This window comes from Gopherus flavomarginatus, chromosome 20 (assembly GCF_025201925.1).
Source record: "Gopherus flavomarginatus isolate rGopFla2 chromosome 20, rGopFla2.mat.asm, whole genome shotgun sequence".
Classification (NCBI taxonomy): domain Eukaryota; kingdom Metazoa; phylum Chordata; order Testudines; family Testudinidae; genus Gopherus; species Gopherus flavomarginatus.
In genome coordinates, this window is record NC_066636.1 from 15322652 (window position 1) to 15464879 (window position 142228).

The 142228-nt window shown below is 49.7% G+C and overlaps 4 protein-coding genes and 1 pseudogene across 14 annotated transcripts in view; 2 read left to right on the top strand and 3 right to left on the bottom strand.

Annotated features, from left to right (window-relative positions):
* Positions 1-9910: 9910 nt before the first annotated feature.
* On the bottom strand, positions 9911-34356 carry LOC127038395 (NACHT, LRR and PYD domains-containing protein 12-like; annotated as a pseudogene).
* A 14579-nt stretch (positions 34357-48935) lies between these two features.
* On the bottom strand, positions 48936-85969 carry LOC127037764 (NACHT, LRR and PYD domains-containing protein 3-like). 6 transcript variants are annotated; one of them, XM_050929812.1, is made up of 11 exons: positions 72693-73006; positions 68530-68567; positions 63412-63478; positions 62873-63039; positions 61757-61934; positions 60447-60512; positions 57856-59593; positions 55823-55909; positions 54514-54684; positions 52704-52871; positions 48936-50834 (listed from the first exon to the last, which is right to left on the bottom strand). In XM_050929812.1, the coding sequence occupies exons 3-11, from the start codon at positions 63443-63445 to the stop codon at positions 50753-50755; spliced, it is 2691 nt and encodes an 896-aa protein (XP_050785769.1). In that variant the 5' UTR covers positions 63446-63478; positions 68530-68567; positions 72693-73006; the 3' UTR covers positions 48936-50752. The 6 variants fall into 6 exon arrangements, with proteins under 6 accessions (XP_050785769.1, XP_050785768.1, XP_050785767.1 ...); XM_050929811.1 differs by lacking the exons at positions 68530-68567; positions 72693-73006 and adding an exon at positions 85881-85969; XM_050929810.1 differs by lacking the exons at positions 68530-68567; positions 72693-73006 and adding an exon at positions 82348-82446.
* CFAP126 (cilia and flagella associated protein 126) lies at positions 80206-86116 on the top strand. Its single transcript, XM_050930975.1, has 5 exons — positions 80206-80484; positions 82183-82245; positions 82798-82878; positions 83777-83953; positions 85436-86116. Exons 1-5 carry the CDS (start codon positions 80458-80460, stop codon positions 86114-86116), a joined length of 1029 nt encoding a protein of 342 aa, XP_050786932.1. The 5' UTR covers positions 80206-80457.
* SDHC (succinate dehydrogenase complex subunit C) lies at positions 85987-111981 on the bottom strand. 6 transcript variants are annotated; one of them, XR_007770472.1, is made up of 7 exons: positions 111885-111981; positions 103325-103381; positions 101524-101625; positions 100468-100529; positions 95667-95830; positions 92187-92368; positions 85987-86084 (listed from the first exon to the last, which is right to left on the bottom strand). XR_007770472.1 is itself a non-coding variant. In XM_050929979.1 (6 exons), the coding sequence occupies exons 1-6, from the start codon at positions 111902-111904 to the stop codon at positions 92264-92266; spliced, it is 510 nt and encodes a 169-aa protein (XP_050785936.1). In that variant the 5' UTR covers positions 111905-111981; the 3' UTR covers positions 91247-92263. The 6 variants fall into 6 exon arrangements, 3 of the variants coding, with proteins under 3 accessions (XP_050785936.1, XP_050785937.1, XP_050785938.1); XR_007770470.1 differs by lacking the exon at positions 85987-86084 and adding an exon at positions 88439-88772; XR_007770471.1 differs by lacking the exon at positions 85987-86084 and adding an exon at positions 89426-92038.
* Positions 111982-132992: 21011 nt separating this feature from the next.
* MPZ (myelin protein zero) overlaps positions 132993-142228 on the top strand; it is a 14933-nt gene continuing 5697 nt past the window's right edge. Inside the window, 3 exon segments of the mRNA XM_050929929.1 lie at positions 132993-133198; positions 141593-141759; positions 141868-142081. Of these exon segments, the coding sequence (XP_050785886.1) occupies positions 133132-133198; positions 141593-141759; positions 141868-142081 (448 nt within the window). The 5' untranslated portion in view covers positions 132993-133131.

Below are 142228 nucleotides of genomic sequence, written 5' to 3' on the forward strand. Positions count from 1 at the left end.
AGGAGTGAAGTTCTGGAACAGCCTTCCAAGAGGAGTAGTGGGGGCAAAAGACATATCTGGCTTTAAGACTAAGCTTGGTAAGTTTATGGAAGGGATGGTATGATAGGATAGCTTAATTTTGGCTATTGATCTTTGATTATCAGCAGATAAGTATGCCCAGTGGTCTGTGATGGGATGTTGGATGGGATGGGATCTGAGTTACTGCAGAGAATTCTTTCCTGAGTGCTGGCTGGTGAGTCTTGCCCACATGCTCAGGGTTTAGCTGATCACCATATTTGGGGTCGGGAAGGAATTTTCCTCTGGGGCAGATTGGCAGAAGCCCTGGAGGTTTTTTGCCTTCCTCTGCAGCGTGGGGCATGGGTCACTTGCTGGTGGATTCTCTGCAGCTTGAGGCCTTCAAACCACAATTTGAAGACTTCAATAACTCGGATATAGGTTAGGCATTTGTTATAGAAGTGGATGGGTAGGGTTCTGTGGCCTGCTTTGTGCAGGAGGTCAGACTAGATGATCATATTGGTCCCTTCTGACCCTAAAGTCTATGAGTCAAGCCAAGAAGCACCGAGTAGACACTGAATAGGACTAAACTATGTACATAATAGTTTTTTGCCTTTTGTTTCATAATTTTATTTATATAACCCTTTTGCTGATTTTTAAAGTGTTACATAAACAGGACAGATGAAATATTATCATGTAAAGCAACCATAAACACATGAAAAGATCTACGTTTACAATTTATGATTAAAACTCTACTATCTACACAATATACATAGACATAAAATGTAAAAACTTAAATATCTTAGAAACAGTAGCCAATCAGTTGTTTTAATTGTCATATTTGAATTCAGCACATCAAAATACATAATAAATATCACATTTTATCTCTGAAGCAGACGACTTCTCAAAAATTGTAGACCAGTGTTATTGGACAGATATTATGAATATAAAAAAGCATTTTCTTTTTGGCTATAAAGTCAAACATAACTAAGTCCTGGTCTACACTACGAGTTTAGGTCAAATTTAGCAGCGTTAGATCGATTTAACCCTGCACTTGTCCACACAACAAAGCCATTTTTGTCGACTTAAAGGGCTCTTAACATCCCTGAGGGAGTCAAAGTTTGCTTTTCTGAAGTCCAGGCTCTGTATTCTGCTGCTCTCCTTTCTTCCTTGTGTCAGGATCCTGAACTCAACCATCTCATGGTCACTGCCTTCCAGGTTCCCATCTACTTTTGCTTCCCCTACTAACTCTTCTCTGTTTGTGAGCAGCAGGTCAAGAAGAGCTCTGCCCCTAGTTGGTTCCTCCAGCACTTGCACCAGGAAATTGTCCCCTACACTTTCCAAAAACTTCCTGGATTGTGCACCACTGTATTGCTCTCCCAGCAGATATCAGAGTAATTAAAGTTTCCCATGAGAACCATGGTCTGCAATCTAGTTATTTCTGCTAGTTGTCGGAAGAAAGCCTCGTCCACCTGATCCCCCTGGTCTGGTGGTCTATAGCAGACTCCCACCATGACATCATGATACTTGCCTCCTTGCCTCCTTCATAAATGCTTTGAGATCTATGGAATAAATATGCTAGATATGGAAGAAATATCCTAGGTTTTCTTCTTCTTATCATCCAGCCCTACCCACCTAGGTGTGCCTCTAAACAGCTCCTTCATTACATCTCACCCAAAACCTCTCCTATCAGGAGCTCATGCTGACCCGGGTCCCCTCCAGGTTCCCACCTAAAACAGTCCCTTGGGTGTCGTGCCTAAACCTCTCCAGCTCAGATCCTCACCTTAAACCACCTGCCTCAACGTGTTGCTCTAAACTTCTTCCCCTCTATCACTCACCCAAAGCCAATCTCATTTGGGTGCTCATCCTAAACCATTCTCCATGGTCATCACCCTAAATAGCTCTTCCCAGGGTGTCATCCTAAACCACTCCCCCAGAAGCTCACCCAAAAGCACTGCCCATGGAGGTGCTGAAGGTTATTGTTTTAAAAATCTCTTAGACCATTTTGTTTGGGCTTTCATCACAGGGCCTTCATATGGTACTAATTAGTTAAAATCCAAAGCATGGATATTGGAGGTCTCTCTGATGAGTGTACGCTCAACAGCGAACCTTCAGTTCTTTACATTAAAGAACAGAAGGAAAAGTACAATCTTTAAAATGAAATCTCACCACTTCCTTAATCCAGTAACCCTGGCATTGAGGAGAGCTCTTTCCACTCAGCTTGTCCCAGCATCAGTCGCACTTGTGGATTCTGCAACTTATCTGTGGGTTCAGTCAATTTTGCTTCATCCTGTGACCCTACCAGAGGGAGAGTTTTTCCTACACTGAGGGTCAGCAAAGCTCTGAGGTCCCCATGTGTCCACAGGTTATATCCTCCATTTCAGGGTCCATTGGAGGTGGCAATCTCTTATTTCCATTGGTACTTGGACATCAGCTCTTGGTTTTCCTGCTGCTTCCATTGGTATCCAGTAGATGGTCTCAGTGAATGGCAAATTTCTTTGATGCTTCTGTTAGTCAGAAGGTTTAATTCATTCCATGGATTGTATTTCAGTATTAGCCTGAACTATGAACTGAGCTGTCACTTCTAAGTGCAGCAACTATTTAGAAAGGAAACAAATAACCTCTTATGGTCCTCTAAATCAATGGACACGTGCCAGACATTCTTTGACTGTATCTAATACCTTTCACTTCCCATCTTCCAGGGCTTATCATAGGACATGAGACATTACAGTGAGGGAACAAGACAGATTATTCACACAGAGAGCTGTACATCTGATAAATCAGGCAAACAAAAGTACAGTTGGGGGTGAAGGCCAGATGGTTTGGATTTTGGGAGGTATCAGGCAGTTTGCTCCATTTGACCTTCAGTTGGTTTAGTCCTACAGTTTCCATCCTCCTCCCTGGCCCTTGGTTCACACATAGGAGACATAGGGCACTCTGCATGGGAAAAGGGGCAGTTATGCCTGTTGGTCACCCAGCAGGGGTTCTTCTTAGCTAGACTGAGAAAAACAGGAATCTTAGCCACAAGTGAATGATGGGAGTCTTTGGTTTCCTCCTGACTCTTGTCCTGGGACTTCCCCAGTCAGATGCTCTGTCCCTCCCAGGCTTAGAGGTGGTTCTTGGCTGCTCTACTACACGAGGACCTGCTCCCTGTAGCCTTCTTGTCTGGAGCTACAGACACACACACACACACACTCTGTCCTCTCCCTCTATCCATCCTCCTCCCCCTGGAATAACCAGCACTTCCTCTGCCTCAGGATGAGATTTTAAAGGAGCCATGCTCTCTAAACCCCAAGGGAATACAGAAGGATCCAAGTTTCATCAAGCTTGCACCTTTTCTCAGCATAATAGATCCTTGGGTAGAGCCAGACCCTACTCCTTTTATTAATTCCATTGTTCTAGCATCGTGTCTGTATTGAACCCAGGCACTTCCTCACCTGGAATTCCCTTTAGTCCTCCCTGTAGCTCCTGTAGCAGGAAACTGCCATACCATGAACAGGTTGATACATTAGGATGGTTCATGACTTTTCCTATTTCTTTTATTGCTCTTTTCACTTCCTTAAACAGGTGTCCTGTTATCCTAGCATCCTGAACATCCTTTTAATCCTCCCCTGCATCCTCATTCTGTTGATTAGTTAACTTTATTAATAGGTTTTGTAAGTGAACTCTCGTTTTCTGATTTATCTGCCACAATATTGTGAAAACCATGATTCCATGCTGATGCTTCAACTCTCCATCTCCTAGTACTGGTCCTGTGTCTCTTTTATCTCCCTTACCCTGACTCTTCCTCTTCTCGGGCCACCAAATTTCCTCCAATTCCACCCCCTCCATTGATTGTCTGAAATTTTGCACCATTTTTGCAATCATTTGCATATAGAAGCATACATATTTTGCATGCCATAGCTGCTCTGCTAATGAAAAATTGGCTAAATTCAATATTATGGGTATCATTTGGTACTGTATGTTATTATATATAATCTGATGTTTATAATTTATCTTTAGTCCATTGTCAGGTCCTGCTTCTGTTTCTGGGCCTGGCTCATCGTCTTGCTTCAATTCTGGAGTAGGAGGCCTTGTTTCTCCTGTGTATTCAGGAGGGATAGTGCGTGGTGCTCTGCCAGTCCTTAATCACATTCAGAGAAAAGATCAAGGTCTCAGGCACTTTCTTGGCATGGTAGGCTGGATCACGGACAGCAATTCGATGATCTGCTAAAGTAAGTCATATTTCCCACGTGTGTTAACTGCACATTATGCATGGTTAGGTTAACCATTACCATCCCATTTAAACACAGCACCCCTTCTAGGTCCCCCAGACCAAGACTCTGCAGGTTCCTTATGCTGCAGGTTCCCCCACCTTGGCTGCAGTCCAGTCTGCACCAGAACGCCATAGACTTTCCTGCATGAGTACCCAGAAACCACAAGGCCAGGGTGGCATTCTCCCCCCCCCCCCGAGCACTGTCGCCACCTTGTTTCTCTGCTGTGTCCCCAACTCCATGAATCCTGATATAATTCATTTTGTGCCTCTCATGGTGACCAACACCTGAAAGAGAAAATAAATATTCTCACTTCCCTATTGTTCCACCAGTAGATTCACTTCTGTGCTTCCCTCTGCATGCTTTCAGCTGCAAAGGGTGCAACCATTGATTCACCACCCCTTCTTCATTCTTTACCTGAATCAGATATACTGATGGACTAGCTTATCCTTACATGGTAGGGAGCCTCCCAACTGGCTGTTGAAAAAGGCTTTTTATCTGAGACCTGGTCTACACTAGCAAATTAGGTTGGTATAACTACATCGCTCACAGGGGTGGAAAATAGAAAGTGGAAAGTGCTAGGTCAATAGAAGAAGTCTCCCATTAACCCTCCTAGCTACGGTTTTTCAGAGACATGGATTGCCTACACCAATGGAAGAACCCCTCCTGTTGGTGTACGTAATGTATTCACTACTGCAGCATTTTACATGTAGACCAGCCCTGAGACATACTGCACAAGTACTTTGGCTATCAAAATATCCTTTTCATTTTTCAGTGGGTCTCCTCTAAATTAAACAACACATGTTTCTAAACTGGCATTTCATTTTTGTATTTCAGCTTTGAATACATTTTTCACTGGTGAGAGAACCTTTATTTGTATTTATTTATTTTCTTGGCCAGGGCTCTGTGAACTGCTGTATTTTAGCAAAGTTCCGTTTTACAGCTGCTTTGATTTCTTTATTCTTTTCTGAATCTCAGCCAACTTAGATATCAATCCTTCTGCTGCTACCTTTAAACTGTTCTTCTGAAAAGCAGTGTTGGCTGCTGTGCTACTCACTTCTTCTTATTGAACTTACTAGATGTCTTTTTAAAAAGAAAAAAATCAGCAGCATTCCCTTTAACACTTACCCATTTAAAACTGGCACTACCCCAGACTGTCAAGTCCTTTCTGAGTTCTGCAGTGTTCTTAGACTCTCTGCAAATCTCCTTTTCGCTTCACATTCACTCAAAGACGATGGCGGCTGAAAGATTTCCCAGGAACCACATGGCTGGTTGTTCACAAGGGAGTGTGTGTCTGTGGAGGAGCAGAGAAACTGCTGCCTGGCACAGCAGGGGTTAAAGAAAACCTGTGGGTTCAGCTAGCCTTGCCCCATTATACCTGCAGCCAATGCCAGGCCTGGAGAGGGAGAAAAGAAGGGTGCCTGGCTCAGTTAGGGGCTGACTGGTGAAAAGGCAGGAGCATCTGGTTTGCCTGCCTGAAGGCGCGGACCAGACTGGCAACTTGCCAGCCAATGAAGCCACTGGAGGCAAGTAACCCTTCCCCTGCCAACGAGAGCCTGCAGGTGCACCTCAACTGTGAGGTAAGGGGACCAGTGAGGCCACACCCCAAACTAAAAGGACTTTCATAGGAAGCAGCCTGGGAAAACAGGTCCAGAACACATACCCTGGCCAGGAGAAAGATCCATCTCCCCTGTTTAGGGGGTTGAGTGACACAGGACTCCTAGGCCAGGACCTGGTGTAGGGGCAGGGGCAGGTCCCCCTCTTGCCCCCCGATCAATGATCCAGCCAGTAGGCCGCCCAGCCACTGAAGGCCTTATCACAATGTCCTTGTGGGGAAGCGGCAGTGGCTGTGCAGGGATCTGGTGCAGATGGGCCCCAATGAGAGACACTAACTGAGCCTCTTGGAAATCTACAAGCTCCTATTTGCTTAAATAGAGACTGGACCTCAGGCACTAGGGCTGAAAAGCCCTGACCCTCAATAGGACTTCCCCAGGGACCCAAACAAGCAATGTTCTTGCTCCCTTTGAATTCTAACTGTAAGCCTCTGTCCCTAGGGGATTTGCAATCTTTCCCCTTCCTGCGAGCCCTAGTAAAATGCCCTTTCCCTCAGCCATGTGTCTGAGTGGTAACTGGGCCCCACTAGGGGTAGCACCTGCAGTGCTTGCTGCTGAATTGTGGTGCATCTCTTTAATCTCACACGTATTCACCTGTGGCTGGGAAAAAGCAATTGACATCTGGAGGCATAAGGAGGCTGCAGGGCCATCATATGCCACCTGCTGATATTGAATTGGGAAGCAGCCCTTAAAACATTATAGCTCTGGGAGTTCCTGCTGAGCTTTGTACTAGAACCACAAAACTCAGCAATGGGACTCTCTGCAGACGGTAAATGTGCTAGAGAAAGAACATAGTAAAAATGTTCTGAGTGAAAAGAAAGATTTCCTGTTGCAGTGAGGTTGCAAACTTATTTACAGCATTTGGTGCTGCAAACATTACAAATGACATTAGAATTTATGGACAGATAACACAATAGGCAAGGCTTAAAACATACAAAATTGCCTGCAAGGCACAGCATGTTCTATACCAGATCATTAACCATGTGAGTGAAATAGATCCAGGAATCTCGTCATTTTAAATCACAGAGGGTATGTCTATACTACCTGCCAGATCAGCGGGCAGTGATCGAGCCAGTGGGGTCGATTTATCACGTCTAGCCTAGACCCAATAAATCGACCCCCCGAGCACTCTCCCGTCAACTCCTGTACTCCACCAGCGCAAGAGACGCAGACAGAGTCGACGGGGGAGCAGCAGCAGTCGACTCACCGCAGTGAAGACACCATGGTGAGTAGATCTAAGTACATCGACTTCAGCTACGTTATTCACATAGCTGATTTGCATCAGTTTGATCGATTCCCCCCCACCCTTCAGTGTAGACCAGGCCTGAGAGATAACAAAGAAAGAGAGGAATGTGATGCCAGAGAGCTGGTGGCCCAAATCCCTCCTGCACCAAGTCCAAGTAGCTGGAGCTGGTGCAGGGGATTCCATGAGCACTGAGGCTTGGGGTACCCCAAGCTGCAATGCTATTAGGAATTACTTTCATTATTAAACAGTTTATAAGCCACCAATTTGAATCTAAATTATACAAACACAGACCAGGCATAGAATATAAACCACTTAACATCTAAATTAGACACTTGTATGAACCGAACAGGAAATAAGCATGTCATGTCTCAAACCCTTTAAAGAAAACTGTTGGCAAATGTTGTTTCTTTAATGATATACACTGCACTTGCCAATTCTGCTAACCGGGATCAACCCCAAACCCACCTGCCACGCATCTGTAGACATCCCCAAACACAACTTCCTAAATAATTTCCCCAGTGTCACCCTTCTTCACAGACAGAGAGACAGAAACACATGCAAACTGCTGGCCGCTCATCGTTAGGAAACAGCATCTCAGTACAGTGTCCTAGCCAGAGCTGTGTAGGAGCTGCGATATCCTCTCTGCAAAGCAGAGCCATCCCCTGTGCAGCCTTCTAAAGGACAGAATGGCACTCAGTGTGCCTGGGATGGACCACACTGAGAATGCTAGAGTCAGGGCAGACTGCAAAAAATAGGGCAGACAATCCCCAGAACTGGTGGTTTATTCTATAATTAGATTCACCAAGCCAGTAGCAAAAGAGCCTATGCAGTACCACACTGGTTAACCAGAAGCCAAACACAGTCCCCTTCAGGCACTCCAGCCCTTGGCTCCCATCCAGACGCAGAGGTCTAATATAGTGAGGGGTGACTGAAAACCCAATTCACCGTAAGTGAGGTTCTTACTAATCCCAAAGGATCAGACACTTTCCCTCAGATCAATATGTATCTCAGATCTGACCCAAATATCACACTGTCAGCCAATCCTACATGCATCCGACGAAGTGGGTATTCACCCACGAAAGCTCATGCTCCAATACGTCTGTTAGACTATTAGGTGTCACAGGACTCTTTGCTGCTTTTACAGATCCAGACTAATATGGCTACCCCCTGATACTTGACAGCCAATCCTTAGTAAACAAACTAAAAATTTATTAAGAAAAGATCAGAGTTAAAATAGTTCGTAGATCATATACATATAAATGATTCCAAAATCCTTAGATCAGGTTTGTAGCAGTGATGTTACAGACAGTTGGCTTGCAAAAGTCTCTCCAGTAACTTCCAAAAGATTGGACAGTGCTCAGTCCATAGTTCAAAATACTCCTTTTAGTTGTAAATCCACAGTCCAGAGAATTGGAGTAAGAAAGAGGCAAAATGGAGATGTCTCAGGTGCCTTTTATATCTTCTGCCAGGTGCTTGGAAAGTTACTGTCCCAGACAAAGCCCACAGCCCGTGTGTGGAAAGTTACTGGTCCAAGATGGAGTCCAGGGTCACAGGAGCATATCACATACCTATACATGTTTTGCTGAATCACAGGGGGCAGTCACTGGCTCCTTGCTGTCTGAGGCATCCACAGGAAAAACTATCTGGGTGGGATGAGTTTCTCCTATGGCCTGTCTTGAGATGATGTAAATCTATCTGGAGGGTGTCACCCAGAAATACAACCCATGTTTAAGATACAAGTACATAGTCAATATTCATAACTTCAGATACAAATATTATACAAGCATATAAACAGGATGTAATTCATAACTTTTCTATTGATACCCTACATGATATACTTTGTACAAGATTTATGGAAATGTGTAACACTGGTAACAACAGTGATATAAATGGCCACCTTTCTTTATACACAACATTACACTCACTTTATGGCAATTCTTTTTGCTATAATTGCCATTCACAGAACAATAAAAATCTGAAGTTTCCATCACAACAGTGGGTTTGGAATGAATTCACAAGGAAATAAACTATGTTGGGAATGACAGCATATTTAGACCTGATTGAAGCCTGCTGTAAATTTTAAGAGTCTTTTCTGATAATATTTAACAATGTAAACATCAGTGGAACGGTGCATGTGTAAGAAATTGCAGCATAATCATGTTTAGTTTGTATACATGTAAGAAACTGAAGAGTGCTCATATTTGTGAGAAAAAGAAAAGATAAAGTAACTAAAAAGCTAGAAAAGCCTATCTTGAACTAACACTACCCTGTACTGACAGAGGAGAGTTCACATGGAAATGAGACACTAATATGTATGCGTAAGAAAAACTAACCGAACATCATAAATAAGTCTGTGTAACAAAAGGAGGTTGAAGGTGTTTTGTCCAGCGCCGAAGGTGACTGCGATGAGATCATCCAGATTAGCTTTCCATTTGTAAATAATTGATCACTACTTGCTGAGTGTTTTCTCATGATAAAGATTGGTTAGACCCATCTGCTGAGTAAGCGAATCTCAGTCCAAGAAATGACAGCTCAGCTAATGGCAGTAAGAAATGAATTAGAAGAGCAGCCCATTGCACCAGTGCTGGGGATGGACATTTTGGCAGGGTTTCCAGGAAGCTATTTCCAGGCATTTTACATGTATCACAATGTGTAGCTGATCCCCCAATTTTGTTACTCCCACACGGAATCATCTCAGTGGTTGTTAAAGCAGGCAGTGCATTCAGTCAGGTGCAATTCCCAGAGTCAAGTGCTGATTTCACAGGATGGAAGAGCACAGCAGCACTGGCAGATTAAAGAGTTCTTTAAATATGAATCTTCAGGCCTTCTCTCTGCAGGCCCCTCAGATGCCCTTCCATGTCTGGAGAGAAGTCGTTCAAACTCAATCTAGGAACACAATGGAAAACACGCAGGGTTATTGTCTGGGAACCCACAACCCAAATGGGTACAACTCCAGTACTGTTGCAAAGCAAATTTTGGCCAGTAGTCCTATAGGAATTGGGCGTGTTACCAGAAACCTGGAATATCTGTCTTCCAGGATCAGTCTGTTTACAGGACTCTATGTTCTCTGTCTTTCTGAGAAGTCACAGTTAACTTCTATGTCACACCTTACAGCTATCCTGCAAAAACAGCTCCATGACAGACGCTAGTGTTTTACTGCAGGATTCATTCAATATTATCTTTATTTGTTAAGCACTGACAGGATGCTTGGAGCTGTACAAGAGATTAAAGAGACCAAGTCCCTATCCCAATGAGCTTTGCAATTTAAAAAAACAGCCAGCAATCAGACATAAAGAACTTGTAATATTTGTAATAAAAGGAGGCAGTGCTGGCTTGATTTTGAGGTGGATTTATCCGTAGGCTTTGCGGAAGCAGTGGGATTAAAATGAAAAGAAAGATGAGTGTCTGGCACACTCGAAGAGATCATAGCGGATGGCATGGAAGCAGGCACAAACACAACAGTGGAAGAAAGTAACTGAAGAACAGTGGGGCTGAAACTGCTGGTGAAGTGAAAGGGATGAGGTGGGATCTGATAAGGTACAAGATCAGGGATGTCGGCCAGAGTAGAGCCTTGAAGGTGAGGATCACAATCTGAAAGTGACTTGATACTGTAGGTCAGAGGAGTCAGTGGAGAGATCTGAATACAGGAGTGGTAGAATCCAACTGGTAAGCAAGGAAGGTGACTTTGGCTGCTGCATTGTGGGTGAATTGGAGGGAAGCAAGGTGGGGAAGATGCTAAAAAGAAACCACACCAGTTAGCATGGTATAAAAATCAGATACATTTGCTGGGGGGAAAAGGAGCCCTGAAAGGAAGAGACTAGAGTAGTCAAGCAGTCAGATCTTGTCCCTCTGATCAATCTTTGTGGATGCAGAAGAGGTCTCTTCAATGGGGTGCCAATGCGGCCCTGTTATATAGTTGAACACCAAGCCAAATTCTTCACTATGTTTGGCCATTGACGTCACTGGTCTCCCGCACTGAGCTACCAAGACAGCCTAAAAACTTTCTAAATCCCAACCACCAGACTCCTATTACCACTGCTCATCTCTCCCCTATATCCCCAGAGTTCCTGTATTGACAATCAAATGAGTATGCACACAGGAATCCAATAGCACGTCAGATGGGTTGGGCCAACCCTGAACATCTCCTTCCCAGACCGTTCTCTGATCAGGAAAGAATTCCTCTGACAATCATTACTCTTTTTCATAAATCTACTGGGGAAGGGTATGGAGGGAACAGGAGTTATGACAGTACAAGGTACTGGATTGCCGGCCCTGAAGACTTAACCCTTTGATTAACCCCAGAACAGACACACCATAGGGAGCCCTCGCACACTCAGGCCCTGCCAGCATGCCCTATCCTTTGTCTGCAGAGATCCCCCCACCTCCAACAGTGAGTGGGGAGTCCCGGATCTATGGCCCATTTAGTCACTGGCTTTTCTGCTGAGTTTACCAGCAAAGGGGAAGAATTGATGCCAGTTTGGGTGTTAATTTTTATGGTGTGATAGCTGTGCACCAGGGACTGAATCAAACCTGCCAAGTTATCTCACTCAGGTCACCCACCGGCCTGGGATCAAGAGGTGATAGTCTTCATAACCCGGTTCTCATCTCAGGCATCCCCTCTTGCATAACCAGATAATTTAATCAACAGATCTGCATATACATGGGAGACATTAAAAAAAGAGCAAAAGCCACTATGAGTCTGAACTGTGGAAGGAGCCAGAAGGTGCCATTTTACCTGATGTCGGTGAGACTGGGGCTGGTCAGGATAAGGTGATGCACGTCTTCTGCGCACCGATCAGTGTAAACATTCACACTCAGGTTCAGATGCCGGAGGGTGGAGTTTCTGGAGAGAGCAGAGCAGAGTCTCTCACAGGAGTCATCTGATAAACCATTTTCCTGGAGGCTGCATCAGAGCATTGGACAAATCCATTAGAGAAAAGCCTCTGGGCTACATTGACAGTTCATATCTAATCGCCTATGCTCATCTGAGCATCTCCCCACCATCTTCCCTGAATTGTTATTGTTGTTGTTCGTATTATGATAACGCCTAGGAATGTTGATCAGGGATCAGGGTTTCATTGTGCTCGGCATACAGCCAGGGCTGGTCAAAACAGTTCTTCAGTAAAATATTGAGTTTTATTTTTAAAAAATGGGAAAAAATTGCAAAAAAAGTGTACACTTTCCACAGAAATTAGTGGGAGGGATGGGGGGGAGGGGGACATTTTAACCAAAAAGCTGATGCTCTAGAAGACATTAGTGCCCTAAGGCAGAAGTGTCGCTGTCAGGTTAATACTTACACTAATTTCTGAATCTTGCATTGCGGGGCCTCAAGCACCTCTAACAAGGCATAGAGGCCATGGTTCTGCACTTTGTTTTTGGTCAGATCAAGACTGACGAGGGTCTGGTTCTCCTTGAGGGTGGAGGCCAGGTCGGTACAACATGCTTCTGTGAACATGTTCTTCTCTAGTCTAGAGAGCAGAAAGGAAAAGAGAGAAAAATGTGAAAGGGAGAGGGAGGAAAAGATAAAGAGGAGACGAGGAAAAAGACAATGACAAGGCAGGAAAAGGAATGAAAATAAAACAGTAGAAGAAACAGGAGGATAAAGCAAAAAGAAAAAGTACTCAGAATAATAGACAGTGGGGCAGGAGGGTGGGTGAAAGGAGTCGTGGACAATGAGTGAATGAAAGAATAGGAGAGAGGCCCCAGGAATCACCCAGATGTGAAGGAGCAGGCAAATCAGAATGAACAGAAAACAAATGAGGATGGAATGCAAGAGCCACAATGCGGAAAAAGGATGGAAGACGTAGGAGCAGAATGAGGCAGAAACAGGAAAAGGTTATGTTAGCTTTTCACTTACTACACGTTTGACGCTCCAGCACTATACACAGTGTTTTTGAGAGCCAAGCTGGTTGCATGTTGGGATGTGATCGTGTCTTTGGGACTCTAGCAGAGGGACCAATACAGTGCAATAACAGGCAGTCCCAAGAAGCGTAATGTTGAACTATGATCCAGTGTTAGACATGAGGCATCTGGTCCATGCCCAGGATGCTTGAGTACAATTGTTCCCAAACGCCTTGGCCATACTGATTGCAAAGTCTTTCCTCCCTGCTAGGTTTCTCCTTCCAATCAGGTATATCTATTTTGAATGATTTATCTTTGGATGTGTCAGCTTTGTTTGTACAAGTTGAACCTGAACTTCCTGTGTCCTGCCCACGGATTTAATCTCTCTAGGTCCCTTTAGGCTTGACTACAAACAGATCTGCACTGAAATAACTAAACTGATTTTAATTCACATCTTTCGTTAATTTGGTACAAGTCTGTGTGAACCCTGATATTTCCAAATAAAAGTACCCTATTTTGATTTAATTTAGATTGTTTTTAAAAGCGTTTGGCTAACCTGAAATAGGATATTTGTATTCTGAGATAAGAGTATCCACACATAGATGTGCTTTGAAATAATTTAATGTGAATTCATAGATTCATATAATTTAGAGCCTGAAGGGACAGCCTTACCCCTTCTGCTTAACAATCTGTCCCGACCTGTATTTAGCTCAGACACTCTGCTTCCTTCCCCAGACCTGAAGAAGAGCTCTGTGGAGCTCTAAAGCTTGTGCCTTCCACCAACAGAAGTTGATCTAATCATACTACCTCACCTACCATGTTTTCTGTGTAGTTACTTATAGACGGTGATCAGTCATCCCTTCACCTTCTCTTCGTTAAACTAGCAGACGGAGCTTCATGAATTTCTTTTCCAATCCTTTAAGCATTCTCATGGCTCTTCTCTGCCCCATCAGCCATTCCAGTATTTTGCCCAGAAACCAAGTTACGCTGACAAACCTATAATTATTTGAGTCATCCCTCTTTTAAAAATTGGCACAACATTAGCTTTCTTCCTATCCTTTGGAACTTCCCTAGTGTTCCAGGATATATTGAAATTCAACCTTAACAGTCCAGCAATCTGCTCAGCCAGTCTTTTAAAACTCTCAGGGGCAAGTTATGGATGATTTAAGAATGTCTGACTTTAGTAGCTATTAAAACTGATTCAGTTTTTCCAGTGAGAATTTGTGTAGACAAACTCTTTGTATCATTTCTGTTCTCAAAGCTGTTTGCAGCTCCTCCCAATGTACAGCGATCTCTGAATGTAATTAACATGGCCTTTACTTCCTGTTCCAAGCAATTCATTAAAATATTAAATAAAATTCCAGTCCACAGAGTAAACCACAAAGTGCCTCCTCATAACTTTATAATTGGCCATTTATCATTACCCTTCCGCCCACTTTCATGCTATATACTGTCATTTGCAATACACTGTATCAAATGCTTTACTAAAATCCTGGTTCATTATATCTACTGCATTCCTTTCATATTGATATTTGTTCAACTAATTTTGAGGGTATAGGGAAAATCCAGTATGTTATTGCAAATCTGTGAAAAATTATGCTTCTCAGCTTATGAGTGACTTGCCCCTCAATGTTTTATAAGACAAGAGGAGTTTGTATCTTAACTATTCTGAATTTGGACATTCAGAATTAACAAATTGTAGAATTACTTACAGCAATCATTTATCTCAGTACTGAAATGCAATCACCTCTGCAGTGGAGTACAGAAGCTGTATAACAGCGCACAGCAACATCACATTACAGTTTAGAGCCATTAGTGAAGACTTTGCTAACAAACTAAAACAACAGAGGGAATTTATGGAAACAGAGTTCAATAAATCCAATTAGAATTTTGACCAGGTCATGAGATTTGATACTTCTAATCTTGTGAAGGTTGCCATGGGAACTTTAATGGTCACAAGCACTCAGGAGGGACCTGAGTTTTGTCTGTCAGTAGCATTGCCCTTGCTGGGATATTGGTTGAGCAGTGACTGAAAGGGAAGAGTGCCATGCCACACAGAACGTGATCATCCCTACTTCATGCAGCATGCCAGCTTTACCTGGGAAGTCACTCATCAGGTCCAACGCTACTTAGCTTTTTGAAGATAGGACAAGGCCCCAGAACAAGACAGTACAACTGCAGGCATATCTCTTATTTGGAAATTAAAGACACTGAATTACTCTGAGGACAGACAGAAAACAAGCATGAAGTTACCTCAGGTCTTCTAGCCTACAGTTTGGAAGCTTTAGTACAGAGCAAATATTCTTCATTGCCTCATCCTTCAAATCGTTGTCTGAGAGGCTTAGGGGGAAATGAATGGAGAGAATTACAAGCTTGGACACAGAGACACATTGTGTTAGCTTCAAAGCTGAAATCCTGGGCTGAGCTTTCTCTTCAGTCCCTTGGAGCTGTACTGTTTACTAAGACAGCATGGAGCTATGGATAAGGCACGAGACTGACAAGCAGGACTTCTGGGATCCACCCTAGCTCTGTTACAAATGAAAAAGTGCAATTTGCACATGCTTAGTAGGGACTGGTAGAGCTTAACAGCTAAAATCTCCCAAGCTCCCATCCTCACTGAGCATGCTCCAGCCTCTCACCGCTCCTAGTGCTGCCCAGACAGCTCATACACCATCCCCTCAGAGCAAAACGGAGCATGTTTTCAGCTGCTCCAGGCTGGAGTGGAGCAAAAACCCAGAACTCAGAGCAAGGAACCACCCCTCAATGTCCCCCTTGTCTCCTCTGCTGGGGCTCAGGCTGCACAGAGGAGGAGGGTGCCTGATTTGAATGCAGAAAAGACAAGAACCAGACCAGGGTGAAGGAAAGAAGTAGACGGGGACAAGGAGTATGGTGAGCCTGGGACTGGAGTGGGGAGAGAAACTGGCACTGGGAGTTGTCGGGGAGACTGGCACTGGCTGAGCAAGGAGACTGGGAGCTGGTGGGGGATAGGATAGATTGGGACTGATTGCTGGGCAAAGAAACTAGACAAGCAGCTGGAGACATCTGGGGCAGGACAGTAACTGAGTTTGAATGAGGAGCATATAGAGGGAAACGAACTGGAAACCAGTGTGGGCAGAGACAGCTCAGACAAGGAGCCGGGCATCGGGAACTGGGACTGACTGGACAAGGAGACTGGGACTGGGAAGTAAAGCCTGAGTAGTGGCGCCTGGGACTGGGGAGGCAAGGAGAATGGAACTGGAACAAGGACCACGGATAGAGTAGAGACCTGACCTGACTCTGACAGGTTGGAGGAAAACAGCAAAAGAGTCTGTGCCCACTAGAGCACACTCCCCTCCAAAGTCTGGAATGGACCACAAGATTCCCGCGTCTAACCATTCCTCGGTTGTCAGCAAATAGCCATAAAATCCAGTGGCAAGGTGTCTCATCCTCCTGAGAAGCCACACAGAGGGTGACAACCTACTATTGCTATCAGTTACTCAGTTAGGTCAAGTGGCAGAGGTCTGCGCAGTGGATCGAGACCCTGCTAATAGCCTATGTGGCCGTCAGTAAGAGGCCACACAATGGGATTTCGAGGGGGGGGGCAGTCTGTTTGCTTTTTCTAAAACCTAGGAAATTACACACACACAAAACACAAACCTAAGTTAAAAGAACATTATTAAGGTTGCAAAGTCAAGCACTCAAAAGTTAGGAAATGCCAGAATTCAAGGTTGACTGTGTAATCATAATTAGCCCTGTATGCATATTCATTATGCTAGCCTGGGTTTGGTTGTATGTTACCTAATGGTGTAATCTCTGTATCAGTAACACTGTTGTCTACCTGACAGCCCTGCTGAGGCCACTGACACGTCAAGTCCCTGATATTTTAAACTTTACACATGACTTCTTTTCCTACCTCAGTTCTCTGACTTTGTGCAGCTCAGCTCTGAGTCGTTCCAGGCCCTCGTTCTGGATGAAGCAGGAATCTAGGGTTAGGCGCTGTATTTCTTCACAGCAACTCAGAACATAAGAAAGGACTGTGCAATCCACTGGCATGAGGTATAACTCTGAGAAGTCCAGGTGGGTATCTTTACCCACCACATCACACACAAGTTGTTTGTTCCGGGATTCAAACAGCAAATTCAATACATTCATCAGTCTCCTCTTCCCTTCAGGATCGTCTCTGCTCTGCAGCTCCTCACAGTTCATCTCACCGAGCCACCCAATAACTCTGTGAGTTGCCTCGGCAGAGAACTTCCCCACGTATTCCTCCAGGGACCTCCTGGTTGCAGGATGGGAGAGCCCAGCCAGGAAGCGAGAGAAGATCTCATAGTCACCTTCCTTACAGGACCTGGATTTAACCATTGTGTCTCTGAACTTGTCCTCCTTGTAATCTAGGTAATGCACGAGGGCAGCAAAGAACTCCTGGATGGTGAGGTGAAGGAAGGAGTAGGTCACCTGGGAAGTGCCCTCAGCTTGAGGGTTCTCCACCAAGAAGCCAGTGAGGAATGGAGAAAACTCCACATTGGCAACATGTAAGTGATGCGGCTGAAAGACAAGTGTGCAATCTGTGACGCCGTATTCAGCCAACCATCCGACACTTATCAATGTATCTCGCATCCTCTGAGGCTCTGGCCGCTCCTGCAAGTGATTGGCCATAATATGGGTGACGTAGCTGACAAAGAGCTGGGTCACTGTTTTGGGTGCAGGCTGTGGTCTCCCTGCCTTGGCAGTGAAGCAGGGTTTCAGGGCCGTGCATGTGATCCAGCAGTAAGACGGGTTGTAGCACAACGTGTACAGAACCTGACTGTCCCTCACATACGCAAAGGCCTCTCTGGAGACTCTCTCATCTCCAAAGAACATGGAAAAGTATCTTTCCCTTTCCTTGGAGAGGAAGCCCACGATACTGGCCACTCTATGGAAGACTCCAGCCTCCAAATTGCTCAACTTGCTGGGGCGGCTGGTGAGCAGCACAGAACATCCCTTCAGCAGAGTCTGTTTCAGCAGGCTGGCGACAATCACAGTAATTGGCTTCACATCCCCTGGAGTCATACACAGCTCATGGGCTTCTCCTCTCCTTAATTTCAAATCTGTTTTGCTCTCATCCAAGCCATCAAAGATGAAAAGCAGCTTTTCAGGGTCTTCCAGGACTCTAGAAAGCTTGTCCCGGAGGTGTGGATATGTTTGACTGAGCAGAAATTCTAGACTCATCTTTTCCTCAGTCACATCCCGGAACTTGAAGAAGAAAACAAAGGCAAATTTCTGGTAGTGCTTCCCCGTTGCCCAGTCAAAGATAAACTTCTGCACCAGGGTTGTCTTGCCCACGCCGGCTACTCCGCTCACTATCACAGACAGGGGGAGACGGTGGGATCGAAAGCACCAGCGGAAGAGTCGGTTAGGGGCGATGCGCTCCAGCTCAGCCTTTATTCTCCTCTGGAGGCGATATTCATTCAGCTCCCCAGCTGCTGCTAGGGCCTCGTGCTCCTGGTGTGTCTGCTTCTTGAATGATGGGCTGAGATGACCTTGAGCTCCACATAGCGGTTAGTGATGGGGAAAGTCTGCCCTTCAGACTGCCCTGGGGTCTTGTCTTCCTTCATCCTCTCTGTGAGATCACGGCATTTGGCTTTGTGCTCTACCTGACAAGCTGAAAGGGAGAAATACCGTTATTTTCCCTCTTCCTCATCTCATCACTGTTTATTTTATAAAGGTTAGTAAATGGAGGTTTGATAGAAAAACTTCTCCTCTAAATTGTACTCTGATCAGACAATATGGTGAGGGGATTAGGTGGAGGGATGCTCTGGACTCACTTGTTTGTTTCATCTCCTCTCTCCTCTGCTGGGCCTGATCATGAATAGTTCTGCTGGAACTCACCCTGAGTATGACAGGACACCGCTGCACTACCTGGTCTGGCTCATGTAATCCAGTAGGGAACAGAAACTTACCAGAATCCTTGCACTTGAGCAGAGGGACAGAGGCAAAGCAGAGATTCCCCAGAGACAATTTGGATACCCAGAAAAGAGTTTAAATTCTCAATAATTCTCACTTCCTTTTCTTAGCTAATAAAGCTTTAGTTTACTACAGAACTGGCTATCACTGTTGTCTCTGGCCAAAGATCTAGGTTTCAGTTGATCTGGGGTAAGTGACTGGTGTCTTGGGACTGGCAGTAACCTGATGTGGTGTGATTTCTGGTTTAAGTGACCTTTTATCACAAAGTTCAGTAGTTCTGGGTGGAGAGTCTAAGGGGACTGCCTGTGACTGTGGTAAGACTGGGATAGTGATCCAGGAGTTCACATTTGTCACTGACTTGGTGAAATCTAATCATAGAACACACCATCAGTGTGAGGTCTCTGCCCTGTTTTCTGACAGTCTGCCCTGAGGTGCACACTCACAGTCATAGACTCATAGACTCATAGACTGATAGGTCAGAAGGGACCAATCTGATCATCTAGTCTGACCTCCTGCACAAGGCAGGCCACAGAACCCCACCCATCCAGTTTTATACAACCCCTATCCCAGGACCGAGTTATTGAAATCCTCAAAAATGGTTTGAAGACCTCAAGCTGCAGAGACACCACCAGCAAGTGACCCGTGCCCCACGCTGCAGGGGAAGGCGAAAAACCTCCAGGGCACCTGCCAATCCGCCCTGGAGGAAAATTCCTTCCCGACCCCAAATATGGCGATCAGCTAAACCCTGAGCATGTGGGCAAGAGTCACCAGCTAGCACCCAAGAAGGAGTTCTCCGCAGCAACTCAGTACCCATGAGCCACTTCAGACAGCCTGACAGGGTTTGCCCCCTCCTAGTGCTTCCTGGGACACAAAACCCAGGGGAGCAGGCAGGAGGCAGGGCTATGGTCTATACTGCACACCAGAGCTGGTTGGGCACACGGGTATACACTGCATCCCTTGGAGAGGGGAAGCAGAAGACATGCTCCCCCCGCAGGGTGTGGAACTCCAAGAGGAACTGTGCCTCACTGAAGCACAACACCTCTCAGAGCTCTCACTGGGGCCAGCAGTCTCCACACTGCCCCCAGAGCAGGCCTGTGCTGGAGCCCTTCTTGGCTTGACAAGAGACAGCGTTGGCAGAGTTAAGTGCTGTTCAGTTCCCTCACGGTACCTTTCAGTTCTGGGTCGAGGGTGTGTCCCGATTCATTCAGGAGAATTTCCTGTAACAGATTGTGACCTAAACAGAGAGAGAGAGACAGACTGCGCTGTTAGCTGGCATGGAAGAGTGTACCCAATCTTCGTATGTTAGCAGCTCGAATAGATCCAGTCCATCTCTGAATTCCCCCTGTGGGGCTCCATGTTTTGAATATCAGGACCTGTAGGCTAATGAGATCTCAGCAACATCACACCCAAAGAACCATTGTGTTGCCTTCCCCTACTACTGGTTGCTCTATCTGGTACCTCACATTCCCCTGTATTCCCCCATCCATCTCCTTCCTGCTCCCCACATTCCTCTGCCTCTGTGATGGAGTGCTGGGCAGCAGCAGATGGACCAGAACTTCAATCACTGGATCGCCAATCCAATCACCCCAGACTAAACCTGGGGGGCAAAGCTGTGCATAATTGATAGATTGGAGATGGGCTGGATTAGCCCAGAAGTAAAAAAGGCCCAGGAAGGGAGTGCTCGAGGGGCAAAGGGGGAAGAGGGTAACTAGCCTGTGGATAGAGGGGAAGCGGTGGATATGGTATATTTTGACTTTACTAAGGCTTTTAATATTGTCTTACATGACCTCAAAAACAAACTAAGGAAATACAACCTAGTTGGTGCTACTATAAAGTGGGTGCATAACTGGTTGGAAAACCATTCCCAGAGAGTAGTTATTGGTGGTTCACAGTCATGCAGGAAGGACATAGCAAGTGGGGTCCCACAGGGATCAGTTCTGGATCTGGTTCTGTTCAATATCTTCATCAATGATTTAGATAAAGGCATAGAGTACACATAAAGTTTGTGGATGATGCTAAACTGGGAGGGGTTGCAAGTGCTTTGGAGGATAGAATTAAAATTCATACTGATCTGGAAAAAGTGGAGAAATGGTCTGAAGTAAATAGGATGAAATTCAATAAGGACAAATGCAAAGTGCTCCACTTAGGAAGGAACAATCAGTTGCACAGCTACAAAATGGGGAATGGCTGCCTAGGAAGGAGTAGGGCAGAAAGGATCAGGGGTCATAGTAGATCACAAGCTTAATATGAGCCAAAAGAGTAACATTGTTGGATGTATTAGCAGGAGTGTTGTAAGTAAGATACAAGTAGTAATTCTTCCACTCTACTCTGTGCTGATTAAGCCTCAGCTGGAGTATTAGGAAAGATGTGGACACATTGGAGGAAGTCCAGAGAAGAGCAACAAAAATTATTAAAGGTCTAGAAAACATGACCTATGAGGGAAGATTGAAAAAATTGGGTGTGTTTAGTCTGGACAAGAGAAGACTGATGGGGGACATGATAACAGTTTTCAGGTACATAAAAGGTTGTTACAAGGTGGAGGGAAAAGAATTGTTCTTCTTAACCTCTGAGGATATGTCAAGAAGCAATGGGCTTAAATTACAGCAAGGGTGGTTTAGGTTGGACATTAGGAAAAACTTCCTGTCAGGGTGTATAAGCACTGGAATAAATTACCTTGGGAGGCTGTGGAATCTCCATCATTGGAGATTTTTATGAGCAGGTTAGAGAAATACCTTTCAGGGATGGTCTAGATTATACTTAGTCCTGCTTTGAGTGCAGGGGACTGGACTAGAAGATTTCTCGAGATCCCTTCCAGTTCTACGATTCTATGATTCTATGAATTGAGAGCTACACTGAAAATATGTTCCTAAAGTCTATATCAAGGCAGAGTTGACAAACAGGTTTTCTGTCAGATCACAGATGTTTATTTACCTGTCCACATGTAAATTAAACATTGTAAGCCGAGACAATAGAAGCTCCATTTACATATGAAGTCAACAGGGTGGCAGTTCACCAAAGAATAAATTATGGGGGTTGTCCTGACTCTAGGGACAAACAATAAACTTTGGAAGATATAAGAAGTCAAGCAAGTAATTGTGCAGTGTGATTGCTGTGATGTGTCATTCCATATTCTTTACGAAAATATGCTTATGATAGGAATATGACGATAACTGAGATATACTCTATGCTGTTCCTTGGGGACAGCAGACCTGGCATCACTGAGAGTGCTCAGTGGAGGACAGTCTGGACACTCCAGGGGGATGCTTCAAAGAGACTCAGGAAGTGGGGTGCACCTAGTGTTAGCCTGCAAGGCAATGTAAGGGCTGGCATAGCCTAGAGGCGATTGCTAGGGTGGCAACAGGCTGGTGGTGTCAAGGAGCTGACACCCAGTTAAGCACAAACAAGACTCCCTCACGCTGGAGGCAGGGGGGTGATTTACAGTCCTGGGTACCTTAAGAACCATCACATGTGGATCTTGGCATACATGCCCAGATAGCTGTGTCACGGCCAGCTTTGGCACCAGTGCGGACACAGGGCATGACAGCATCGTAATGTGGTCACACTAACTGGGATTGTTTAGTCTGCAGAAGAGAAGAATGAGGGGGGGATTTGATAGCTGCTTTCAACTACCTAAAAGGGGGTTCCACACAGGATGGATCTAAACTGTTCTCAGTGGTACCTGATGACAGAACAAGGAGTAATGGTCTCAAGTTGCAGTGGGGGAGGTTTAGATTTCACTAGGAGGGAAGTGAAGTACTGGAATGGGTTATCTAGGGAAGTGGTGGAATCTCCATCCTTAGGGTTTTTTTTTAAGGTCAGGCTTGACAAAGCCCTGGCTGGGATGATTTAGTTGGGAATTGGTCCTGCTTTGAGCAGGGGGTTGGACTAGATGACCTTCTGAGGTCCCTTCCAACCCTGATATTCTGTGATTCTATGTCAGTGATTTTCAAACTTCTGTACTGGTGACCTCTTTCAAATAGCAAGCCTCTGAGTCTGACCCCCACTTATAAATTAAAAACAAATTTTTATATATTTAACACCATATTAAATGCTGGATACAAAGCAGGGTTTGGGGAGGAAGCTGACAGCTCATGACCCCCCAATGTAATGGAGTCAGGACCCTCTGAGGGGTCCCGATCCCCAGTTTGAGAACCCCTGCAGGGTGAGTTGAGCTACCACAGGTTAAATTTCCCCATGCTTAGCGTGCAGTGAAGACATAGCTTAGGATTAATTAACTAACCCCACAGAACACAGCCCTGATCTGAGGGCTTGACAAGGAAGAGCTTGTTGTGAAGAACATAGATTCCCATGGATTTCCCCAGTTGACTTGTTCCCCACTCCGTGCGATGGGTACGTTACCATTCTGAATTATTTCATCCATCATCCCATGGAGATTGGGGTGAGCCCACCTGCTCTGCAGAGCAAACAGACACTCCCAGAGACCCAGCCTCACGGCAGAGCTCACAGTGAAAATATCACGGACTAGCTTCTCTGCGGCACTAGTTGAGTCATGGTTCTTCTCCCAGTCACTGTAATCCTAAAACACAGAGGGACACAAGAGATGGAAGAATCAGGAACAGCCTGCAGTGGCAATGAGGGTGGGGAAGCTTCTATAACTAATCAGAAGAGTGACATAGAATCATGGTTATGGAGGACAGAAAGGGACTTAGATAGATCATCTAGTACAGTCTTTGGCACTGACACAGGGATCAGTATTATCTAAACCATCCCCAAGAGGTGTTTGTCTAACCTGTTCTTAAACACCTCCAATGATGAAGATTCCACAACCTCCCTAGGTAATTTGTTCCAGTGCTTAACCACTATGACAGTTAGGAAGTTTTTCCTAACGTCCAACCTAAACCGCCCTTGCTGCAATTTAAGCCCTTGCTTCTTGTCCTATCCTCAGTGGTTAAGGAGAACAGTTTGTCACCCTCCTCTTTACGACAACCTTTTACATACTTGAAGACTGTTATCATGTCCCCCTGCAGTCTTCTCTTCTCCAGACTAAACAAACCCTTTTTAAAAAATCTTTCCAAGTAGGTCATAGTTTCTAGACCTTTAATTATTTTTGTTGCTCCCTTCTTGACTGTCTCCAATTTGTCCACATCTTTCCTAACAAGTGGTACCCGGAACTGGAGCCAGTATTCCACTTGAGGCCTTATCAGGGGTCCCTAACATTCTTTGGCCAAGGGCTACTTCCTAAAAGTGACCATCTGGACAGTTGGGCCATGATTATAAGAGCAACAAAAGGCTCCATCATAGCAGAGTGACCTGGTGGTGGAGTAAAGGCTGCATGTGGCACTGATAGACCATCCCCAGCTCTCATTCCCCAAATCAACCGAGACTGGGGACACTGAAGCATTTCCATTGCTAGGAGAGGGGTGGGGCAGGGGTCCTACTCTTACAGAGCCCCCTAGTGGCCTCCTCAGGAATTATAATTAATGGAACAGAATTAATGGATTGTTTCTCTTTCAGAAAACACTCTTGCATGCAGAGACAAAGCCAACCCATGCCTGCTGTAGTTGAAAGGGAGCTTGAGACACAAGGCCTTGTATCAGAGCTCAGTATAAGGCCTGAGGCCTGAACTAAAGTTGTGGTCAAGCCTTCCTAATATAAAGCAAAGTTAGCAAGATACAGGCTGAGCGCAGAAGTTAGGCTCTGCCTGTGCACAGGCTCATGTTAGGATATACATATTCAGGCCTGTCTGCAAAGGCCTATACTTTAAGAATTTAGGTGTATTTTTATCACTTAGTTAGTTATAGAGGTATACAAGAAAGAATCAAAATCACAGTCTGCCGGTGTAAGGGCCTTTTCTCACTGTGACAGTCTAAGGCCCTGTTCTTAGGCCTTTGGCTAAGCAGCAGAGGCAGCCATAAGCTGGGAAGTGAACGGTCACATCCTCACATTCCAAACTAGTCACATTGAAATCTGGGGCTCTTAGAAAGGTGACCCAATTTATCACCTCTAGAGAAAGGGAAGAGGCTAAAAGATTTAAGGCAAACTTAGTTTGATAGCATCCTGTCTGGCAAGAACTCACTTCTCAATAGCTGGGGTGTAAAATCCTCATTTCTGTATTGTTCTATCACTGTAGTCTCCACTTTCCTATTGTTTGTCTGTATAATTTCTGTCTGGTTCTGTGATTATTCCTGTCTGCTGTATAATTAATTTTGTTGGGCGTAAACCAATTAAGATGGTAGGATATAATTGGTTAAATAATCATGTTACAATATGTTAGTGTAAGCAGAGTCAGGATGAGCTCTACCCTGACATCTGGTGGTGAATTATGGGAAGTGCGGAAAGAATGTCACAAAGTGTGAAATCTCAGGTATTTGCATGGGTACACCCAGCATAGCCCAAGGCAGCCTGGGATGGTTATTTTAACAGCTCTGGGATCCCCAATGTCTTTGTTATTGGGGCAGGATAAATAAAGTGTTGCCACCTGATTATGTGAATGAGGAACTATGAGACTGCTTTATGACAGAGGTGTCTCAATATAAATTAAGTGACACTTGCTAGACAAGGGACATGAGTTCCAAAACCCAGTGAATTGAGAGAGGGTGGGGACTGGTGTGTGTGCCTGATGGTTTGGGCCCCTTTTGAGGGCCTGGAACACCAATTGCACATCCCCCTCTCTCCACTGTAAAAGAGTAGAGCTGATTTTGATTCTATTAGGAGTCCATCTAGAGACTGCTGAGCTGAATTCATGTTGGGCCAGTGGTGCACCAGGGCTCCCCTACTAAGAGCTGAAATTGCTGAAAGAGCTGAGCTGAGATCACTGAGTGCTGTGTTAACTAGGGGGGAGCCTGAAGACCTATTGTTAAGCAGCTGGCAGAGCGGAGCAGTTTGCAGCGTGGTGGAGCAGCCCACGGAACGGTGAGCTGAGTGGAGCGGTTTGCAGGGACGGCTGGAGGAGCGGCACAGCTGGTGTAGTGGAGCTGGTCGTGGTGAAGACTGCAGCAGAACTCCACGGAGAGGCGGAGCAGTTGGCCTTGGCCCATGTAAGGTGCCCCTTAACACCTTGTGTGGACTACCCCCCCCCCATTTCCACCCAGGCTGGGGGGGTAAAACTCTGCAGATAAACTTTTGAATTCTGGGGTGGCACTGACCAGAGATTTTCGGGTTGTTGGACTTTGGGGTGATTGGGCTTAAGACCCTAAGGGGGAAAGGACATTGCCAAACGTACTTGGAGGTGGGTTTTTGCTTATGGTTTGTGTTATAATCCTGTTTGTGGTGTTTCTCCAACGTGATGCCGCATTGTTTCCTTCCTTTATTAAAAGAATTTTGCTAAACTCAGACTCTGTGCTTGCAAGAGGGGAAGTATTGCCTCCTAGAGGCGCCCGGGGGTGTGGTATGTGAGTGTCCCAGGTCACTGGCTGGGGGCTCGAGACAGTTATGCATTGTGTTATTGAAACGGAACCCCTGGATACGAACCCGGCCCTTGTTGCTGCCAACTCAGAGGGGCAGAAGGGTTACATTAGGATTGGTTAATTAAATTTAAAAAATGATTGGTTAAGATATAGCTAAGCAGAACTCAAGTTTTACTATATAGTCTGCAGTCAATCAGGGAGTAAGGGGGGAATGGGAACAGGGAATGGGAACAGGGACACAGGCAAGGCTCTGTGGTGTCAGGGCTGGGAAGGGAGACTCTGAGGAAGGAAACTGGAATCATGCTTGCTGGAATTGTTTGCACCTTCGGACTTCGTGTATTGTTGCTCTCTGTTCATGCGAGAAGGACCAGGGAAGTGAGAGGGTTAAGGAATAAGCCCTCTAACAGCTCACAGAATCTGGCAAGAACAGGGCTGGTTTTCATGAGCAGTGCTAGGCACAGGACACTCACGCAAACACAGTCCAGAAGGGTGGCACCAGAACACCCTGATACGAAGGATGATACAAATACTCCTCAAAGCTGATACAAGGAAACACTGACCCCCAGTGTGATGGACAGAAATGTTTTGATCAAACCAACAAGTACAAGGTAATGGGTGGTAATAAACCACCTTAGGGGGCAGTAACTAACTTTGTCAGAGGGATAATATGTAGCTTGTTTGTATCGGTGTGTAAAGAGGTATCTCAGAGGCAGGGGCGGCTCCAGGTACCAGCGCAGCCAGCACATGCCTAGGACGGCAAGCCGCAGGGGGGCAGCCTGCCAGTTGCTCTGAGGGCGCCAGTCAGGCAGACTTTCTGCGGGAGGTCCGCCGGTCCCACGATTTCGGCAGCAATTCAGCAGTGAGTACGCCGAAGGCACAGGACCAGCAGATTACCCGCAGAACTATCATCTAATCCGCGTGACCGGCAGACCTCCAGCAGAAATGCCGCCGAAGGCTGTCTGACTGCCGTGCTTGGGGCGGCAAAAAATATAGAGCCGCCTCTGTTCAGAGAGAGTGTCTTTGCCTGGCCTAGGGGAGTGGAAAGTCCTGTCACCGGCTGAGCTGTGTCCATTGTCACACGCACACATGTCGTAAGTATACCTGTAGCAAGTATAGGGCAGTAGTGCTATGCTTTGTCGGCAATAAACCTGGCCGAGTGCCTTCACTTCTAAAGGGTCTGTGCTTATTGGGCAATTCAATCGGAGCCTGCTGTACGGGCTAGCTGGCCAGAGCCATTGCAGCACGCCGAGAGAGCACACACACAGCCAACATCTGACCACAGCTGCCAATAGTAGGGGGTGGAGGAGGGAGTAGAGTGAGGGCATCTGGCGTCAGCAGTGTTACTGAGCATGCTTAGTCCGTATGAGCATGCTTAGAACAAACCAAGCAGAAGTTCCTGAAGCCTGTTATTATCATAGAATATCAGGGTTGATTGGGACCTCAGGAGGTCATCTAGTCCAACTCCCTGCTCAAAGCAGGACCAATCCCCAACTAAATCATCCCAGCCAGGGCTTTGTCAAACCTGACCTTAAAACCTCTAAGGAAGGAGATTCCACCACCTTCTTAACCCATTCCGTAACCCATTCCAGTACTTCACCACTCTCCTAGGGAAAAAGTGTTTCCTAATATCCAACCTAAACCTCCCCCACTGCAATCTGAGACTGTACTCCTTGTTCTGTCATCTACTGCCATTAAGAACAGCCAAGCTCCATCCTCTTTAGAACCCCACTGCAGGTAGTTGAAGGTTGCTATCAAATCCCCCTTTGTTCTTCTTTTCTGCAGACTAAATAATCCCAGTTCCCTCAGCCTCTTCTCATAAGTCATGTGCTCCAGCCCTCTAATCATTTCTGTTGCCCTCCGCTGGACACTTTCCAATTTTTCCACATCCTTCTTGTAGAGTGGCGCCCAAAACTGGACACAGTGCTCCAGATGACGCCTCAGCAATGCCGAATAGAGGGGAATGATCACGTCCCTCAATCTGCTGGCAATGCCCCTACTTATACAGCCCAAAATGCCTACTTAGCAATGAGGGCACACCATTGACTCATATCCAGCTTCTCGTCCACTGTAATCCCTAGGTCCTTTTCTGCAGAATGCATATATGGCTAGGGTGACCAGATGTCCCGATTTTATAGGGATAGTCCTGATTTTTGGGTGTTTTTCTTATATAGGCTCCTATTATCCCCCACCTCGTCCTGATTTTTCACATTTGCTATCTGGTCACCCTATATATGGCTAGCAGCAGCCCTAGACTCTCTCCTGTCCTGGAAAAAGACAACTCTGTGTTTGCAAACCCTATCTGCCCTGATATCCAAGGACAAGGATTTTCTAGGGAAATGAGAATGTCAGCTTGGGCAGCTTTAGCCAGGGGTCCATTGTTATATGGAGGGCGCAGTACCTGGGCCTGCTGAGCAGTGATGATGCGTCTGCTGGTGAGTTCCTGCAGCACAATGGGAATGTCGTTCTCTATGACATAGACCATGTCGGGTCGGAAGTGCTCGCTCAGCTTCCTCAGCTGCCAAGGGCTATAGTTTTCCATATGTTTGCTGAAGGCTTTGACTTCACCTGTGGAGAAGACCAGCACTTAAGACACCGTGGCGCATACTGACTGGCATGGACCCATGCCCATTCTGTGATCTCTAATCCCAGAGCTCAGGTCCTCTGGCTGTGGGGGCTGAGCTCTACTGCTTGGTCCATAATGAGATGTCACAGTGGGTGATGCAGTAGGGGAGCTACACAGATACTCTACTCCCAGCTTTTGCCCAGATTAGACTATCTGATGTATAAAAAATCTTAGAAGTGGCTCGTAGCTAAGGCTGTAGTTTGTACAGCACCTAGCACAATGGTCTGGGGATCCATGACTGGGGCTCCTAGGTGCTGCAGTATACAGATAATGAATAAGGCTAATATTTTGTCACGGAGGTCACAGAAGTCACGGAATCTATGACTTCCAAAGACCTCTGTGACTTCAGCCCCAGAGCTGCAGGGTCCCGCTGCCTCCTGCAGTGGCAGGGAGCTGAGAGGTACCCCCACCCCCTGAGGCAGCAGTGCCCCCAAGCCAGGGTTATCGTGCAGCTCACTGCCCACTGCGGCAGCAGGGGTCCCTGGAAGCTCCCGGCTGCTACCATGGTGCAGGAGTATGCCTGCAGCTCCCCTCCACCGCCGTGCTGCCATGGGGCAGGGGCATCCCAGCAGCTCCCCACTGCCGCCATGGGACAGGGGGGATTCCCACAGCTCCCCACCACTGGGGAAGGGGCAGAGAGACCCTGAAGCTCCCCTCCACCACAGGGGAACCCTAGATCTCTGAGCCCCAGCAGATGGTGGGAGCCTCAGAGCTCCCAGCCACCCCACAGCTGCTCAGTCCCTTCGCATTTTATCATGGATATTGTTAGTAAAAGTCAATGACAGGTCACAGGCTTCCATGAATTCTTCTTTATTGCCTGTGACCTGTCCGTGACTTTTACCAACAATATCCATGACAAAATCTTAGCCTTAATAATAAATAATACTCATAGTTGCCCCAACCAGATATTCTGAAATCAACATGAGATCAGCTACTGAGCACCAAACTCCCTTCTGCCCCCTGGTTTTTCACAAAGGCATCCCTCTTCCATGCCCCACGTAAAAAGATGTGTCTTGCAGTGGAGGGCCCCTCACAGGGAGTGTTCAGCTGCCAGCCCCCTCTCTTTTAAACCAAGGGGGACCAGCTCAGGCGTCTCTGCCTATAACCGCTCTGCCAATCTGGTACAAGGAGAAAGGGGGTCCCTCAAGCAGCAAGGTCCCAACCCCACCTAGGAGTTCACACATCAGATCCAGCACCTTACATTATTCAACCACAAACCAATCAGTAGCCAGAACAGATCAGACCACGAATAAAAAATGCTGCCACCGAGGAGCATCGCCTAAGAGATGGACTGCTGCATTCTGCACCCTTCGGCATAGTCCCTTAGGAGGAAGCGCTGTAAGGAATGGGGCAGGGCAGGGCTATGGCAGTGAGGCTGAGCTCTACTGCAGAAGCAGCACCACTTTGTTCATGATTCATAGATTCCAAGGCCAGACGGGACCACTGTGATGATCCAGTCTGCCCTCCGGTACGATGCAGGCCACAGAATTCCCCCAAGTAATTCTTAGGGCAGAAAAACATCCAGTCTTCATTTACACAGCTCATGGTAAGTTGTTCCAGTGGGTAATTACTCTCACTGTTAAAATGCGCATCTTATTACCAGTCTGGATGTGTCCAGCTTCAACTTACAGCCATTGGATCCTGTTAGACCTTTCTGTGCTAGACTGAAGAGCCCATTATTAAATATCTGCTCCCCATGTAGATACTTATAGACTGTGATGAAGTCACCCCTTCACCTTCCTTTTGTTAAACTAAATACACCTCTACCCCGATATAACGCTGTCCTCGGGAGCCAAAAAATCTTACCGCGTTATAGATGAAACTGCGTGATATCGAACTTGCTTTGATCCGCCCGAGTGCGCAGCCCCGCCCCCCGGAGCACTGTTTTACTGTGTTATATCTGAATTTGTGTTATATCGGGTCACGTTATATCAGGGTAGAGGTGTAGATTGAGCTCCTTGAGTAAATCACTGTCAGACCTACAAATCAATTTTCCCTCTCTTGGGATTGACACCTCCTCCTCAATTATTGGGAGTGGACCACATCTACCCTGACTGAATTGGCCTTCAACACTGGTTCTCCACTTGTAAGGTAACTCCCTTCTCTTCATGTGCCAATATATATTTATGCGTCTATCTGTAATTTTCACTGCATGCATCTGAAGAAGTGGGTTTTTTTACCCACGAAAGCTTATGCCCAAATAAATCTGTTAGTCTTTAAGGTGCCACCAGACTCCTCATTGTTTTTGTGGATACAGACTAACAAGGCTGATACTTTACTATCAGACCTGTTTTCTAATCCTGTAATCATTCTCATGACTCTTCTCTGAATCCTCTCAAATTTATCAACATCCTTCCTGAATTGTGGACAGCAGACCTGGACATAGGAATCCAGCACTGGTCATGCCAATACCATCTACAGAGATAAAATAACCTCTCTCCTCCTACTCAAGAGTCTCCTGTTTATGCATCCCAGGATCGCATTAGCCTTTTGTGCCACACCATCACACTGAGAGCTCGTGTTCAGCTGATTATCTACCATAATCCTCCAAATCATTTTCAGAGTCACTGCTTCCCCGGTAATAGTCCCTCATCCTGTAAGTACAACCTACATTCTTTGTTCCTATATGTATACATTTAGCCATGTTAAAAGGCATATTGTTTGCTTGCACCAAGCCTACCATGCTGTGTCCTCTTCATTATTTACCACTCCCCCAGTTTTTGTGTCATCTACAAACTTCATCAGTGATGATTTTATATTTACTTCCAGGTCATTGATAAAACTGTCAGCATAGGGCCAAGAACTGATCCCTGAGGGACCCCACTAGAAACACAGCAGCTGGATGATTACCCACTTACAACTGCATGCTGAGACCTGTTAGTTAGCCAGCTTTTAAGCCATTAACTGTGTGCCATGTTAATTTTCTATCTTTCTAGTTTTTTAATCAAAATATCATGAGGTAGCAAGTCAAACCCTTACGGAAGTCTAATTATATTACATCACCACTATTACCTTTATCAACCAAACTTGTAATCTCATCAAAAAAGGTATCAATTTAGGTTGACAGGATCTCTTTCGCATAAACCCACGTTGATTGATATTAATTATATTACTTTTCTTTAATTCTTGATTAATAAAGAGATAGACCCATAAGTTACACTCACCTTCAGTCACCACAGGCCTTTGTTTGGAAGCCATTTTATTCCCTCTGTGCCGTTGTCTCTCTGGAAAGTTTACAGAGAGGAAAACGTACATCAGACAGAGGCAGGGAGATCATTTCGCTCTACAGCTGAGACAGTCTCACATTTTGTTCTTAGTGTTTTACATCTTCGGAGAAATCTATGAAGACAGTTGATGCCCTCCATAAAGGGCTCCTGTCTCTGAGTTAATAACACTCAGCATCTATGTCGGGATTCTCCTTCACGAACCTCAGAGAGCTCTATGAAGCTCTACAAATCGCAGTATTGCTAACCCCAAACGTTCAAAACCTATAAGATTGGCTCAGACATGATGGAATTAAAAAAAGATGACATCATGGGTTTGGTCTGCTTGCGGGTTGCTGACCGTCTCCCACCAGCCCCACCGGGTGTGACAGGCAACTCTCACACTTAGGCAGTTTCAGCCGCAGGGGTGATGGAGCCGGAATGTGCCAGAACAGCATTCTGGCATTTGTGCCGCATGGAGGCTGCCATTTTGCTTGCACAGTGGCATCCTCCGCACAACATGTCCTTGCACTCAACACACATGCAAGGTCACGCTGCATGGAGGGTGCCATTTTGTGGAGGAAAATAGCACCTTCCACACAGCGTGACCTCACACCTGTATGTGGGGTCGCCCCGGCGGGGACATTCTGGTGCCGTACAGTCCATTCGGGATACAGCACTAGCTTTCAGCTACTGCTGCAGGAGCTCTCATTAAAGGATCCACCCACAATTGAGACTCCATTGTGCTGGGCACTGCACAAACACATGGTACGAAGCAGGGTACATCTGCACTGCAGCAGGAGGTGTAATGTCCAGCTTAGATAGACCTACATGTGCTAGCCCTGAGCGAGCTAGTGCACTAAAACTAGAAGTGCAACCAGTGAGTGGTAACACAAGTTGGCCATCTGAGTACATCCTGTCTGAGCCCTGCGGTATGTTCCTGGGTAGCTCGCCTGTGCCCCTGCAGCTACACTGCTGTTTTTAGCATGCTAGCTCAATCAAAGCTAGTGGAGGTACTTCTCATAATCCAATGCTAAGCACCGTGATGAGGGAGCTGGAATTTAGACCCACCAGACTCGTCTCCAGGCCCCCAGACAGCCATTAGATGGGAATAACTTTTAATCCTAGTTGTGCTGGGTAGGAATCAAACCGGAAACCTGCAGGTGAAAGGCTCCATAGTGTTTGACCAATGAGTCAACCAGTACCTGTTGGGGCCAATGTGTTTGCCACCTTCTGGCAAGATAACTTTGTTAAATCAATGTGGGTTCTGACTGCACTGGGGTTTGACTGGAGAACTGTGGCCTACAGAATGCTTTACATTAAATGGTCCATCCTAAATAGAATGTTTCCATTCCCTGTCATTCCCTTTCATTTGCTCTAAATCAATGGTCAAATCTATCCAAGTGTCACCCCATGCACTTCCCTGGGCTCATGTAACCCAGTGATGAGTGTGTATCTCATGTTCCCACTGTGCTGATCTGCAAAGGATACGAGGTGTTACAGGCCCCAGCTACAACACTTTGGACCTGTCCTTGGTCATGCTTTTAGCTCTGGAGGTCCCTGGTTCAGTCCTTGGTGTGTTGGCCAACATAGCGACCATCACACTTACACCAGGGGAGGACGAAGTTCCTGGTACCTGTGATCACCTCTGTTGTGAACAAGTGAAAACTGGGCCTGGTTTCCCCTGCCACAGCTGTGTACACATGTATAGTGTGTGCAAATACTTCCCAGGTGTATGTGTCATAAGACAACTCTGAGTTGATAGGGTTTGCAGTCATTGTGCACGGGTGTAAGAGATATACACAGAAAAAGACAAAGGAGAATTAGGTTTATTGTTGCCCTGCAGCCCAGGAGCAGGAAGCTCCAGCACAAGGGATGCTCCAGGGCAGGCTGGAGCAGAATGGCATGTGGGCCGTATGTGGAGAAAAAAGCCCACAGGGGCCATTGCAACCATGGTGCAATTTAAAGCAGCACCTCAGGGCTACCTTAATCTATCCTGGGGCCCAATCTGCTCTTGTTAGCCTGAAAACCACCTCCACTCTGTCCTGGTGCCAATGCTGGCAGCAGCCCTGGGCTAAATGCTCCTTGTTATCCTAAATTCCTTTCTAGCCCACATGGCTGGTGTCATCTCTCACCCTGGCTTTGCCCCAGTTTAACTCTGTTCTCTCCAGTGATGTTACCCCTGATTTACATCGGTGGGGAAGCAAGCCCAGTAGTTTACTCTTTTCCCACCATTTCTCCTTTTCCTGCAGTTTCTCACTCTGCACTTGGACCTTGTGCTTCCCCTTTACCATCTCCTCCTGCAGTGCATCTGCACAGTTCTAGAGGTGAATCTCTCTGTCTCTGAGAAAACTCCCAGAGCTCAGGACTTTGGGGGGAATCATGTTTTGTTTTCCAAATGGTAAAGAAAAACCCCAGGGGCTAGATCGTCCCAGTTTGTGCCATAGGGCATGGAAAGATGATTTGCATGGGGGGTTGCCCGTTGTAACCTGCTCTCCCCACACAGATTTTCTCTGCCCTTCAGGAGCCAGTCCCAGCATAGTCCCTGTGTGCATGTGAACTGGCTCAGCAGATGACAGCCTGGGGGGCCAACTCAGAGCAACCAAAATGAAAAACACTCTCGGGGTTGTTCAGATCACTCTGCAGACTCTTCAGACTTCATGGGACAAGGGCAAAGTGAGCCCTGGCATCAACAGCTGCAATTCACCTGGATTTCAGTGCAGCTCCACCTGTGTACATCAGGGCTGGGTATAGTCCTGGTCCCGTCCCCTTCAGAGAGCCCTCAGGGGACTGACTCAGGCCTGTTTTCTGACCTCTTTTGCTGAGTTCATGTAAATATTTCAGACTCCTTGGCAGAGGATGGGAAAACCCTGCTGCAGCATCACAGACTGCACTGCCTCCTCCCACCCAGCCTCTCACATTCACTTTCAATCTGCCTCCCATCCGGAAAGCTGTGCTTCAGGGAGATTCTTCCCCCCCACCCCCCTGCCAAATCTCAGCTCCACAGCTCTCCTCTGTGGAGGAGGGAGATGGAAAGATCCCAGGGAAAGCCTGTCACTTACCTTGCAGGCTATGGGAAGAAGCACCATCTGCAGCCCCCTCCCAGATGTGTCCCCCGGTTCTGCATGTGTCAGGGCAGCTCTGTGCGGAAGTGAAGCCCTGCTTCTGATTTCTTATCTGCATGCTGCTCGCTGGGTCCAAGGGTCACTGTACTGTATTCATGCTTTTAAACATGGTTCAGGGTTCCAAGTACATAGACCTCAGCCTGCCTAGTCCCCTGGCAAACCCACCATTAAAAATCTTAATAACCTTTTATTAAGGATATAGAACAAGAAGGAAAACAATTAGCATTTGCAATGTAAAGTATTAAATCAGTTTTTCATTTTAACACTAACCCTTGATTCCTTATCTGGAAAAAAGTCTTTAACAGGAATCCTCCCTTCCTTTCCCTTCCTACCCAGCCCCTATGTAGCAGGCTCTTAGATAGTATGAAAAATTTTATTTACTGTCCTTTGGGGGGAAATGCTGGGAAATTAGTTGAGATGGGCTGCAGCTGTCAGTGTTGCTGCTGTTGTTACAGTCTAATCCCGTTCCTCAGAGTACAAGACAAACACACACAAGCACACACAGGAGATGGATCACTCTATGATTACCTATTCTGTGCATTCCTCTGGGGCACCTGGCATTGGTCACTGCCAGAAGACAGGGTACTGGGCGAGAATGACCTATGGTCTGACCCAGTATGGCCGTTCTTATGTTCCATGTTCTAAAAGAAGAAAGAAGAGAACAGCAAAGCTAGAAAGGGCAGCGTCTGTTTCTGGAGTTGACTGTCACTTGCAGCCTCACTGTTGGAGAAACACAAGCCCAGCCCATGGTCCAATCAGCCACCCTGAGACCTGCCAAACTTGTGCCAGAATTAGGTTGTTTAGGGCAGTGCTTTTAGTTGCCTCTCTAGTCACGGACTTACACCATAGCTGCAAAATATAGTCTTGGACAGCTAAGCCAGCCTCTTATTAGATTGAAGGCAATAGGAGAGTACAGGTCTGTCTCATCTTACATGCATTTAACATGCACGAATTCAGCTTTGTGCGGTCAGAAAAAACAAAACAAAAAAAAAAGAGAAAAATAACAATTTAATACTGTACCTGTAGAGTGGGCAATTCCGCCCACCATTACACTCAATGAAATTTTGACAATACGCGATTTTCGCTTTACGCGCTGACTGTGGAACATAACCCCAACGTAAGATGCGACAGACCTGCATGATGCAGTGTTTATCCCACACTGGCATAAAAGGGGTTAATAGAGCCCTAGGGAAGCTGTGTGGGAAGCAGCCAATAGAAGAGAGGCTGCGAGGAGCGGCCAATCAGGGCCCAGCAGGCTCACATAAAAAGGGCTGCAGGGCAAGAGGTAGTCAGTTGCTGCTGGGAGTGAAAACTGTGTCCCTGGAGGGCTGAGAGACCTGTAACTACCTTGGACAGAGCAGTTGCTAGCAGGGGCCAGAAGAGTGGGAGGGAGCTCTTGGCTGGCTGCTGGGACCGAGCAGCTGAGGGCACTAAGGGCTTGTCTACATCAGAAAGTTGCAGCGCTGGTGAGGGAGTTACAGCGCTGCAACTTAGGAGGTGTACACATCTGCAGGGCACCACCAGCGCTGCAACTCCCTGTTTGCAGCGCTGGCCGTACTCCCGTTTTGTCTCGGGTGTAGAGGATCCAGCGCTGGTGATCCAGCGCTGGTAATCAAGTATAGACACTTACCAGCGCTTTTCTGCAGGGTGGTTCGGGGAACGCGAGAGCAAACCGCGGCGAAGCTGGTCTCCTTCCCCGGTTTGCTCTCGCGTTCCCCGAACCCCGAGCAAGCAGGTCTCCTTCCCTACGGTTTGCAGGGTGCTTCGGGGAACGCGACAGCAAACCGCGGCGAAGCTGGTCTCCTTCCCCGGTTTGCTCTCGCGTTCCCCGAACCCCGAGCAAGCAGGTCTCCTTCCCTACGGTTTGCAGGGTGCTTCGGGGAACGCGAGAGCAAACCGCGGCGAAGCTGGTCTCCTTCCCCGGTTTGCTCTCGCGTTCCCCGAAACCCCTTGAAGCCGCCCAACAGCGCTGCAGTGTGGCCACATCTAACACCACTTGCAGCGCTGGTTGCTGTAAGTGTGGCCACTCTGCAGTGCTGGCCCTATACAGCTGTACTAATACAGCTGTAACAACCAGCGCTGCAAAATTTTAGATGTAGACATGGCCTCAGGTATGTGAAAAGAAGGTGCTGATGAAGTGGCCCAGGGAAATAGAGAAGTTAAAGAGGTGTAGCAGGAGGCTGCTATTTACAGGGTCCCTGAGCTGGGACTTGGTGTAGTGGTCCCCTGGTCCTCACCACTGGGGAAGTGGCTCGACAGTAGGGCTGTGATATGCACACCTCCCCTGGAAGGGGGGAACATGGAGGGCGAGCTAGCGAGAGGGCTGAGTTGCGAAGAGGGTGCTGTGATTTCAGAAGCCAAGAGAGAGGCCACAGGCAAAAGCAGAAACAGAGTGATGGTGTGCAGACCTTGGAGGGCAGTATTGACCTTGAGCTAATCCCCAGAGGGCCAGAAGGAGGCACCAGTCCAGCGGCGAGGGCTGCACCCCATGACAGAGAGTGGTAGAAAAACAATAAGGTGGGAAAGACACATGGAGAAGGATGGGTAGGTGTCTGAGTGTAAGAGACAAAAATCTCACCTCCCAAGGGGTATTTGGGATTTAGCCAAGCTGATGAAAGTGGCAATGTCATTTGGGTCCCTCTCTCTGGCTTGATCCAACCAGAACATCTCTCAGGGGCAGGATGACAAAGACCCAGTGGTGTCACAGTGGATCCGAAGAAGAGTTAGTGTGGCAGCCATAATGATGAAGCTCACTCCTTCTAGTCTACCCATCTCCTGGTCAGCAATTGCAGTGAGAGAGCCTGCAGCCATTTTCCCCCACAAACCCATGGTTTTGTCTTTTAAAGACCCCAGAAGAGAGCTTTGGGTGAAATAGCCCATCTCTTCATTATTTTATCCACCAATTAGACCTAATTTACAACACATCAATTTTGGTCCATTGATTTGCATTCCCCCTCATCTCTTGTTTACCAAGCATGATCTCAACACAGGCCTTGAGTTATAAAAGGAGGCCTTTTTGGTTTGGACTAATTCAGTCCTTCTGTCTCCTTTTTTACCTTTTTCCATCAATATTAATTGTTACAGATTTCTGTGACCATTTTATGAACTTTCACTCGCTTCTCACAACTTGGGTAAAGGTGTAGGCCCAGTCACTACAACACCACTCCCCCAATCTTTGTGTCACCCACAAATTTTATCAGCGACGGTTTTATATTTTCTTCCTGGTCATTGATAACATTGTTAAGTAGCTAGGGCCAGGAACCAACCCCTGGGAGAGCCGACTAGAAACACATCAACTTGATTATGATTCCCTATGTAAACTTAAATGTTGAGATCTGTCAGTTAGCCAGTTTTTAATCCATATAATGTGTGCCATATCAATTTTGTGTCATTTTAGTTTCTTAATCAAAATGTTGCATGATACCAAGTCAAATGCTATACAGAAGTCTAAGTATTACTTCAATACTATTACTTTTATCAACCAAACTTGTAATATTATCAAAAAAGATATCAAGTTAGTTTGCAAGATCTATTTTGCATAGACCCATGTTGATTGACATTAATTATATTGACCTCCTTTAATTCTTTATTAATCAAGTCCTAGATCAGCTGCTTCCTTATCTTGCCCAGCCTGTTTACTCTTTTTAGACATTAACACAGTTAATCACATAACACCATGACAAACTAACAGTAGTAAAATTGATTTAAACAGTTCAAACCACAGCTGAATTACAGACCTTCAGGAAAAGGAGAAAGGCTAGGGAGGAGCCAGACAAAGTTTCATGTCCCAGGTTGTGTTTGGGATTTAGCCTGAGCCAGTGGAGGTGGTGATGTCATCTGGTTCCCTATCTCTGGCCCGCTCTGGTGAGGACATCTCTCAGGATTTTGATGAAGGTTCAGGGTCCCAGGAGACAGTTGTGGCCACAGCCATGATGTTGAATCTCACTTCAGTAGCCAATTTTTCTCTTTAAAGACAAAGCTTTTGGACTCCAAAAGGGAGTGATGGGTGGAATAGTCCAGCCTCTCATTATTTTGTCTACCATTTAGGCCTACTTTCCAACACATCCATTTTGGTTCATTGATTTTTTTTTTGGTTCACAGTTAGGGTAAATGCGTAGGCCCAGTTATCACAACCTAATTGACACCTCTTTGAGAACAGTGTCATTAGGAGGGAATAAGGTCCCTGCTTGTCCCAGCTGGTAAACACCCAGTCTCCTCAGCACCCAGGCATCATGCACCTTTTCTGGACATCCCAGTGGTGTTCGTGAACATGCCTCCATGGTTGGCCAGAGCCTGCAGAGTGAGGATAGAGAACCCTTTGCAGTTAACATATTCACTTGCTCCTTCTTTGAGTCCCACCCAGCTTTCACAGCAGGGTTAAGCACTGTTACATTGATTACAGTGGTCTTTAAAATGAACCTTCAGACCTTCTCTGTTTCAAGGTTTTTCAAATGTTTTTCCATCACTGGAGAAACGTTGTTCTAAGCCAGGTTTACTCTCTGGTAACTGCTATCCCCTATGGACATGACTCTCATATTAGTCTGGTGCTCCACCATATTACTAAAGGACCTTGACCACAGAGACAGGGACTATCTGTCTTCCACAAACAGTTTCTGCATACAGAACTATCAGATTTCTGTCAGATTAATTTCTGAGTCACCCTGTGTGGCTGCTGTGGGAGAACGGCTCCAATGCAGACACTTGTGTTTCATTACAGGATTCATCATTAATTATTACTTGGTAAGCACTGACAGTGCAATACAAACCACAGAGAACCAGTTCCTGCCACGAGAAGCTAACAATCTATAGTAGGAAGCAGTGCTGGCCTACTAGTGACCAAATTCCTGTCCTTGCAGAAAAAATGGGTATCAAGGAGGAATTTAAATAAGTGATATTTAGAAGGTGACATCTGTCCACTAGGGCTGGCTCAAGAGCTCCCACTCTTGTCAGACAGGTCCCCAACCTCCTGTTCAATTTCTTTCAGCTAGGGTGGATGAAGGGCTGGAAGTCTCCCCATCCCATTCCCAGTGCCTTCACACACCTCCCCATCACACCTCCTCCCCAAACAGGTAGAGAAATTGACCCACAGGTTTGCATAGACACAGGGGATGTTTAGAACGGGCAAAAGAACAGTGTGTGTGTGTGTGTGTGTGGGCATTTTAGAAGCATAGAATATCAGGGTTGGAAAAGACCTCAAGACGTCATCTACTCCAACCCCCTGCTCAAAGCAGGACCAATCCCCAATTAAATTATCCCAGCCAGGGCTTTGTCAAGCCTGACCTTCAAAACCTCTAAGGAAGGAGATTCCACCACCTCCCTAGGTAACCCATTCCAGTGCTTCACCACCCTCCTAGTGAAAAAGTTTTTCCTAATATCCAACCTAAACCTCCCTCCTGGAATTGACACCTCCTCATCTATTGTTGGGAGTGGACTACATCCACTCTGATCGAATTGGCCCTGTCACCACTGGTTCTCCACTTGTGAGTTACTCCCTTCTCTTCATGTGTCATGATATAATGCCTGCATCCGTAACTTTCACTCCATACATCTGAAGAAGTGGGTTTTTTACCCACAAAAGCTTATGCCCAAATAAATCTGTTAGTCTTTAAGGTGCCACCGGACTCCTTGTTGTTTCCCTTCACTGTCTCCTACCTGTCACATTCTCTCTCTCTCTACTTTTATTTCTCTGCACCCCCTTGTTTCCACATGGCCAGGACTCGACAGATTCCCTCCTGTTCCCAGTTGTCTCCTCCCTAGGTTGCCATTTGTCCCAGTTTTCCCAGGATTTCCCCTCTGTTGAGGTAACTGTCCTCAGAAATCTGGCTGGGCACTCAGTACACAGAGCCAGCTGTCTGGTGTGATGGGACATCCCGGCTGTGCTGGATTTGTGTACCGTAGAGGTGGCAGCCCTACCCCTTCCTCTAGGTCTCTCTCCTGAATCTCTTTTCTCCTCATCCCTCCCAATTCCCTGCTTCCCCTCAAGTTTCATCTCCAGTTTCCTAGCCACAGAGCCAGGGTACAACCATCTTCCCTGAAGGAGGCCTGGCTTCACTCCCTTTGAAACAATGGGTAGCAGTGGCCATCTTCACTAAGGACAACCTCATTGCCCCAGGCAAAACCTGGAACACCTAACACCTAGGGGAGCCTGTGGCTTCAGACTCACTGAAAGTAATGGGAGAGTGTGGCCATTTTGAATTAGTGCAAAAATCCACAACCAAGCTGCAGGAGACAGTCAGAAGCTCAATCACCAAATATCATCAGCTGTGAAACTCTGCCTGCCTCGTCCTCTTTGTTGGGTGTGATTTGTTATCATCTTAATGGTTTATTAAGATATGTGTGATGTTTCTTAATAATTACTTTGTAAGGATATGGCAGCAATCCAAGATGGAGTCTGTACTGACATCTTGTAAACTCCATCTTATGACCCCTTTGTGCCCTGTCATCCTGGTTTAGTTATGACTGGATTAAACTCTTTTTTTTCCCCACCACTGGGCGATCTCAAGAACATTTTGCCTCTGACTGTTTCCCACCTTTCCCCACCTTTTACAGGGGGAGGGATAGCTCAGTGGTTTGAGCATTGGCCTGCTAAACCCAAGATTGTGAGTTCAATCCTTGAGGGGGCCATTGAGGGAATGGGGGTAAAAATCTGTCTGGGGATTGGTCCTGCTTTGAGCAGAGGGTTAGAATAGATGACCTTCTGAGGTCCCTTCCAACCCTAATCTTCTACTCCTGAAGATGCCAGCACCAGAGATTCTCGGTCTGCTTCTTCCATCCCCAAACGACATTGAGGGACTCTAGTGTTCCTCCTCCACGGGTTCCAATTACCCAAAGAGTGCAGGTCCTGGACTTCACTGCTGCCACAGACATGCTGGGATATAATGAGGTACAATCAGGGTTCTCTTAGTTGGGGTTTTTTACATTTAATTGCCATGGTGGCTTATGTATTTGGGCCTGAGCTTTATGCTCCTTGGTAAAGCTGCTGTATTACTGGTTTGTGTTTTCTATAGTTACTGTTGTTCATGTTTACCCCTTCCCTTATTCGTAATGTATCCCTCAATACACTTACCTGCTTCTGCTCTTCTGAGTAAAAGGGGCTTGTTTGATATCCTGATACCTACACCATTATACATACAGCGTTATCTTGGCTCCTGTTTGAGATAACACCTTCCCCCACCCGGACCACAGATCTGGTCACCCTGGATTGGGGAGCAGAGCTGCAGCTGCTTTTCCAGGAAGGCAGAGGAGGATGGGAGGACCCCTCCTTGGAGAGGGGGAAGGAAGTGGGGAGAAGAGGGCTGCCCTTGCTCTTCCTAGAGGTGTGCAGCTGGCGTGGCTGGATCAGCTGTGCTTCACTGTGCAAAGAGCCATGCCCATCAGCCCCTGGCTCAGGGCCACACCCCTCTCGCTGGATGTCCTGCCAACTCTGTTCTGCCCCCATGAGTGGCTCTCTGCTGCCAGATCTCTGAGGAAAATCCCTTTCCAAATCCCTGCTTCTCCAATGCCCAGCTGGGGGAGCAGAGTTGTGCTGGGAGGCACGGGGAGCCCTGTGCTGCCCTGGGAGCACCAAGGACACCAGAATCTCCCTCCCCTGGGCTATGGAGATGAGCCTGCCTGGCCTACTGGAAGGAAGGCACATACATGGACAGCCACCACCCCTTGCAGTCATGAAGAGCAGCCTGCAAAGAGGTACAGGCAGGTCCAGCTCTAGAGTTCTCGCCGCCGCAAGCAGCGCACCGAATTGCCGCTACGGACGGCGGGGGCAGTCCTTGTGCCCTTAGGGTGGCAGGCGCGTTTCCGCAGCGGCAGCAATTCGGCGGACAGCTAAATATAGAAGCTGCTGCCGAATTGCCGCCACCATGGAAATGCACGTGCCGCCCTAAGGACACACAGACGGCTCCCGCCGTCCGCGGCGGCAATTCGGCGCGCTGCTTGGGGGCAAAACAACAGGGACTGCCGCCCCTTGCAGAATGCTGCCCCAAGCACCAGCTTGAAATGCGGGTGCCTAGAGCCGGCCCTGGGTACAGGACCAGGCATCAAATGGTCATCCTGAGGACCTTCTGGCTCAGGGATTTTCCACCCAGGCTGTTCTGAGGGGGAATTTTCTGGTCATTGTGTGAGGGTTACAGGCTAGATCTCATCACTGCCTCCCACAGGAAAAGAGAAGGAGTGAGTGGGCTGGGGAAGTGCCCAGAGGTGCTGAGCATTTGCCACTCCCTTGGGAGGGAAGGGGAGCACTGGGTGCTCTGGACATCAGGCCCTAAGTGACCTGTTAACTCATTTTCAGGCAAAGGGCATGCAAGAAACTGCTGTTTTGCGACCAACTAGGTTGTTTGGGGATTGAAAATGCTTATGGGCTGCTTGGTTTTGCCCCACCTCGGACCCAGGGGAAACTGCTTTTGTAGTTGACTAGCCATTCACAGCCTTTGTTTAATCCTGAGCTGATGACACCTCAACTGCTAGAAGAGGGCCTCATCCTCCCTGATTGAACTAACCGCGTTATCTCCAGACTGATTCTGGCCTGCATATTTATACCTGCCTCTGGAAATTTCCATTACATGCGTCTGACGAAGTGAGGATTCACCCATGAAAGCTCATGCTCCAATACATCTGTTCGTCTTTAAGGTGCCACAGGACTCTTCGCTGCTTTTTACAGATCCAGACTAACATGGCTCCCGCTCTGATAAAAGATATCAAGTTAGCTTGACAAAATCCGTTTTCCAGAAAACCATATTGATTGCCATTGATTCATTACCCTCCTTCAATTCTTTATTAATCAAGTCCCATATCCGTTCCATTTTTATTTCAAATAGATCCAAAAGTTAGTGACTCACTGTGATGTTTCCTGGGGGATTCAGGTTGTGAGGCACCTCACTACCGCCTGCCCTTCGCCTGAGCAGTCCTGGTCTGTGCCTCCCATGGGTCAGCTGCCCAAAGCCACTGGCCATGGACAACACAAGTACTGCCCTGCTGTGGCTGTACAGGTTAGCGATACACAGGTCCTGCTGTGGCTCTACAGGTTAGCAAAAGGCACACTCCATCCCCAGAGCCTATCAAGCATCTTCCTGGAGCACCCAGCTCCTAATCAACAAAGATTCAATTAACAGCAAGGAGGGGCATTAGAAACAAATGGTTACAAACAAAATAAAACCATAACATATGATGAGGGGAAATGTGGATAGAAAGCAGCATTACTGGTTGGTCAGCCTCTAGCATTTGGCTTGAGGACTGTGCAAAATTATTCTTGCAGGGAGATAGAATGCCTAGCCATTGTGTTGACGTGAACCAAGTTTGAGCAGTATCCCTGCATATTCACTGTCACTACAGAATCACTGGCCAGAGCCTGGATTATGAGACTCTCAGCATATGCCAAGATGACGGAAGGGAGAGAAGTTAAACCAAGCATTCCCTTATCTAACAGATAAGCAGATTCTGCAGATCTTCCCAAACTGACACTGCTCTTCAGATACTCAGAAATCATGTCAGGATTGCCAGACAGGAAGGATGTAGTGTCTCATGAGCACAGAACAAAGAAAGAACTGACAGTACAACATGGTATTCTCTATGAAGGCAATAAGGTCATAATACATAACGACATGCATGCTGAACTGCATACACTCTGGCTATATTGATGTTGAAACATTGTATTAGAGCAGGGGTTGGCAACCTACGGCATGCGTGCCAAAGGTGGCATGCGAGCCAATTTTTGATGGCACGTGGGGTGCCCACCGCTTTGGGGTTCCCACTGCTGGCCCCTTGCCAGCCAAGGTCCCACCGCTGGTCCCACTCAGTACCTGCTGCTGGCCTGGGAGAAGGAACCCCAGGCTGGCAGCAGGCTGAGACCCCAGCTGGCAGGAGCAAGCAGCCAAAACCCCAGAGCAGGCTGGGCTGAGTGCTGCTCTGGGGTGTCCACTGCCAGCTCCTGCCAGCCGGGGTCCTAGCACCTGTCCCACTCAGAGACCGCTGCTGGCCTGGGATTCCTTCCCCCAGGCTGGCAGGAGCCAGCAGCCAAAACCCCAAAGCGGCGGCGGGCTGAGCTGCTCAGCCCACCACCACTCTGGGGTTCTCACTGCTGGCCCCTTGCCAGTTGGGGTCCTGCTGCTGGTCCCACTCAGTACCCGCTGCTGGCCTGGGGGAAGGAACCCCAGGCTGGCAGCAGTTTGAGACCCCAGCTGGCAGGAGCCAGGGGCCGAAACCCCAGAGCGGGCTGGGCTGAGTGCCGCTCTGGGGTTCCCGCTGCTGGTCCCTTGGCAGCCAGGGTCCCCCCGCTGGTCCCACTCAGCGCCTGCTGCTGGCCTGGGTGGAGGAACCCCAGGCTGGCAGTGGGCTGAGACCCTGGCTGGCAGGAGCCAGGGGCCGAAACCCCAGAGCAAGGACGGGCGGAGACACCTAGCCCACCCCTGAAACCCCAGAGCTAGGTGGGCTGACCCACTCAGCCCACCGCCGCTCTGGGGTTCTGGCTGCTGGCCCCTTGCCAGCCGGGGTCCCCGCTGCAGCCCCACTCACCTTGCTTCCAGTTGGAGTTCCAGCTCAGGCCCCCTGCCAGACAGGGTCCAGGCCTCCAGCCCTGCTCAGCCCTATCAGCCACCAGCTCCACTCACCTCAGCTGCTGATCTGGGGTTCCAGCCAGCTAACAACTGATCACTCAGAAGCCTGTGTGCAGCTTAAAGTATCCAAATATGTGCCACGAGACACTGGAAAATATAACAAGGAAAAGCAAGGGCAAGGATCACACTAAACTAATAAGAGCTGCATTTTAAATAAAGCTTCTGAAACATTTTGAAAACCTTGTTTACTTTACATATAACAGTAGTTTGGTTATATATTATAGACTTACAGAGACCTTCTAAAAACTTTAAAATGTATTACCGGCATGCAAAGCCTTAAATTAGAGTGTATAAATGAAGACTCGGCACACCACTGATGAAAGGTTGCCGACCCCTGTGTTAGAGGACTTGGTACCTGGCTGTAATGTGTATTTAATACAGTCATAGAGCTGGTAAGTAGAATTAGAATGTCTATCTCTTTAAGAGTCCAATAAATAAAACAGGTACAAATAGGCTTAGCACATAGAATCACAGATATGTAGGGCTGGAAGGGACCTGGAGAGGTCATCTAGTCAAGTGACGCTCAATCTTTCCAGGCCACTGTGTATCCCTTTCAGAAGTCTGATTTGTTTACATACTCCAAGTTTCATCTCACTTACAAACTACTTGCTTACAAAATCAGACATAGAAATACAGAAGTGTCACAGCACACTACCACTCATAAATGGTTGACTCTCATTTTTACCATATATTTATAAAACAAATCAACTGTAAATATTGTACTTAAATTTCAGTTTAGATTTAAAATATACAGAGCAGTACAAACAAGACATCATCCTTATGAAATTTTAGTCTGTATTGACTTTGCTAGTGCTTTTTATGTAGCCTGTTGTAAAAGTAGGCAAATACCTAGACGAGTTGATGTACCTCCTGGAAGACCTCTACATACCCCCAGGGGTACATGTACCCGTGGTTGAGAACCATTATTCTAGTCCATGCCTCCATTCTGAGGCATCCCATGTATACCTAGATCATCACTGACAGATGTCTTACTTGTTCTTTAAAATGATGGGGATTACATAACCTCCCTTGTGCCAGCATTTAATTATCCTTAAAGATTTCCTAATATCTACTCTGCAGGTTTTGTAAATGTAAGCAGTGTGAATGAGCTCTCCCCTAACATCTAGTGGTGAGCTGTGGAAAAAGACTTCAGGAACTGAGCTTGTTTGCATGGACACACCCACCCTGCCTAGGTGCTCAGCATGACGGGATTGCTTGCCCAAATGATCACTTGTGGCTGGTGCTGGATCCACAGTCTCCTTGTTATTGGGGCAGGAGTAATAAAATGTTGTTATTCTTGTTGTGTGAGATGAGGGCAGCAGAACTGTACCTGGCCTAACCCAATGGAGGAACTCACCATCAACTCAACCACATTTGCTAGGGAATATGGGTTCCACAGCCCCATGAGTTGAGAGTGGGTGTGGATGAGTACTTGTATGCGGTGCTGTTTAAGGGTTTTAGATGGTATTTGACCTTTGTGCTTTCCCTATGATGTAAAAAAGAAGAGTTAAGAGTACAGTTCTGTCACATCTTGCGTGCATTTAACATGCGCAAATTTAGCTTTACATGGTTGGCAAAAACAAAAAAAAGAGAACAACAATAATTTAAATACTGTTCCTGTAGTGCGGGCCATTCCAGCCACCATTACATTCAATGTAATTTTGACTATACGCGGTTTTCGCTTTACGCACTGACCGCGGAACGTAACCCCAGCATAAGATGAGACAGACCTGTATCATTACATGCTGCAGAACTAAAATCACTGATGTCTAAGTATTAGACCTACTTTGAGACAGTATCTTTATTACAAGAGAGAGCCCAGCACTGAGACTCCCCGCACTAATAGCTGAAATCAGAGCTGTGTTAAGTGGGGGCCTGAAGAAATCTTGGTGTGAGCAGCTGGTGGAGGGATGTGGCCAGCAGGGTGGCTAGTGAAGAGGCATGGCAAGTGGCCAGAAGGGTGGCTAGTGGAGAGAGCCAGAACAGAGCCCAACAGAGAGGCACAGCAATTGGCTGTTGGGGCGATGAGCGAGTGCCCAAACAGCGGAGTGTGTAAGGTGCCTCCTTACCGCCCCCCCTGCCTCCACACAGAGTGGGAAGTGAACTCAGCAGATGAATATCTGAAGTCTGGGGCTGCACTGGCCAAGGAAAACAACTGTGAGTGGAATGCAAAAAAGGGACAGGCATGTTAAAGGGACTTTTGGGTTGCAGGACTTAAGAACCTGAGGGGAAAAGGACACTGCCCAACTTACTTGGGGGTGGGTCTTTTGCTCATGGTTTATGTTTGTGAACCTTAGTTGCAGTGTTTTCCCAAATGAATGCTGAGTTACTTCCCTCCTTTTATTAAAAGTTTTTGCTACACTCCGACTCTGTGCTAGTGCGAGAGGAAGTATCGCCTCTTCGAGCAGGGGTGGGCAGCCTTTTAGGCCTCAGGGCCACATCTGGGTATGGAAATTGTATGGTAGGCAATGAACGCTCACAAAATTAACAATTCAGAGATATTCAAAGAAACTCTATTTAATAAAGATACATTTTAGTGAAAACAAACATAAAACCTTACTTACTATTATAAATATACCATCATAACAATCTATTACACCAAACTTAACCCCTTTCCACACCCGCTTTGATTAATGTGAACAATGCAGCTGGTCACCCTTCTTTACAAGGGCATCAAAGTCCGGTGTCATTCTTGTTGTGGAAATCTGGAATACTAAGCTGAGATGCTGGTCAGTTAACTGGGATCGGGAGGGAGATTTGTTGTAGTTCAGCAGGAAAAATGTTTGTTCGTACACATAGGTGGAGCCGAACAAAACAAAGATTTTCTGTGCCACCTTGCAGATATTTGGGAGCTCTGTTTCATTCAAAGAGTCATAAAACCTTTCCAGTTTTTCTGAATTGTACTGTTCCTTCAAGGTGGAATCACACTGGATATTAATGAGCTCTAGTTGTAATTCTTGCAGGGCTTTCTTGTAGTCAAAATGACAATGGGCATGACACCAGCTCCAGTATCTTCTCTATTTTCGCAAAGATAGAGAGTCGATGAGAAAATTCTCCGTGCAAGTCACTCAAAATTTTGCTGTAATTTTCTGTCTGCTCTGGTGACACTTCTGAGGATTTCAGTGTTGGAAAGTGAGCAAACACTTTGTCCTTAATTTGTTTTGAAAGCTGTCACACTAGAATATAATTTGTGTACAAACACATTATTTCCTTGCAGCTTTACATTGTTAATTTAAATGTGCCAAGATATCCACACCAAAAGCGAGGTCGCATACCCGGTTTGAATTCTTTAATTCAGGAAAATTATTTTCTTTTCCAGAAAAGTGCAAATTTCATCTCAGAGCTCCCACGCTCGCTGCAATACCTTTCATAGGCTGAGCCAGAGGACATTTGTATGATAAAGTCAGCCTTGGTTTTCGGTGTCAGTGTCTTCAAGAAGGGAAATGAATTGCCGATGACTAAATCCTCTCGCTCTTATGTAGTTCACTATTTTCACTACTGTGTGAATAATATGATCAACGTCCAGGACATTTTTGCAGAGGACCTCCTGCTGTATAATACAATCCACAAAAATCATCTCTTAGAATCATAGAAGAGACAGAAGAGACCTCAGGAAGTCAACTAGTCCAATCCCCTGCTCAAAGCAGGACCAACACCAACTAAATCATCCAGGCCAGGGCTTTGTCAAGCTGGGCTTTAAAAAAACTCTAAGGATGGAGAGTCCACCACCTCCCGAGGTAACTCATTCCAGTGCTTCACCACACTCCTAGTGAAATAGTGTTTCCTAATATCCAGCCTAGATCTCCCCCACTGCAACTTGAGACCATTGCTTCTTGTTCTGTCATCTGCCACCGCTGAGAACAGCCTAGCTCCAGCCTCTTTGGAACCCCACTTCAGGTAGTTGAAGGCTGCTATCAAGTCCTGCCTCACTCTTCTCTTCTGCAGACTAAATGACCCCAGTTCCCTCAGCCTCTCCTCACAAATCATGTGCTCCAGCCCCCTAATCATTTTTGTTGTTCTCTGCTGGACTCTCTCCAATTTGTCCACATCTCTTCTGTACTTGGGGGACCAAAACTGGACACAATAGTCCAGATATGGCCTGACCAGTGCCAAATACAGGGGAATAATCACTTCCCTTGATCTGCTGGCAATGCTCCTACTAATACAGCCCAATATGCCATTAGCCTTCTTGGCAACAAGGGCACACTGTTGACTCATATCCAGCTTCTTGTCCACTGTAACCCCCTAGGGCCTTTTCTGCAGAACTTCTGCTTAGCCAGAGGGGACAATAATTTTCATATCAAGAACAGAAATGCTTTAGAAATGCCAGCAGCAAAGAAAGGTGGAGATACCGTAGATACAGAGGCTTAAATAATTACAGTTCAAACAGAGCGATAGCAGTAAATGTTTGGGCCCGTAGGGCAGTCCAGTCAAGAGTCAGGGCTTGTCCCGCCTTGTGCTTGGGGTGCCCTGTCCCGTCCAGTCTCTATTCCAAGCAAATAGGAACTTGTAGGTTTCCAGGCCAGGCTCAGTTAGTGTCTGGCATTGGGGCCTCTCAGTGCTGTGTTCCTGCACAGCGCAGCTGCTCCCCCATAAGTCCCACATGGCTCTGTTCCACACATATGGTTCCTGGGAACTCCATTCTGAATTCAGCTTCTCTCCAACTCCCTGCTTGCCATGCGGTTGCTGTTTCAGTTTCCCTGGAGCCACTTACTTGCCATGTGGCTGCCACTTCCTTACCTGGCCAAGAGGAAGGGATGTGCGGAGGAGACTGACGGGAGTTGTAGTCCCCAGCTCAGCAGATCCATCATAGGAGTTTGGCCCGAGTTTCATTGCAATGTGCCCCTATATGTCTTATGCAGTGTGCTTTAATCTCCAGCTGTCACCCCAAGCACTGAATCACAGTGCATCACTAGCATCCAGTGCTGCTTTCACAGCATGGAACAGAACAGCCCCGTTCTTTAAAAACGAATGTCCAGCCCTTCTCTCTGCACATTCTTCAGCTGCTTTTCCACCTCTGGAGAGAAGTCATTCAAACCTAGCCTAGAAGACAAACAGAAAATACCCAGGGTTACCCTCGGGTAACTCATATCACAGATGAACAGGACTCTGCTGTTGCTCTCTGTGTTAGGTATTTATATGGCTCTGTTCTCAGTCTTAGCATATTTATCCGTGCAGCACCCTTAGGAGGGGGTGTAATCTACAATGCTTTAGCCCGCTGTGCACAGACTAGCAGTGTGAACCTTGCTACTGCATGCTGAAAGCTCCCTAGTGCATGCTGACCTACTTCCATTTCAAAGCAGAGCAAGTCAATGTGCACCAAGGAACTCTTAGCATGCAGTAGTAGGGTCCGCACGGATACTTAGTGTGTGGCACCCTGGTGCACTGTACGTATATACGCCAGCATTCACTGCTCTTCTAGACAAGTCCTATGAGTAAAATTTGCAAAAGCAGCCAAGTGACTTAGGATCCCAAATCCCATTTTTAAACATGGCTCAGGGGCCTAAGTCTCCATGGAAGTCAACAAAACCTTAATATCATTTAAAGTCAGTTTTGGAAATGGAACTTTAGGGGCTTTTGAAGAGTTTATCCTAAGTGACTTGCCCACAGAAAGTCTGTGCCAGAGCAAGGAACTGAATGCTGGTCTCTCAAGCCAGTTCCTAACCACTGCATAATCTTTCCACTTGTTACCCAGCAACCCTGGTCTCACCTGGCATGTCAAAGTTTGGGAACCACGCTGCCAAGTAACAAGAGCAGAGCTTTAGGCCGGAGCAGCACTGGGGAGAGATGTGAAGTGAGACTCTGAGAGGTGATTGGGTTAAACGGGAGGGGAGTGATGGAGTCCAACTGGCAGGCCAGCCGGGTGACTTTGGCTGCATTCTGAATAGACCAGGGAGGGGCAGGACTGGGAAAGCACCATAGGGGTGGGTGTGGTATAAAAATCTGGAAAGCTGAGAGGGCAGAAAGCAGCAGGGTGGAATAGTCAGAAGTATGTCATCTCAAGTCCCTGTGATCAATCTTTGTAGAGACAGAAAAGGTCCCTTCAATGCGATGTCCACACAGCCCTGTAAAGCTGCCACACTCCCCACCGCAAGGCCTTCAGGGTGTTTGGCCACTGAGTCACTAGTCTCTGGCACTGAACCACCAAGACAGCTTAAAAACTCTCTAAAGCCTGACCAACAGACTCCCATCACCCCTTATCCACAGAGCTCTCTGCATTGTTCACCACATCATTCTGCCCACAGATGTGCAACGCCAACTCAGCTGGGTGAGGCCCACTCTGATAGCTCCTGCCAGACTGCTTCTCCATTCAGAAAAACAACATACAAATGGCAATCATTTCTTTAAATCATTATTTAGGGGGCAGAGGACTTTCGGACGGTGACAAGTGCTGAACAGACATCACTGGAGTCTGATTCCTCAGCAGATTCCCAGAACAAGCACAGCACAGGAAGCCCTCGTGCCCCTGCCATGCGCACTGGCACCAGCCGGTGCCTCACCCCTTACCCGGCAGGGCCCTTCGAGTGCTGAGAGAACCGGCCGGGCTCGGCACCGCATGTCTTCCTTGATTTCTCTGCTGAGATTGCCATCAGACCGGGGTAAGTGATGCCAATTTGGATATTGACTATTGTGATGTGATACTTGTTCACTAGGGATTGGTTAAAAGCACCAAAGTTTGTGACATGGATCAACCAGCCATGGGACAGCAGTGACCTTTGGTCCCCACCAACCAGGACTGGATCCATTCCCAGTCCCCTGAGGCATCTCTCCCCAGTCAACCTCTCCATAACCAAGAATAAAGAAATTATGCAACAGGCTTGCACAGGCAAAGGGGGTGTGCATAACGAGAGGAGACAAGAAAACAAATTTGCTGTCTCTGCCCTGCAGGACGAGCTAGGGTTGCCGCCTTACCTGATCTCAGTGAGGCTGGGGCACGTCAGGATAAGGAGATGCACTTCTTCAGCACAGCGATCGGTGAACATATTCGCACTCAGGTTCAGATGCCGGAGGCTGGAGTTTTTGGAGAGAGCAGAGGAGAGGCTCCCGCAGGATTCATCTGACAAACCAGTTTCCTGGAGGCTGCAGCAGAACATCGGACACATACCTTAGAGAAAGGCTACAGCATAGCATTGACAGGGCTTCCTGCATTGTCTGGCTGCCTATGTCCATCTCGCCGCTATCCTCACTTTACTGGTCCATGTCACTTTGCCTCCCTCTGCCTCACTCCCCTTCTCTGCTAATCACACAGGTTTAACAAATCTAAAGATGGCACGGGGGCTGCATGCATATTCTTCACCATGCTAATTCCTAATCCCAATCCACTAGATGCATAGATTCTCAGACCAGAAGGGACCATTAAGATCATCTGGTTTGACCACCTGCACAACTCAGCCCAGGGGTTTTCAAACTTTTTTTCTGGGGACCCAGTTGAAGAAAATTGTTGATGCCCGCGACCCAATGGAGCTGAGGATGAGGGGTTTGGGGTGTAGGAGGGGGCTCTGGGATGGTGCAGGGTATTGGGGGTCAGGGTTCTGGGCTGGGGATGCAGGCTCTGGGGTGGGGCCAGGGATGAGGGGTTTGGGGTGCAGGAGGGGCTCCAGGCTTGGGGGTGGCTCAGGGCTAGGGCAGGGGGTTGGGGTGCAAGGGGGGTCAGGGCTCTGGGCTGGGGGTGCAGGCTCCAGGGTTGGGCCAAGGGTGAGGGGTTTGGGGTACAGGAAGGGGTTCTGGGCTTTGGGGTGGCCTCAGGGCTGGGGCAGGGGTTGGGGCACGGACTTACCTCAGGCAGCTGCCGGTCAGCGGCGCAGCAGGGGAGCTAAGGCATGCTTCCGGCCTGTCCTGGCCACGCGGACGGCTCTGTGCCTGAAGCGGCCAGCAGCAGGTCTGGCTCCTAGGCGGAGGTGCGTGGCTCTCACCTGCAGGCACTGCCCCCTCCCCCTAGATCCCATTGGCCATGTGGAGCTGGTGCTTGGGGCAGGGGCAGCACACGGAGCCCTGTGCCCCCACCACCTAGAAGCCAGACCTGCTGCTGGCCATTTCCGGAGAGCAGCACGGTGTCTGAACAGGTAGGCACTAGCCTGCCTTAGCTGGGCAGCACCGTCGATGGGACTTTTAGCATCCCGGTCAGCGGTGATGACCAGAGCGACCCAGTGCCTTACATGCCAGGACCCAAACTTTGCAAAATGCTGACATAGCCCATAGAACTTCCCAGAAATAATTCCTCCTAGTGCTATAGCTGACCAGTGATCTGAGCCCATAGAAACCCCTCCATTTCCACTCCCTGCTGTGCTCACACCAGCACAAGATCAGCACAGCCCCAACCACTATTTTCTGGAAAGCATTATGCTTCTGGAGCCCAGGCATGATCGGGATCTTGAGATCCTTTGGGCTGGGATTTCAGAGCAGTGCTGGCTGATCAAGGCAGGGCTGACCATTGCTGCCAAGGATGTGGAGTGGGAGGAATGTTTCACCTCCCCTTCCCCTGGGCGGTTTGCTCCACAGGAGATGGGACCAGCATACCTTGTGAACCTGACAAGATTTTTTGTACCCCTGGGAATCCTTGTTTCTGTGTCACCCTCTCTGACATGATCTGAAATGATGCTTATGCCAGGAAAGGGGTGAAGGGCTTTGACCGACAAACACAGGTGTCTAGAGGGGAAGAGCAAACACCTTGAAAACCTTTGGTGCCCTAGAGCAGAAGAGTCACTGTTAGACTGATACTTACCCTAATTTCCGAATCTTGCACTCTGGGGACTCAAAAACCCTTAACAGGTAAGAAAGGCCCATTGTCCGCAGTTTATTCTTCTTGAGTTCGAGACTCAGGAGGGTCCGGTTTTCCGCAAGGGCAGATGCCAGTTCTTCACAGCACTGTTCAGTGAACGCGTTCCTCCCTAGGCTAGAGAGCAGGCAGGGAGAGAAGGAGCCAAATGAATGAGAGAGAAAACCAGAAAAGGGTAAAGAGGAGAGTGAGAGAAACTGTCAAAGTCAGGAGCAGGAGTGAGAACAAACAAGAGAACAGAACAACGTGCTGACAAATCAGAATGGAGGTAGGAAGGAAATGAGTGAGAGACACAATGGGAGAGAGGCCTAGAGAACAATCAGCCAGCCAGGAGAGAGAAGACCCATCAGAACCAGTGGCACACAGATGGGGATAGGATACAGAGGCCACATGCGCAGAGAGGGCAGGAGCCCCAGGGAAGAATGAGGCTGAAGTAGGAGACAGTTACATTTCGCTTAACACGTGCTCTGCACTGCAGCTCTACAGACTGCTACTGGGAGCCGAAGAGTTTACATGCTGGGATGTGACTCTACTTTTGGGACTCTAGCAGAGTGACCTGCTGAAATACAATCACACACAGCCCCAGGAGAGTGTAACATTGCACTATAACGCACGTCACAGCCAGGGAGGAGCAGTGGGGGACAGGTCTGGTGAACTGGGGTCTGAGCTGCATGCAGCCAAGTAGGAGACCCAGGTTTAGTTCTCAAACTCACCTTGTCACTCCCTGGCCCTGCCGGGTCTGAGAGCCCTGTGGGAGCAGCACACCTGGCCCCAGGAGGTGGAGAGGGATAAAGCACAAACCACACTACCGCACTGAGGAGCCAGCTTGGCAGGGAGGAGACCCAGACAAGCCTCTGAGCCAGAAGGATCTCAAGGGGGATGGGTTACAGCTGGCAGAGTGAGCGGCCACAGGCTCACAAGTGACCACAAGCACTCAGGAGGAGCTGGATTTCACAGGTCCCTAGCATGGCCGTTGCTGGGACATTGGTTCCATGTAACTCCAAGGGAAAAGAGCCATGTTCCAAATGACCACCACAACTTCCTGCACATCCTGGATTTTCCCTGGCCACCTCCCATCCCCCATCCATGTACTGAACAAAACAAAACAAAACAAAACGGACAATGGCCCAGGTCAAAATGGCAGAGCCCCAAGCTTATCATTATGCCTTATCTCCCATCCCCCTGTACACAGGCTGCAAGCCCCATGACACCTCAGAACATGAAATACGTTTGAAAATGAGCGATATTGAATTACCTCAGAGCCTCTAGCCTACAGTTCCGGTGCTTTAGGGCCTTGCAAATATCCTTCATTGTAGGATCCTTCAGATCGTTATCCAGGAGACTGGTGAGAAATGAAAGAACAAATCATTTCAGGCTGGATACGGAGACAAATCTGCCAAGGCTGTGGGTTTGGAAAGCTGGATGTGCTATGCAAATTATGCAATGGAGGATTTGCATGTTTGTTCAATATGCATTACCTCATTTACATCAATTCCAGACCCATCAAATCCTTCCACAGCTCGCTCCTCCTCCCTCTCCAATCCATAAATCCTCCCTATGCCTCACAATTCTCTCCTTGAGCTTCCTCCCTGTCACAGCTCTCTCTGGTACCCCAATGGCATTTCCCCTATTCGCCCTGGTTGGCTCCCCTCTCTCCTCTCGCGGGCTGCCCTGCCCCTGCTCACAATACACTGCGCTCAGAGGGGTGACTGCAGTGCGTGTTGACGTGATCCAGCCGGTTCAGATAACAGCAGCACGGACTGTGTACAGGTAGCTCACGTTGCTGCGGCTTCACCGCTGTTGTCACTTGAGCTAGATCAAAGCTAGCCCGGCTGCAGTCACACCTCTGAGCACAGTGTAGACAGACCCTCGCCATGCTCTGAAACCTGCTCTGACTCCCACCATGCCTAGCGCCTCCTCAAGTCCCCCATCCACACCCCGTGTCCCCCTCCCTGAGCTACCTCTGCCTAAAGCAGGGCCCCCAGCACGCCCACAGCAACAGCCGCAGTGACACCCTACAACACACGGTGACGGCACAGTGTCGCTCTAGCCATAGCTCTGTGGCTGCAGGCAAGGTGCGGGCTGTGCACCTTAACCTTCGCTTGCACTGCAGCTACTGTGAGAGGACTTTTCATGCCGCAGGCTCCCAAAGTGCAAGGCCTGATCCTGCCCACCCAAAGCTCCTGTGAATTCAGTGAGAGCGCTGGGTGCACAAGACAAACAGAACTGGGTCCCATGGACACAGACTAGCGCTGACATGCAACCTGCTCTGCAGTGACAGTAGGAGCTGCAGCGCACTACACCTCAGTGAGGAAGAGGAATTTGTCTGTCTCAGGACATCGGGCAAAAGCAACAAGGACACTCAGAAGACTGAAGACTCCAACAGAAGAGACTGGCCCAGATTTAAGAGACAAACCTGTATACTAAGGACTGCAGTACCCAGTGGGGTGAGAAAAACTGCTTAATCTAGATGTTGCCCAGTATAATAGCTCAGATGCTCACAGCACGGTTTTGCATCCCTGCCCATCCTGGCTAATAGCTACTGATGGACCTTGCTTCCAAGCACACACATCCAGTAACACCCTGGAACTCAGTGTCTCTCTTTGCTAAGCGGATCCCCCTGGGATTTGAATCTCTGGTGCCAAGAGGGCCAGCTTGTCTTTTTCAGGAAGCTCTCATTCCCACTAAGTGATAATAACACAGTAGCTTTTCTGCCCTACGGATGCCATGGCACGGACATGCCTTCTACCAACCCCCGCCCCACCAAAGAGAGAAACTTAATAAAAGCTCAAAATATCTAAAAACAAAAACCCTTCTCCAAGCAGAGTTTTGACTCTGAAAATAAAGAAGAGCTGGAGCTTCATGACGTCCAGACTAAGGACTTCACTATTGCTATAGATTTCACACTGAAGGTGCTCACATACTGTGATGATGGGTGCCAGTATAAAATCCTGAGCTAGATAGACGGTTCCACTTGTGGGTCTGTGGACCACCAGTGATCCATGGAGCCCTTCCTTGGAGGTCTGCAGAATTAAGTATTTGGGAAGCAAGCCTTAGGGAGGTGAGATGTTTGATCCACGAAATGACTTTTCTCTTGCAAAATGGGCCACAAGTGAAATAGACAGAGGCTGACTATAACATGGATTTGGATCTTGTATGTTACAGAATGGTGTAATGTCCATATCTGTAACACTCTTGGGAATCACCAACTACCTGACAGTCCTGCTGAGGCCACTGACACATCAAGTCCCTGATATTTTAAACTTTACACATAACTTCTTTTCCTACCTCAGTTCTCTGACTTTGTGCAGCTCAGCTCTGAGTCGCTCCAGACCCTCGCTCTGGATGAAGCAGGAATCTAGGGTTAGGCGCTGTATTTCTTCACAGCAACTCAACACATAAGCAAGGACTGTGCAATCCACTGGCATGAGGTATAAGTCAGAGAAGTCCATATGGGCAGCTTTACCCACCACATCACGCACAAGTTGGCTGTTCTGGGATTCAAAAAACAAATTGAATATGTTCATCAGCCTCCTCTTCCCCTCGGGCTCTTCTGGGCTTTGCAGCTCTTCATAGTTCATCTCACTGAGCCACCCAATAACCTTGCGAGTTGTCTCTGCAGAGAACTTCCCCACATATCTCTCCAGGGGCATCTTGGTTGCAGGATGGGAGAGCCCAGCCAGGAAGCGAGAGAAAATCTCATAGTCACCTTCCTTACAGGACCTGGATTTAGCCATTGTGTCTCTGAACTTGTCCTCCTTGTAATCTAGGTAATGCACGAGGGCAGCAAAGAACTCCTGGATGGTGAGGTGAAGGAAGGAGTAGGTCACCTGGGAAGAGTCATCGGTTTGAGGGTTCTCCACCAAGAAGCCAGTGAGGAATGGAGAAAACTCCACATTGAAATCCTCTAAATACTTCAGATCAAAGACTAGAATGTGGTTTGTGATGCCGTATTCAGCCAACCATCCGACACTTATCAATGTATCTCGCATCCTCTGAGGCTCTGGCCGCTCCTGTGTATGATTGGTCATAATATGGATGACGTAGCTGACAAAGAGCTGGGTCACTGTTTTGGGTGCAGGCTGTGGTCTCCCTGCCTTGGCAGTGAAGCAGGGTTTCAGGGCCGTGCATGTGATCCAGCAATAAGACGGGTTGTAGCACAACGTGTACAGAACCTGACTGTCCCTCACATACGCGAAGGCCTCCCTGGAGACTCGCTCATCTCCAAAGAACATGGAAAAGTATCTTTCCCTTTCCTTGGAGAGGAAGCCCACGATACTGGCCACTCTATGGAAGACTCCAGCCTCCAAACTGCTTAACTTACTGGGGCGGCTGGTGAGCAGCACAGAACATCCCTTCAGCAGAGTCTGTTTCAGCAGGCTGGTGACAATCACAGTAACTGGCTTCACATCCTCTGGATTCCTACACAGCTCCTGGGATCCACCTCTGTTTAATTTCAAATCAGTCTTGCTCTCATCCAAGCCATCAAAGATGAAGAGCAACTTCTCAGGGTCTTCCAGGACTCTAGGGAGCTTGTCCCGGAGGTGTGGATATGTTTGACAGATCAGAGATTCTAGGCTCCTCTTCTCAATAATAGCGTTCAGGTCTCGGAACTTGAAGAAGAAAACAAAGGCAAATTTCTGGTAGTGCTTCCCCGTTGCCCAGTCAAAGACGAACTTCTGCACCAGAGTTGTCTTGCCCACGCCGGCTACTCCGCTCACCATCACAGACAGGGGGACATGGCGGGTTCGAAAGCACCAGCGGAAAAGCCGGTCAGGGGTGATGCGCTCCAGCTCACTTGTCATTCTCCTGTGGAGATGATATTCATTCAGCTCCCCAGCCGCTGCCAGGGCCTCATGCTCCTGGTGTGTCTGCTGCCTGAAGTGACAATCTGAGACAACCTTCAGCTCCACATAGTGGCTAGAGATGGAGGGAGGCTGAGGTCCCTGCGATGTCTCTGAGCTCCTGTTTTCCTTCATCATCCATGTCAGATCACAGAGATTATCTTTGTGCTTTTTTTGGTAAACTGGAATGAAGAAATGTGTTGAGACAGACATGGCGCCCCCCAGTCATATTTCTCTCTGTCTTTCCCATTTCGGACCTCCCCCCTTACTGCCCATGACCAAGCAGATACCAAGCAGAGGCCTGGACAGATAAGTAATTGCTCTGATCTCAAGTCTTTGCCTTCCTTCTGCCCTTTCCTCTGCTCAGTCAGATCGTGAATACTTTCTGCTTTACCCTGGAGCTTGCACTGAGATCCAACAGGATCACATCAGGTTTCCTGTTCCAGCTTGTGTGATTCAATGCCAGCAAACCCAGCAACTCTGATAGGTCTAATTTTGACCACAGCTGGTTCCGTGTGCCTACAAAATAAGGATCCTCGGAAGTGCAGCTGCAGGGTGTAGCTGACGGAGAGCAGAGAAGCCCCGGCACTCATGCTGAGCTGCCCAGTGGATGCCACTGCAGTTCAACACATACAGAGCCAGTTTGAGCCCAGCTGTTCTGCGCTTGCACAAGGGGGAAAGGCTGTAAGAAGCCTTCCTACGTCTACACAAACTGGACACAATTGTAATGGCACAATTATCCTGCTTCCTCCTCCTAGCACCTTCTGGGACACATGAGACCCCTATGGGGGCTGAGGAGGAGGCAGGGCCATGGCCCTGTTCTGGGTGCCCTGGCTAGTGGAGATGACTGGGCTCACACTGGGGGTAAGCTGCACACTCTACAGGGGTGTTTCCTCGGACCACTGGGGAGTTGTGCCCCACTGAAGCTGACCCTGAGTCGAGAGGTTCTGTCCCAGCCCCAGTACAGATCAGTGCCTATAAGGCATGACTGAGCCCTTTATTGGCATGAACAGGGATGGAATTCCATCACGGTACCTTTCAGTTCAGCATCAAGAGCGTGCCCATTTTCATTCAGGAGATTTTCCTTTAACAGATTTTGACCTAGAAAGAGAGAGAGAGAAGGCCCAGACTATACAATTTGTGACATAGGTTATGGTTACAAATATGGCACATTTCATTGTTCTGGGCTCTTAGTTTTACCTCTTTATTTAACATCAGCAACGCCACGCTGAGTTTCCCTTTTATATTTATTACAACTGAATCTTGTTTCCTCTCTACTATGTGAGAGAGACCACAGGTACACTGGGCTCATCTCCACATGGCTGGTAAACCCAGCTCCCACCCTTGTGCAGACATGAAGCCGTCCGTGCCTGAGCTCTGGATACAGTCCTCTGTCTCCTGACCAGCTATTTGCTGTTCTCTTTTCATGCTCATCACTTCACTGTAGGAGCTGCTCTCTGCCCAGCAATCTCTCTACAGGCCCCTTATGCAGCCAATAGGGTTCCCCTCTTCTGCACAGATCCTTCTTTCTCTCTGCTTGTGCCCAGCTCTGGTCACACTTGCTTTTCCCCAGCTCTCTGGGCACTTCTTCATATGATTCCTGTGGATTCCCCCCCACATAGCCCTCGGGGAGGCTAGCCCCCCCAGCCCCACCCTTTCCGCATGAGGGTCCTCCCCGGTGGCTGGAACCCCAAGTCTCCCACCCTCCCGCACCAGACAGCTGACCCAAGCCCCAGACCAGTCCCAGCCGGTCCAGCACAAGCAGCCCCAGCCATTCCAGCTGGCTGGCCCGAGCCCCGGGCTGGGCCCAGCCACCCCAGCTCCAGTCCAGCCTCACTGGGATGGCCCCAGATGGTCCAGTCCAAGCAACCCAAGCCACACTGGTCGGCCGACCAGAGCACCAGGCCAGCCCCAGCCCCAAGCCAACCCCAGCCGCCCCAAGCCAGCCCAAGTCGTGCTGGCCAGCTGCCCCAGCCCCAAGTCGGCCTGGGCCATCCCCAACCGCCCCAGCTGTGCCGGCCAGAGAATGAGAAATGTGACACGCCCCCCCCGTCCTGAGACCCTGTGCCACCCAGCAGAAGAACGCTGAGCTTTTTATATGCTTCATGCAGGTTCTGGGGCGGCTGAGGGATCATCAGTAATCAGTAATCTCTCTGGAGTCCAAGGAGATGACTGATGAATCCAGGAAGCTGAATAGCAGATACTGCCTCCTCAGAGCCTGCATGGCACATAATAATAAGCAAAAACCTGCAACCCAGCATCCCGCGGTAGCTAGCTGCCTATTATACCCACGGCCTATGCCCCCTACTTCATGTGTCCCCCATTCTGTGTGATGAGTACATTACCATTCTGAATGATTTCCTCCAGCATCCCATGGAGATTGGGGTGAGCCCACCTGCTTTGCAGAGCAAACAGACACTCCCAGAGACCCAGCCCTGCAGCCTGGTTCATAGCCAAAATGTCATCTGCCAGCTTCTCTGCAGCACTGGCTGAGTCGTGGTTCCTCTCCCAGTCACAGTAATCCTAAACCACAGCGGGATACCAGATAAGAAGGAGTCAGAAGCGGCCTGCCACGACAGGGTGGAATGTAGCTGCTAGAATGGAATCAGGAGAGTGACATAATGCAGCACAGCCAAGGGCCACTTCTGAAAAGTGACCAACCCAGTACCTGGCCCCTGGGTAGAAGGGCAGCGAAAGGCTCTGCCAGGGCAGCGTGGGCTGGTGGGGAAGTAAAAGTGGTGGTGTTTTGTTGTTGTGGCAGAGATCTGGGTTCATGTCTGACTCCCCGTTGCATTTAGTCCCCAGATCAATGCAGATTGGGGGCTGTGCTGCATTTTCATTCCCAGAAGACGTCAGGGGCAAATATCGTTCTTAACAATGCCTTTTCCTTGCCAGCTCCAAGTGTAATTGAGAGTTATCTTTGTTCCCTGCACACCTGGGTCTAGAGATGTCTGACAGGTGGATGCCGAGGGGCCTAGAACAGAGGGACAGGCTGAGCGCCCTCCAGAGTCCAAAATCTCAGTGGGGAACATTGGCACTTGTTCACTCCCGGAGGTATTTGAAAGCTGGAAAGTGCTGAACAATGCAGAGTCCCACCAGCCAGGGAACAGTCCAGAACAAGAGAGCTCAAAAAAGGCAATATGAAGTGTGTGCCGGGGTGGGGGTGTGTGTGTGATTAAAATTAACAATGAATTATAATAATGATGAACTAGGGGGCAGATCTCTGTCACTCAGCTTGGGTGCTCACTTCTACACTGTATTTACCTTTCCCACGGTTTCTGATATCTATTGTTATATCTCCCTGGACCTCATGACCAGCATTAGCTTCTTTCTGTCACCAGCAAGGGACCAGGTCTCCATGGGGAGAGCTCTAAGGTCCTAGAATGCCTAGGGCCTTTAGAATTCAGCTCCAGCAGCATGAGCCTGGCTTTCTGCAGGTCAATGAGTGGTGCCGTCCGTACCTGGGCCTGCTGAGCAGTGATGATGCGTCTGTTGGTGAGTTCCTGCAGCACAGTGAAAATGTCGTTCTCAAGGACGTAGACCAAGTCAGGGCGGAAGTGCTCGCTCAGCCTCTTCAGCTCCCCAGATGTATAATTATCCATGTGTTTTCTGAAGGCTACAATATTATCTGTGGAGAAGACCAGCATTTAGACAGTATGGCACTTATAGCTTGGGGTGGGCTCATATCACTCACTGATAACTGGCACCCTTATCTGAGACATCACAGCTACTCCAGATGCAGCCTGTACAAGAAGGTTACATTTTAAGGAATCGTATAGGAGCACAGACCATGAGGGAGTTCACAGCAACTCCAGTGCCAGCCTCTCCCTGCAGGAGGCGCTGTAGGGAATGGAGCAGGAGCAGGGCTGTTACAATGTCAGCACTGTTCTAGTCCCCCCCTCTCCCAGGCATGGGGCAGGCTCTAGTTGCGGCATTGAGCTTTACTGCAGGAGCAGTGCTGCTTTGCTCATGAGGAGAGGAGCCCATAGATCACACTCACCTTTGCTCACCACAGCCCATTGGTTGGAAGCCATTTTATTCACTCTGCTCTTGCGTTGTTGAGAAGTCTAGGGAGAGGGGAAAGTACATCACACAGAGGCAAGGAATGACACTTCCATCTCCAGGTTAACAGCTCAGCATGAGGGGGGAGCAGCCCTATCTACAGCTGGGTCATTTTGCACTTAAATCTGGAGGAGGGGAAGAATAGCTTAGTGGTTTGAGCATTAGCTTGCTAAACCCAGGGTTATGAGTTCAATTACTGAGGGGGCCCCTTAGGGATCTAAAGCAAAAATCAGTACTTGGTCCTGCTAGTGAAGGCAGGGGGCTGGACTCAATGACCTTCCAAGGTCCCTTCCAGTTCTAGGAGATAGGTATATCTCCAATTATTATTAATTTAGCCTCTGTTTTGTATGAAAATGTGTATCTACTTCAGCTTTTCAGTTCCTAGTCTTAGAATAAAGCTTGGATTGTCTGTGGACTTTCAAGGAAATCTGTTAATTAGTTTCTGAGTTCTATTCAGTTTTTTAAAAGTCTGCAGATAAGGCCTGGTTTTCTTTCACATTAAGGCCCCTGCACATCACTCTGGCACACATTACAGTTTGCTGCCAGAAGGATGTAAAGATGTTTTCGCAGACTAAGAGTGTCCACATGGGAGTTATACCAGTATAACGACAGTGGTGAAATTATGCAAGTAAATTTCCCCATGTAGACAAACTCTTTGAGCTCCTGATTATCTCCTACCTCTAGCTTAAATGCTACAGACTGTAGAAAGTCAGAATTGGGTACAGCCAACTTTGATAGTGTGCCCTCCACCCAACATGGGAGTGGATTTTTCTAGCCCACTAACATTTGTGTTGCATTGCAGAGGAAGGACCTAGAGGGAACAGCGGCTACTTCCACAAGAATAAGATCTTCATGAAATGCCCCTGATGAATGTGGAGCTCTTGTGCCATCTTGGCGCTTTCACAAAGATCTGCTTTTTCCTGGAAGTAGCCATTGCTGTGCTGAAGAGCTTTTCTTAATCCAACCACCTGGGGAAAACTGTTGGTTCTGTTTAATCTGTGCACGCTGTCCCGACACAAACACAAGGAAATGAAAAAGTTAAGCCACCTAAATGGTACGTACCCTCTAGTCCTGTACCATAATAGTGGTTGTCATGGTTGCAAGGCTAGCTCAACCCCTGTCCCCTTGCTAGTCTCTCTGGGAGCACTCACCTCAGGCCTTGCGCCACTTGATTATCACACTTTGGAATTGTGGGAGGCTTCCACTCTTAGGTCAGGACTAGGTCAGGCTACCCCAGGTGCCAGTCATTATCACCAGTCAGGTAAAATTGGACTCTGGGCACCTGTGGTTCTTCCCTTCAGGAGTCTGTGACCAGTGATAATGACGAGCAGCCTCCTTAAAGCCAAGTATTTGTATTGAGCATTAGGGACAAAGCATTAGAGAAAAGGATGTTAAAACAGACAACCTGAAGGCATGTCTACCTTACCCAAAGTACTACCATGCCATCATGGTGACTTGGCCAACAATGTTCTGCAGACACCCCCCAGTTTCCATGTCTAAGTGAATTTGCAACCTAGTTCCCCCAGGCTTCTGCAGTATTGGTTAGTTTGGCACAGGCCAAGCCAGTTCAGTAGGGGATTGAGCCAGCTCTGACCTTGTTCGTAGACAACACTAAGTGGAAAACCACAGATGACCCTCTGCTCCTTCCTACCTAACCCCTCCCAAACAAGAACAAGCATTGCCATATTCATCACAGTGGTGCAGAGGCACAAAAGCATCAGCCACCTCATTTTACAAATAAACTGTGGGGTTGGACAAGGTCATTTCTAGCACAGCAGGGAACAGAACCTTGGTCTCTGAGATGGTAGATTCTAACCTCATCCACTTAACATGAATCTGTTAGAGCTATGCTGTTTAGCACAGCTGTTCTAATTGCTAGGCCATATTCCCTGCTCAGAGCGAGGCATAGAGCCTATGATTCCTGACCTCCAGTTTTGCCCGCTTTAACCACTAAATCACAGTCCCATCTCAATTAAAATTAATGGTAGCTTAAGTACAAGTGATCATGACTTGATCACATTTGTACTATGCAAGCAGAATGAAGTCCTGAAGTCCAGACTTTAATGCTTTAAAGGAGCCAATTTCACAAAGCTGAAAACAATTATAAGCCAAATCAGCTGGGAGGAAGAATTTAATCAGAAAAATGTGAATGATCATTGGGAATTATTTAAGAACACCTTACTAGTTGCCCTAAAACCAAAATCCCATAACTGAGGAAGAAGGATGGGCTGATTAAACAAAGATCTGGTTTAGAGAGGAAGTGAAGGCAGCTATAAAAATAAAAAAATAATATATAACAAGTGGAAAAAAGGAGAAGTTGACAGTAATGAATATTAATCAGAAGTTAGGAATTGTAGGAAAGTGATAAGGGAAGCAAAGGGACTCAAAGAAAAATCTCTGGCCAGCAGAATTAAGGACAATAAGAAGGAATTTTTAAAATATATTAGGAACAAAAAGAATTCTGACAATGGTATTGTCCATTACTGGATGAAAAAGGTAGAATTAACAATAATAATGCAGAAAAGGCAGAAGTGTTCAATAAATATTTCTGTTCTGTACTTAAGGGAAAAACAGATGATATAGTCTCATCACATAGTGATAACACTCTTTCTATTCAACTAGTATCTCTGGAGGATGTTAAACAGAGACTATTAAAGTTAGATATTTTTAAATCTGCAAGTCCAGATAACTTGCAGCCAAGAGTTTCAAAACAGCTGGCTCAGGTCCTTGCTGGACTATTAATGTTGGTTTTCAATAAGTCTTGGAGCACTGGGGAAGTTCCAGAAGACTAGAAGAAAGCTAATGTGCCAATTTTTAAAAAGGGTAAATGGGATGGCCCTGGTAATTATAGGCCTGTCAACATGACATCAATTCCCAGCCAGATAATGGAGCAGGTAACATGGGACTCGATTAATAAAGAATTTTAAAAGGCTAATGTAATTAATGCAAGTCAACAAGGATTTATGGAAAGTAGATCCTGTCAAACTAACTCGACATCTTTTTTTGATGACATTATGAGTTTGATTGATAACAGTAATAATGTTGATGCAATATACCTAACTTCTGTAAGGTGTTTGACTTGGTATCACACAACATTTTGATTAAAAACTAGAATGATATAAAATTAACATCACACAGTAAATGGATTAAAAGCTGGCTAACTGATAAGTCTCAAAATATAACACTAAACAGGGAGAGGGATAGCTTGGTGGTTTGAGCATTGGCCTGCTTAAACTCAGAGTTATGAGTTCAATCCTTGAGAGGGGCCATTTAGGGATCTGGGGCAAAAATCTTTCCAGGTTGGTATATGGTCCTATTGTAAAGGCAGGGGACTGGACTCTATGACCTTTCAAGGTCACTTCCAGGTCTATAAAATAGGTATATATCTCCATAAATTAAATTATTATTATTAGAGGATCATCAAGTCAGTGCTTCCAGTAGGATCCCACAGGGATCAGTTCTTGGCCCTACAATATTTCATATTTTATCAATGACCTGAAAGAAACCATAAAATCATCCAGTTCTAGTGCCCACAATTCAAGTAGGATGTTGATAAATTGGAGAGAGTTCAGAGAAAAGTCACAAGAATGATTAAAGGATTCAAAAACTTGCCTTACAGTGATAGACTCAAAGAGCTCAATGTATTCAGCATAACACAGAGAATGTTTATGGGAGATTGATCACAGTCTATAAGTGTCTACATGGGGGACAAATATTTAATAACAGACTCTTAGTCTAGCAGAGAAAGGTCGAGCACAGGGATTCTCAAACTTCCTTGCACTGCAACGCCCTTCTGACAACAAAATTACTACATGACCCCAGGAGGGGGAACCCAAGTCTAACCTTGCCTGAGCCACACTGCACCAGGCAGGTGGGCCAAAGCCAAAGCCCAAGCGCTTCAGCCCCGGGCAGGGGGCCTGTAATCTGAGCCGGTCTCAGGCCTCAGCGCCAGGTGGCATGGCTCGGGCTTCGGCCTGGCCAGCGGGTCCCAACAAGGCTAACACTAGCCCCGGTTACCCCATTAAAATGGAGTCATGACCCACTTTGGGGTCCCAACCCCCAGTTTGGGAACCTCTGGCTAACACAATCCGACGTCTGGAAGTTGAAACTGGACAACTTCAGGCTGGATATAAGGTGTACATTTTTAAGAGTGAGGGTAATTAACCCCTGGAATGATTTACCCAAGGTCATGGTGGATTCTCCATCACTGGCCATTTTTAAATCAAGATTGGATGTTTTTCTCAAAGCTCTAGGAGGTCTCTGGCCTGTGTCATCCAGGAGGTCAGACTAGATGACAATGGTGCCCTCTGGCCTCGGAATCTATGCCTGAGTCCCAGAGTTTTACTGCTGTTGTGTAACCCTCTGGCAAACTGTGAGTTGTTTTCCTGTCTAGTGACTACTAGGATAAACGCCTACTTTATGGCTCCCATCCCAAGGACTGGAGATCTCCCAGAGGGGCTGGAGGCCACAGAAAGTGAGCTACAGATGGCTTGCCAAGAGAAATAGCAACTGGCTGCAGGAGAAATAGCAGCTGGCCACCCAGGAGACAAGAGGCCTCCTGATCCTGATGCTCAGGGAGCGTGAGGGAGAAATAGAGACTCTGAGCGCGGAGCCCTCGCCAACGCTGAGAGAAAGAGGGGGTTCTCCAGACTGGGCTGGTGACGGTCAGAATTGTGAGACTGGCATTCAGAACTGTGGAGAACCCTCTCCGATATATGTGAATTTAGATGGAGCGTGTTTGCGTAATGTACTGGGGGAATGTTTTGTTTTGGTAAGGAGGGAAATCAGTGTTGCCAACTCCACAAACCAGGAAGTCACCAGACAAACCCTGAAAAGTCCTTAGATGTTGCTGTCAAAAATGTCACTAAACAAAGTTTACAGAGAATTATATCCAGAGAATGCAACAGAGAATTTTATATATATATATATATATACACACACACACACACACACACCATGCACACAGATACCCAGGCGAGTACAGTCACAAAATCATTCACAAGCATCTCAATAGTGTTAATAAAATCAATTCCATGCTTTTCTAAAGTATTCCAACCTTCTTGTGTACTCAGGTACTGACCAGCTGCTTCAAGCCTTGGGAGAGAACACGACAAACCATCACAGCTTTGTGCATGACAAACTGGAGGACTACCAACAAAAGGTCGACACGGCAACCCGAGATCTCTTATATCACCGAAACTAGCAGTCTGCGTGGCCTGACGGGGCTGGAATCCAAGGGTAGCTCCAGGCCCCAGCATGCCAAGCACGTGCTTGGGGCAGCATGCCACGGGGGGTGCTTTGTCGGTCACCGAGAGGGCAGCAGGCAGGCAGGCAGCCTTTGGCGGCATGCCTGCGAAGGGTCCGCTGGTTCCGTGGCTTCGGTGGACCTCCCACAGGGGTACCTGCGGAGGGTCCACTGGTCCCGCGGCTTCGGTAGCGCTGTGGGACCAGCAGACCTTCCGCAGGCACGCCTTCGGGAGGTCCACCAGAGCCACGGGACCGGCGACTGGCAGAGTGGCTCCTGCGGCATGATGCCGTGTTGGGGCAGGGAAATGTCTACAGCCGCCCCTGCTGGAGTCCCAGCACCCGGGAGAGCCTGCAATGTTCTAAAATCATTGACAAGCAGCTTGATAGTGTTATTAAAATTCATTCCATGGTCTTCTTACTACATTCTGCTGCACACCAGCAGCAACTACACCAGGACACTGTCATCATCAGGAGGGCGCTCTCTGCTAATTGAGAAGGAAACTGCAGCCCTCTGCGTATTGCAGCCCTCTGCGTACACTGCAACCCAGGCAGGCTGGAGTTGGTTGATTTCAGCCAGCTCTTGCCAGCCTGGATTCAGGGCCGGCTCCAGGGGTTTTGCCGTCCCAAGCAGCCAAAACAAAAAAAAAAGCCGCAATTGCAATCTGCAGCAATTCAGAGGGAGGTCCTTCGCTCCTAACAGGAGTGAGGGACCCTCCGCCAAATTGCCGCCGAATACCCAAATGTGCCGCCCTGCTCCGGAGTGGCCACCCCAAGCACCTGCTTGCTAAGCTGGTGGCTGGAGCCTGCTCTGCCTGGATTTGAGCCAACAGGTTAGTGAAAGGGAGAGTCCAGAGCCAGGGGGAGGAGGGCATTCACCTGGCCTGAGCTCAGCGCTGCAGGGAGCAAAGAAAGCAGATTTAAAAACAAAAATCCACTAGCCAGACCCCTTCCGCCCGCTTCCAGGGTTTCATTTCTGAAAACAGTTGGACAGCTAACCCCAGGCCAAGCCAGGGGAAGGAGTAAAGGGGAACTGAAATCAAGCTAGCTCCACCTTTGATCCTGTAGTAAGAGCTTCGTTCCTGGAGGAACAGTGTCCCCTGCCCCATTGGGGCACATGGCCCTGTCTCATCTCACCCCACCTTCCATCCGTGCGGCTCTCCTCGCTGGCTAACCTGCCTCCCCTGGCCAGCCTGCTGTATTAGCTGGGCTTTCCCTGCATGACAGGGTGTGCTACCTACTACAGAGCAGAAAAAAAAAACATTTGGGTAAAAACAAGCCTTGGCTAATGTGCTGCTCTCTCCAAAGTGCGCCTGGCTTTAGCAAAGTATTTAATAAGCCTCCACGAACTTCTTTTCCTTGCCTGCAGATTATAGTGATCTCGGCCCAAGAAGCCCTGGAATTCGATTCCTTCCAGGGACATGCTCAATTGATACGTAATGACACTGACTTAGTGTGCAGCAGAACGTAGTAAGAAGAGCACGGAATGGATTTTGTTAACACTATTGAGCTGCTTGTGAATGATTCTGTGACTATATGTAAGCAGAGTCAGGATAAGCTCTACCCTGACATCTGGTGGAAAGAATGTGAGAGAGTGTATTTGCATAGGCACGCCCACCCTATCCCAGACTGCCAAGCTGTGGGACTGCTTGGTGACAAATTGCTCACCCTCAGTTGGGAGAATTGAGAGAGAGCCACACAGACACGCACACGCCTGGTGGTGTAGTCTCCTTGTGGAGCCAGAAGCACCAGTTGCACCCCCTCCTCTCTCCACTGTGGAATGTCAGAGTTGATTTTTTTATTCCCTCAAGAATTTAAATACAGGTTACTGAGCTGAAATCACTTTGGGCTAATGGTGCACTAGCACTGGGGCTCCCCTACTATGAGCTGGAATCACTAAGAGCTGAAAATCACTAAAGAGCTAAAATCACTGAGCTGAGAGCACTGAGTATGGTGCTAACTAGTGGGGAGCCCAAAGCTATACTGTGGAACAGAGCTGCTGGCGGAGTGGAGCAGTTTGTGGGGACGGCTGGAGTGGCTCACGGGACAGCTGGTGGCAGCGGAGCGACTGGCAGAGCGGAGTAGCTGTGAGCGGCCTGCAGAGCTGAGCAGTTTGCAGGGACAACTGGAGCAGCTCACAGGACAGCTGGTGGAGCAGAGCAGCTGGCGGAGCGGAGCAGTTTCTGAGAACGGCTGGAGGAGCAGAGTGGAGCGGCTGGTAAAGCGCAGCAGTTCGTGGAGAAGGCGGGAGCAGAACCCACGGAGAGGCAGGGCAGTTGGCCCCGGACCACATAAGGTGCCCCTTTCTACCAGGCTGCGGGGGGAGACCTGCAGATAGACTCTCGAATTTTGGGCTGCACTGACCCAGGACAGAGACTTTTGGGACTGTGGGTGATTTGGGGGTTGCTGGACTCAAGAGCCCAGGAAAGAGGACACAGCCCAATTTCCTGGGGTGGGTCTTTGCTCACAGTTTGGTCTATGAACTCTAGTAGAGGTGTTTTTCCCAATTTAGTGTTTGTTGTTTATCTCATGTATTAAATCTTTTCTGCTACACTGAGACTCTGTGCTTGCGAGAGGGGAAGCATTGCCTCTTTGAGGCGCCCAGGGGTGTGTGTAAGATTTTCCCAGGTCACTGGGTGGGGGCTCGAGCTGGTTTGGCATTGGGTTATTGAAACGGAACCTCTGGATACTGAACCCGGCCCTTGGTGCTGCCAGCTCAGAGGGGCAGAAGGGTTACACATACATATTGGTGATTTCTTTCTCTGCATGTCAGTGAAGTTCGCAGTGAAAGTCGCTAGTTTTGTCACTGGTCACTTTGACACTTATTTTCTCGCTAGGAAAACCAAAAAGGTCACTAAATCTAGTGACAAAGTAGCTAAATTGGAAACACTACAGGGCTGCGCTGCCCACCCAATGCTCAGACCATGCCACCCGGCTGCCCGGTGCTTCGGGGCTGGGGGCACTGCAGCCACACCACCCGGCCACCTAGCACTCTGGAGCTGGTTGGCTGGTGCACCGGGGTGGGGGCACTGCTGCCACACCACCCGGCCACCTAGCACTCTGGGGCTGGCTGGCTGGTGCACCGGGGTGGGGGCACTGCTGCCACACCACCTGACCACCTGGAGCTGGGGCCAGGGGCAGTAGTGGGGGTGCTCTAGGCTCCTGCGGGATGGGGGGGCAGAAGGGGCCTTGGGCAGAAGGAGAGGGGCCAGGGACTAGCCTCCCCCAATGGGCAGGGGCAGGTCACAGGCCACCCATGACCTGAGGGGCCAGCCAGCTCCAGTTAAAAGCACCATTACACTGGAATGAAGGGTTTGTGTGTGTGGACTGGGCTCAGATTAGGGGCAGCACTTGAGTTATAGCTCGCGTGAACTCCGCACCACAGCCAAACCCTGAGGCTGAGCACAGCAGGCGGGAGATTTAGTCAGTGGGCAGAGAGGAGACCTAGCCTGCATCAGCCCCCAAAGCTGCAGGGCTTATCTTTCAAGAAAGCAGCTTCATGCATGAGCACGTGAACCAGCTCAACAGGCCACAGCCTCTGGCAGCGAAAACTGAGCTGCTCACTCCCACGGGTCATTGGATCAGCTGTGCTGAAACTGCAGCCTTCCTGTTATGAGACCAAAGTCAGCCCTGGTACAAGCAGGCGACTTCAGCTGGCTCCAGCTGTTTACCACGGGGCTGGATGTAGGTCTGAGCCCCTGTGGAGAACCCTCAGGCACGTCCTGGGGAACAGGCTCCTTGGCTGAGCTCTTGCCAAGATCTCAGACCCCTCGTGAAATGGAAAAGCCAAAGACACACACACACCAGGAGCTGCCCTCTGCAGAGCCTCCTCCCGCCCGGTCCCTCACTTTCATTTTCATTCTGCTTCATACCCAGAAAGCTGCAGTTTGGGGAGATTCTGCCCCTCTCCTCTGATCCCAGCGCTCCCGCTTGGGCAGGGTGGTGGGAAGAGCCCTAGGAAATCCTGTCACTTACTTTACAGGCGCAACACTGTCTGCAGCAGATGCCTCTGGCCCTGCACCGTCTGGGTTGCCGGTGTAGTGAATTAAAGTGCTCTCCGGACTCCTGTCTCCAGCAGGAAGGAAGGCCTGGAGGAGGAAAGCCCCGCCTCTATGCACACACACACTGCATGATTTTTGAGTCATGTGGAGTTAAACAGGGCTCCTAAAGCGAGGAGGTGGCTGCCAGCCAGGCTGGAGGAGACTGGGCTCAATCACATCTTTAGGGTGAAAGGACAAAGCCAACCCACTAGGACTGGAAAGATCCCATTGTGACCACGGTGGGATAGAGGGGACAGTGACACCTCCTGGACACCGCAACCTGGCCATCTCACTGCAGAATGAGTACAGCAGGGGCACCAACAGGGCAAGCTGCCCCACCGCACGCACGCTGCCCCAAGAGGGGTCATACTCTTTGATCCTTTCAGGCTGCTAATGCTGCCAGCCAAGGGAGCCAACTGCTTCCAGTCGCAGGGTGGTTTGAGTCAAGTGGGTCCCCTAGGAACTGGACTGAGAACCACAAACTCATTGCACTCAGGACAACTCAGAGACCCATTATGTGGGCATCCCTAAGAGAAGGAGAACAGGTGTCAGAGGCTGCATTTATCAAACAGCCCAGAACCGCCATGTCCGCACTGCTAGCAGCAAGGAGAGGAGGTAGCAGCCAGATGGAAGCTGACAAGGGATTCCTTGGTGCACTGTGGTCACTTTCTGCTGGCATGGATGGAAGTGCAAAGAAAATCTACAGAAAACCTACAGGCTTCCTCAGCCAGTGCAATTGACATAGCAGTGCTGCAGCCCTCCCACCCTGCAGGTGTCCCCAGGATGGAGGCAGGAAGGTGGTGGTCAGGGTATCCCTGGGGGGCTCTTGCAGCCAGGTCACAAGCTAGGAAAGCTGGTAGTGCTGCTCTGTTCTGTGCTGGGGGCCAAATGGACTCCTGGCAGCACCAGGAGACACAAGCCATCCCTCCTCTATCCCTGAGCAGAGCTCAGCACCTACCCAGGGGTTCATACATCCCTGCCTCCCAGATACGTGTAGGCACCTCGCATGCGATCTGCAAAAGCATTCAGCTCCAGATCCACAAAGGCATCTAACACCCACTGATTTCTATGGGAGTTAGGAATCTAAATACCTTCATCGACCTGGTGCTCTCGCTTGACCTAACTCTCTGCTCCCAGGGAAATAGTAAAACTTGCATTGACTTAAACTGGAGCAGAGTCAAACCAATACTGAGCACTTTTGGAAATCCTGTCCCTTTGCGTATTCCCACAGGACTTCCCCGGATACCTCAGTTGATTATGGGGCAGGTGCCCAGCTCTTCCTGTCAGCACTTTGGCCATAGCAAATGTTCTCTGCCACCAGCATTTGCACTATTTCCTCACAAATCTCCTCTGTTTGGAGTTTGTTTTAGTTATTGAATTAAGAAAAAAAAAGTGGGTTTGTGCCCTTTTTTGCTTCTTTCTGGTGCCTGGAGAAGGCCTGTTGGGGTGAAGGGGGCAGCTCTGTCTGGTGTTTACCATGGAATGCCCAAAATATCAAATCTGAGCTTCCCTGGTTTTGCTGGAGGACTCCCTGGAGGACCCAGAAATGTGTGTTGGGAGCTTTCATAGAACGCATGTTGACTCTTTAGGACTCTGCCAACTGTTCATCAGGTGTTTGCGTCCATGCTCTGGGAATCTGTGCTGACGCCCACAATGCAATGATCCAACAGCGGATGAAAGGAGCCCTGTGCAGGGATACGGCGTAGGTGTTCCCCTGCTAAACGATCTGCAGTGATTTGCACCATTACAAGGGCATATGGAGCAACCAACATATACATACAACTGAAGTGCCTGTGTAACCCACACATCTTCTGGGTGTGGCGTTCTGTCCCAGCCAGTGGTTTCACCAGGAACTGAAATGGGCGGGGGGGGGTTCGAATTTAGAGGTGGGTGTCAGGACCGATGAGATATATAAAAGAGATATGAATAAAGTAAATGTTTTGTTCGGATAATGCAAATTTAACATAAGGCTAATGTTAGTTACACAAAACACATAACGGATCTAGATTTCTAAAAACATATAAAAAAATTAAAAATGTATTTAATTTAAATTGACTTTTCAAAAGTTTTGAAAAGTATTGACTTTAGTCTATAAGGTGCCACAGGACTCTTTTTTGAAAAGTAAGCCCTCATGGGATAAGAGGGAAGTCCTCTCATGGATCAGTAACTGGTTAAAAGATGGGAAACAAAGGGTAGGAATAAATGATCAGTTTTCAGAATGGAGAGAGAGAAATAGTGGTAACCTGAGGGGTCGGTACTGGGACCAGTACTGTTCAACATACTCATAAATGATCTGGAAAAATGGGTAAACAGTGAGGTGACAAAATTTGCAGATGATACAAAACTATTCAAGCTAGTTAAGTCCCAGGCAGACAGCGAAATGCTACAAAGGGATCTGGGTGACTGGGCAACAAAAATGACAGATGAAATTCAATGTTGATAAATGCAAAGTAATGCACATTGGAAAACAATCTCAACTATACATACAAAATGAATGAGTCTGAATTAGCTAATACTCAAGAAAGACCTTGTGGATAGTTCTCTGAAAACATCCACTCAATGTGCAGCAGCAGTCAATGATTCCCAACATTCTGTTTGCTTTTTTAAAAAGAACAGGAGGACTTAAGGCACCTTAGAGACTAACACATTTATTTGAACATAAGCTTTTGTGGGCTCCAGCTGCCTTCATCGAATGTAGCCCACAAAAGCTTTTGCTCAAATAAATGTTAGTCTCTAAGGTGCTACAAGTACTCCTGTTCTTTTTGCAGATACAGACTAACACGGCTGCTACTCTGAAACCTTTGCTTTTTTAAGAAAGGGATAGAAAATAAGACAGAAAATATTATATTGCCTCTATATAAATCCATGGTACGTGTACACCTTGAATACTGTGTGCAGATCTGGTCACCCCATCCCAAAAAAGATATATTGGAAATGGAAAAGGTACAGAGATGGGCAACTAAAATGATTCGGGGTATGAAACAGGAGGAGAAAATAAAATGACTGGGAATTTTCAGTTCAGAAAAGGGACGACTAAGGGGGGATATGATAGAGGTCTATAAAATCTTGACTGGCGTGAGGAAAGTGAATAAGGAAACGTTCTTTAATCCTTCACATAACACAAGAACTAGCAGTCGCACAATGAAATTAATAGGCAGCAGGTTTTTAAAAACCAAAAGGAAATACTTCTTCACACACCATAAAGTCAACCCGTGGAACTCTTTGCCAGGGGATGCTGTGAAGACCAAAACTATAACAGGATTAAAAAAAGAGCTAGATAAATTCCTGGAGAATAGGTCCATCAGTGGCTATTAGCCAGTATGGGGAAGGATGCAACACCATGCTCTGAGTGTCCCTAGCCTGTTTGCCAGAAGCTGGGACTGGGCAACAGGGGATGGATCACTTGATGATTACCTGTTCTGTTCATTCCCTCTGAAGCACCTGGCCTTGACCACTGTTGGAAGACAGGGTACTGGGCTATATGGACCATTGATCTGACCCAGTATGACCATTCTTATGTAAAAATTAATTATAATAATAAAAATGTTTAGTACAGAAACTCCCCAACATAATGACCTCTCAAGATAGCAACAATGTGAGATAACAACCTTGGCAAATAATGCATTTAAAAATTTTGGCCTGCTAGGAAACATAAAAGTTTCCATTCCCAGTCACAAATCTAGCATTCTGGAGCAAAGTCACTAAAATATAGTCCAACAAACAAATGTTTATTTAATGTGCCCCTCACTTTTCCCTCCACCGCACCCCACTCCCCAGTGTTGTCTTTGGTCAGTGAAGACTCAGAGTTCAGAGGTGCTTTCATGTGAGTACACATCCCAGGTGGGAGGCAAGAAGGCACCTTGCTCATTCCTCCAGCTGCTCACTGTTCGCTCTGGCCATGGCTGTTCGTTGTGCCACCATTCACTCCACCACTCTATTGCCAATGGCCTTGTGCAGTCTCCTGCTGCCACCTGCCACTGTGACCTCTGCAAATTGGTCTCTTGAGGTTCCACCCAGCTCTCAGTGATTTCAGCTGAGCTCTCAGTGAGGGAACCTCGCTGCTAGTGCAGTCTGGGCTGTCTTTTACACAAAAACACTGTATCCACAGGAACACTGTCCCCAAAGCAGGACTAAGCACTTAAATCTGATTATCAGTGATTTCAGCTGCAGCAGTCACCTAACAGAACAAAAGACTATCTATGGAGCCTAATCAGCTCTGTCTTTAAACAGTGGAGAGGGACAGGTCCCCACCCTCTCTTTTGATGCCCTCAATCAGAAAAGGCTAAGTACAGTTCTACTGCCCTTTACTCATACAATAAGAACAACATTTCATTCCCACCCCGCAATCAAGTGATTTGTAACCCCACCCCAGCCAAAATCTATCACTTGGGCAATACAGCTCTGTTTGCTGGATACCTAGGTAGATTAGGTGTGAATGGAAATATAATCTAGTCCTGAAGCCTTTTCCCCCAGTCCCCAGCTCATCACTAGCTGTCAGGGAGAGCTCATTTAGACTTTGCTTACAAATCATCATTTGAAATTATTAGGTTGGCCAACATCACTGAAATGAATGCACTGATATTGTCATAAAAAACAACAGCTGTATAAGGAAGGTAGTCTATGTTCATACTTTTCAAATCTATGATACTTTCAGACACACATATTTTATCATACACTGTATATGCTTTTAAAGTGTGTATTAATAAATATTTCAATTTCAATTGAAATTTCCAAACAGTCACTAAATTGGCATGTTTCAGAGTAGCAGCCATGTTAGTCTGTATCTGCAAAAAGAACAGGCGTACTTGTGGCACCTTAGAGACTAACAAATGTATTTGAGCATAAGCTTTCGTGGGCCCACTTCATTGGATGCATAGAATGGAACATATAGTGAGGAGATATATATACATACAGAGAACATGAAAAGGTGGGAGTTGTCCAACCAACTCTAAGAGGCTAATTAATTAAGAAGCACTATTGTCAGCAGGAGAAAAAAAAAACTTTTGTAGTTATAATCAAGATAGCCCATTTAAGGTAGTTTGACAAGAAGGTGTGAGGATACTTAACATGGGGAAATCGATTCAATGAGTGTAATGGCTCAGCCATTCCCAGTCTCTGTTCAAGCCTAAATTGACTGTATCTAGTTTGCATATTAATTCAAGTTCAGCAGTTTCTAGTTGGAGTCTGTTTTTGAAGCTTTTCTGTTGCAAAATTGCCACCTTCAAATCTGTTACTGAATGGCCAGAAAGGCTGAAGTGTTCTCCTACTGGTTTTTGAATGTTATGATTCCTGATGTCAGATTTGTGTCCATTTATTCTTTTGCGTAGAGACTGTCCAGTTTGGCCAATGTACATGGCAGAGGGCCATTGCTGGCACATGATGGCATATATCACATTGGTAGATGCACAGGTGAACGAGCCCGATGGTGTGGCTGATGTGATTAGATCCTATTATGGTGTCACTTGAATAGATATGTGGACAGAGTTGGCATCTGGCTTTGTTGCAAGGATAGGTTCCTGGATTACTGTTTTTGTTGTGTGGTGTGTGGTTGCTGGTGAATATTTGCTTCAGGTTGGGAGGCTGTCTGTAAGCAAGGACAGGCCTGTCTCCCAAGATCTGGGAGAGTGAGGGATCATCTTTCAGGATAGGTTGTAGATCTTTGATGATGCACTGGTGAGGTTTTAGTTTGAGGATGACGGTAACGGCTAGTGGCGTTCTGTTATTTTCTCTGTTGGGCCTGTCTTGCAGTAGGTGACTTCTGGGCACTCTTCTGGCTCTGTCAATCTGTTTTTTCACTTCAGCAGATGGGTATTGTAGTTTTAAGAATGCTTGATAGAGATCTTGTAGGTGTTTGTCTCTGTCTGAGGGATTGGAGCAAATGCGGTTGTATCTTAGAGCTTGGCTGTAGACAATGGATAGTGTGGTATGTCCTGGATGGAAGCTGGAGGCATATAGGTAAGTATAGCGGTCAGTAGGTTTCCGGTATAGGGTGGTGTTTATGTGACCATCACTTATTAGCACAATAGTGTCAAGGAAACGGACCACTTGTGTGGATTGGTCTAGGCTGAGGTTGATGATGGGATGGAAATTGTTGAAATCATGGTGGAATTCCTCAAGGGCTTCTTTTCCATGGGTCCAGATGATGAAGATGTCATCAATGTAGCACAAGTAGAGTAGGGGCATTGGGGATGAGAGCTAAGAAAGCATTGTTCTAAGTCAGCCATAAAAATGTTGGCATACTGTGGGGCCATGCGGGTACCCAGAGCAGTGCCACTGACTTGAGGGTATATATTGTCCCCAAATGTGAAATAGTTGTGGTTGAGGACAAAGTCACAAAGTTCAGCCACCAGGTTGGGCATATAACTAGTTCACAAAACTGGGGGGGTGTTGGGGAAATTCAGGGGGGAGGGAAATCACTGGTCCCAGCTAGTGGCACTGAGACCACTTAAAGAGAGAGTTAAATGAGTCTGCACTACAGCCTTAGCTAACAGCTAGGTGGCTTTTAGCTTATGCTATAGAGGCTCATGCACTAAACTCCAAAGGTCCCAGATTTGATCCTGCCTGCCAACAACATCTGTCAATGCTACACCTGTAACTGTAATAACACAGCTGCAGTGCCATGGGCGGCACTGAGCCCAGTGATAATCTAGGAAGTTCAGCTTCAGACATCAGAACTCCTGGAAGCCAGTCCTGCTGCTCTGCAACATGCCCTGCAGACCCGCACAGCTGGACTGGGGAGGCAGAAATCCAGCTGCTGTGGTTAGCCCAAATGAGCCACAGGGTGTCAGGCTTGCTCTGCATCGGAAAATGCTGCTCTCCTGAAGTGACTCTCTTGTATGTATGTCCTGCCCCTTGCCCCTCGCCTGCTGCTGTTTGGCTTGTGGGGGCAGCTGCTGCAGGGCTTGATTCCAGCCCTTCTCTGATGGGTACTGCCAGCTGGCCATGACACCAGCCACACAGGGTGTAATGAGCACAGGGCAGGTGCTTTGCGCCTCTGGTAGCAGCCTGGCAGGTCCACCGGCCTGAGCCTGTGCTTTTGCCCACCGACAGGGCCACGATTTCAGGAACAGCCAGCCCGTCGCTGTTAGCCCAGCCGGTGCAGTGGGGCGGCTGCAGGGCACAGCAGCGGGCATGCAGTTCTCTGCCACAGGCCCCAGCGGGGGCAGGCTCAGCCCTGGGCCAGCTGCTGTTTGCGGTCCAGACTTAGGGTGACCAGAGACTAGTGTGAAAAGGGGGCGGGGGCGGGGGGGGGGGACAGGCACCGCTACAGGCCAAGGGCCCGAGTACGGGGACCGCCCCTCTAACGGGCCATCCGCTCGCCCCGCTGGTGGCGCTATGGCGCTACGCACAGCGCCCGCTAGTCACAGCGGCTTAACACCCCCCCGCCCCCGCGCACCCCCAGGGAGCCCGGCCGGGCCAGCGCAGCCCCCGCCCGCGCGCCACGTGCCCGGGGAGAAGCAGCCCCGCCCCCGCGCCTCGCGGCGGGATCGGGCCGCCCCCGGAGGCGGAGTCAGCCAATCAGGCGAGTGGGCGGGGTCTCGCGGGGGCAGATGCCGCGGGGCTCAGCTCTCGGACAGTTGCGCGAGACTTGGTGAGATTGGGGGAGGGAACCAGGGCGCTGTTTCCCCATTGGTTGGTGTCTGCCCCGCGTGGTTGCTAGGAGACAGGTGTAAACAGAGCGGAAAGCTGCCGGAGGCGGCATGGCAACGAACTACAAAGCGGGGCAGGTGAGGGCCGGGGGGCGGGCACCTCCCTGGGACCCCCAATGACCCCTCCCCCTCCCCCTCCCCCCACCGACCCCGGCCCTTCTCCCCCCGCCGGCCCCACCGACCCCCCTCTGCTGGCCCACACCGACCCCTCCCCCTCCCCGCGGTCCCCCCCGACCCCGGCCCTTCTCCCCCCGCCGGCCCCCAATGACCCCAGCCCTACCCCCCCCGGCCCCCACCGACCCCCCTCTGCTGGCCCACACCGACTCCTCCCCCTCCCCCCACCGACCTCGGCCCTTCTCCCCCCGCCGGCCCCCAATGACCCCGGCCCCACCCCCCCCACCGACCCCTGCTGGCCCACACCGACCCCTCCCCCTAGCCGCGGCCCCCACTGACTCCGGCCCTACCCCCCCCCAGCTGGCCCACACCAACCCCTGCTCCCCCCCCGCCGGCCCCCAATGACGCCGGCCCTACCCCCCCTGCCCCCTGCACCGACCCCGGCCCTACTCCCCCCGCCGGCCCCCATCGACCCCGGCCCTACCCCCCAGCCGGCCCCCAATCATCCTGCTCCCCCCGGTCCCATTCCAACCTACCCTGGCCCTCCGACCCCGGCTCTACCCCCCCCCCCCACGAGGCCCCACCAACCCCAGTCCCACCCCGCCACAAAACCCCACCAACCCCAGCCCTACCCCCCTCACACACAGGCCCACACCGACCCTGGCCCCACTCCCCCGCGGGATTCCACCAACCCCAGTCCTACCCATCTCCCACGGGCCGCCCAGAGAACTCCCCCAGTCCTGCCCCCCCCGCCCTACCTCTCCCAAACCATCCCCCACAGGCTCCACCTTGGGGCCCCTAACCCCCTAGTCCAACCCCTCTAGGTCCCCCTGACACTCCCTTGGGTTCCCCACCAACACCCCCCCAGACCAACCTCTCCCCCAGACCTTCATGAGACAGTTCCCTACATCGAACCCCTCCCCCGAGAAACAATCTCCTCCCACTGCCTCCCACACAGCCCCACCCAACACCTTCAGCTTTTGCCCCCTCAGGCTGCCTCTTTGATGGCATGTCAGCCTGGGCCCCGCCACCACAGCTGTGGGAGGCTCATGGCCAGGAATTTGGAATCATGCCCACCCCCTTTACAACATGGGAAACTGAGACTCAGTGGGAGGGAACTTGTCTAAGGTCGCAGTGCAGGTGTATCTAGGATCCCTGGCTCCAAGCTAACCCATGTCTCGCTCCCAGCTGGAATTCCTTCCCCCAGGCCAGGCTGCCTGGCCTCAGGGCCGTGCTGGAAGCTCATGATCTTGGTGTTTCTGGGTTGCTTCACAGGGCCCAGGGGCAGCTTGCATGCATCCCAAGCAGGAATAGGGTTTTGTGAGCCCTCCTGATCACTGCCCCCTGCTGTTAAGGGCACAAGGGTGTCAGTGTAACAGGATGGGCTGGAGAGATCTCTGACAGGGGAGGTGGTAGGTTTGGGTAATGGGCCATCCCAGACTATTTAAGCATACCCTGAGTATCTGCAGTGGGCATAGGGTGACTAGATGTCCTGATTTTATAGGGACAGTTCTGATATTTGGGGGTTTTTTTATATGGGATCCTATTATCCCTTACCCCCATCCAGATTTTTCACACTCGCTATCTGGTCACCCTAAGTGGGCGGTGGAGCTCTCTGGCTCTGCTGCCTGTTTAATGGCCTGCCCCCTCTCTCTTTTGCAGTATGAGGATGCCTTCATTGCACAGAATTTGCAAAACTGGACCCTGCCCAAGCTCTACAAGGAGGTAGGATGCCTCTGCTCTCAACCGGCATTGCCTGTGCTTCGCTTTCATGGGATGTGTCCCAGAGCTCTCTGCAGGCCTCACTGTGCTGCATCTGTACCTCACCTGTGCAGGAAGGGTGGCTGCACCATCTCACAACACAGCATGTATCCAGGAACCTCTTAGCCCAACGGCCTCCTCTGCTGTTCTTCCTGGCTGCTCCCAGCCAGGAGCTGTTAGCGTCTAACATGAGTTGGAACCTAGTGGAGGGGCGTGGCAATAAGATACTGTCAATGGAGCCAGAGTAATCTGGAACCAGACCCTGCCCCCCACTTGCCTCTGTGCTGGGATCAGACCAGGGTGGGCCAGGTGGCCAGTTTGGGGACCTACAAGTTTGGATCAAATGCAGCTGGGAAGCCCTGTTTGCCCAGGGCCCCAACGCTGACAGCCAGGCTGATGGACTCCTGCTGCCCTCCAAATCTCTCTCTCATAGCCCAGCCCAAGTGGCTGTGTCCATCTACTTCTGTTCTACCTCCACATCGGCAGTTTAACCCGTTGCTTTCCTTCTGCCCTCAGCACCCCTCTGCCCGGGAAGGCTATACCCAATTTATAGCCAATGACCGAGGACACCTGCTCCCCACTGTGCCTCGTTCAAAGGTGAGTGGGCTGCTTTGGCTCCTGTTTGCTAAGCAGTTTTCAGGGTTTGGAGGTGGGAGCCCAGTAAGTGGGCAAGTAACTATCTGCCTTGTCTCTGGTGGCCATCACCACGGTATCTAAGCCCTGCCAGGTACATCACACCTACACTGTGAAGGCTATAGGGAAACTAAACTGAGCAGCAGGGTCCAAGCCCTGGGTGATCAGATGGTGATGAGTCCTCTTCCTCATGTCCAGTTGTTGAATCACATTGAAAAGTTAACCCTGAAGGCCCCTGCCCATTAGCACTCAGAGCTGGTGCTGGCCCAGGGAGGGGTGTGATCACGAACAGGAGGGGATATGCCCATGAGCCCCCACCAGAGGGTACTGCATTTTGCTTTCCTGGCCTGGGTTTGAGGGAGTTCTGTGTGGGGAAGGTATTTTCTAACCATGAGTTGGGAAAACAGCTGGCTTTATACAGCATCCATCATTTCCGGGGCACTCAACCCACTGTACAGAGCCTTCTCCTGGTAACACTAGCTCTGCCTGGTGAGGTGAAAGCCCAGGCTGTGCCTCCCTTACAGAGAGTGCAGCTAGCCAGGGCCAGCATTTAGTCAGCCCAGGAATCTGGTGTGGAGGAGCCAGGGGCAGCAGCTGGATTCCTGGGTTGTTCCTGCCCCCCTCAGAACTAGAGCTAGGGAAGTACAATTGCGTGTGAACCTGGTTGTTGCTGGCTGGGTTTCCCTTGGGGCAGGAAGCTTTGGGTAGTGGGGGCTCACTGCCAGCTGGCAGGGTTCAGCCCCCTTCAGACATGGCTGTAGCAAGTCTTTGATACCAGTGCAGATAGGGCTGCTCTGTCTCTGAGAGAAGTTCTCAGGGCTCTGCCACCCAAGACCAAAGCCATCTCCCCCCTGCCCTGCAGGCTTCCCCCTGGGGCACATTTATGGGAACCTGGGAGATGCCACTGAAGATTCCCCCAGCCAAACTGAACCTGACCTCCCGCTCGGCTGCCGCAGCCTCGCGCCTCACCGACTGGATCCACAAGTCCACTGCACTAACCAGCGCCTGCAACGGCCTCCGCCCACAGATCACCGGCAAGGTAGGGAGCCCTGTGTGCAGGGGCCGCACCTTCCTACAGGGAGCAGACAGCATCTGTTTGCTGAGGCTTGGCTTGAACCCTTGCAGAGCAGAGTGGGGGAGGCCAGCCTGGGGGCCTCCTCGGTGGGCACTAGGAAATGGCACATGTATGTAACTGTTGGCACTAATCTGTGCCGCCCTGACTGACATGAGGGTGTCTGGGTCTCTGAGCCAGGTGAGTGAGCTGAGAGTAGCTGTGCCCCAAAACACCAAGGCCAGGGTTGATGAAGCCAGCTGGAGGTGTCCTAAGGGCAGATTTCAGGCACACTCTCCAAGCCTCTTGTCCATCCTTTCAGAGCGTATTTAATCTCCTTAACATGACAGCCTATGCCATGCTGGGGAGGGGCTGACTCAGCTGCATGGCAAAGGCACCTCGATGGGCTGCCACACATCCCCATCAGCAACACCTACTGTCAACTCAAACCCTAATCTCTGTGCTCTGCATAGCAGAGGCTAAAGGTGAGCGTTCCTTCTCATCTCACAGCTCTGGAAACTGACAGCCCCTGGTATTCGGGGAGATGCTGGAGGTTTTTCTCTGCTGGCTTGCAGGGCTGCAGCAGCCGGTGTGACAGAGCTGCTAGGTTCAGTATAGCATTGGTTGTGCACTCTTCCATGGCAGCTTGGGGCGCGTGCTCACGCAGTGCTGCAGCTGTGCCAGCAGGGGGGGCTCACAAACCACAGCTCTCACTACTGCCACTCTCCAGGTACTGAGTGGGAGCTGCCCCGAATGCAGAAATGCCCCTGCCCCAGCTGCTCCTCATACTGCTGAGTGACATCTCTTTTCTTACCTGACAAGCTCGCTCTTGCAGAGAAGCCCATGCCCCACGCAGGTAGGGACCTCTGACCTCTGCTCACTGCCCTCCCAAGAGAGGCTGGGAACCCATAGACCTATGGTGGATGTAGGTCATGTTGGGCACACTACCCGAGGCAGGAAGGAGGGGCTCCTGGTAAGAAGTAGGCAGATCAGGCCTAACAAGTTTTCCCAGTGGCCAGAAGCCCTTGAACTCACAGGACACTGGCCAGCCCATTTCTAACGGGTTAACTTTGCAGCACTGACAGGAAGGCCCTCAATCCCACTAGGGTCCATGGTGGGAGCAGATAGGCCCTGAGTGGTGCTTGAGTGGCACCAGCTCATCCTCAGGTGTCAGTGGAACCTGCCCACTGCAGCAGCACTGCAGAAGGGAAGGGGTTACATCCAGCCTGGGGATGGACCTACTAGGAATGCTGAGACCCAGGCAGGAGAAGAACTGCAGCAAGCCCTCTCTGCATGGGGGCCCAGGTGCAGAGCCCAACTGGCAGTAAAGAGCTTGTCTATAGTGCCAGCTCTGCCTTTCACATTCCTCTCCCCCTCTGGCTTCGCTGTGGTCCTCCATGGCACTGATGGCCTCTGTGCAGCACCCCAGCAGGGTTCAAACCACCATTCCGCTTCTTCCTCCCTAAACAGCCTCAAGAGCCTGAATCACACACGCAGCCCACAAAGGAGCTTTCCAGTAAGAACAGCCGGGCATCTAACAGAAGCTCCCAGGGCCCCAAGTCCTCAGCCAAAATGCCCCCTGAAGAGGAGGCTTATCACAAAGGATCCACCCCCCCCAAGGTCCCACTGTCACGCCAGCCTGGCTGCATGGATGTTCGAATAAAAGGAGCTACTTCCCAAGAGATCTCAGGTTCGCGCAAGCCAGGCTCAAAGGAGGCTTGGCACAGAGGAAGCATATCATCTGAGGTCCCATTGTCACGCCAGCCCGGCTGCATGGATGTTCGAATCAAAGAGATCCCAGCTTCCAACCGCCCTCCTTCAAGGGAAGCTAATCCCAGGCGAGCCATCTCCGCTGAAGTGCCAGCTGCAAGTCGACCTGGGTCAATGGAGGCTAAAGCCAAAGGAGTCAGCTCACCTGAGCTCATGGTTTCATGTTGTCCTGGGTCAATGGAGGCCAATCCCAGGGGAGCCATCTCACTTGAGGCCTTGGCATCAGGCCGCCCCAGTTCAAAGGCTAGCGAAGCAGCTGAGACCCAGAAGAGGATGTCAAGGAGGGCAGCAGAGGGGAACAAGAGCATGTCACCCAGGATGGAAGGGTCAGCAAGACCCCAGTCCTGCCCTGAAGAAAGATTTGAGCAAACATTCAACTGAAGGTCAAAGCAAATTCTATGCCCGAGACACAAACGCTAATGAGACCAAGGACAAACATCTTGCTCAGCATTTCAAGTCTTTTGGCCCTTTACTTTCTTCAGTTCTAGTCACCCCCATCTCCAGGCTGGAGGTGTTTCCTTTCCCTCCATCTAGTTGTAAATCTCAACTTTTAATCCTGTTTGTGAGCTAGTTTCTTTGCGTAGGAACTTCCCTCCAGATAAGAGTGAGCTCAACTGACCCAGCAGTGACACAATCGACTTCCCAGCCTGTTGAGCCCCAAGGTCAGGGCTCTCAGACCAAGACGCTGCCTCACAGGGACATTCAGCCATATGCACAAATTGCTTTTCAACCTGCACATGGGAACAAAACCAGCCAGGGCTGATGCCCAGGTTGGCAAGAGGGTGGTTGGTTCTGAAGGATCCCAAGTGATGCTGATGATTTAACAGTACCATGTGGCCAGTGTGTGTGTTCATGGTAATCAACACAAAAATAAAACTAAAACTAAAACAATCTCCCATCAGTTTTCATTTACTAACGTTAGTATCAGTGGTGGGCCATGGGCTGGCACTCACCATCCACTCCCACAAGCATTAGCGCCATGGGCCAGCACGCAGCCTCCACTCCCACAGGCATTAATGCCAAGGGCCTTGAGCCGGCACTCGCCCTCCACTACTTGCCACCCACCCACCCACCCAGGCTCCTGACAGCCTGCTCGGTGCTGCAGCATCAGATCATGCTAGAACACAGTATGCTGGGCCTCTTGCTCTCCATGGGTCACGTCTGTGTTCTAATTGCAGCAGGGGCGGCAATCATCTCCATTTCAGGCTGATTAGATGCAGCCTTGGGGCTCCTGGTGAAATGCACTTGCAGCCCTCAGCCACTTGTGGACTCACTGAGTTTGATGTGTTGAGCGCTTTCCTGCAGGGCTGGCTCTTCTTCTAGCACAGCTAAGAGCTTCACTCACCCCAGTAACAACAGCCAATGGGGGCAGTGTAGAGTCGTGGAGCAAACACAAAGCCAGTCCCCAGGGGGGCTCAGTGCTGTTCTGACTCTGTCCCAAGGGGATGCAGGCTGCAATGCCTCAGTATTGCATCATCTGTAGCATCACATTTTCAGGCTGGCTCTTCTCTTCACAGCATGGGGGAGGGGAGCCAGGCCTGGCGCACTCAGCGCTGGCAGAAGAATCATCTTTGCGAAGCCCGGGGGATGCTTTCACTGCACTGGAGGTCCCCTGTGCTCATCTAAAATGCAGTGATGAGCAGTTGGGGGGGTGGGGGGACGACTGGCTGGCAGGGGCTAGGGAACCCAACACCTCTCAGCAGCTGGTTTGAACCCAGCCCAGGATCCGAGTGAGCCAGAGAGGGGATGCAGTGCACAGAACAGCTATCAGATTGTGTGAGCAGGGGGCATTCTGCAATTCCTAACAGGCATCATTGAGCTCCCTAATGGCAGAAACAGAGAGGCCACAGCTTGAATGGAGATAGAGGCTGGGTGGAGCTCTCCAGGGCAAGGTCTGTGGGCCAAGGAAAGCAGGCCCTGCAGCACTTTATTAGCATCGATTTGCATTAAAAGAAAAATAACTTAAGAAAAGTCAGGCTGGAGGGCAACAGGCCTCAGCTGTAACATGCATCACCTGGCCGAGGTCCTCAGTGCACCTGATCCTGACTGGCCACCACCTACAGCTAGCACACACTCCCAGCTAGACAGTGCCACCACCGGGGCCCAGCATTAGGCTCCTCCATGCTCATCCTGCCCTCCCACTCTGACTCACCTCCCTTTGCTGGTCCCAGCCTGAAGAAGTTGGATCAGCAGCAGCTGAGGAACATGGGTGGGCAAGGGCACACAGGACTGGATCCTCCCAATCCCACCCTGGCATGCCTTCCATCAAATAGAAGCCATGCCCAGTGCCTCCTAGCAAGCCCAGAATAACCCCCAGGAAGTTAACCAGTTGGCCAGTGACAGCCACCCCACTCTCTTCAGATGAGACACAAGCCTAGATTCAGATTTTACAAGGCAGGTTTCAAATGGACAGAAAAATTGTAGACAAAACATCAGAAAGGGCATGATGGGAACATGGCTGCCCCACTTTCTGCAACTGTAAAACCAGTGCCTGCCTCTGCTGCTCCTCCCTGAGTTACCAGGGCCTGGGCTGCCCTGATTCCCCAGAACTCAGAGCATGGCTTCCCATCTCCCTGTCTGTATTGAAGCCAACTCGGTGCCAGGAGCATTTGTGAGAGGGTAATTAGGCATGGCAAAGTCCAAACTTAACAGTTGGCATGTGTCAAATAACTGATCAGAAATCAAGAGGACTCCAACTGAAAGTCATTTTGGCAACTGCAGCATGTAATTGGTTTAAGAGCTAAAATACAACAATTTTCACTCTTTGGGAGAAGGTAACTCCTGCTGAGCAGCCATCAGTGGATAGCTGAAGAATAGCGATCTACAAAGGGGGTGAGATTAAGTCTGTGTCCCCCCCCAACACACACACACTTTCTGATGGGGAGGGGAGGGCTGGAGGTTTTTTTAAGATATTTGTCCCCGCTTGATTTTTTAATTTGGAGATTCGGGTCTTCTCTGGGCTTGGAGACCTCTGTGGTGATTGAAGAACCAGTGAGAATGACATCCATCACAGAAGCCAGCAGTGAAAGCTGAACACCTGGCAGGGGGAAGGGTTTATTCAGACTGTTACACTCCTGTGTTTGCTTTTGCTGTTTAGTGTTTTGCAATTTGTAATTCTAAACTGGGAATCATCAAGCAGATGTTTCCAGTGGGATCCCGCAGGGACGGGTTCTCCACCCTATGCTATTTAACATTTGTTTCAATAACCTTGAAGAAAACATAAAATCATCACTGATAAAGTTTGCAGATGATACCACTCCCCAATTTTTGTAAGTAATGAAGATGACAGGTCACTGACACAGCAATCTGGATATTTGGTAAACCGGGCAGAAGCAAACAATATGCATTTTAACATGGCTAAATGTAAACATATACATCTAAGAACAATGAATGTCAGTCACATGCACAACGGGGGACTCTTTTCCTGGGAAGCACTGACTGTGAAAAAGACTGGAGGATCATGGTGGATAATCAGCTCAATCTCTGGATGCATAAGCTGGAATCTCGAGTAGAAATGGAGGGGTTATTTTACCTCTATACTTGGCACTGATACGACTGCTGCTGGAATCCTGTGTCCAGTTCTGATGTCCAGAATTCAAGGAGGATATTAATAAATTGGGGAGGGTTTGGAAAGCCATGAGAATGATTAAAGGATTAGAAAACATGCCTTACAGTGATGGACTCAAGGTGGTCAATCTACTTAGTTTAATAAAAAGATGGTTAAGGGGTGATTTGATCAAAGTCTGTAAGTATCTACATGGGGAACAAATATTTAATAATGAGCTCTTCAGTGTATCAGAGAAAAGTATAACATGACTGAGGGTGTGGAAGTTGAAGCTAGAAAAATTCAGACCGAAACTAAAGTGTAAATTTTTAACTGTGAGAGTAATTAAACATTGGAACAATTTACCAAGGGTAAGGGTGGATTCTCCCTTGTGACAATTTTTAGATCAAGTTTGGACATTTTTCTAAAAGCTCTGCTCTACGAATTATTTTGAGGCGTCTCTCTCCTGTGTTATCCCAGGGGTCAGACAAGATGATCACAGTCGTCCTTTCTGGCCTTGGAATTTATGAATCTAATGTCAGTGACTAACCCTTTGGATAAAGGAAGCCTTTGCCAAAGCCTCCGCCCCTTCCCGTTTAACTAGGGCTTTTAGTGCTCCCTTCATAGATATCCTGAGACCCCCGGACAGACATCCCCCAGCAAAACCAGGACAAGCCGACTGGACGCTGCTAATATTTCTAAAAGCAAAAAACCCTTTCAGCCCCTGCCAGGCCTCCTGATCCAGCACAGACATGGTGCCCTCACCCCATCTTGCATAAATGCTTTTCAGGGCACTTTAAGCAGACACTCCTCTGTCCATGGTCACCACTTGCACCAGGCCCTGACCTTACCACTGGGGCTTCCAGATCAGTCCATGCTTCTGTTTGGTCACTACTCACTGGCTCACTTGGGGTGGGGAAATTACCAGTGAAAGACTAAAACTGGTAGCCACCAAAAGGCAGCTCTGTTTGCTGGCTCCATATCTTTGGAAGGGAAGGGGGATCATCTCTCTGCCTCCTCAGAGAGGTGCCCATGCACCACTGCCTCTCTGGGTCTGCACCTTCACTGACAGTTATAGGGCACCCCACACACACTGCTCTGCCACCAGCACAGGCTCGAGTGGTTATAGCCACAGGCATCTTAACCTCATGACAACCCAGTGGTAAATGCATCTGCAGGTAGTGCACACTAGGGCCTAGCGCTGTCAGGGGAGTTATAACCTCACTGTTACTCTCCGAGGCCAAACCCTCACTAGGCATTGGACACCAAAGCACCCAGAGCTGAAGCACTGTGTGGGAGAAACCTTGTGCTGCTATTGCTGGTCCTAGAGCCACTCTGGAGACAGCGGAATTCATGTTTCAGAACAGTCCATGCTGGCTCCACAGCATCAATAGGAGGGTGAGGAAAACCCCTCCTTCAGACAGTAGTCAACAGCTCCAACTGCTCCACAGAGGAGGCAGAGCCCCTAAATAGGAAGGGGCCGTTTTACAGTCACTTGTTAGAGCAGAATGAAGTCTCCAAGTGTAAATGCAACTACTGGAGCACATTGGGTTTTAGCAGCAATCTCTAGCCCCCTGGGTGGGCTCTTCAGCAGCCTGCACCTGGGGCACTAGCACAAAGCGAGCACAGACTGGGTCTGAAATGCCACCACACTGAGCCAGGAGCTTTTCACATCAGTGTAAATGACCATGGGGTGCAGGCCCACAGTGTCAGCTTTCTCAACTGCACACCCAAGGGGTAGCCAGTCACTATGGGCTCCATAACATGAGATCAGAGGGCCCCGACTCCCATGTCATACCACACACCTCTGCACTGCTTCTCTGAAGAGAACACGACATTCTCCATTCACTCAGGGTAAATTCTCCATGTGTGTCTGTTCAGATTTCAGATGTGTCATTAGAATCTATCGAAAAGCCAAAATGGCAGCTCATTTGAAAATCTGTAACAAGAACTCAGCTGCCAGCGTGCAGTGTGAAAGAGCAAGCCTGCTTTATTGGGGAGAGTGGGTCTGTTACAAACACACGGGCCGGAGTGACAATACACAGTGGGGGGAGACCGTGGCATTGGCAGTCATCCAAAAGGTTCAAAGAACAGATTTTCAGAGGGAAAAAAAAAGATAAGATTTGATTGAAGACTCAAAAAATACACAGGTGCTTATCCTTGATCTGCTGGAAGAGTTGTGAGCTGCTGCACAGAGCACTTTGAACTCAACATACCCAGCTCCCAAGCACTACAGGCTGCCCCTCTCCCCACTGTAAAGCTCACAGGATGCTGACTGCAGCAGAAAGCCAGATTCCAGCAGTTAGGCATTGTACCCAGGACAGCATCAAATTCCTTATTCCTCTTACTAGCATCACGGGCGCTGGCGTCGGCGGCTCAGTCTGTGCTTGCCCTAGAACCAGCGCCAGCATCAATGGGGACAGTTGTCTTTTACGTGAGCCTACACACAGACGCTAGGCTAGAGGCACTCGCGTCTCCTCCTCCAACCCTGCTCAGGCCCAGTGAGGGGGCACACAGTGCCAGTATTGTCTCAAGCTTCAGGGCAGAGCAGAAAGCAAGTGAACCAGAGTTAGTCTGAGAACAGCAATGAATTAAGGAAGGCAGCTCCTTAGCCTGCTCTAGGTGGATTGGAATCAACTGCTAATCAGCTGTCAGTTACCAGCCGCTTGTGGCTACCTAGAGTCTTGAACATCCTGGACTGGAACTCCTGCCCGTGGCATTCTGGAAGGGTGTTCTGGGAACTCGCTGGCCTAGGATAGCTGGAGACAGCACATCACTCAGAACTAGTAATAAGCAAATTCTGATTAGTCACATGTTTTACAAAGAGGGGAAAGCACCATCTTTCCCCAACAATTCAGTTATCTAGGAGTCTCTAGTCCCTCCTGCCCTCCCCACATACACACATACTGAGCTCTGTCTGGACCAGATCACCAGATGAATCAAATCCTTGTAGGAGAAGGGAGGGCTTCAGGAGGAAGATGCCTTCACATGGCTGCCAGTCCAGCAGAGGAAAGCAGCGTCAAGACCAGGACCAGGACTCCAGACTGGTAGACTTGGGGAATCTTAAATCCTTTTCCCATGTCCCACATCTAGAGACAGAGAACAGAGACAGAGACACACTCAGCAAGGAATCAGGACGTCTCACTGGGACACTCACACAGTCTGCAACTGAACCCCAGGCATGCTAGGTCTCCAGAGTCCAGGACCATCAGTGCATTGCAGAAAATAGGCAAAGAACAAGCCAGAGAAGGGAACAGCCCCTCTGGCTATGGAGCTGTTGAGATCCAACTTGGGAGCAGTGTATTCTGAGGACCTGACTGCAAATGGGAGGGAGTGCAGAGAACTGCCCAACTGAGGGAGGGACAGTTGGACCTACAAGTTCTGTAGGAGTCTCTAGGGTGAGGGGTGCAGGCTGTGCGCAGGGGCAGTGAGAGCCCCAGCACTTAGATTGGACAGAGCACTAGAGATGCTGCTGCCAGGGATCATCCTGGGAATGGCCTAGATGACCCAACAGAAATGAGCAATCTTTGCTAATGCCCTGTAGAGTTAGCTACAGTGACTCCCGTTCATCACACAAACGTCAAACCCTGTCCCAGCGAAGCTGGTTCCATCTGGTTTCTAACTGGCTATCAGTAAGGCTGGGAGTTTGTCACACAGGTCACGGATTCCGTGACTTTCCATGACCTTCATAACTTCTGCAGCCCCTGCGCCAGTCGCGCCAGTCGCACCAGCCGCTGCTGGGGCAGTCTCGGGCCACCGCCCTCCCGCAGCAGCGGAAGAGTTTGGGTGTGGAACAGGGCAGGGGGCTGGGGCATGGAACAGGCTCTGGGCGGTGCTTACCTGGGGAGCTCCCCAAAAGCAGCAATATCCCCCTTGCTCAGCTGCTAGGTGGAAGTGTGGCCAGGCAGCTCTGCACACAGCCTCCGCCCAGAGCACTGGCTTTACAGTTCCCATTGGCTGGAAACCGTGGCCAATGGGAGCTGCAGGGACCGCAGAGGCAGCACACAGTCTGCCTGACCATGCCTCCACTTAGCAGCTGAGCTAGGGGGGAGCAGAGCCAGGTAGGGAGGCCCCCACCCCCATACCAGCAGGTGTCCTGGGCCACGCACTGCCACCTGCACTCCCCCAGCACCTGCTGGGCCCCTGGGAAGCCCCCTCCCCATGCAAGTTTTAGTCACGGGTATTTTTAGTAAAAGTCATGGACAGGTCACGGACTGTGAATTTTTGTTTACTGCCCCTGACCTGTCCATGACTTTAAAATACCCCTGACTAAAACTTAGCCTTTGCCATCCGTAATGCACTGAGGTGGCAGGCAGCAACAGACAAGGCAGACAGTCTTGTCTGTTCCCAGTTCTGCCACTGGACTACCTGTATGACTTTGTGCCAGTTACTTAGGCCTAAACTTTCTAAGTACCCACTGGTGCTGGGTGAGCAACCTGAGACAATGTCCTGGTTTTCAAAGGTGCGAGGCAGCCTCAGCTCTAAACAAAAATCTAATGGAGACACCACTGGAAAATCAGGTCCCAGATGTCTCAGAGTGGGCACCCATAGTCAGTCCACACTCCAGATAACACTGGATGTAATGGTCGCTCTGTGCCTCAGCTCTCCCTCTGTCCATGGGAACTTACTGATCCCATTCAGTATTACACCAAGGAGCTCCTCAGGAGAGCCAAAATCAGTCACAGGAGCTATCTCCCCTTCTCCAGTGGGGAATCTTACCAGAGAGCAGCACTGCACCTAACCCGGCCACCCATGCAGTCATCCCCGTCCCCTCAAAGACAGGGAACGCAGCATTCAGGAGTCATTTTCCTCAGTTTGAATTTCTCTCTGACTGTGCCTCTGTATATGGGGTCTGAGTCAATCACCATGGTGTCAGACAGGACCTAGTTGGTCATTCAGTCTGCTGCTAGTCCTGGCTAATGTAGGACTGCTCCATGTCACATACAGGTGCTATCAGGTGATCAGAATACGTACCAGTGCACTAAAAATCTAAGTTAAGGGTGGAGAGAGCTGGGAATTTCAGCCTAAGCTGGCAGTGCCTTTGGTTTACATGGCTAGTGCTGTGATAATAGGTCTGATTTTGGACACCTAACTGAATTTAGGCCTAGGCACAACAGTGACCAGCTCTCCAGCAGTGGAGCGACTGGAGCGCATGCACACGCACATCACCACCACCATAGCACTGCAGTTTATTCAAGGAAATGAAACACCTAACAACGTAAGCATTAACCGTTCCCTGACCCACATTTCTGCGATGCAGCCATCCGCCTGGCCAGCTGTCAGCACTGCTGGTTATTTTAACATAGATTTGGAGGCAGTTGCATTGCCTTTTTAATGTAAATACGCAGTTACAGTCTTTCAACTCGCATTTGACTCACAAGGCCCTAATGAGAGGACTGTTAAGACTTTTTCTATTTGCTTGACAGCAACTCCGTGAGCAAACAGGGCTCAGCCAGCTGGATCAATGCTGGAGCCCTGGGCCAGGCCTCATGTTCGCAGATCTGATCTGGAATTCTTGGTGGGCTGCAAAATGAACAATGTTTGCAGCAGTGCCAGCCATACCAGAGTCAACCAGTCACCCCAGCTGAGGGATTTACAAAGCCCCCTCACCTCACTTCTTAGGGTGCCACTGATCCCTACGGGGACAGCTCTGCCAGGTGCATGATGGGTTTCTTTCATCATAAGCATCTGGTAATACCAGAAGCAAGATACAAACTCTGGGGATCAATACTTTATTAGAGAAACAATACTTATGCCACCAAGACGAAAACAGCGGGCACCTAACATGTGCAGCACAAATCCATGTTTCAAGGGCAGCACCCCTGAGCCACACTCCCCCTAAAGCAGAAGGGATCAGGTCACACAGAGCCAGCTGCCTCTGCAATTTTGATTTTATAAAAGTAAATGCATTTGAAGTTACAGAAACACAAGACGACATTATCTGCAGCAAAAGCAGCACATCTTGTTCCCACATTGGGGAGCCAATATTCTCTTCAGCTGTTTTTTAAATCCGCAAAGTTCTCCTATGCTGAGATACTGTCTCCCAAGTTTCAGCCCAGGGCAAATATTAAGGGCTAGTTTCTATAAAGGGACTATGGTAGACCACAGACAGATGTAATATAATATTAATATATAACATAACATGGCTATTGTGAGCTGATATTAACACTGAAAAACAGTCATTTTGGAGGGTCTCACATTGTCACATGACAATGACATTATAAGCTGGGGATATTAAACAAGAGGTAACACTTTCAGAAGTGCCAAAGTGACAAGTCACGTTGGAAGATGAGACTTAGGCACTTCTGAAAGTATTACCCCAGATGCCCACCCAACTCCCTGCACCTTAGACAGACACATACATACAGCTCCATCAAGGCTACTCACAAGGTGTCGGATTCCGTTCCAGGTGTGATACGTAAGGGGGAAAGCCAAAGCAAACTTAGCAGAGTAGATAAGTGCAGGCCCCAGGCTAAGCGATTTCACAAATGCCAGGTAATAGGGGAACTGTTCTGGGAGAATCAAGGCAGCCAGGCCAAAGAGAGAGACTCCTGGAAAAGAAAGAATCCACAAGTCAAATCAGCTGCAATGTTAGCCAGCAGCTTACTCAGCAGGAAAGAGAGAGCCCTGCAAGATAATCAGCACTCCCCAGCTGGAAGCCAGGGGCTCCTACTCCCGGGGCCTGAAAAGCCAATGCAAACAAAACGAGCCAACTTCTTCTCCCATTCTCCTGGTTCCTCTGCATCAGTACAGCACAGCTCTCACAGGGAGCGGCCTTCAATTCTGCACGTCATAGTGAGGAAACGGAAGGAGAGTTACTTTTATGTGATTAGTGCAGGAGAGGTCACTTTTTGTTCTGACACACTTATGCCTTTAAGAACAATTCCAGTCACAGTCTCAGCTTGGCTAAATAAACAAATAGCAACAGAACAGAAGGTCTGAGGTCACTTTGTTACCACAGTGTTACCCCCTGAAGTCAATGAAGCTATTAAGTACCTTACTGTTGGCCCCAGTCCAGCCAATACTGAAGTATGGGAGTATCTAGAGTCATGCGAGTAGCCCCCAGTGACTATTCCTGAGAGTACAGTGACACACACTCAAGCCTTTGCAGAATCAAGGCCTCAGTGCATAAGCCAAACTACCTGGGAATGCAAGTTTCAGAGGATCGCCTCAATGTCTGAAATGTAAAAGAAAAGCTCCACTAGAAAGTCCCCTAAAGTCCAGAAGAGTAGGAAAAATTATCTACTCGCCAATCACTAACCAGACAGACAGTTTAGGAGCCAAGCCCTGCAGCCCAATGGCACGTGCAGACATCAGTGAAGAAGCTGGCACACAAAATGAGACGGCTTGACATAAGTGAGCATGCTAACTGGAGAAGTGGTGGCAGCCTCTCTGTCATTTCTAGGCCAAGAGGCTTTTTACAGATGGTGCTGCCAAAAGAATAGGAGTGATCAAAGAGAAGAGCTAGCCAAGCCGTGATTAACCCTCCGGTCAGTGGAGCCCGATTGCTCTCCTCTGGTACATGGGCTTAAGCAGCTCTATCCACAGCAGTGCCAGCGCCTTCAAGCCAACTAGCTGCTTCCCAGCTCAGCCGCTTGTGGTTTCAATGGCCTCTGTGTTTGCCTTGAGAAAGTGCAGGAAACAAGTGCTCATGTAATTGCTGGCCTGGCCAGTGAAAGCAGAGCTCTCTGCTCTGTTCCATTTTGTTGGCTGCACAGCTGTCTAGTGAGACAGTGCAGCCAGTGTGGGGTTACCCTTTGGATTCTAAAGGTCTGGGGAGGAGGCCTCTTGCTGTTCCCATGGCAGAGGTCAACAAAGGGCTCATTTTGTGAGTAATAAATCCTCTTTTACAGGCAATGGCAACTTTGTGAGCTTGAACAACAACTAGCACAAAGGTTGCTGACCCCTCAGAAGTGCTGTGCCGAGTCTTCATTTATTCACTCTATTTTAAGGTTCTGCGTGCCGGTAATACATTTTAACATTTTTAGAAGGTCTCTTTCTATAAGTCTGTAATATAGAACTAAACTATTGTTGTATGTAAAATAAATAAGGTCTTTTAAATGTCAAAGCAGCTTCATTTAAAATTAAAACAAAACACAGTGCCCGCCAGACTGGTGGCCAGGACTCGGGCAGTGAGAGTGCCACTGAAAATCAGCTTGCCATAGGTTGCCTACCCCTGAACCAGCAGGTTCGATAGCACACTGGCTGCTGGCCAAGCCCCCCGCACAGAAAAGCAGGCATTTCCCAGCCCTCTGGGGAATGAGTAGCTTTGGGCTGGGGAGAATGACCAGCAGGACCACAAGGCTTGGACCATGTTGACAAACTACCTCTCTGCCTGGAACAGTGGGTGTCACTCTTCCTAGTATGGTATTACGGAGAAGGGCACATGGGCTAACTCAAAGGGCATTAGGGAATAAACCTGCTGGGCTCCTAAGATCCAGCAAGGAGACAAATTGTGCTGATGTAACAGTGATCTGCAGCAAGCACCCACGTTGGGTTAAAACACTGCTGTGCTCATTGTAGTTCACTTCTGTAACAGAATTCAAATGCTACTGACATTTGGCACCTGGCTGGACCTTCAGCTTTTCTACCATGTGACAATAATGCCTAGCTGCACAGATTAGCAATTCTGGGGTTTAACTGAGTGAAAGCCAAGAGGGAGGCAGGAAGCACATGGTCAGTTCAAGCCTTAAGGCCCAGCCTACACTAGACCCCCTTCAAACAAGCAACTCTGTCTAATGAGTCCATCTGGAAACAGCACCAAGGTTTCTAGCGCCATTTTTATCTAATCTTTAGTTAAATTCCCCCACTGGCAGAAGCAGAAGTTTTCTGGTCCTGAGACACAAGCTTTGCTGTGCATTTCATTTCAGATTCCACCCACCTTGTGGAAAGCAATGTGGGGGGGGGAGGGGGGGACCTCTGCTCAAAGACATTCCCCACATTCCAGGTCCAAGCTTTAGGAGTTGGAGGAGAAGGAGGGCTGGTGAAGTTATTCTTAGCAGCCCCTCACTCTCTCCCTTTCCTTCCTGATCATTTTGCTCTAACAGCAGCACAACACAAAGACCTGAGTTAAATTTGGTACAGAGTCACAACTGGGGGGCTGTGAGGGCAGCACAGGTTCTAAAACCCACCTCCCTCCCTAGGCTTCAGAGTCTGAGCTGCAGCATCTACATAGCTCTTTTTAGCAAGGTAGCCCAAGCCCCAGAAACCCGAGTCTGTCGACCTGAGCTCTGAGACTTGCTGCCATGGGCTGTGTAGACAAATCCCGTGCGGGTGGAGCACAGAAGAGCAGAGCTCCAGGCATAGCTCTGCACTGGCTCTTGTCACTTGGGCCTATGGCTACATTTTCAAGTGGCCTCTCCCTTTGGGCGCCCAACTTCCAAACCCTGGGGCCAAATCCTCAGAGGTGCTGAGCACCCTCAGCTCCCATTGACTTCAACTGTGGTTGCAGGTCCTCACAGCTTTCCAGCAGTTGGAAATCGGGCACCTAAAGGGAAGGTCCAGTTTGGAAAACATAGGCCTGGGCCTCAGCACGTTCCCACCTGTATTGCTGCCTGGCTCTCGGGTCGCGAGAGGAAGAACAGTAAGGGTGCAGCGCCTTCTGCTCAGACACCCCTCCCCCTACAAAACACAGCTCCACCTCTTCCCAGCAGGATGAGCAGTAGCACAAACACTTTAAAGACCCAGATTCTTTACACAGCCAGAGAACAGGGAAGGGCCTTAGGAGAATGAGGGTCAGAAAGACTGTTAAGGTTTCAACGTTTGTGTTTTGGTTAAATGGTACAAGATCAAATTATCTGTTTGAACATGGTTTAGCGGCCCCAATTCTGGTGCCACCTACTCCCCCACCCAGTGTGCACTGTCAGTGTCTCTGTAGGGCGCCCTAACTGGGAAGGCAGCAGCTGTGTCTGTATGAGACCTTGATCCATGACGAAGGTTCCTAGGCACTACAGTAATACAAATAATGAATACCTGCAGAAAGCTTAGAAAACCCATTTGAATCTGAACTTGCTCTTTCGATTTATACCTGATGAGTGGCTTCCCCACACTGGGGTTCTTGCTTGGGGCAGCAGCCCTTTAACGGGAAGCCACGGCAAAGCAAAAGCGAACCCCACTTTGCATTTATACTGCGGCACCTCATGTGAGAGCCAGTCCCCACCAAACAAAAATGAAGCCCTGGGAGGGTAAGTGACTTGCTGTGCGATTTCAAGCAAGGGAGTGGCAGATTTCAGACCAGAATGCAGGTTTTCTGACTCCCAGGCTCTAACCAACAGAAAATGCTGCCTCCTTGACTTTCCCAGGAAGGGTACCACTTACATATGGCACACATGCAGGGCACCGGGTCTGACAAGGTACAGGACTCTGGACACTAGTGCACAGAGCCCTGCACGGATACACTTTATATCTGCGGATATAAAGTGGATATCCAAGGAGCTGCAGGGCCAGTGACCAGGCCCTGTACCGCAGCAGTGAAAGCAGCAGCATGTCAGGCTACCTCTTGCAGGAGTTGGCACCCAGCCTGGACAGCTCTGAGGATCAGACTGTACCACCTCAGCCCTGCCCACTGCTCACCAGCAGCTATCCCTCATCCCACTAGTGTGGAAGCCTGCTTCCAGACAGGAGACACACACTGCTGTGTGGATGGGACAGAAGCATGCAAGCCATTTGCATACACTAGGGACCAGGGACAGCTGCCAGTGAGCTTGGTGCCCACCCCAATGGTCAGGGTTGGGGGCAGTACAGCCACACCAGAGGAGCTGCCCGGGCTGGGTACTGGCTCCTGAGAGCAGTGGCCCAACATGCTGCTGCTTTCGCCACTGCGGTTCCTGGCCCTGCTGTTCTCACTCATTGTCACTAGAGCCCTGCAGCTCCACAGATATCCACGGATATAAATTGCGTATCCACGCAGGGCTCTACCAGTATATGTGGCAAGACACAGCTTGCAGAAGGAAAAGAATGAGATTAGGAGCAATGGGTATTTATTTGTGCAGTCAGTACAGCCCATTACAGATCCCAGCTGTAGCAACTACAGCAGAGACACTCCAACTCCTTGCCTTGAGGACTAGGTAATCAACAGAACGAAAGGCAAGTTGTCTCAGGATTAGTGACTGCAAATGGAAGCTCTCTATACTGGTGCTGACCAAGGCCCGTCTACTCCCGAAGGTACCTGAGGCAGAGAATCACACACCTGCACTCATTGCAACACCAGTGCCACGGTGGCCGATGGACATCATCATAGGCAGAGACCACCTGCAAAACAACAGACCTTGTCAAAAAGATGAGCCACTCATGGAGTGTTGGGATATGCAAACAGAACATCTGGGGTGTCTGAAGCATGCTAGAGGCGAGATAGTCAAGGGAGAAGCCTGAGGTAATGCGAGGGTGAAGGACAGGCTGGAAGCCTTCCAGACAAACTGGGAACTCACATAAAATTGTTGAGAAGGGGCACAGAGGCAGAGGCATGACCAATCTATTCCCAGATCGCTCTGTGCTGCTGGCTGTGTATTTCTGCACTCAGAATTATTCAAGGAATCTAGCCAGAAGGAAAATGGGCAGGGAATTTGCAGGGGTAGCTCAGGAATGACAAACCCCACTGGCAGGAATCCTGGGAGGGAGAAAGCCCATGTTTGCTGGGAGGATTGGGGGAGAGTGCAAGGCTGCTGCTGATTCAGAGGGGTAAGGCAGGATTCAGGCTCCCAGACACACATACAGAAATGAGAAAAATCCCAACACAACAGGAAATTCACCACAAGAGAATCAGATCAAGGAAACAGCCCAATGCAGAGACACTGAAGAGGTGTGCTCTGGTGGCCTCACATGATCCCCTTCCTGTGCCTCAGGTCACCCTAACACCCTTTGGACTTGGGTTTTTGGGGGAAATAATCCTTTGATCCAGTCTAGTGCTTTCCATCACAGACATTAGAGGGCTCTGAAGACATTAACTAGGGCTCACAACCCCTTGAGGTGGGTCAGTTTCATTATTGCCATTGCAGAGATGAAGAAACTGTCACCAGTGGGAAAGTAACACTCCATCGCTCAAAGTCTCAGAATGTCTACGACAGAGCTAGAAATAAAAGCCAGGTCTCCCACTTCTCTGCCTCAACCACAAAGCAGGTGCTCCCTGACAACTAAAGGGAACATACAGAGTTCTTTCCACATGAAGGGGAGGATGCAGAGGGTTAAGTCCTCTGCCAGACTCTGGGATGTAACCCCACAGAGATGCAGACGCCTCTGGAGTTCTTACTTGTAGATGGTGATATGAGGGGACATGGGACGGTTCGACTGGGTATTTTTATCCCAAAATTGAGCCATCTCCTCCTTTGCTGCTGTTCCCATGGGGACCACGCTGGAACAAAAGGAGAGGAAGGAAGTCAGAGGAGTAAAAGGAAGAGCAAGAGAATTAAGTGACTCAGATTTACCCTGTGCCTGCAGAACATCACTGTCTGAGCAGGACTGTTCCAGGTCCACAGGGCAACACCAGAGGGGCATTTCACCTTGCACAACTGTACATCCCATGAGAGACAGCTCATCCGTCTCCACATCAGCACAAGTCAAACCAACCACACACAATGCCCCTCCCACTGAGCAGCTTTTCGCTCCTTGCAGTTTTATCCTGAAACAGGAAAACTACCTGAACCATGGGCACAGTTCTGAAAATGGGGCCAGCTCATAGCTGCCCTGCAAGACAGCACCTAGAAAAAGAACTAAAGGGCAGAATAAACATGACATCAGGTCTGCATGAAGCCCAAGGAAGATGCAGTGAGGCCATGAGTGAGAATGGAGATGCCAGGGAAGCAGGCTTCTGACATGAATTCATCTCCTCCATTCCCAGCTCATCGAGGAGTATTTATTTATTAAAATTGTTAAATCCATTATAGGTGCCATCCAGTGGTCTGGGCAGCAAGCCCACAACTTCAAAATTACAACTTTAACAAGGACTGCCCATAAATATATCCACATCAACCCACCCTCCTCAGCCAAAAGGAGAAAGATAGGCTTCACAGCAGGTGTGGTAGGGTAACAAAACTGGGCCTTGGTGGACTTGTGGGTGGAGGCAGAGTTCCAAACTAGAACCCCTAACAAAAGCTGCCAGCTCAAGTACCTCTGCTGGTCTCAACTGCAGTAATGCAGCACGGAGCTCTAGAAAAACAGGAGGTGACACAGTCAGGGGCAGCTCTCAGCATTTCATAATAAAACTTAGGATGGTGAGACAGTGCTGTGCTCAGTTCCATACTGATTTCCCTAGTTCTCCCAACCTGAAAAGCACCATCCACAGCCGAGTCAGATTATTAGCTGTCTGATAACATGTTATGCAAGGCTGATACCATGCAACCTGCTCTTTACTGCCACAGTAATTGCACATTGTACCAAAGAAAGACCTTGTAATTTCATGTTCCTGAGATAACTCAGCAATTACTCTTACAGCTTGATTTAGCCAAAAAAACCAAAAAGCAACAGCTTCCCTCACCCCCCATTGAGCCCAGCTGCGCTGCTTGCATGGAGGATTTCTGTTGTTCATACCTTTGTTAGGTATAAAGTTACTGTGTACACTGCACTGCAGCTTACACAGAATGACAGCAGTGACGGGCAAAGCATAGGGATGCAACATAGTGGCTGATGCACCTGTACGGCACGCAAATCCCAATCAATGCTGACCCCATAAGAGGCTCTCTCAAAGTGAGCCTGCTTTTATTCCGGTTACACTATTCTAATCCAACTGCGTTTGCACATATTCATCACTGACACCTTCAACAACAGCCAGGCCCAGGACTAACACACACCCCAGCCTCCAGCCAGGAGTTTATTTTATCCCAAGATACAATTATTCCCTCACAAAAGAAACAGCTGCAGGTTATTTAACTAGTCACATATTTATCATGTAATGACATAGTAAATACCCTGCCAACACATGGCACCTGCCAGATATCTGAATGGTTAGAATTAATAAGCAGGTAGAACATGCACAGGCAGTGAAGTCTTAGAAGGGATCCCTTAGGGAGAAAGGAATTAATCCCTTTACTCTCAATAAAGCCTCAAAAACTCACTGTCGCACAGAAAGGCTGGGGCCGAGCCGAGTCCACAGGCAACGCTGACCCACATGTCTGCAAAAAAAGAAGATGGAAAGAGCTCTGTGAATGTCGGCTAGACACTGAAAGGGGTAAATGCACACAATACAGGGGCATTTTTATAACCAGGAACAGAGGAGACCACAGTTTAATGCCTGATGTTTTAAGAGTGAGCCTGGGGGATGAGGAATTATTTTTAACACCACTTGTAATGCTGAGCCTAGCTGTTAGACTCTCCAGACTCTGCCCAAGAGTTCTCTCTTTATGATACCCTGTAATTACCATACTGAGCTGTAATACCCTGCTAATAAGACAGGCATAAACAGTACTCTGCACTAACAGCGAGGCTAATGCAGGCCATTCTTCACCCTCAGGAGAAGCAATTATCAGGACTGGGTGGTAAATGTCCCAGAAAGGCGTGCCTGCCAAGCACTATGAAAAGATCTAGTTCAGTCTACAGCTCTTCAAGCCTCTGAAATAAAGAAATCACCAACTTTCCTCTTAAAAGCTCTTTTTCATTATATTGTTTCACCCCTGCTATTCATTATTCTCTGAGTGTTAGCGAGAAGGCAGGTCAATGTCATGGCCCAATGCACACAGTATTTCAGGCACATCAACACTGGAGGTGGGAGATAAATAAGGTTTTTATGGTCCCCAAAGCAGTGGGAGCCATTCTCTACAGATCAATTGCAGTAATTGTGACTCTGACATTCAAGGGCATTTCTCCAGCAAGAGGCGCAGAGCCAGGCCTCCAATCCAGCCACAGCTCAAGAGTTTGCAGATGTGGGTTGGAATCTACAGCATCCGCTCTCTGTCCCAAGTTACTGTCAAGGACAAGGCACAAAAGACAGCACTTCATTTCCTGGTGACATGATTAGAATTAAGTGTATAACAACACTCCACACTTTCATCTACACCACACTGACAAACATTAATTAACCCTCAGATGCATGCAGACTGCATCTGCTCCAGCATGTCAGGAAATCTCCCACTGTTTCATTAACACCAGTCCGTAAACATAGTGCTGGTATTTTTAACCATCCCCCAACAGATCTGGAGGACACAGTGATAAAAACATCTGAGGACCAGACCCTCAACAGGGCGTCATAGCTTCACTGACCTCAACTAAACTATAAACATTTACATAAATCGAAGCTCTGACTCCTGGACACCATCTACATAGATGGCAGAAGACAAGATTTTCAAAAAAAAATGACAGCGTACACAAAATGACAGGGCTGACGGCTCTGCCTTGTTTTACAATTTACTTAGTCTTTAGTGCAGGGACCTTCTTTTTATTGTTTGTACAGCACCTAGCACAACAGGGCCATGGTCCACGCCTTGGGCCCTTAAGCTCTACTGCAATTCAAAACAAAACAACAAAGAAGGGAAAAGAACACACAGTTATCCAATGACTTGACCAAGGTCACACTGTGAGTTAGATGGCAGAGCCCGCATTAGCAATTCAGAACCTCCTGTCTCCCAAGATCAATTCACCGCCCCTATTAAGATAAGCACTGTCTGGGTTAATCTAGTTTATGGTGCTCGATTCACAATGCAGTTCTCTGCAGTGTCTTTCATTATGGTAATTACTACGACAAAACACGTTCAGGATGAGGGCTTCCAGCGTGGCCAGATTCCTCCCCTAATCTCTCTCCAAATTCTGTCAGTGGAAGATTCTTCTAGAAGCTGGAGGCAAACTGAACAAGGAACACAGCTAAACAAATCTGGCATTTCTGCAATGCGGGGAGGATGGAGGATCCAGAGGCGAGGAAGCAAGCGGGATTCAGGATTCCCTGCTCTGCCACAGACTCCTTGTATGACCTTGGGCAAGTCACACAGTCTCTGTGCCTCGGTTCCCACCTGAATAAAGGGGATAATAGCCCTACCCTGCCTCATAGGAGGTTGTGAGAATAAACACATTAAAGATTGTGAAGTGCTCAGATATTACAGTAATTGGGGTCATATATGTACCTTGGATTAAAAAAAATAGTGCATTTGGCAGTTTTGGGAGATGCAGACAGAAAGCTAGTTAGAATTGTATTTATCAGCAGGGGAAGAGGGTATTAATGTTTGCATCAGCATATGTGCAGAGACTGCGATCAGAGAGCACATTAAAATGCACATATGTAATCCAATGCAAATGTCACACTACATGCACGGGCAAGTTGCTTCTATTTTAACGTCTGGGCTTAGTCTATGCACATCCAGGGCCCAATTTACCATTGTCCTACATTTTGTGGAGTTGTTTCAAAGTGCTGCACAGTGAGTTTAGAATGCCACCAAAAAAACATCAGATTGATAGGAGTGTAATATACTATGCAAAGTGCAGGGAAATGACGAATCAGACTCTTGCTGCTCACTTAGAGCTGCCCTTGGATTCTGTGACAGGAACTGAGTCTATGCACACCTCGGAAAGCTTTCCACCCAAGCCATGTTTCTTTCCATCCATACCACACCAAGCCTAAAACTGTCTTTTAAAACAAAAAAGGTAAGAAAATATCTAGAAAAAAACCACCACCTTTGTTAACCTTGATTCCAGTGAGAAAAGGTGTATAAGTAACTCAAGAGGGAGTGTGGGGGGGCAGGGACATTAAGACTTCATTTGGTCAAATATTGGGAAGCTGGGAAAATTGAAATTAAAGCTCAAAATTGAAGAGACACTTATTACACAACTAGTGGTAATTCTCCTCCCATATCATTGCCCACCCAACATGCAGTAGATCAGGGAACAGTCTTATGTGTGACACCAACAATACATGCCACCAGACTTTCTGTACTGAACCCATAACTTACAAAGCTGTGCAAATGGCTAATTATCCTCACTTTAAAAAATGCACCTTATTTCCCATTTGAATTTTTCTACTTGCAACTTCCAGCCACTGGTTCTTGTATATTTAACTGGACCCATGTGTCCGCTAGAATAAAGAACCCTCTAATAGTACATCTTCTCCCTGCGCTGGCAGTTACAGACTTCAGAAGATGGGGGATCAGCAAGGGATTCCATTGCTGTGTGTTGTGGAATGAACTCAGTGGCGTCTTCAGAGATTATGGATTCAGTTTAGTAGGCTCTCAAAGTGCTCCTTCCAGCACTGTTTTAATGGCTACATTGTCCTTGAGAAGGGTGGAGCCATCCTGGGAATGTAAGGGGGTTGGGCCTTTTGAGCTTGGCCCATCTAGAGCTTTTGTTGCTTGAAAGAAGCTTCCCATGTCATCCTGGTCTACGAAACCCTGGATCTCAGAGGACCTTCTCTTGCCACCACTTGTTTTTGATGTCATGTAGCCTCCTTTGAACTTTGGCTTTGAGCGGATGTTAGACCTCATGTTCTTGTCCGTCAGATAAATCATTTTGCCAGTTACAGAATGCTTTTCTCTTCTTTTGAATTAATACTAGGATTTCCTCGTTGTTTTTAATCAAACCAGTCTTGCCGATGAGCGAAATATCCTATGGTTTCAGCACATGCACTGTGAATAGTATTTTTAAGTTGATCCCAGTGCTCTTGAATGTCACTGATGTTGTCAGGCAAGTCAGAGAGTTTCCTATCTTCTGAGGAAGTACAGTGTGCCATCACCCAGATAAAAATAATCACCAGGCACCAGGCCTAGACGGCATCCCAGCTGAGGTTTTTAAAGCTGGTGGAACAGTGCCCCAGCATAAACTTTGCCAATTCCTTGACAAAATCTGGACCTGTGAAGAAATTCCACCTGACTTTAAGAAGGCCAACATTGTTACAATATTCAAGATGAGACAAATCTTTGTGCGGGAACTACAGAGATATTGCCCTCCTCTCCGTCGTAGAGCAGATCCTTGCCTGGATCCTATTAAACCACCACCTCCCTCTTGCCGAGGAACTCCTCCCCGAATCAGTGTGGCTTCAGAACACCCTGAGCACAACTGACATGATCTTCATGGCACAACAGATTCAGGAGAAGTGCAGAGAGCAACACCAGGAACTGCTCATGGCATTCATCGACCTAACCAAGGCCTTTGACTCTTATCAATCGTGATGCCCTATGGATGGTCCTGGATAGGTTTCGTTGTCCACAGAAATGTATTTCCATCATCAAACTATTCTATGATGGGATGACTGCCCCACCATTTTGTGCAATGGCTCAGAGATCGAACCATTCATCATTCATACAGGTGTCAAGCAGGGCGGTGTCACTGCTCCAACACTGTTCTCCATTTACCTTGCCGTGATCCTGATTCTCATCTGCGACAGTCCTCCTGACAGAATCAGGATTATCGTATCGTATGGATGGCCAACTTCTCAATCTCCTACGTCTCCAAACAAAATTTAAGATCACAAGAACTGGCATCACGGATTCAGTGTGCAGATGATTGTGTCATCTTTGCGTACACAGCGGCCGACCTGCAAAGCACCCTAAATCTTTTCGCAGATCCTATCACAGCTTGGGTCTCTCTCTCAATATCAGGAAAACCAAGGTATTCTACCAGCCCTCACCTGCATAAACTACTCTTCATACTTCACAAATCACCATCAGCAGAGAACCCCTGGAAAATGTGGACCATTTCCCATATCTTATCAGCCACCTCTTCCAAACAACTGGCATTGACACAGAAATCGAACACAGGATCCACTGGGTTGGTGGATTCTTTGGAAGACTACTCAAACGAGTCTTCAATGATAGGGATCTACAAACAGGTACTAAGATCTTGGTTTACAAGGCAGTTGTCATCCCCACCCTTCTCTATGGGTGAGAGACCTGGGTAACCCACAAACAACATCTCAAGCAGCTGGAGTGGTTCCAGCAGTACTGCCCCAGGAGGATTCTCAGGATCAGGTGGAAAGACCGACGCACTAACATCAGCGTTCTCTCTGCAGCCAACATCAGCAGTGTAGAAGCGCAGATCATGAAACATCAACTCTACTGGGCTGGTCACTGTGTAAGTATGCCTGACACTTGCCTCCCAAATCAAGTACTCTTCTCTCAGTTAAGCCAGGGAAGAAGAGATTGTGGAGGGCAGCAGAAGCACTTCAAGGACATATTGAAAGTACACCTTAAAAAGGGAGGCATCGATCCATCAAACTGGGAGGACTTGAACACAGAGGCATCACACTAAACATCAAGCCATAGCCCACTTTGAGGAGAACAGATGTGCTCATGAGACAGAAGCAACAACGGAGTAAAGAAAGGGCATAACACTAGCTAACAACTATGTCTCCTCCAAGATTACACCTGTCACTTCTGTGGGAAAATCAGCAGGGCTAAAAACCGGGCTCCTCAGCCACTTAAAAACCCATCGATAAATCCCTTTGGCAGACATCATCCTCACACTGAGGGATAGCCAAAGAAGAAGAGGTATAGCCATGCTCAAGTCACCTCTTAACCTTCTCATCAAATAAACTAAACAGATTCAGATCCTTTAGTCTTCCACTGTAAGGCAAGCTTTCCAGCACTCAGATCACTCTTGAGGCTCTTCTTTGAACTTTTTCCCAAATATTCAACAGCCTTTCTAAAGCAGGGACAACAAAATTGGACACAGTAGTACTTTAGTTACCAGCAACATATTGAGATACCACCACAGACTACAGTGAGATCAACCTTCATCTGCTAAAGGAAACCAGAACTCCTGTTTACCAGAGCCAATGTTCACCCATTCCTAGGGCCCTACCAAATGCACAGCCATGAAAAACATGTCACAGACTGTGAAATCTGGTCTTTTGTGTACTTTTACCCTATACTATAGAGATTTCATGGGAAAGACCAGCATGTCTCAAACTGAGGGTCCCAATCCAAAAGGGGACTGCAGGGGGAGGGGAGTGTCGTGGTATTGCCACCCTTATTTCTGTGCTGCTGCCTTCACAGCTGGGCAGCCAGAAAGTGGCGGCTGCTGGCTGAGGGCCCAGCTCTAAAGGCAGCAGCGCAGAAGTAAGAGTGGCTATACCATACCATGCCACCCTTACTTCCACTCCTAGCCAGCAGCTGCCACTCTCCAGCCACCCAGCTCCGAAGGCAGCACCAACGCCAGTAGCTGCGCAAAAGTAAGGGTGGCAATACCATGACCCCCCAATAACTTTTGAAGAAAAAAACACACACACACACAATATACCCTTTTGGGGCAGGACCCCTACAGTTACAACACCATGAAATTTCAGATTTAAATATCTGGAATCATGAAATTTACAATTTTTAAGATCCTATGACCATACAATTGACCAAAATGAACCATGAATTTGATAGTGTCCATATGACACTGGCAAAGGTACATCATCATTCTGCCACACAGTCACTGCAGCAGCGGCAATAAATGAGAACACAGTCACAGATATACCTGTTGCTCAGCGACTTACCCTGTGTTGGTTAGTACTATGTTGTGATACCTTTAAAGACGATCTGAATGCGGAAAAGTGCTTGTCTTTTGCAGGGACTGTTGGGTATTTGTTTTTTTTTTCCTAATTTATGACCAATGAGAAAGGCCAAAATAATTATACTGGTCCAACCATAAGAACATAAGAACGGCCATACTGGGTCAGACCAAAGGTCCATCTAGCCCAGTATCTGTCTACCGACAGTGGCCAATGCCAGGTGCCCCAGAGGGAGTGAATCTAACAGGCAATGATCAAGTGATCTCTCTCCTGCCATCCATTTCCATCCTCTGACAAACAGAGGCTAGGGACACCATTCCTTACCCATCCTGGCTGATAGCCATTTATGGACTTCACCACCATGAATTTATCCAGTTCTCTTTTAAACGCTGTTATAGTCCTAGCCTTCACAACCTCCTCAGGTAAGGAGTTCCACAAGTTGACTGTGCACTGCATGAAGAAGAACTTCCCATAATACAAGAACTAGGGGTCACCAAATGAAATTAATAGGCAGCAGGTTTAAAACAAATAAAAGGAATAAGTAAATAACTTCTCCTTATCCACTTTCTCCACATCACTCATGATTTTATATACCTCTATCATATCCCCCCCACCCCTTAGTCTCCTCTTTTCCAAGCTGAAGAGTCCTAGCCTCTTTAATATTTCCTCATATGGGACCCTCTCCAAACCCTTAATCATTTTAGTTGCCCTTTACTGAAAGCTAGTGCCAATATATCTTTTTTGAGGTGAGGAGACCACAACTCTACATAGTATTCGAGATGTGGGCGTACCGTGGATTTATACAAGGGCAATAAGATATTCTCAGTCTTATTCTCTATCCCCTTTTTAATGATTCCTAACACCCTGTTTGCTTTTTTGACCACCTCTGCACGGACATCTTCAGAGGACTATCCACGATGACTCCAAGATCTTTTTCCTGACTCACTGTAGCTAAATTAGCCCCCATCATATTGTGGGGATGCAGTTATACTCATATATAGGTATCTTATACTGGGTTATTGTAGCTGTGTTACCTAATATCCTGGGACCAAGGTGGGTGAGATCTGAAAGAGAGCGCTTCTTACACTCCAAAGGTCCTCTCTCTATCACCAGCAAAGCTGGTCCAGGGAAAGATATCATCTCACCCACCTCATCTCTCTTATATAGGGACAAGTTATTCCCTTTCCCATATGGGGATAAGTTACACAGGTATAAATGTGTCCGCACTGGGATGGTTTACACCACATTGCTAAACTAGTACAGTTAAAGCTGTACAATGTTTGTGTCAACACAAGCCTGCACTCACAGTTCTAAGATACAGGGTCAGGCTACACAGGCATCTGCCAGCTTAGTTTAGACAGTGCACGGTGACCATAAATGTCTAACTTAGCTCTCCCCACATGCCACATGAAAGTGAGGGGAACCGACGATGCGTTTAGGGCCTTAAGGATCTTTTGCTTATTAACACCGCAGAATTTCCTGCCCTTACAGTGCTTTGTGTTTCAGACAAGCCTGTTAGGGCCTCGCCCCGGCAGCGGGAGTCGGTCAGGCTTCACTGCAGGTCACGGAGGCTGTTGCCTTGGCCTAGTTCCGCGCCCCTGGAGGCAGGAGCAGCTCCGCTGCAGGTGACCGGGGGAAGCCAGGGGCAGGGTCCCAGCGCTGCTCCGAGCCCTCCAACGCTTCCACCCTGTCCAGAAGCGCAGCCACATCACAGGCCGTCACCGGCCCGCCCGCCACGGGGCTCTCCACCGCACGGCCGCCACCCCCCTGCCGGGCCTCTCCTTCCTCCGCCCGCCCCGCCCCGCCGGCCCCCCCCCGGCCCGTCCCGCTACCCGCTCCTGCCCCGCCCCTGCTCCGCCGGCCCGTCCCGCCCCGCTACCCGCCCCTGCTCCGCCGGCCCGTCCCGCTACCCGCCCCCGCCCAGCCGGCCCGGCCCGGCCCGCCACCCGCCCCCGCTCCGCCGGCCCGTCCCCGCCCCGCCAGGGCCCCCCCCCCGGCCGGTCCCGCTACCCGCCCCTGCTCCGCCGGCCCGTCCCGTCCCGCTACCCGCCCCGCCAGGGCCCCCCCCCGGTCCGCCGGGCCTCCCCTGCCTCCCCCCAGACATCCCCGCTACCCGCCGGGCCTCCCCCTGGCCCATCCCGCTACCCGAGCGCCCCACGGTCGCCAAATCTCCAGCCTCCACCCCCCCCCCGACTCCCATTCGTCACCTCAGCAAAGCAGCCGCCATCTTGAAACGCTCCGAGGTCCGGAAGTGACCTCAGACGTACAATTTACGTCCGCCTGCCCTACTTCCGGTCCCGGCGGGGGGAGGGGCGGTTCCTTGTCTCCTAGCCGGGATTGGCCCCCAGCCCCGGGCCCCGCCGCGCGCACGGGTGTGGAGCGGGGCTGGGAGCCGGGGCGCCCGGGGTCTGTTAGGGACTCGCTCTCCGGCCCAGGGCAAGGCACCGGCTCGGAGCCGGCTGGGTTAACGTCAGTAGGCGCGTGGTCCAGCCGCCGCTCCCTCCCTCCGGGTGTTCGCCCACCCCACGTGGGCGGGGGCAGTGACGGTGCTTGTTCAGCCCCACCACGTATTTTCAATGGAAGCAGAAATGTCGTGGTCGGGAGCTCTGAGGATACAATGTGCCCTCTAAATGCTTAACATTAATGTAACAAACGTGCCAGACACTCCTGGCTCGAGCCCCAGAGGGAGGCTCCAGAGAGAAGTTTTCTTAGATTATTAAAGTTTAAAAATCAGTTTTTTACTTTTGAGAGCAAAGCGTTCATCACCCAAAGATATTTCTGTTGGGCTTTTACCAGCTAAGCACCAATCATGGGCATAGAAGAAGAATTGGCTAAGTAACTTTGGCTCATCTTGATCTGCTCTGCAGATCTCAAAATGCTTCTTTCAAGCTGTGCTCCAGTGGCTCGAGCATGAGTACCATCTTCAGGGCTAACAGTTGAGAAGCAGGACACAAACCCCAAACTGGCTGGGAGTTCTATACGTCGGGCACGTCTTCACTGCCAAGGTTAAAGTGCTGCCGCAGCAACACTTCAACTTGGCTGTGTAGTTGCAACACCAGCACTGGGAGAAAGCGGAAAAAAACCATCCCCACAAGGGGAGTAGCTGCCAGCACTGAACGAGAATGTTTCAGCGCTGTAAAGTGGCAGTGTAGACAAGACCTTAGATTTCATCAACCATATATCAAGTGTGAACTCAAACATTAGAGTTGTGAATTCAGCTGTCAGAAAGAATTCAGTGCACATCTTCTCTTCGTGGGGATGGGAGGGGAGAAGCAATGCACAAAGCTTCTTGTCTTCAGCAGCGGTTTCCCTAGTGTTGATGGGCCTTCTTTTGTTGGGCAAGAGATAACACTTCATGTTGAAAACAAGTATTTCGCACTTGGTAATGCTTCTCTCCTCTCTGGTGATTTACAGTTATGGCGCAAACACTTAAATTTTACTTTATAACATGGCCTACAGGTGTTATAAAAGCGAGATTAATGCACGCAGCAATTTACAAGTATTCCATAAAGGCTAAACGCCAAGCATGTTTTTATAACTCTAATACCTATTTTAACCATTCCAGCACACAGGTGAGCCAGACTGGCTCCAGCTATGACACCGGCAATGCTAAAGCACTGCTGTGGCAGCACTTTAAAGTGGCTTGTGTGGTTTAAAGTGGCTTGTGTGGCAGAAAACAAAAACACTTCCACAAGAGGTGTAGCTACTAGCACTGGCAGCGCAGCTCCCAGCGCTGGTGCACGGTTTACACTGGCAATTTACAGCACAGAAACTTGCTGCACTCAGGAAGGTGTTTTTTCCACACTCCTAAGCAAGAAAGTTGCAGCGCTGTAAATTGCCAGTGTAGACAAGCCCTCAGTGTTCAGTTGAGACCTAGGGGCCATAGCGTGACACACTGGCACCTCCTCTGCCATCACAGCTTCATAAACGTTACTGAATTCTCACAACCCTCCAACGAGGCAGATCAACAATATCTCCATTGCACAGATGTGAAGGTGACTTATCCAATTGAAGGACAGAGCTCAGTACAGACCCAGGTATGCTGACTCCTTGTTTCCCACTGTATCCTTCCTCTCATACAATGCCCCCTGCCATTTAAAATAGGCCATACAATAAGTGAAATAACAACAGTGGTCAGTAATTTACATAGGTATGTTGAAAGTCACACAGAAGTCAAATTATTATACTTTGCACTCCACACAAATCTTCTCTCCCCCCATACCTTCCCCATTCCTGCTACCAAAAGAGCTAAAGTAGCTCCTGGCAAAATTATGTTTGTATTTAAAAGAAATATTTGCAGACAAGGAGCATAGAAACTGTAGGATTAGGGGCCTGTCTCGTCTGCCTCTAACTGTAGCCGGGGCCAGATGTTTCAGAGAAACATGAAGTGGGAAAGTATGACATGAACTGTCTACTGGATAAGTTGCTTCCTGACCCGCATTAGTTAGAGGCTGGTGTGTGCCCTGAAGCAGGAGGGTTTATAGTTCTTCTAAATTTTTTTGTTCTTTCTTTAATCATGGCTAGTATCAAATCCAGATATTCCTGTTGTCCGTATCGATATTTGATCTTTCTCTGAATCCTGCTAAGCACTTGGCCTCAGTAATATCTTGTAGCAATGAGTTCCACAGACTAATTGTACAGAGTATAGAAAAAGACTATGGGTATGTCGACACTGCAATAGGGACAGCACAGGGAGGCATACTCAAGCTACCTTTGATTGAGCTAGCTTGCTAAAAATAGTATAGCCCTAGCAGCACAGGGTAGCCACCCAAGTACATACCCTGGGTCATGAAATGTTGACTGAGACCTGATCAACCCCTCCCCCACCCTCCATTAAATCAGCCGTGGATGAAACGCTGGGAGTTCACCACTAAAATTGAGAAGAAAAAAAAGTTCTACTGCTGATAAAGGACTCCCACCTCAGGAATGTCCTAACGAGACATATAACCACCTAGGTTATAAACTAGACACCCAGGCACTGGGAAATTAGAAAGAATACAGAAAGAGGCTCAACAAATGGTAAGATAAGCTCTGACCAGTTTTATGCTCACCAGCTGCACAAACAGAAAAGGACATAACTAAGTTACAATTTGGGCATGAAAGATAAAATGTAAAAAACTTGGGCAGGAAGGAGGACACAGAGGTGCCAGGGTGTAATTGGTTAAAATGGTTGTTATTTAGGGGTGGTGGGTTTAGTGAAGTGAAAGGGGGCAGCTAGTTTTACTTAGAGAATGAAAATGGAAAGCAATGCTCTTTGGGAACCATTTCTGGACTATAGTTCAATATCAAGCTGCTGGGGAACTCCAACCCCTCTGCATGACCATGATATGCAGAGGCATCGCCAGGAACCCTCAGACTAGTGGCTCCGGACTGGCCATCAGGTGAAATTTGTCTGTACCTTGGGAGCGGTGAGCATAAGAGAGATTTGCTTGGTATATGTATTCTGTGTGCGTTGCTAATAAATAGATGTTTAGAACACAGCTGCATGACCTTTCACTAGGAAAAGGTCATGCAGACCTGTACAGCCCTGAGCTCCATGGATAGGGGCAGGTAGTTAACTGACCGGGTCTCTCCCTGAGCTCCATGAGATATGATGCGTGCCTTGCACCCCAAGCTCTCTGTAGGGAAAGGGTGGAAGTGCCTAAATTGACTGGATCTTGCCTTGAGCCCTCAATAGGGTGTAGGCAGGGTGCCCTAGATTGTGGGGTAACGGGGGGATAGTATCTGAGTGGCCAAATCTTGATGCTGGATATTCTACAGTGGCTACACTACTACTTTTAACAACCTGACTCGATCAAAGCTAGCTCGGGTATACCTGGACATGCTGCAGTCTTACCTCCCAGCTGCAGTGTAGATCGAACCTAAGGGAAAGCTCCTAGGCCCTGCCAGCACAGGCTCATAACCAGGATCTACAAATAACTGCTTGAAAAAGGCATAGAAAAAGAGAGCACCCTGGAGTTTTGACCTCATTTTAAGGACTGGGACAAATCAGCTGCTCATCTGGCGTAGCCTGGAGGCCCGCAGGACTATAGTACTCATTACCTAGAAACACAGCCTTGAATTCTCCAGCTGTGACACAATAAATAGGGCTTCGTGTACCCAGTCGTTTTCAAGCAGGGATACTGTGCAATTAAATAAGGTTCCAACTGACTAATTCAGCTCAACGAGCATTGGCAGGGACATAGGAGCAAAGAAAACCATTTCTCAGGGTGCTTTCCTCAGAGCTGAGCTTCTTCAAATCCAATAATGAGCCTGCCTGCCCTGAAAACCTCACCAGCTGGTGATTTGTTCTGACTGTCGTTTGATCTGTAAAGCTGCTCAGGGGAGCTGTAGTTGGAGGAATACACCACAGCTCTTGCACTAAGCACAGCAGACTGAACAGAGCAACATCACACGAGCATGCTACTCTGGTCACCTGACTAGCCTAAAGTCCAAATAAAAGACCTGATCCTCCCCTACAAAGCCTCTGCTAGGCCTGGACTTGGCTGTCCCAGTGACTGTCTCTCTCTGGGTGACCAACAGGGACCTTTATGCGTAGATTATGAAGCCCAAAGGGACCACTGTGATCATCTCATCTGACACCCCCCCCCCCAAAACACTTTTCATAGGCCTGGTCTACACTATGCGTTTAAACTGATTTTAGCAGCGTTAAACCGATTTAACGCTGTACCCTTCCACACTACGAGGCCCTTTATATCGATATAAAGGACTCTTTAAATCGATTTCTGTACTCCTCCCCGACGAGAGGAGTAGTGCTAAAATTGGTATTACCATATTGGATTAGGGTTAGTGTGGCCGCAAATCGACGGTATTAGCCTCCGGGCGGTATCCCACAGTGCACCACTGTGACCGCTCTGGACAGCAATCTCAACTCGGATGCAGTGGCCAGGTAAACAGGAAAAGCCCCACAAAATTTTGATTTTCATTTCCTGTTTGCCCAGCTTGGAGCTCTGATCAGCACGGGTGGCAATGCAGTCCCAAATCCAAAAAGAGCTCCAGCATGGACCGTGTGGGAGATACTGGATCTGATCGCTGTATGGGGAAACAAATCTGTTCTATCAGAGCTCCGTTACAGAAGACGAAATGCCAAAGCGTTTGAAAAAAAAATCTACAGGCTTCACAGTGCTGCATGACAAGCGTAATGGGAAGCCAGAGACTCAAAAGGATGCTCATGGAGGGAAGGAGGGGGTACTGAGGACTCCAGCTATCCCACAGTCCCCAGCAGTCTCCGAAAAGTATTTGCATTCTTGGCTGAGCTCCCAATGCCTGTAGGTTCAAACACATTGTCCAGCGTGGTTCAGGGTATAGCTCGTCAATTTACTCCCTCCCCCCACCACGTGAAAGAAAAGGGAAAGAAATCATTTCTTGACCTTCTTTCAATGTCACCCTGTGTCTACTGAATGCTGGTGGTAGACGCGATGCTGCAGCAGTGAAGAGCCGTATCTGCTCCTCTCCCCTCCCCGGTGGCAAACGGTACAATATGACTGCTATCCATCTTCACCATCAGCCCGTGCTTGATAACTGCTGAATACCCCTGGCTGGCCTCAGGGGTGCCTGGGTAAAAATAGGAATGATTCCTGGTCTTTCCCAGTAGATGGGACAGAACAGCTGGTAACCATCTTCATCATAGCAACTGGGGGCTGAGCTCCATCAGCCCCCTCCCTTTCCTGTGTAAAGAAAAGATTCTGTCCTGCCTGGACTATCATAGCAGCGGCATGCTGGGCTCCTCTCCCCCGCACCGCTTAATGTCCTGCCTGGACTGTCATAGCACCGGGAGGCTGCCTCCCCCTCATTTTATCTCACTAACAAGTCACTGTTTGTTATTCCTGCATTCTTTATAACTTCATGACACAAATGTGGGGGACACTGCCACGGTAGCCCAGGAAGGTTGGGGGAGGAGGGAAGCAACGGGTGGGATTGTTGAAGGGGCATCCCCCATGAATGGCATGTAGCTCATCATTTCTGCGGGATCTGACACGGAGCGGCTGTGCTCTCTGATACACTGGTTCTCTAGTACACTTGCCCCATTTTCTAGACAGGACTGACTATTTTTAGAAACCATAAAGGAGGGATTGACTCGGGGAGTCATTCCCAGTTTTGCTTTTGCGCCCCCGGCCGATCTCAGCCAGCGGTACCCATGATAGCAGCAGACAGCACAGAAGGACAGATAACCATCATCTCATTGCCAGATTACACTGGCAGCAGACAGTACAGAACAACTGGTAACCATCTGTGCTATCATGCAAAAGCAAATGAATGCTGCTGTGTAGCACTGGAGTATTGCCTCTGTCCGCGACATCCAGTACACATACGGTGACTGTAAAAAAAAAGCTGAACGGGCTCCATGGTTGCCGTGCTATGGCGTCTGCCAGGGCAATCCAGGGAAAAAGGGCGCGAAATGATTGTCTGCCGTTGCTTTCCCGGAGGAAGGAATGACTGACAACATTTACCCAGAACCACCTGCGACAATGATTTTTGCCCCATCAACCACTGGGCTTTCAATCCAGAATTCTAAGGGGCGGGGGAGACTGCGGGAACTATGGGATAGCTATGGAATAGCTACCCACAGTGCAACGCTCCGGAAATCGACGCTAGCCTTGGACCATGGACGCACACCGCTGAATTAATGTGCTTAGTGTGGCCGCGTACACTTGACTTTACACAATCTGTTTTATAAAACCGGTTTATGTAAAATCGGAATTATCCCGTAGTGTAGACGTACCCCTACTGTCAGTCCTCCTCTTGAAAAACATTTCCAGCTGAGTACTGGCAGACAAAGAGTAGATGTGGAAGGATGTTCCCTACTGGCTTTTTTCCACCTGTTTGAGCTTCCCTTGTTTTCCCTGCCTACTTGATGACTCTGTTTACTGCTTAAATGAAAATTAAGACAAGCACACATTCCTTTGTCTGGGAACATGTGTTAATAACATCATACAGGGGAATCTTATAACTGTACATGCAATGTTGCCACACATATTTTATCAAGACAATACTGACCAGCAAATTAAGAGTTTTCAAATGATACCTCACGAGGCATATCTTGTGCAAAGATTATTACAATAGCGTGTATGGTGTGAAATGAACACAGGGGTGTATTCCATCACAACCCCCAAATCCTTTGAATAGTTACTGCTTCCCAGGATAAAATCCGTCATCCTATAAACATGGCTTAAATTCTTTGTTTCTAAATGTAGAAGTTTACATTTGGCCATAATAATCGCACACTGTACAGTTACGTCCAGTTTACCAAGCAATCCAGGTCACTCCATATCAATGATCTGACACTATTTACTGCTCTCCCAATCTTTGTCATCTGCAGACTTTATCAGTGATGATTTTATGTTGTCTACCAGATCATTGACAAAAGTGTTAACTAGTGTAGGGCCAAGAACTCATGCCTCCAGGACCCCAATGGAAACACATCCACATGATCATTCACCATTTACGGTTACCATTTGAGACCCATCAGACAGTTTTTAATCCATTTAATGTTCACTGTGCTGATTTTGTATCATTCAATTTTCATAATCAAAATGTCATGCAGTGCCAACCCAAGCACCTTACAACAATCAAAGTACAGCATAGGACATTTACACTCGTGCTGTTATCAACCAAACCTTTCATCTCATCAGAAAAGATAACAAGTTAGTCTGACAGAATCTATTTTCCATAAATCCATGTTGATTAGCATTGATTATATTACTCCAATTTAATTCTTTAATAACTGAATGCTGTTTCAGCTGTTCCATTATTTTACCTGGGATTGATGTCAAGCTGACAGGCCTATAATTATATAGGTCACCCTCTTTACCCATTTTAAATAATGTCACAGCCCTAACTTTCTTCCAGTCTTCTGGAACTTCCCTAGTGTTCCAAGAGTTACTTGTGATGGGTTGGGTCACAGAAATTCCCTCAAGACTGTCACTAGATGTGCTGGGATACCAGTGAGAACAAACCCCCCTGCCAGAAAAGGCTTCCCTCCACTCCTGTCTAGCTGAGCTAAGACACACCAGTCGACTATAGCACAGATGAAGAGGTTGGGCCACGCCCTCCTGCAGTTCACAGAAACTAAGATTCACTTAGCCCAGGGGCTTCTCAGTTAACAGGGACTTTCCCAGCACTCAGTCTTTCTAGGAGCCTAAACCCCAAAGGATTCCATTTTACTCTGTATAAATTATACAGGGTAAATTCATAAATTGTCCACCCTCTATAACACTGATAGAGAGGTATGCACAGCTGTTTGCTCCCTCGGGTATTAATTACTTACTCTGGGTTAATTAATAACCAAAAGGGATTTTATTAACTATAAAAAGTAGGATTCAAGTGGTTCCAAGTAATAACAGACAGAACAAAGTAAGTTACCAAGCAAAATAAAACAAAACATGCAAGTCTAAGCCTGATACATTAGGAAACTGAATACAGGTAAATTTCACCCTCAGAGATGTTCCTAAAAGCTTCTTTCACAGACTAGACTCCTTCCTAGTCTGGGCCCAGTCCTTTTCAGACCAACAATGTGGTTTATGGCCTGGGTCCAACAATCACTCACACCCCAGTAGTTACTGTCCTTTGTTCCAGTTTCTTTCAGGCATCTCCTTAGCGTGGAGAGGCCATTTCTTGAGGCAGTTGAAGACAAAAATGGAGAGGCTTCCAGGGCCTTTTATAGTCTCTCTCTTGTGGGTGGAAACCCCTTTGTTCTTCTGTGCAAAATCACAGCAACAAGATGGAGTTTGTAGCCACCTGGGCAAGTCACATGTCCATGTATGCTTCAGTTTTTTGCAGGCCGACACCATTGCTTACATGTTAGTTTGAACGGTCCCAGGAAAGCTCAGATGTGGATTGGTGTCTCCCAAAGTTCATTATCAGTTAAGTGTTTCTTAATTGGGCACTTACTCAGAATAGTCCTTTCTCAAGAAGTTGACCAAATGCTTCACTGAGGCTACTTAGAATCAAACACACAAGTACATAGCTAATATTCATAATTTCAAATACAAAAATGATACACACAGACAGCATAATCATAACCAGCAAACTACAAGCTTCCCATAGACACCTCACTTGACCTCCTTTGTACAAGACCTGGTGCAACTATAGGACCTTGGTTGCAACAATGATCTATACAGTCACAGTTCATGTCAAAAACGTCACAGAGGGAATGGATGAGAAGGCAATGAGAGGAAGGAGGATGGGTAGGGAGCCCGGGGAGACAGCAGGGGACAGGAGCACCAGAATAATGCTACTGATGTATCTGTATCAATGGGATCTGCTTTGCTCCAATAACTGATTCAGTCCAGTATGTTCTGGGCCACGGAGCAGCCAGACTTATGTCTCTCTATTTTTCAGCACCAACAGTCCAGCCATATTCACTTGTTGGGGATGTTGGGCCTTTTGCTGTTCTTTTAGGTGCTAGGGAAATCAGGCAAGTGACACTGGACTCAGTGAGCATAGGACTGAAAGGTCTCTGTCACTGAAGGTTTTTTAGAGCAGGTTAGACAAACACCTGTCAGGGATGGTCTAGATAATACTTAATCCTTCTATGAGTGCAGGGGACTGGACTAGATGACCTCTGGAGGTCCCTTCCAGTCCTGCATGTCTATGATTCTAGAAGATCTCTGAGATCAAAGGAAGTCCATGGATGGTATTTCTATGATTGTCGTGATGGGATATGCCCCTTGGGAAGCCACCGGATGGGCTGAGATACCACTGAGTCTACCTGTTCTGCCAGCATGGGCCCGCTTTAGCCTGTTTAGCTGAGCCAGGCCAGTAAAGCCTCCTCTAACACCCACACACAGGCAGGGCCACACCCAGCTGCAGATCAGCTCTGGGAAGACTCAGCTTAAGAGACTTGCTTCAGCACTCAGGTATCCACCTCCCTTGGAATGCAGACCCAAAGGTATATTATGAAATTCGCCTCCTCCCTCAATTTGGAGGAAGGTATGCACAACTTCTCGCTCCCCCTCCACCATTAGAAATTACAGAAACTGGGTTATATTATAAACAAAACAAGTTTTATTAACTACAAAAGGCAGATTTTAAGTTGTAAAAAGGGTAGCAAACAAAACAAAGCAGATTACCAAGCAAATGAAACTAATCACTCAAACTAAGCTAGTTTCAATAAAAAAATTAGTTACAAATAGTATTTCTCATCCTGAATATTGTTGCAGGCAGAAAGGCTACTGCACTGGTCTCCCTCTTGAGACCTCAGGTATTATTACTCACAAGCTAGAGGCCCTTCCATCTTGAGCTCAATCCTTCTCCTCCCCCCCATCCCCTGTTCAGTTCTTGCTTTCATGTCTTTTTCCATGTCTCTTAGGGTGGGGAGGCAGAGGAAACCTTGATGATGTCACTTCCCAGCCTTATATAGCTTTTCTGTAAAGTAGGAACCCTTTGTCTTCTAGTGGAAAAACCACTGGCATTCCAAAGGGGAGTGGAGTATCCAGCACCAGGTGACTCGGACCCATGTCTCTGCAGGGCTGTGGCAGCCATTGCTCATAGGCTGTCTCCAGCATTCACAGGAAATCTAGGCTCTTTCACAGTCCATTGTTTCTGCTAATGGCCCATTAGCCCTGTCTGGCTTTTCCATTGTTGCACCTGAAGGGCTGGTTGGGGGTGACACCCAAAGTAACATATTTGAAATACAGACACATATTAATATCCCTAACTTCAGATACAGAAATGATACAGGCATACAAACTGGATAATCACATTCAGTAACTCATACCTTTCCAATTATATCTTACAAGATCCCCTGGGGCTGGAGCACCCATGGAAAAAAAATAGTGGGTGCCCAGCACTCACCAGCCACCTGCCCATCAGCTGTTCTGTGGGCCCCACCCATCAGCTCCTTCCCCATTCCCCTCCCCCCAGTGCCTCCTACCAATCAGCTGTTACCTGGTGACTGGGAGGCACTTGGGGCAGGGAGAATGGGGAGAAGCAGAGGCAGGAAAAGGCCAGTCATCCTCGGGGTAGTGGGCACAAGGCAGGCTCGGTTGGCCATGGCTGCAGATGTCTCGTCCCGGTGGTGGCTGGGCTCCTACTGAGCTCTGCAGTTCTGCTTTTATACTCCCGGGTCTGCATCGTGACCTCTGAGGGGCGGGTGCAGGACCCAGCGGCTCCACCCACAGGGGGGTTGGGGAAGGGCTGTCCCTCAGCGGGGCTGTGGGGGATCCCACTGCCTCGCTCCACAGCCCCAGAATCAGATGAACACACGCGTTAACAAAGCCCTTCTGAGAGGACCAGCACTCTCCCAAGCTGACTCCTTATATGACTCAACAGACCGGGTTGAGCAGCACTTCCAATGCCCTTCTGCACCACAGGCACCACACGTCCCTATCCCCACTTTCACATTACAATTGTTCTGATCGTAACCCACTAGATGAGCAAACCCCACAGGATTTTTGGGCGCTGCCTGGAGCGTTAGCTTTGGTAAGAGTGTTGCTGCAGAACAAATGGGGAAGCCAAAAACACCAAGGAAAGACTATAACTATAAAGAGAAACTATAACTGATCACACAAGTTGGGGTTAGAAAGCTATACCTAGAGTGGGCGGGGGGGGACAGAGAGAGAGAGAGAGCTGGGTTCTCAACACTCCGTGAAGCTTGTATTGATCGGGGTTCCCAGGTGATGGTGGTAGCTCAGGGTCCTGAGTGCTGGAGACAGGCAGAGCCCCCAGCACCATCAGTCAGGAGAAGATGAAGTCCCAGTGGAACTGATGCAGATCCAGGTATCAGAGCACTTACTTGAGCAGAGGGGGATTTTGTAGGGTTTTTTGTTTTGAAACAATGGTTCAAGGGAGAACACTAGATTTGCTTATGGGTAAACTGATAACTCAGGGGAGAATACCAAAATTGCTTTGTTCAGGCTAGACAATAGGAACTGCTCATTCCTGGCGATGGGTGGTGTTCCTTCCAGAGAGCTTACAATGCAGTTAGGCAGCTTCACTATTTTGGATCGCAATAAAGGATTTATTACCATAATTGGTCTGATAACTGTTGAGCTGGGTGTGTGCAGGTGGGTTAATTGACAGCTGGAGCAGAGATCCCCCATCATGCACTGCTTCCCTGCTGTTCTGGTCCCAGAGTTCAATGCAGTTCTTGCCTTAGAATCTCTGCTCTCCATTCTGTAGGCTAACGGAGATGCCTCCCTGTCCCGTCATCCATGCAAATAAGGCTAGGGGAGTTTCTTTAATCCTGTCACTCTTGTCTGGAGGGGTTTAGGTGTTTCTCCCAATGCCTTTTCATTGCCTTTTGTAAGTCTTTCTTCTGATCTGTTTTGGTTCAAGCAGAGGCTGGGGGTGGGGGATGGTCCTTTGTGAGTCACACAGGTTGGATACTGTGCCCTGGTTCCCCAAGAAGCAAGAACGCAGAGCTGATAGGTAACGCTTTCAGTGAGACTTTTGTACAGCACACAGTATGCATTCAGGAGTTTAAGGGATTTAACCAAAGGCCAAAATGTAGTATGCAAGCAAGCCCTCACCCCAGCAGGGGGCAGGAGTTAATCATGGTCTATCCTGCCTCCTTACCTGGAGCTGGAACATTTGCCATCCCCTGGGAAAGGCTCCCTCTCTGGACACAGGGCCCCCCGAGGTCAGACCACTGCAGCTCTTCCCTGGATCCCTCTGTGATCCTCTGGCTATTGCCTGGAAAGATCCTTTTGTTGGGTCTCCCTAGGGCTTCACACTCATAAGCTTTCCCTTTCCAGGACCTCTCCCCTCCAGGGGCAGCATTTGTGGGGAGCTTCCTGACCACCTCCCCAGAGACCAACCTCTGAGTTCTGGGCTTCTTGATGGAGTCCTCATAACCCTTTATTAGACTCAGGTGTTCCTCAGCTAATTAGCTGCTGCCCTTGGCAGTTAACTACCCACAGGTGCATCTGGGTTGGCTTGTTCTCCTTAGCAGAACCTGTAACCATATCTCTTAGTACAAAACCAGGCAGGCAAGGTGTGTGAAGGCAACGCCCGCCGCTCCGGAGAAGAGCTGCAGAGATTTGACCTTAGAGGGGGCCTGAGTCCAGGTGACAGGCAGGGATTGTACTTACTCTGTGTTTGTACAGAACCCAGCACCAGTGGGCCCAGCTTGGTTGACTTGTAGGTGCCATAGCAACATAAAGGTTAAGTAATAGTAATAAGGAAGTACTTTTTAATATAAAGCACAATCAGCCTGTGAAACCCGCAGCCACTAGACACCATGGAGGCCAAGAGTTTAGTAGGATTCAAAAAATGCTTCAACATCTAAGTGGATGATGAGACTATCCACTGTTCCACCCGACAGGTCAGGGTTTGGGCCGCTTGGGTGCTACTGTAATACAAACAACAGAAATCCACTCAAGAGATGCAAGGAGCCACCTCTCACTGGCTGGGGCTCCCCTGCTGGGCAGTCTATTCCATCGTGGGCCATTACAGAGTTTCTTCTCCTTGCCATAGAGCAACTGGCCCTGAGCACTGTGGGAGAGAGGAGATCAAACAGCCCATTGATCTGATCTGGCAATTTCTAGAAATCCCACCAGAGCCTAGAGGCTGCAGGCCTCCTACCTAACCTAGAACTCCATGCTGCAGGGAACTCCCACTCCATTGAAATCCCCTGCATCTATGCAGATTCTCCTGCACTCCAATATCCCCTAGTGCAGCTGCTGGCTCCATCCCCCCATTCTGCACTAGATAGCGTCTGTGCTGGTGCACTCCATGAGGCTCAGCCCAGCTGGGGACAAGGTTTTCTTTGTCAATCAAAACTGCACATCCCTCAGCCTGCAGAATGCTCCCATTTGTGCCCACACGCAGGAGCAGCCACAGCTCAGTGCAGGGCAGACGGAGCCCCCCTGACTGCTGCAGAAACCCTCCTTTACAGGTGGTGCTCACGAGTCACCATCCACGCAGGGGTATGGAAAAGGGACTCCATGAAGAATCTCTTGCTCTTGTCCAGCACTCTCTCTTCCCCCTGCATTCAGCTGGCCTTATGCACACCCATCTCTCTCTCTCTACTAGCCATGTTGGGCTGGTTGTCCTGCCTTGTCTCATGCACTCAGTTGATTAGCAGCCTGCAGGGCTACTTGCAGAGCTAGGCAATACGAGTGGCTGCCCAGTGGGCCAAACAACGAGGGCACCATTAGAATGAGAAGATGCTAACACATCTGCAGTGGCTTATTTTGGAGAGGCACCAAATGGAGCTTGGCCAGGAGGGTGGGCTTGGGGGAGGCAGGCGGTTGGACTGGTGGCTCTGAAGATGTTGCCTGCTGCATGGCTTGGGTTTCACGCTGAATTTAGGGGATTTAGTTGCAGAGACAGAAAGACCATGTGTGACGCGGCGCAGCCACGGTTTGTCCCGCAGCGGGGCTGTGGGATATCCCACCGCCTCGCTGTTAGTAGCCTTAAGCCCGGGCCCTGGTCAGGGCGGGGCAACAACCATCCTGAGTCACTACGCTCGGGCCGGTAGGCAGGGCTGAGCAATACCAGTTCTAGGCCCGGCCCTTAGGTCAGGGCAGGGCAGCAAACACAGCAAGTCAGTAGGCTCAGGCCATTAGGCAGGGCTGAGCAGTAACAGTTCTAGGCCCGGTGTCAGGGCGGGGCAGCAAACTCTGAGTCTGTATGCTCAGGCCCTCAAGCACGGCTGAGCAGCAATAGCAGGTTTCGGCCTACTCAGTCCAGCCACCCTTGGAAGGGTGGCAGGGGGGACGCAGGCCCTCCCACTCCACTGCATCCCAGCCCGGGGCCCTAGCAGCGGCAAAGGCACGCTGCTGTCAGTGGGGATCCTGGCCGCAACACACTGACATTGGTTCTGGCAGTGCTGCAGCCAGACTAGGGTCGGCTGCCCCCGGGCCACTTCCACTCTCCCCCTCGTCGAATACCTGAGTCGTCGTGGTGTCAGCAGAGGGGCCCACCACCATCGGCTCCTGGGGGTAAGCGTTCACGGGTGGGCTCAGCGGGTCCTCGGCGTAGCTGGCGAAAGGTAGGCTCAGCTCCTCCTCGGGGTCGCTGGCGCGGGGTGGTCCCGGCCAGTCCTCCTCGGGGTCGCTGGTGCAGGGCAGACTCGGCTCTTCCTCCGGGTAGCTGGAGCGGGGTGATCCCGGCCAGTCCCCCTCGGGGTCGCTAGTGCGGGGCAGACTCGGCTCTTCCTCCAGGTAGCTGGTGCGGGGTGGTCCCGGCCAGTCCTCCTTGGGGTCGCTGGCGCGGGGCAGACTCGGCTCTTCCTCGGGGTAGCTGGAGCGGGGCGGTCCCGGCCAGTCCTCCTCGGGGTCGCTGGCGCGGGGCAGACTTGGCTCTTCCTCCGGGTAGCTGGAGCGGGGTGGTCCCAGCCAGTCCTCCTCGGGGTCGCTGGTGCGGGGCAGACTCGGCTCTTCCTCGGGGTAGCTGGCGCGAGGTGATCCCGGCCAGTCCTCCTTGGGGTCGCTGGCGCGGGGCAGACTCGGCTCTTCCTCGGGGTAGCTGGCGCGAGGTGGTCCCGGCCAGTCCTCCTTGGGGTCGCTGGCGCGGGGTGGTCCCAGCCAGTCCTCCTTGGGGTCACTGGCACAGGGCAGACTCGGCTCTTCCTCCGGGTAGCTGGCGCGGAGTGGTCCCGGCCAGTCCTCCTCGGGGTCGCTGGCGCGGGGCAGACTCGGCTCTTCCTCGGGGTAGCTGGTGCGAGGTGATCCCGGTCAGTCCTCCTTGGGGTCGCTGGCGCGGGGCAGACTCGGCTCTTCCTTGGGGTAGCTGGCGCGGAGTGGTCCCGGCCAGTCCTCCTCAGGGTAGCGAGCGCAGGGCAGGCTCAGTCGGCCGGGCGTGAGCGTCGGCGAGCAGGGACCGCAGCCCTCTGACCGCTATGGGAGCTGGGGCTCCACTGAGTTCTGCGGGTCAGCTTTTGTACTTCCGGGTCTGCGCCGTGCCCTCTGAGGGGCGGGCGCAGGCCCCAGTGGCCCTGCCCACAGCGGGGTTGGGAAAGGTTCGTCCCGCAGCGGGGCTGTGGGATATCCCACCGCCTCGCTACACCATGATTTGCACAAGTGAGAGCCCAGCGGTGGACTCCTGAGTCCACAGCCAAGCACAGCTGTGAGCAAGCAGCCGGAGGGTCTGAGCCAGGCACCCAAGAGCCTCCTGGAGAGATCAGCACCTTGGGAGATCAGGCAGAGCACTGGACCTGCGTAACATTACATGTGTGAGGGTCTGCACTGAACGCAGTGGCATGGCTCCAGTGCTCCACGTTCAGCCCATGCTTTGCTGGGACAGGGCCAAGCCTGGGATCTAACCATGGACCGAGGTTTTCTTTTACCCTGGGCCCACTGACTATCAGTACTCAGCTAAGGGTGACCCAGCTACTCCTGCTGTGTGGAGCCAATTCCTGACAATGTCCTATGGCTGCTCCTGCAGACCGCAAATCCTGCAGCATGGTGGCGCTGGCTGGCAGGCGTGGCACCCCCACTCTTCACCACCCTGTTTCCGAATGGCTGGCAGACACAGGGGCTGCAGCTGCTGCTGAACTTGTGATGGCCTCAGCCTCTGACTCAAAGCCTGGTTCTGGGCCAGAGGATCCTATCCCCAGTGCAAGCCCTGTGCTGTCCCCGGGTGTGAGGAGCCATTGTTAGGGGACATGAGGGTGAGGGTGGGACCTGAGTGAGCCTGAACTGGGCTAGGGCACAGTCACAAACCCAGCGATGACAGGAGAAGCCACGTCCTTGAGCCCAGTGCCCCAACCACTTCCCAGATCAGGCATGGGAGATTTCACCCCTCAATCTGATCTCCAGGCTGCCCAGCCAGTCTGTAGGGCAATCAGTGGCTGGCACAGGCTGGGGACAAGACAGATTGTCTTCTACCAGGTTCCAGCAGTTCTGGGAAGCGCTGGAGGTAGGGTTGCCAGGTGTCCAGTTTTTGACTGGAACACCCAGTCAGCACCGCTGATCAGGCCGTTAAAAGTAAGGTGACCAGTTGTCCCGATTTTATAGGGACAATCCTGATTTTGGGGTCTTTTTCTTATATAGGCTCCTATTATTCCCCACCTCCATCCCAATTTTTCACACTTGCTGTCTGGTCACCCTAGTTAAAAGTCTGGTTGGTGGCAGAGGGGGGCTGGCAGGCTCCCTGCCTGGCTCTGCGCAGCTGTCAGAAGCAGCAACATGTCCCTCCAGCTCCTGGGCGGAAGGGTAGCCATGAGGGCTCCGTGCGCTGCTCACACTTTGTGCGCCGGCTCTGCAGCTCCCATTGGCTGGGAGCATTGGCCTCTTGTCTAAGGGGGCCATGCTCCCTGGTGAGTGTGAAGGGTAAAAACCCCAAGGGAGTGGGCCTAGTGTGCAGGCCTGGGGAGGGACTAGGACTAGTAGAAGGCTCCAGGCTGGGAAACAGCCTACTCAAGTTCCATCACTGCAGACATTTAATCCTGGCCTAACGAACCCACTCCCTGGCTCTTCTCCCTCGTTCGCCTGGGGACTGGGGGGAACTTTCTGAAAACACCAGGAATTCCCCCCAGTTCCGCATTGGCAACAAAATGCTGCAGACAATCTGCCTTTGGCAGCAAATGCTTCACAAATGCCAGCTCCAGAGCTTCCCCTCCACGGACCACGTGAACCAATGGGGAGGCACCGAGCCTCAGAACCATGGCAACAGCCCCTGGAGGACACGGCTGTCCTCAGGGCCGGCGCTACCATTTAGGCAGCCTAGGCAATCGCCTAGGGCGCCAGAATAATTGGTGGGCTCCGTTTTGCCGGAGGGGGTGGCAGGCGGCTCCGGTGGAGCTGCCGCAGTGGTGCCTGCGGAGGGTCCGGTGCTCCACGGCTCCGGTGGAGCTGCCGCAGTCGTGCCTGCGGACGGTCGGCTGCTCACGCGGCTCCAGTGGACCTCCCACAGGCAACACTGCAGCAACTCCAGCGGAGCCGCGGGACCAGCGTGCGGGGTGGCCAAATTGCCATCCGCTTAGGGCGCTCAAACCCCTAGCGCCGGTCCTGGCTGTCCTAGCCCTCATCAGGCAGGGGGTCCTATCCAAGGCAGCTCCCGACAAACTGTGTCTGGGCTTCATCATCAACCTGCATTCCAGTGACTCTGTGAAATCCGGCAGCGCCATTAGCCTCATTTTGCAGATGGGGAAACTGAGGCAAACAGTAACCCACAGTCACTCGGGAAGTCAATGTCACAGCTGAGAATAGAACCCAGGAGTCCAGGCCCCCGGTGCTGTGCTCAGACCATGCCTGTCTAATACAGATCCATTTGTACTGGCTTCTCATGCCCTCAGGTTTTGCCTCTTCTTCCCTCCTCTCCCATCTCCAAGTTGAACGCTTCCCAGTTCTGTTTCCCACCTGGAATGAACCATCCTTCAGAGGAGCCTTTCTTCCCAGCTAAGGACAAGCACTGACATGAGAAAGACCCAAAGCAGGGTCTCCCCGCGAGAGCCCCATGTGTCTGTCTCCTCTGCAGCCTGCTGCTTCTGAACAGAACACAAAATGGCAGCTCTCCAAGCAGTATAACCGGGTGTCGGCACAGAAACCAGAGACCACACTCCCAGCAATATAGGGGCACCAACCCTCATTGCTGGGCTGGCATCACACGCTCTGCCCTGACTGTGGCAGCTTGGCAGGCTCTGGTGCCTGTGAGTGGCATTACCACAGGTCTGCCCCTGCCAGCCAGAGCCCTGCCTGCGCTAAAGAGTGATTCCTGGCTGGGTGAAATGGGGCTTGGATGGGCCATTCTCACCTGCTGTGTCAGGGCCCTGCTGCATCCACAGAGCGCTGGGGGGCACAGTGCCTAGTGGAGACTCCCCACTCTGCCACTGCCCTGCTGTGGGACTGTGGCCAGGTCACCTCCCCTCTCTGGGCCTCGGTTTCCCCTCCCCTCTGTGGCTATCTGGATTGAGCTCTCTAGGGCTGGGACTGCCTCTCAGGTGTGTTTGTATAGGGCCTAGCACAGGGGGGCCCAGAGCTGGGCTGGGGCTTCTCAGTGGCACTGGGATGTAAACAATGACACAGAGTTTGGCTGCCAGGGAGTCTTTCTGGAAACATTTGTCTTCACTTGTTTTTGGTCCCTGCGGGGGCTCGCTGGGTTTGGGATTGGTGGATCCCATTCTAGTTACCACATCACCCCTGGTGTCAGACCAACACCTCATGTCAGCTCTCATGGCCAAAGCATCCCACCGCTAGCACTACATGCCTCACTCCAACCTCGACTCCCACCCAGTATTTATAATGGGAACTGCAGCAGCAGTGCTTGGTCCCCCAGGCTCCTCCTCGGACTGAGCCAGGCACCTTTCAGCTCCCACCCCGCTGAGAAGCCTCACAGTAAAATTGGAGGGAACCCAGCTACCCATCTGTCCAGGGTTTTTCCCCACTTTGAACTTTAGCGTCCAAAAAGTGGGGACCTGCATGATCACTTTTAAGCTTAATTACTAGCTTAAATTTGGTACGCTGTAACGAGCCAGAAATATAGTGTTTGGCACACTTCCTGTTCCCCCAAAACCTTGCCTGGGGAACTCAGGACCCAAATCCCTTGGGTCTTAAAACAAGGAGAAATAAACCATCCTCCCTCCTTTCCCCTCCCAGACTTTCCCTTCCCTGGGTTGCCTTAGGAAGCTACACAGATCCAAACTCCTTGGATCTTTAAACAAAGAGGAATTAACCATTCCCTTCCTTTTCCCCCCACCAACCCCTGGTGAGTTTAGACTCAATCCCTTGGATTCCAAAACAAGGAAAAATCAATCAGGTTCTTAAAAAGAAAGCTTTTAATGAAAGAAAGAAAAGGTAAAAATTATCTCTGTAAAATCAGGATGGAAAATGCTTTACAGGGTTCTCAGATTTATATAGACTAGAGGGACTCCCCCGCTCCCCCCCAGCCTGAGATTCAGAGTTACAGCAAACAGAGGTAAAAATCCTTCCAGCAAAAAGACACATTTACAAGTTAAGAAAAGAAACATAAGACTAATCCGCCTTGCCTGGCTATACTTACAATTTTGAAACATGAAAGACTGATTCAGAAAGATTGGGAAAGTCTGGGTGTACGTCTGGTCCCTCTTAGCCCCAAGAGCGAACAACGAACAAAAAAAAAACAGCACAAACAAAGACTTCCCTCCACCAAGTTTTGAAAGTATCTTGTCCCCCCACTGGTCCTCTGGTCAGGTGTCAGCCAGGTTCACTGAGCTTCTTAACCCTTTACAGGTAAAAGAAACATTAACCCTTAACCATCTGTTTATGACACCATCGTTAACAAACTGCCCACCCCGCGGCCCAGGCTCCTGTCCCTCCTGCCCAGCTCCCTCACAGATGGGCAACTGCTGCGTCCTCCCAGAGCACCCCAACTCCAAAGCACTAAGGGCTGCTCCAGGAGGCAATGACTTGTTTCGCCACCTCCTCCCATCAGCACAACAGGTGCCAGCCTGGTGCCCTCGCATGGGACTGTTGTCCCCCTGCACACAGCGAGCAGTGGGGTCTCTGTTTGGTGTGAGGGGATCAGGGACCAGCTTTGGGGTTTGCAGCCCTGACCCCAGAGAGGATCAGGGCCCTTCTGCTCAGCTAGAGGAGGTCTCCTTCAGCTCGGCCTCATGCAGGGAGCCGGGTGGCAGGTCCCAGCCCCTGGCATGCGTGTGATTTAGGAGTCTGGGGTCTGCCCTGCCGTGGGGATCCAGCAGGCACCTCCGGCCTGGCCTGAGGACATGCTAGGCCAGGCCTCCTCCAGACGGTGATAGCAAGGCCTTGCACCATCCACGGGACTCGTCATGGAATCTTCACCCACGTTAGGAGCCACATCCCAGTGGGGAGCCTCTTAGCACCAGGGGCCTACGGGATCTCCCAGGGCCAGGGGAAGGCAGAGCATGACCTCCCGGGCAGTGCAACAAGGTCCCAGCTGGTGGCTCAGGGCTCAGGCCAAGTGTAAAGGGCCTTCACCAGCTCAGGGAGGTCAGAGTGGCTGCTTGCTTTTCTTTTCAGCACTTTGTATGGCTGTGATGTGCCCACGAGAGGGAAGCCCCCTGGAGAGGCAGGGGGACCAGGACTGTGTCCTGCCTGCCAGCCCTGCATGTGGCACTGCAGCAACGAGGAGCGCAGGTGCTCAGGGTTGAAAATAGAGCTGGGCAGGTAATTTACCCCAGGGCTCCTCGCTTTGCTCTTTGCCGCCGATGGATCCAGCTGTTTCAGGGACTGAGATTTGTCTGACTGCCAGTGTTTGCCATGCTCCTGCCCTCTGGCTCACACTGCATTCCTCCTGGGGGCTGCAATGGCCCCTACGCGGCCGCAGAGAATGCTGCCTGACAAAGGTGGCTGTGTGCCCACAGTGTGTTTACCACTCGCTCACACATGCCAAACAAAATCCCCCTTTCAGTTTTGTTCCTCTCTCTCTCTTTCCCCCACCGCCCCAGATGCCAGGCTCCCATTGGCCCAGGCATTTTGCAGACCCTGCATCACTGAAGCTCTGGCTGTTTTTAAACCCAGGGGCCACTCTCCAGCCATCCTTCGGCGAGGAACTCTCGGCCCCACTGCTGGCTCGCCCATGCCTCTAGGAGTCATACAGTAACTGGAAGCTATGTGGTCCCAAGGTGCTTTGGGGAGTGGGAGCCTCGTGCTGGTCGCTTCCCTGTTTTCTGCACTGGGTAAGTGGCTTCTCCCGGGGGGTGGGGAGCTGTTCTCTCTTCCCAGAGAGACCAGCGGGTTGGCGAGGCACATGGTGGGAGTGGGCCCTGCCCTGCAAGGTGCATGTCTCGGCAGTAACCAGAAGCCACGTGGGGCTGGGAGAGGGAGGCAGAGGATGAGAGGCTGTTGTGGAGCAGCAGTGCCAGGGGTTCGGTTGCCGGGGAGATGAGTTTTGTGACTGTTAGACTGGTAGTGGCTGCCCCTGGAAAACGAGCAGGCCGGGCTGTGCCTGCACCCTCTCCAGGAAGGTTCCTGCTGCTCCAGGAGCCACTCATACAGCCGGAGTTTCCCCTGCACTTTCCACCCAGAGGTTCCCAAAGTTTTACCCAGGCCACAGAAACGGAGCCCAGCTGCATGAAACTCTGGGCCTCTCCTCGACGCTGCCAGGGACCCAGCTGCCCTGTATGGAAGGGCGCATGCAAAGGAGCTGGTGACATTAGTGGGGAAGATCTGGGTGGGCAGAGCATTTCATGGGGGTCTCTGGAGTCAGAGGAGCCAGAGGTGGGGCTGGAGCAGGATGGCTCCAGGGACTGTTTGAAGCATTACAACTGCATCTTTAGCCTTGAGCTGCCTCGTTGCTTTGAGTCAATGACCCCCTGGCACGTCTGGTTCCCTTCTGTCCAGAGAGCCCTGCAGTCCTTGGGCACAGAGAGGAGGAAAGAATCCTGCACCAGCCCTGGGAGATGCCTCCCCCATCACCGGCTGGGGGCTGGGGCAAGAACCCAGCTCTGGCTAGGGTACTGGCGCACACTGGGCTGAATCCTCTGGCGTGTTTCATTCCATGCATTCCCACGTGGCACGGTTCCTGGCTCTCTCACTGCATTTCCCACCAACCTCCCTCCAATCCTGTGGGGCAGAGACAGGATCCAGCTGCTCAGAGTGCTGGCTTTTGGGGGCAGCTGCAGGGGCGGTCCCCTCTCCCTCTCCTTGGGCCCCTGGTCTGGGCCTGGGCGGGCTGCCATTGTCACATCAGCACACGTTTCTGTTCATTGGAAGCTGGTAACAGATCCCATTTCTGTCAGGGGAGGGTGTAACAGGCTGACACATCCCGGGCTGTAGCAGTCTCTCAGGGCCAGACTGGTAAAGGTATTTAGGTGCCTAGTGGGCACTGAAGTGTTTTTAAAAATCCCACAAGGCTTCTAAATCCCTGTAACAATCTGGCCCTCCTCCCAGCAGTGACATGGCATGCGCAGCATCCCAAGGCACCTCTCCGTTAGCTATCAGAGCATAGGAGCTGCTGTGCCAGAATGGACAGTCGATCCATATAGTTTTTTATCCCTTCTCCTGCCATATGAACTCAGATCACTGGTGTATCTAGTCCCATGTCCTGCAGCTCCTTGGTCTACGTTGTCTGATATTACAAATAATGCATGAAGCTAGAACCAGTTCATCCGCTGGGAATCAATGAATCTATAAATATTACTGGACTAAGCCAGGTTTCTATCTACTCCTGTCCTGCCTTCTGTGGTACCGGGACCTTTGGGCAGGCTTGCACATGGTGATGGGAAAACCCCTTCTTGACCCCAGTGTGATCAGCTCACACCCTGGAGCATGAAGTTTCCTCTCTCTGATTAACCAAATGGTCCATGTCAGCCGTAATCAGTGTAGAACCTGGCGGGGTTCTAGCTGCAGGGTGTGTCTTGCTAGCCAGCTCATGCAGCAGTGAGTTCCACAGGTCAGTTTCTCCTATGATCCCATCTCCTTCATCAAGATTAGCTGTCCAGTTCCCATCTTCCTCCCCGCAGGGTGAGGAGAAGACAGGGAAGAGGCAGGCCCCTGACTCAGAGAATGCCTCAGAGGATGGAGCCGCAGTGTGCTCCTGCCAGCCCCCCAATCACTGACTACCATGTCTCTGGAACACGCCCACTGCCAGCTCCTGCCTTTATCGCAGAGCAGGGTTTGCCTTTGGAATCTCTTTTCCTTGGGCCAGTCGGGGATGTTTGGCTCTGTGTCTCTCCAGGCAGCATCAGGCTGCAGCCCAGTGGTCAGGGCCACAGCCCAGGCAGAACAGCATTGGCCCTCATTGGTTCCTTGCCCCTTAGTTCTTCCCCCAGCCCAGGTTCCAGTGCCAGCTTCCTGGAGGCCTTTTGGCTCAGGCTGCAGCCTGGCTACAATGTGAACGAACCTGTGCTCCTTGCTCTCCCAATGGAGCGGGGGTTGGGGAGACCCATGTGGGAAGATCCCCCTTCTCCTATCCTTTGCTTTCCTCCTGTCCTGACAGCTTGAAGGCTCACAGACACGAGGCACAGCCCTGTGTCCCGCCAGAGCAGTGCCTGCCTGGCGATGGCACCAGGAGCTCCCAGCCATTCAGCACAGGCCATGCAGAGCAGAAGAGAACTCGCCCATGTCTAGCTGAGCTCGGTCCCTGCCTGGGTTTGAGAATAATGAGCCAGATCCCCCACTGATGTGATTCAGCCCCACTCCATGGGCCACCATCGGCACTAGACTAAGTTACACCTGCTGAGGGTCCTTGAGGGCTAATTCACCATCATCCTGCCCCTTGGGCTGCCATTTACACCAGTGAACAGTGCCACTACACTGGTGTGACTGCATTTACAGCCACTGTGCACTGGTGAAAATGCCCACACAAGGAACAGGGTCTAGTGGTGAGAGGAGGCAGCAGCCACCAAAACTCCTGGGTTCTATTCCTGGCTTCGCCACTGATTTATTATAGACTTTGAAATGCACCCATCACAGCCTCCAGGCCCAGATGACAGTGTCCCTTGGAGCAGGAGAACAGTTCTGCCAAACTGACACTAAACTAGGAGGAACGGTAGATACACTGGAGGGTAGGGATAGGATACAGAAGGATCTAGACAAATTAGAGGACTTGGTCAAAATAAATCTGATGAGATTCAGCAAGGACAAGTGCAGAGTCCTGCACTTAGGACGGAAGAATCCGTTCCACTGCTACAGACTACGGACCAAATGGCTGGGCAGCAGTTCTGCAGAAAAGGACCTAGGGATTACAGTGGACGAGAAGCTGGATATGAGTCAACAGTGTGCCCTTGTTGCCAAGAAGGCTAACGGCATTTTGGGCTGTATAAGTAGGGGCATTGCCAGCAGATCAAGGGACATGATCATTCCCCTCTATTCGACACTGGTGAGGCCTCATCTGGAGCACTGTGTCCAGTTTTGAGCCGCACACTACAAGAAGGATGTGGAAAATTGGAGAGTCCAGTGGAGGGCAACAAAAATGTTTAGGGGGCTGGAGCATATGACTTATGAGGAGAGGCTGAGGGAACTGGGATTGTTTAGTCTGCAGAAGAGAAGGATGAGGGGGGATTTGATGGCTGCTTTCAACTACCTGAAAGGGGGTTCCAAAGACAGGGCCAGCTCCAGGCACAAGCTTATCAAGCAGGTGCTTGGGGTGGCAACTCCGGAACGGGGCGGCACTTTCAGGTATTCGGTGGCAATTCGGCGGAGGGTCCCTCACTCCTGCTCGGAGTGAAGGACCTACTGCTGAATTGCCGCAGATCACGATCGCAGGTTTTGGGGGATTTTTTGGCTGCTTGGGGCGGCAAAACCCCTGGAGCCGGCCCTGTCCAAAGAGGATGGATCTAGACTGTTCTCAGTGGTAGCAGATGACAGAACAAGGAGTAACGGTTTCAAATTGCAGTGCAGGAGGTTTAGGTTGGATATTAGGAAAAACTTTTTCCCTAGGAGGGTGGTGAAGCACTGGAATGGGTTACCTAGGGAGGTGGTGGAATCTCCTGCCTTAGAGGTTTTTAAGGCCTGGCTTGACAAAGCCCTGGCTGAGATGATTTAGCTGGGGATTGGTCCTGTTTTGAGCAGGGGATTGGACTAGATGACCTCCTGAGGTCCCTTCCAACCCTAACATTCTCTGATTCTATGAAACTCCCACCCACTGAAAACCATGACCCTGGAATGGCAAAGGTCAGGGAGACCACCACCCCTGGCCCCGAGGGTTCAACTACCCCAGGGTTTAGCTGCACATAAACACTGCAATCCAACCCTGCAGGTGAATCACACCATAGCGGGGTCAGGAGAGCCAGCAGAGTCAGACTCTTGAGCATCTCAGGGGTCGGGCCTCACCTCTTCATAAGATCATCATCCCAGCCGGTCTGAGCTGCCTCCATGGCACAGGGCTGGGAGGGGGCTCACTTTGGGCTTCGCAGAGTTTCCATCCTGCAAACTGGAAGCAGCCAAGAAGCCAGTGCAGTCTGGGCAGCCCATGTGATCCACTCTGTGCCTAATGCAGTACCTGCAGCATCACAGAGGAAGCTGGTTGACCAACCTGCTCTGTAGCCTTGGGAGCAAGTCACACACACAGACACATCCCATGACTCTGTTTCCCCATCTGTGCAGTGATGATCCTGACTGCCTCCCAGGAGGATGCAAGGGTTTGGTCCCTAACATGTGCATTGTTAGAGGTTCTCAGTGGGCAGGGTCTGGGGAGCAGAATGGCCATGTTCTCTCCTGCTGGGCAGCCTGGACCCTGCACTCTGCGGTTCACGCACCTCATCCCTTGGCTCTTCCTTCTCCTCTCCCCCTGCCCTCCCGGGGGCCCAGCTGCACAGACACTAGCACATGTTGAGCAACTCTGATGGCACCTTTCTCCGCTCACGTCCATGGCTAGCGAGCACGAGTGGAAGGGGGAGTTAAATCCGCAGCTTCCATTTCTCTGAGCACACACAGGCCTGACTACCTGGTTGGTACCCCCCACATTTTGCTAAAACACTACAGTGTGCTGGCACTTCCCATAACCACTCTGCTGCTGCTGAACTGCCAGGGAGCCCACTTAGCACAGCTGCTCTGCCACAGAGGGCTCCAGGTACACCTGGGAGAAACACACCTGCCGAACTGCACGGGGCATTAGTGCACCCAGCTAGAGCACACCTGCTGTGCTGAATGGGGCACTAGTGCACCCAGGGAGAGCACACCTGCAGTGCTGCACAGGGCACTAGTGCACCCAGCTAGAGCACACCTGCTGTGCTGAATGGGGCAGTAGTGCACTCAGGGAGAGCACACCTGCTGTGCTGCACAGGGCACTAGTGCACCCAGCTAGAGCACACCTGCAGTGCTGCACAGGGCACTAGTGCACCCAGCTAGAGCACACCTGCAGTGCTGCACGGGGCACTAGTGCACCCAGCTAGAGCACACCTGCAGTGCTGCCCGGGGCACTAGTGCACCCAGCTAGAGCACACCTGCAGTGCTGCACGGGGCACTAGTGCACCCAGCTAGAGCACACCTGCTGTGCTGAATGGGGCAGTAGTGCACTCAGGGAGAGCACACCTGCTGTGCTGCACAGGGCACTAGTGCACCCAGCTAGAGCACACCTGCAGTGCTGCACAGGGCACTAGTGCACCCAGCTAGAGCACACCTGCAGTGCTGCACGGGGCACTAGTGCACCCAGCTAGAGCACACCTGCAGTGCTGCACGGGGCACTAGTGCACCCAGCTAGAGAACACCTGCCATGCTGCACGGGGCACTAGTGCACCCAGCTAGAGCACACCTGCAGTGCTGCACAGGGCACTAGTGCACCCAGCTAGAGCACACCTGCGGTGCTGCACGGGGCACTAGTGCACCCAGCTAGAGAACACCTGCCATGCTGCAAAGTTTGCTTCCCCTCCCCTCCTCAGACCCAAAATGGCCCTTCTATGGCACTATCTGGGGAGGGAGTTCGCACCCAGCCCCATGTGTCTGCCTCTGGCTTTGCGTCCCCTTAGTTCACAGGGGAATGTCATTAGCTGCCCCCCTTGCCAGCTGTGAGGACCTAGTGATCTTCAGGAAAAGGACATTTTACTGCAGAAAGCTCCTCAGGCACAAGCTCAAGGAGAGCTGGGCTGGGTGGTACAGAGAGCAGCACGAGGCTGGCACTGGCCACCTGGCAGACATGCCCCGGCTCCTCTTACCACCTGGAGCTGTCTCTACCTGTCAGCTGTGGTGATTTCCCACCCTTCCCCCGGACCTATGGCCCAATGGCTCAGTTTGTATTTGGTAGAATGCCACGACCCACCCTTAGAGAGGTGTCAGATAAGACGCTTTCGTGAATGCCAGCCTCAGCCAGCCCTGCTCCTAGCTGCTCTGGGTGCTTCTCAAGGCCCTTTCACGTCTCAGACATCAGTGTTTTAGGGCAGGAGAGGAAGTGAAACCCCGTGAGCTCAGTGACTGGCCCAGGGTTACGCAGGGAGCCTGCAGCAGGGAAGGGAATTGAAGGCAGGTCTCCTATGTTAGTACCCTGCCCACAGGCCCATCCTTCCGCTTCAGCCAGTCCAGGAGGGAAGGGAGACACAGGCCTGGTGCGCCATTCTGCACAGTGGCATTTCCCCACAATGCTGGCCTGCCTGATCAGTGTAAGTGGGTTGGGGGTGCAGGGCCTGACCCCCTTAGTCAGGGTGGGGCAGGGGCACGCCCCCTTTAGCTGCGGTGACATGAGGTGAGGCCAGCGGCTGACTGCAATGTCTGCATTACTGGAGCACAGCACAGCCTTCCAATTCAGACATCTGGAGCTACAGCAGCACCACTCTCCCCACAATCAGCTCCAGGGGCCCGGCCTGGCTCCTGGTCCCAGCTGCCCATGGCAGTGGCCTGGGAGCAATTGTGGGTCCTTTGGTTTCACAGACTCTTTCTGCCCCATTCTTGGCGTGTTGAGTGTCATGGCTCCTGCCCGGCTGTGGCCAGCTGCCAGCTCCCACCAGCTCCATTGGGCAGGATCTGCTGCCCATAGCGGAGAGAGAGGAGCAAAGCTGAGTGCTGGCTGGGCCCAGCTCATGCAGAAGCACGGAATGGGACCCAGCAGCTCTAAACCACCCTGCTAGGGTGTGTCTCGCTAAAGGGCGGTGGTTGAGTCAGGTCCTAGGAGGAGCCATGGCTAAAACCAGCGACAAGGGGCACCCAGCACCTGAAGTAGGGAAGAAGTGGAGTTTAGCTAGCACTCATCAGGTAACCTCAGCTCCTCTCCTAGCCAGGATGAGCCCCAGCCCAGGCCACGGTAGGGCCTTGGCCTCCAGCCAGCGCCTCTGACAATCCCTGCCCCACCCTCAGCATTGACATGGGGGCAGGAGGCTTCATTTCTCACAGGGCTGCACTAGGGAGCGGGAAGAGACATGGGTCACAGAAGGCAGTGGCTCCGCAGGTATCAGCCACGGCTTCCACCGGCCTGGATGCAGCTGTGAATGGCTATCGAACCAGGGGCGCTGGTGCAGGCTGGACAGACATTCCTAAGGGGTGTCTGGCCCCGCTGCTCTGTCTGGCCCAGGACTTGCCCCTCAAGCCAACGAGAGGGTGAGACTCCATGCTGGGCAGCCAGGGTGGAACAGCAGGGAAATCTCCCCCCACTGTCAGGAATGTCAGCTCGGGGGTGGACAAAGGCCTGGGCGAGCGCTTGTCTGGAGCACAATTCCCCCTTTGAGCTGCCAGCTCAGCATCACCCAAGTGGCTCCAGCAAACCCAGCAATGTTCTGGCCCCCAACCCAGAGCCCAGTGAGCTCGCCAAAGCCTCCTCCAGCAGAGCTGGGCCAGGCGGAGGGGAGGAGACCAGAACAAAGCCATACACAGTGGGGACAATGGGCCAGTGTCAGGGCCCAGCCCTTGTGTATTCTCCAAAATGGAACAAAGGGGCCTTTGCCCCCCAGCCGGCATGTTTCCAGTGAGGGCTGTGCCAAGGTGGGCACACGGCCTCCTGAGGGAGCAATGCGCCTGCTGGCCTGGGAGTCAGGGCTGTCTGAGCCCATCTAGAGAATTCAGAGTGACCGCATTGCCTAGGGGCTTCTGCTAACACCCCCACCTGGCACCGAGGATGGACATCCCTCTAGACTCTCCATGCCCAGCATAGCACCGGGCATGCCACCGGTAACAGAGATGGTGCCCTCATGTGGCATAGCCCTACGCCACTGCACAGGCTATCGTAAGAGGGAGTCCCATAGGAGCTGCTAACATCTCCTTCCACTGCACAGGCTGGCCAGCCTCTGACTGCCTGGACAGGAGCTGTGTGACACCCCGTGCCATGCTTTGGCTCCACGTACAGGGAGAAGGATCCCATTGTGGGTAAAGCACCAGCGTGGCATCCAAGCTGTCTATGCTACAGTCGTGGCTCTGCTACTACCTGGCTACATGACCTCGGGCAAGTCACTGTGCTCCATGTGTGACACAGAGACACCAAAGCCCCGGGCTGTGGCAGGGCTTCCCTGGGCTGGGAAGGAGAGAGAACTGTCCTTTACTAGCTGGGACTCTCCACTGCTGGGTATTTTGCCCCTTCCCCACCCACGCATGCAGATGTGGGCAGGGTGCCTAGGGGCCTAGCATACCTGCTCAGCAGTGGGTAGGAGCTGGCTTGGATCTGCTCCTGGGCAGCGGGGCTGGAATGACTCTTGGGCTTCGTCTCCCTGCAGTGCTGGCTCCGACCCTGGCCATCCACGTTTACACACACCGGGAGGTCCATGGCACGGTGGGATCACAGGTCACCCTTGCCTGCAGCTTCTGGTCCAGCGAGTGGATCTCTGAAGATGTCTCCATCACCTGGCTGTTCCAGCCAGAGAGTGGCAAGGACACCATCTCAGTAAGAGGCTGGTGGCCCAGGCCAGGCCCCTGCATCCATCCATCCCATCCCCTAGGCTCTGCCCCAGCTTAGCTCGCATCCTCATCCCTCTCTTGTGCCTTCCCCCAGATATTCCACTTTGTGAAGGGGCAGCCCTACGTTGATGAAGTGGGCGCCTTCAAGAATCGCATGGAGTGGGTGGGGGACCCACACCGCAAGGACGGCTCCATCATCATCCGCAACCTGGACTACACCGACAACGGCACCTTCACCTGCGACGTGAAGAACCCACCCGACATTGGTGGCAAGTCGTCTCAGGTCACCCTCTATGTCCTAGAGAAAGGTACGGTGGGAAGGCGCTCGGCACATGGCTCTGCCCCACTGAGATGTGGGAGCCTGCTAACTTCCAGTCACACCATCAACACCCTCCTCACCTGCCCCTCGTTATCTGGGGTGCCCCACATCTGATCCCACCCCTCAGACTCTCATG

Excerpts from the sequence above, each read along its gene's own strand:
- SDHC (XM_050929979.1), bottom strand. The coding sequence starts at position 111,904 with ATGGCGGCTGCTTTGCTGAG. Across the intron at positions 103,382-111,884 it reads ATGGCGGCTGCTTTGCTGAG|ACATGTGGGTCAGCGTTGCC; the intron begins GTGACGAATGGG and ends CTTTTTTTGCAG. Across the intron at positions 95,831-100,467 it reads TGGTGTTGCAATGAGTGCAG|GAGTCTCTCTCTTTGGCCTG; the intron begins GTGTGTGATTCT and ends TTTCTTTTCCAG.
- CFAP126 (XM_050930975.1), top strand. The coding sequence starts at position 80,458 with ATGGCAACGAACTACAAAGCGGGGCAG. Across the intron at positions 80,485-82,182 it reads CGAACTACAAAGCGGGGCAG|TATGAGGATGCCTTCATTGC; the intron begins GTGAGGGCCGGG and ends TCTCTTTTGCAG. Across the intron at positions 82,246-82,797 it reads TGCCCAAGCTCTACAAGGAG|CACCCCTCTGCCCGGGAAGG; the intron begins GTAGGATGCCTC and ends TTCTGCCCTCAG.
- LOC127037764 (XM_050929808.1), bottom strand. The coding sequence starts at position 73,125 with ATGACCCCTCTTGGGGCAGCGTGCGTGCGGTGGGGCAGCTTGCCCTGT. Across the intron at positions 63,040-63,411 it reads ATGGGCTGTGGTGAGCAAAG|ATAATATTGTAGCCTTCAGA; the intron begins GTGAGTGTGATC and ends TCTTCTCCACAG. Across the intron at positions 59,594-60,446 it reads TCTTGATGCTGAACTGAAAG|TTTACCAAAAAAAGCACAAA; the intron begins GTACCGTGATGG and ends TCTTCATTCCAG.